A 114,898-nucleotide genomic window follows, 5' to 3' on the forward strand; every position below is an offset into this window, starting at 1 on the left:
GCCGAAGTTGGCTGCAGAGGTTTTGATGGAACATCAACCAAGCGCCTTTTAAGAAGCATGAGAGTAGCTGGATGAAACCTCAAGAAGGCTGTCAAGGCACTGGCAGATGAGACAGAGCAAGGAAGTTTCTGCCTCTGGTTAACAAGGAAGGACAAGGTGTGGGGAAACCAGGGGTCCTAGGGGCAGCAGCAGGGGACGGCAGGGAGATGTCCCGAGAATAATGGGGGACTGATGACCTTACAGCTGTCCCGCTGGCCCCGTTGGAGGTGCAACAAGCAGAAATGCTTAGAAGATACCTGTACCAATGCTTCCAACACAAGGGTTCTTGACTCCCCTTCTTTGCTAACAAGACTACAGTGACTACCATCCTTGAAGCTTTTTGTGATGCCCCTTCAGGTCCCCCTAAACTCCAGATTAAGTATCTTTGTATTGTTATAGGTAGGTCTTTCAATAATCCCATTGAAATATAATCCCATTCCAGCTCAGGGATGACAGGAATAGGTGTTTGATGATAAAAAAAAATGTAATTTTAGGGGATGTTCCTCTTCCTGTGCACACACACCAGCACGTGCACAGTGAATATGAGCATAGTCAGGCTTCCATAAGGGCATGGGAGCACACTGATAAAAAGAGCAGGTTCACATTCATGTAAAAAAAATCACATGTTTCAGGTTACAAGTCGGAACGTGTGTAAATAAGACCCATTTTGCATCTCAGTGGTGTGTTCTGAGCAACTCTGATATAGAACAAACAATTTTCTACCCCAGCAGTCTGGAGTTGAAACTCCATCTGCAGCCCTTAAAAAACTGAATGTGCATGACTCTGAACCAGTGTACGGTTAAAATTTTCTTACATTGGGACAAAGGGATTGCAAACAAGCGCAGGTGAGACGTTAGAGATAGGGGTCGTGAAGGAAACAATGATGCAAGGGAAAGAGTCAATGATGAAAAATAACTCTGTTGTTTTCTCTACTTCTCTCTTCCTGGCACTCCAGCCTGGGATGCTAATTCAGTAATTGATCCTGAGATGCTGAGGTTACTCTGAGTGTGTGAGAATGTGTGTGTGTGTGTGTATCTGGGGGTAAAGCTGTTCTTGTTCTGAATCAGGGATGTGGAAGGGTCACCCCCTGGGAACACAGTGAGAGGAGGAAATTGCAGAGAGAAAGAGAAGAGGAGGAAAACAGATAAGGGAGGAGTTGCTACAGCAGAAGATTTAAATGTGCAAAAATTCTTCAATAGAAGGAAGAAGTGAAAATAGAAAAGTGTTAAGTGAAAAAAGGAAGTGAATTTTATGATGATAAGGTTGGCTTGTTCTGAATTTGGCAGGAAAAAGATCATGAACTGAAAGTTCTTGGTTAAAGTTGGATGGAGTTGTGTTCCAGTGTAGAGAGTGTAGATAGAAGCTTTTTGGCCACGTCAGCAGTAGAGTTGTAAAATAAATATAAATAGGAGTTGGCTTTTTTAAATGGGTCATTTTCTTGGTTGTTCAATGGCGGGGCTCAGGGAGGGGTCAAAAATACTTAGTAGTGCTGTAGCTTAACTCTGTCCCACCCTACTAATACAAATACACAAATTGTCTTTTGCATTTGCTCTATTCTGCAGCAATATGCTTTATGTAAGTGTTTGCTTGAGTTTCTGTTTGCTCTCCTTGCTTAGTTTCAAGCTTGACAGACTTTAATGTAAACCAAATATGGACTACTGTTCAGTTAAACATATCTCTCTGTGTTAGCTTTAGCTCATTTGTTGAAAAAAAGCACAGCAAAATTACAGAAATCGAATCACACAGAAACAAAAGTTTGAGCCTTAGATGCCAAGCTAAAGAGAATAATGTATATCTGGAAAGTAATGATGGAAAACATTAACTAAACTAGAAAAGCACTCAGAGACCACTGACCTCCACCAAGCATATTGTGATTGTCACCAACACTTTAGTCCACTTTTGTGGAATTTCCCCCCTGTTGGACTAATAAAGGTGTATCTTATCCTACTTTAATGTTATACTCCCTTTCAGCAGACTGTCTGCTACAATTTGGTGTTAGTTGCAGGTTTGTACGATAATTTGTTACCTTACAGGGTTAAAAATGATGACGACCCAGTACATATTTCATATTCTGGATCTTAGTGTCCAGAACGTTGCCAGGATCTGGATCGTACTTTTACATCTGTCAGAAATTATGGTGACCTTGTCTTGTATTGTTTTGCAAAGCAATCCGACCATTTATCATGGAGTTATATACTAGTTATATTATGATCCGGATCACCTCCAAAATTTTATCATGAAGATCTTGTTCTTTACTTTTTGAGTTTTTTACTGACAGACAAACTCTCCCAAAAACATAACGTCCTTGGTGGAAGTAATAATGCACTCCATATGAACACTGACTAGGTATTGAGAGGAAACATTTTTCATTTTGTTTTAAAGTTATCCACATGCTGACCCACTAAGCTGTGTGTCTAAAATAGAATATGTCATAAATAACAGAAAAATCAGAGTTATATCCTTTTGAATGCAGGTCTTTTGGTGCATTAAAAACAGATTTAGAAGCTGAATTACTGTTGATTGTTTAAAGAACAGGGGAAAGGAACCAAGTACAGCTTGAAATAAAATAATGGCCCAGTGTCTTTTTCAATTGGACTGTCAAAGGATCCAGCTGATGTAACTAAACTGAGACTGGACCGTGTTGACTAAAAACCTTTTGCAATGCATTAAACTATTTACAAACATACAACGCTTTGGTTCAATGATACAGTTGGCTGCCCTGAGGCCATACAAATTCTTGACATAGAAACTTAAACTCACTCTTTGTATGCTTTATTGATGGTGAAAAGAATCACTAAAGATATCCTGAATTTCTCCTGCGGCCAGAACATTGGGACTTAAATGTGCTGTAAACAAACTACAGGTTTGAAAGTGAGATGTTGACCCATTCTCACCAGATAAAGGTTTTTTATTTTCATTTTTATTACACCTGAAATACACTGGATACGTCTGCAGTGCGACTCTGTTGCGCTGTGTCTTGACAGTGTTTGTCAAATTACACTGGCTGCGTGTTCAGTCCGACAACCTGCATAACTGACAGACAGCTGAAGTCACAGACTTAAGAGTTCCCGCTTCCCACTCCATTGACAAGTCTTCATTCATGTTGTAAAACCTCAAACCTGTTGACTTCACACTTTATATCCACTTATCATCGTAGTCAAGCTAAACAGGAACGGATTTTGACACGGTCTGTTTTATTTTGATAGTCACTGAGTGTTTTTAGGTTGTTTCTAGTCACAACTTCCTGTCCCGTTTAATTTTCCCTACACTAAATTTATGCATCACAGCTCCACGTCCATCAAAAATAGGATGGCTGCGTATTACCTGCAACACGACGGACCAGCCATGCAGACGTACTGCAATAGAATGGATCTAGTGTAAGGTGGCATATTGATTTGAATGAAACTGTCAATGGGGGACATGTTAGGAGTGCAAGCACCGGACTCTCTGCCACAGAGCTGGTACTGCTTTTTTTCTGGATGGCAGCTGCTCAGCATTTATTGGCATTTCTGGATCATGTGTTCTTTTCTTATTTGCATGGTAACCTACATTTATTAATGTCTCAACTATCTTCCGTCAACACTTCAGTGATTTTTAAGCCATGCAATGATTCCCACAACTGAGTATGTCTGTAGTTAATGCTGTAAATACAAAAGCAGATGCCTTGAGACATCAGGAGCTGCTGCAATATGGATGCAATAAAAACGTATGAAGCAGGTTGAGAACATATGTAGAAACAATTTAAATGTCACTTCAACACACCCTCAACCATATACTGCAGATAATTTCAAAGCAGAAATATGAGCTGGGGGTCAGTAACTTATGAGCACGCCTTAAGGCTCTGTAGGGGTCAAAGGTCAGGGTCAGAGTCAGGGTTAGGGTTTAGCAAGCAAGGGTGAAGAGTCACCTGCAGAGTAAGGACATGACACTGACACATACATTGACTTACTCACACACACACATTCCTGAGTATCATTTTGTGTGGTTTGTTATGCAGGCGTGTGTGTGAGTGTGAGTGTGAGTGTGTGTGTGTGTGTGTGTGTGTGTGTGTGTGACAGCAGCTGCATATGATAGAGATTTCATGAGTCAGCTTCAATGATATAAAACCTGTTTGTAGTATTCGCCAACATCTGTATGTGTGTTTGTGTGTGTGCATATGTGTGTGTGTGTATGCCAGAGAGGAACAAAAACAAAAAAAGAAACCTGAATCTTGACTGACAGAAAATATATCTTTAAGGTCAGAGTGTGAAAAGGATCCTTTTGGTTTCATATTCATGTATTCACACTCATGCTGGGGGTCAAGACACTGAAATATCACAAAAGGATCAAATGATTTAGTGCTAAGCCTTGACATGTATGCTAGTGTGTGTGTGTGTGTACTTAGTAACAACTTAATCTTGTTTTTCCTGCAGCTCAAATGAGCTATATAATATGTTTTGTCGGAAAGTATTCTGTCATTATACCAAACATTGCCTTAATGTGTTTGTGCTTTTGAAGTTAATGTCGTTCTTTTTTAATGTTAAAGATTTCACTTTGGACTAAAACTCTGTAAACATTGTGCATTCCCTTGTATGGCTGTCTAATTTGAATTCCTTTGAATGCTAACTTGAGATAAGAGTCAGAAAGTACACACATGGTGGAAAACGTTATAGATGCCAGTGTGTCAGCCTTTGATGGATGCACTCCAGAGTCCAGAATGTGCCTGCTTTCGATCATTTATGCTTCAGTGTTGGCCAAGTCAAAGCCTCACAAAGCTGCAGGACAGAATGAAAAATTTCAGTAAGCAGGAGCAGGTCAGACCATCATTGTGTAAACCCCTCTGACATGGGTAGGAACACCGACAGGAGGAAATGTAGTAGTGGCAGCCAGAGTTGCTTTTTTAACACTAATCTGTCAAAGACTCTTTGGTTTATTTAACCCATGAATTGTAAACTCCAACCAGCTGATTTACCAGATTTCAAATCAATTTTAAGATTTCAAGGAAATGCTCCAATGAGAAGAAAAACTAAAGCCATACCTCTGTCTTAAATACATTTTTTTTTTCCATTTGAGGAATTCACTTGAAATGACGTGATCTAGAGATTATATCTCTCGACTGGCCTAGGAACGCCTTGGTATCCCCCCAGAGAAGCTAGTGAAAGTGCCCGGGGACAGGGGCCATTGGTCTTTGCTGATGGCGCTGCTGCCCCTGTGACCCACACCCCGATAAACGGTGGAAAACGAACCAACCAACCAACCAACCAACCAACCAACCAACCAACCAACCAACCAACCAACAAACCAACAAACCAACGAACGAACCAACGAACGAACCAACGAACGAACCAACAAACGAACCAACGAACGAACAAACCAACAAACAAACCAACAAACAAACCAACGAACCAACCAACGAACCAACGAACCAACAAACGAACCAACAAACAAACAAAATGATCTGTCAGCTCCATGTAGGCCCGTGGTTACCAAACATTTTCTGCAGGGCTCCCTTTTTTAAAGATAAGAATATTTTCAAGCCCCCTCCTGTACAAATCCTCAGCTTCGAAACTCCATTGGACTTGACTTAACATTGTACTTAACATTGTAACTGGTACAAAACGGCAATGCTTTAACGGAAAAACTTGATAAATAACTGACAAATCACCTTTACAGTTGAAATATGTGACACTGCATCATGTACCATGAGTGGGATTTTTCTGAAGTGCTGCTGACACGTTATCGTGTAAACAGTAAACCGTCATTTTCAGCAGAAACGCTGACGTCACACTCCGCTTTGCAGGAGCGCATACAACAGGACAACAGTACTGTTGTTACAATCGTCGCAAACTACCCTGTTGTGCTTGTGCTGCTCATTCAGCTGTCTCCTGACTGTCATTCAACAAAATGTGCATCTGTTCTCCATTTTTGCACTTAGTATTCCCCAATACACCAGATGACCTGCTCAACTCTACTTCAGTGGAGATCTACCAAAAGCGGCTTCTGGACAAGACAGTTGCCAACTATAGCATGCTTACTACAGCGTTTTTAGTCCCACGGCGTTTCTGTGTAAACACAGATTTTTTCAATGCGTTTTAACATTTTCAGATGAAATGTCGTGTAAATAGGGCCCATAGTCCATCTGAAAAAGTTGTGTCAGCAGAGTATGGGGCAGCTGAGCTCAGCTCCTTCTTCTCAACAGAACACCACAGTTTATATAGCACCAAACAATATGTCAATCGCCCAATTCCTTTTTCTCCCATTGGTGTACAACTCTCCGAGATGCATCAACTTTACATGAGGAAAGACTCACTCCTCACCTGGAGGAGGGTAGAAAAGGGAACCAGACAAAAACAAGAGTATTGTATTTTTACAAATCAACCCTTAATTTTCATGAGGGACTGATCAGATCACTGAAATGGGTTATTGTAAATAAACAAAATCACTCCAACTGTATCCAGATGTTTGTCTCTATTTTTACCTCCATGGGTGATTCTTGTCAATGCTTACAATCCCACTTTCTTCAGAAACACTACATAGAACTCTGTACACAACAGAACAGAGCAAAGTTAAGAAAAGTAGTTTGTCATGATCTCAGGCTCCCTGAATCCATTTGTTATTTGTCCAGGAAGAGATTCTCTTCACTAACCCTGCTCAGACCGTCATGCCCAGAACAAAGCATATTTTTCAGATCAGATGTGTGAGAAATCCATCTGTACTCCCTTTTTATTGACCCCTCTCCTGGAGCTTTCCAACAATGAATCACAGTGGTGCCATCATCACAGCAGGGTAGATGAATGTTACTTTGCCATGCCAGTGATTGAAATGCTCCTTGTGGCAGAGTGATGTTGATTCCTAAAATATACCTTCAGAGCCTTCATCTAGATCCCTATGAGTTACCACAAATGGATGAGCTACTTCTCCTGAGTTTCAAAACAATTTAAAAAAAAGTTAAAACAGGAACAGTGACTGGTATACTGTCGCCCCCTTTTTTGGTGGCTACTTTTTTTGGCCAGGCAGTGTATTTGCACTTTTTAAATTGCTTGAAAAGCTGTTTCTATGACCCTAGTTGTTTGTTCACCCCCATGTGTTTAAAAGTAGAGCACAGACTTTCAGACTGAAGCAATAAAGTGAGTTTTCAACCTGCACCAGCTCATCAGCAGAGTTAGAAATAACTTTCTGTCACAGAAATCCCATCCCCAGATCATCAAATATAATCTAGTTTTGGTGTAAAAAGAAAATACTTCCAGGTGGCAGACGCATCATGAAGCAGTCTGACCCTGTTTTGACCTCTTGTTATTGGTTCTGTCTGGGCAGAGTTGATCTCACCCTGTGTGAGTGTGTGTTAGACTGGGATTACTCTCTATTGTAGCTCACTGGGATTGTAGCCAACCTGTTCTTCTGAAAGGGAAAGCAAATGTAATTTGTTTATTAATACTTAAAGTTTAAGTCAGGTAGTAGAGTGACAAAGATGACAAATCACTGGGAGCCATTCAGAGCATGCACCACTCCCTCATCTTTATACAGCAACCATGTCAAAAAACTGAAGTACTTCTTCTGGGAGTGGTTCTGCTTTCCGGACTAATTGTACTTACATCTGTATTTTTATAACACTTGTCAATGCTTTAAAAAGTTAATGGAGCAGCTCATAACCCAGACCAACAAAAGACGAACAGATTAGATTGTAGTAGAAGAAAAGATGACATGCAGTGTGTAATGGAAAGTGTAAAGAAGAAGCGTAATGGAAAATGAAGAACATAAATAATCCTCTGATAAAGGTTGTTCTCAAACATGATGATACGCCACTCAAAGGACATTTATGCAGGCAGGTGTCATATCATCCTGAAGTCCAACACTTTAAATCATTTGCGATGTCAGTTTGACAAAAGTCGAGTGCAGGTGCAGCTTAGGGGTCACTCTTTCAGTCTTTAACTCATTCAGCGTTTTCCAATGACTCAAAGATGTTTTACTGCTTTGCTAAGAGTTGGACAAAACCAACAAGAAGCAGTGATAACAGTCAAATACACCTTAGGTAAACTGCTCTCTGGATCAAAGTTTTACGCAAGTCCTCCAAGTGTTTCTGGCTCATCAACAAAGCTGACAGAGCGTTCAGCCCCACCACAGCAGTGTGAAGTTTGTTCATGCTTACAGATGGAGAGGACAAGATAACATTTCACTTGAATGCTGTGAAGTCGCATGCTGTTCTCAACAGGCCAGAGACACATGAGCATATGTTTTAGTGGTGAGAGGTTTGTTTGTTCAGGGGGGGTTCAGATGGAGAAGGGTCACCAAGGGAATGTCTGTCTGTTGGTGTTGGTGAGCACTTTTTCCAAGTACCTCCTCTTGCCCTCTCTCAGGTCAATGCTGAGATCCTGTCTTATGGAACAACCTATAAACATAATAATCACCTCATAACCGCCCAGCGTGATTTAAAGCTAATGTTAGTATAGCACTGTTGTTAACACACGTTTCCATAACAGCAGGCACCATTCAGATATCACAGTGGGAAGGAACAGATGCTTGCTGTCTGAGTTCTTCTGCCGATTATACACTTCTGTAACAAATTGTAAAAAAAAACAAAACAAAACTAGAAAAGCAATCAGAGAGCGCAGACCTCTGCCAAGCATATTGCGATTGTCACCAACACTTTAGTCCTACTTTAATGTTATACTCCCTTTCAGCAGACTGTCTGCTACAATTTGGTGTTAGTTGCAGGTTTGTACCATAATTTGTTTCCTGACAGTGTTGAAAATGATGATGACCCAGTACATATTTCATATTCTGGATCTTAGTATCCAGAATATTACCAGGATCTGGATCATACTTTTACATCTGTCAGAAATTATGGTGACCTGTTTTGTATTATTTTGCAAAGCAATTCGACCATTTATTGTGGAGTTATATACACATATGATGAGAACAGCCCTATCTCACAATGATAAAGAATCCTTTTAAACGATCCTGGATCCAGACGGTGATCCAGATCACCTCCAAAAGTCAATCTTTTCTTTCTTATCCCATTTTGAACATTTCCTGAAAATTTTATCCAGATCCGTTACTTTTTGAGCTATGTTGTTCACAGACAGACAGAAAAACTCTCCCAAAAACATAACCTTCTTGGCAGAGGTAATAAAGACATTACTTTGTCGGTCTAGCGTACCACCACCACTACACAAATGACAAACACACACATTTACTCACTATGCAGTGTTGCTGTAACATGCATCTGGGTCATTTAGAGAGCACTCAGAATGTCAGCTGTGTTTTACCCTGATTAAAAGAGTGGGAAGACTGGAATGATGACGCAGTTTAGTGCACGATTCCATATATCCTCTAATCACTGATAAGGACCTCTGATGCAGCCGTACTCGGCTGTGTGTGTGTGCGAGGGCTCAAGGTCAGTCACTCTTTTCTGCTCATCCTCTTGGCTCCACATTTTAATCTCAGCATCCTTCTCATCACCTTTACTCTGCTCTCTTTACCTTTAAGTTCAGAAGTAAACATTTAGATATGTATCAGTTAATTGAATCTTTCCTCTAATCTGTTGGTTATTTAAAACAGTGACAGCTCAGAGGGTTCACCCATCGTTGTAAGGGGAAGGTCAAAGACGCTTTTCTATAATATCCTGTCAGGTCAGTAAGATATGAACTGTTTATGAGGACACTGGTATGTAGAAATGGCCTTCCTATTTGATATCATGGAACTATTGGAGCTTTAATCGCTGGAAAAGAAAACGCTGATTCTAAGAAAAGGATGCCAGATCACAGTAGGTACGAAGCTTTACAGCCTTGAGAGACACAACGGAACCAATTTGGTCTCCAAACTCCCCAAATCTCAATCCTGTAATATAGCTGTGAATATATGAAGTACACTTAGTGGACACCAATTCCCAATCCAAGGGGCCCTGAGCATGCAACCTAAAGAGCTTAAAAATCTGCACCACTGGTTTTGAATCCTGGTATTAGCCTTGGTATGATTGCAGTCACAAGCTCTTACTGTTAAAATCATTTTGGTTTCATCAACATGCTTGAAGGCACATTACTACGAAAACTAAACAAAACAAATTATCAGTCAAAACAGGAATGGATGAAACACCTAAATCTGTCTGTCTTCTCTGAGAGGTTAATTACTTTGTTTAGTCTTTTATGCAATTCGGTTTATTGTCATCTGTTTTTGTTGAATTAATCCCTTAACTTCCTCCTCTCACCCTCATTCCATTCTTATATACTTGATGCTAACTGGTCACTGTTGTTTTAGTTTGTTTTCCATTGTGTGAATTTTATCACTGAGTCCCATGTGCCTAATCTGGAATAAACTGGAAAGAGACAGAAGACCGATTGGTATCATTAACCTGTTGTTGCATGTCTGTCATGACTGACACCACGTCATAATAATCATGACTCATGTTGACAGGTAGAAATCAACAACATAGGCTGTGAAATAACTGATGGTGTTTTTTAACTGCTTCTATGAAACTGATGTAATGGAATTTCGTGATGGCTTGAGAAAAACAGTTCAATGCTACTGGTGAATTACAGTTGAGTCTATAACTGATACATTTTAAATCCTACATGCTGTCATTGGTGATGGATTTTTCATGCTGGCTTTTATGTCAAGGAAAGTTTTCACACCTGCAGCATACCATTTCTCATTAACAGATTGTTTGGCTTATTCTGGATTGGTCTTGACGTTACTCTTCTGAATAGAATCAATATGGACAGTTACGGAGGATTTTACATAAGAGATACACATTACTTATGTGCCGTCTACACCCAGGTGAGGAGGGTGGTGCTTGATAAAACTTGCTGAGCAAATAATGCCGGAGGAGCCATCCTATAATTTGACTTAAGTAACTACTAAGGTAAACATGGATCGCATGACACCACTAAACATTTCAATTCATACAGCGACTCTCAGTGAAATTGAAAAATAAGACAAATACAAGTCTCAGTGTCTTCAGAGTTGTCAGCTGCCAGAGGAATAAATGCTTTAAGAGCAGTGCAAAGAAAATAATCTCAGTCAAAGTGCTTCTGAAAAAGCTCCATAGATTAGCGCCAGCCAAAACAAAGCAAAGAACACAAAATGACAGATAAAAAGCCGCAAAAGAAACATTCTGGTTTGATGAAAGCGTAGATGAGATATCTGTTGGATTAGTCACCAGGTGTATTCTGTGTCAAAGGAATCCTCAGTCTCACATTCTCATAAGCAGAGCTGGCAACTGCAAGGCTGGTATGAACCCACTGCCAACATAAATATCACACCATAAGTGCAACGAAAACTCACAGTGAGTGTGACCGTGCTACCAATACAGGAGCTTCTGCAATGTTTGGAAGAGCTTTGTTCAACAAATGATTTACATTCACTGATGACAATCTGAAAAAATGTGCTGCTTTTTGTCATGAAGTCTTGAAAACATTCTTACAGCAGTTTTATTGAAGCATGAAAGGCTTTTTTTCAGACAGTTTTTTCCTTGTTTGTGTGCTTGTTGCAATAAGTAACAATGATGTGTATGTAAAAAAGCAACCCAGCATTGTCGTATTGTGTTGTGTCATTGCTGCGTTAATACTATAAGAGCTGGTTTGCTAACACCGACAGCTGTACTCAAAGTTAAACAACCTGAATTGAGGGAACAGGATGTGACTTTTATTTACTCATCAACCGTCTAATTTAAGTGCCAAGAGTTTCAGAGCATGCACGGGCACATATACACATGCAAACTAACACGCAATACTTTTCAGTTGCACAAGACCACTTAAAATCAGAATCTGCTCCAAGTTAGAGCTGTATTATAGAATAGAATAGAATATAACTTTATTGTCATCGTAACAAGTACAACAAAATTAAAGTCACAGCAGCAATCAAGAAACAAAAGTAAGAAAGTGTATAGAAAGTGAAAAAAGGTCCATAAGAAAATAGATGCTGACAGCTTGTCCATCATTCTCCAGTTCAGCCAGCCTCCACCTCCACAGGGTCCAGGACTGAGCTTCTTCAGCAGTCTGTTCAGTCTCTGTCTCCTGGATCCTGTCTGCTCACAGCAGGTGAAGATCTTTCAATGTGGCGTTGGTGTCTGACGTTAGCTCCGTTAGCCATGTCTGTGAATAGCATGATGCTACTCTGCCCTCTGGTATTCCCTCTGTTGCTGGGTTAGCACAGCTAGCTTGTCCATCTTATTGGAGATAGATCTTACATTCCAATCTTACATTTCCAATAACGATGGATGGAAGGACAGGTCCATGTTGTCAGTTCTTAGCTCACACCAGCACGTCGTCCTCACCTCCTTCTCCTCACCTTGTGGGAAGACATCAGGTCCTGCACCATTTAGCATTGACATGCTACAGGCTGCTAACAGCTGAGTTCACATGTAAACAATTCAGCATTGTTTACATTGGGATCTCCAGACAAACACAGGAGGAGATATCACCGAAGGCACAAAAATTTTGGAGTCCATGACCAATGGACAAAGTAATGATCCACTCCAAATACAAAGATTATGAAAAAGAGATGAAAAAAAAAGAGAGAGCTGCTGCAAAAGGCAGCCATAGCCAACAGAGCGGTGCCTAGCATATATACATTATACATTACACATTTTTACTGTATTTTATTATTTTTACCTACGATTAGATTCACTTATTGTGATAAATTGTCATTTGTCAGCAGTGGTGAGTCCCAAAAAGAAATTTTCTTGATCAAAAAATGAAACAGAACTTCTCCAAGAAAAATATTTGTGCTGCAATACACAATGCAACTGTCTCAGAAACACATTTGTTCCTTTTGGACACAAGGTAAACATCTTAGCCTGTATTAGGGCTTCAAAATTTGTGGCTGAAGATAGTTATTCTGTGTGCAACAGATACAATTTCCCACTTTTCTGAAGTGTGGGGTGGCACAGGCTGACAAAATGTAAAGTTGTGTGGAAGTCAAAAACAAACACAAAACAAATAATTTTTCCAGTTTCTTTGAAGGAAGAAGCTACATACAGTCCATTAACAGTTTTATAATTTTTTTGTTGGCTCTCATGCCATTTTTCAGGCAGGGTTGGACAGTGGATAGAGCAGGAAACAAGAGTGAGGTGTGGTGACATGAGAAAGGGGGCCGCTTGTTGGACTCGATACCAGACTGGCTTCCTGAGGTCCATTGAGCATGTAACCTATCCACTAAGTCAAATGTGCTGGTGAAAAACAACTCAACAGGGAGCGTTCGGGTTGCATCTCTTGTGAACAGATTCCTGGAGTCACATTTAGTATGTGAGGCATGGGAGGAATGACAACTCAATGAAGTGTGTTTTGATTTGTTGGCATCAGGACGCTGACAGGTGGCAATTAATTACATTACATTTAAGTAGTATGTCCTTGTCACTTTGCCAGATCCATAACAAAAACACAAACTTACTAAAGAGAAAAACAATAAAAGGTGTGCCTTATCGGTTCTCTTGAGTTATACTTATATCTATTACAGTGAGTTTGCATTTATTTTAAAATACTGTACTTCAGATCCATTCACATCAGTAGAGTTAATCAAATATTGCTGCTTTATTTCCCCCAGTTTTTACTGCTTAACTCAAAGCAGAATAATAAATCAGCAATAATACAATCTGGGCGTTGGTTTCAACTCTGGAACCCCTCTTATACCCTGAGAGGAAACTTCCTGCTCTCTCTGACCCTCCGGCCGGTGTAAACCAAGTGTTGCTGTGAGAACAAGAGAGGGGGAAGTCAACAATAAAAGCTTGTTCGATTCCCTCTCCCTTTCTCCTTCAGGTCCACGTTTGGGGTAAAGAGTCTCTTTTTCTCTGCGCTATCAAATTACCCTCCCTCTATCTGAAACCTGCTCCAGTTCAGCTCCAGATCCATCAGAGCAGACTCAGCCTTGATCTGAGACATCTTCTACATGTCTTTCCTGTTGAGTGCTCAATACATTTATCCACCTTAATAAAGCATGGGAACTGTTTGAAAATATTTCTGTGCTTGCAGTATTGATACACGGCAAAAACCTGAAATCTTATCAAGTGTTTTTTTCTTATTTTAAGTAAAAATTGTCTTATTTAACTTGTTATCAGCTACATTCAACAGACCAATCCCGAAAAATGTCTTATTTCAAGTTTATTAAAGAAAAAAACAAGGTCTGAATTGCTTGTGACATGTAAAAAAACCTGCCAGTGGAACAAAAGAAATTTGCTTAAAACTAGAATAATGTCTTTATACCAGTAACTTTTCCCGTTGCTCCACTGGCTGTTTTTTTTTACTTGTTACAAGCAATTCAGACCTCATTTTTGTCTTTAATTAACTTGAAACAAGACACTTTTCTGGTCTAATCAGGTGAATGTGGCTCATATCAAGTCTTAAAAAGACATTTTCTACTGAAAATAAGACAAAAACACAAGGTAAGATTTCAGTTTTTTTGCAGTGTATTCTAAAAAAAATCATCCAATCAAAGCTTTCAAAAGAAAAAAAGAGATTTTCTGACACAACACTGGTCTCAGTGTCTTAGCTTTGATGTTAGTTTTTTCAACTCGTTCCTTAAAGTTGAGTTTTCACGTTTTTCAGAGGAAGTCATGCTCAAAAACTGACTGACATATGGGCCAACTGTAGCCATCTCCCAATAATGGAAAGCATTTATGTAAAACTTGATTCCATTAGCTGAACCATTTCTAAAAAAGCCATCAGTCTTGTCACAATCCTTGTACTTGCAGCTTTCAAATTAAACCACTCCAAAATGTACTGACTGCAGTTGAATGAGGATCTTGCTGCTTGAATTTTGTTGTGGGTTTGAGACATCAGCTGAATTGATATACAGTAATGCATCTGAAACACATTAAAGCTGGTAATTAAAGAGACCTCCAAGAACTTGGAACACCCGATGAACTAACAGAGAGCAACCTAGACTTGCCACACAATAGAAAACATTTTGATCTTACCTTTTGTTAAGACTGCAGGAGACCATGCACATCAAGACAGTTATGACTCACTTTAACATGACAATTCTTGGACCACACACTGGACTTTCCTCAGTGACGTCAGTTTTGGCCTATATGACATTAAACTACTAACAAACCTTTTCAAAGAGTTTCAACACAATGGCAGCCCATCACTCTGACACATATCCTCCCATGTGATGCCCCAGACAGCCACACCTTCAACAGACCCCAGATGGCCAGCATCACTCAGCCTGAGGTGACATGTAAGCCAATGGCATGAAAAAAACAGGTGTTATATATACATTTAGTAAATATCTGGTGCTCTGCTGTCACTTAGTAGACTTCACAACAGTAGCTTTTAAGGATATTATTGTACATGCCTTTAAAATTGGATTAAAATGAGTGATAATGAGTTCAAAATACCCATTGGATGATATGTTACTGTTGAGAATAACAGTTTCACAATAAAAACCTTTTAATATAAGTTTCAGTTGTTAAGTTATGGGGTCAAAGGTTGAGGCAGGAACCAGCCGAGCCTGTCAGAAACAAAATACAATAGGTTTTTTTTATTGAGGACTCATAGTAAATCCCTTCTCTGTCTGTCCTTAAGAGCCCGGGCAACTCAACATACTTCGCCCTCATGCATTACACCCTTCCTGTCTACATTTACTGCCACTGTTGATTGCTTGTTGTTTTGTCACACTAAATTCCCACATAAATCCCCACAACCAACACCCTTTTCCTCTCTATTGTTGTTTCCCCTGTTCTCAGAATGCATTTTCAGCCTGTGACTTAATGGGTCCCTGGTATGAAAGCGTGCAGTTTTATGATTGCAGCGATAGTTGATAGTAAACACTGTTGCTACGAGGCTCTAAGACAGTATTTCAGTTAAGGTTGTATTGCCCTCACTGTGCCTGTGGTGAGAGTAAGGCTTAACAGACATTTAAACTATTGAGCTCTAACAGCATCTTCACTCATGATTCAGAGTTTATCATAACTGTGAAACTTCTTATTGTTTTATTCTTTTCAACATAGAGAGGAATTGAAAAACATGAAACGAAATGAAAAATAAAGGCTTTGATACAAACATGAAACATTACTCTGACCTGAAGCTGACAGCATGTTGTTCTGTCTGACAAAAAAAAAATGTAAGAAAGATTCACAGAAGCATATTCAACAATTACCAGGAATGTACTGCTTGTATTTCATCTGATTGAATGACTGACGGTTCGCCATTAATATTTAGTCTGTACTGTTTTTTGTTTGTTTGTTTTAAAGAAAGATAAGAAAAAAACAACATTAGTTTGTGATTCTGTTGTCAGTTAAGTATTACCATTTTCATTATTTTCTCATTTCATCATATTTTCATGGAAAAAAAAATCCCATCTGAAAATGTTTTAATGATGATAGAATTCAAAAGTCAACAATTAATTTGAGTAAATAAGCAAAGTCTCCATCTAATCATGGCTGCAATTATGTGAGGCTTTACTGGTGGAAAGAGTCTCTGAGGTACCTGCTAGCTGGTTAAATTTTATAAAACTAAAATATTAGTATTGAAATGGTAAATATTGGCTAGTTTTAAACTGATTTTATTTGCTGAAAATAACCTGCATGTTAGAAACTGACACAAACAGAAACTGATGTCCTGAACCAAAGAGGACATATTAAAAATTTGTACTTGGTAAGGCTGGGACGATGTGCTTTCCTCGCGATTCGCTTACAATTTCTGGGGTGCCGATTCTATTTAAATTGGGATTATTTGATATTATTTTTTTGCTATTTTTAGTTTGCTTTTAACACCAGACCATGGGGAAAAGTTCAATGATGATGATGATGATGATGTCTGCAGACTGTATCAGGATCCATGTTTTCCTAAAATGCACATCATGCGACTCAAAGAGAAACATTTCACCCTCTGTTGAAGAAAATTGATAACTTTTTTTCCAATCCAGTTTATAAACAAAAAGTAAAATGAAGAATTTGAATTGAATTGGAAAAAAAAAAAAAATTGACAAAGAACCCAGATTTTCATATTGTCAAAAAAAAAAAAATCCTGAAATATTTAAATTCAACTTTTGTCCCACCACTATTACTTGGGTTCTCATCAAACAATCAATGTTTATGACAAAATGTGTAAAAAAAACAATTAAGATTTTACTTTGATATTAATATTTCTGCTTCAAGATTTCAAAGACTTTGAGTTTTGTGAAATCTCATTCCTTCACTGTGTCTACTGAACTCAACCAGTCTTAGGTCATGTTCTCCTCTCAGTCTCGGCTCCATGTTTAACCAGTAATCCCACATAAAACATTACAGCCTCTTTTCTAAAGAGGTGATTATCACCAGTGTGTCACAGTTCAAGTATGTGCCCACAGTAGCCGCATATTTACTTAGCAGAATCTCCGTGGGTAAACTTTGTCTGCTTTGGCACTGGCATGGATAGCATAAATCCAGACTGTGCATTAAAGAGGGAGTATCTGGAGCTGATTTTGTAGCTCTGTTCGATTTGCAATGGATCACAACGGATCCATCTAAGTGCTTACCGGACAGTGTTTTGGTCATAAGGTATATCTACCAAACTTCAGCTGGGTTCTGTTTTTCATTTAAAAGCCTTGACTTTGAAAGTTACACATTAAACAGTCAACATGACACTCACCTGTACAAAAACACGTGTTGCACAGTGAGACCGTTAACAAATTTGGGATCAAGGGAATTGAGCCTGTGGCACTAATTTACTGCTGCATTCAAAGTTCTGGTCAAGGTCAAAGTTTATCGGCTTCCACAATTTTTTTTTAAGTATTTATATATTTTAATGATTTTGTCTTGAATTGTTTGATCTTCCCTAATTTTATGCTTCATTTTTATTGACTACTCCTTTTACTTGTGGCAAACCTCAACCAATAAACGTTTCAATTGCCTCGAAATTCCCCTTCCCCTTTTCATTGAAGGGAAGCCTTTATTTATTCCAGGAGGACCACTTATTCTAGTGTTACCTGTTACCTTCCTACTCCCAGATGGGAACTGCAGACCTATCAGACCGGGCAATCTAACCCGACAACTCTCCAGTGCTCCTGTACACTTTTTTTACTCTCTCACACACACACACACACACGCACACACACACACACAAAGTCCTCTCTTCCCTTTCCCTCTCTTCTATCTGGCAGTGTGATCTTACGCAGCAGCTCTCCCGTCGTCTGGCTGCCACGACAGGTAAACTAAACCTGCGGCCTTGAATTACCCTCCTCCTCCTCCTGCCCTCTCCTCCCTTTCCCTTGTCTTCTCCCTTCTTTACTCCACTTTCCCTCCTTTCCTCATCTTTCTGTTCTCTCTTGTTTCTATACGTCTTGTTACATGGTCTCACGCTTCAGTTAGCGGGGCACGTTGCAGGTCTTGTCCTGTATAACTGGTAGTGTGTTTGTGTGTGTGTGTTTGTGTGTGTGTCTTAAAAACAAGAGGAACTAATTTGCCATCAGAAACTCTTCTTCTCTGACAGAAAGTTTGCCGTTTACCTTACCTTCTTGATCTCTGTTGGTTGTTTGTACCTGAAGCAGCTGTCTCTCTTGAAAATGGCTTGTTGTTCAATCTGACCCTCAAATAAACTTCATTAAAAAAACTCCTGTAAAGTATTTTTTCAGCTGGTGATAAAAAGGACTGGAACTGATACTGCTGCATACATGAAACATGACCCCCAACAACCCATCCAGAAATAAATAATAAAAAAAGGTTGTTTAATTTTTGGGATGTATTTTCCTGAAACCACATTGTAGGTGTCCCAAACAGACCCAAAATGGCCTTTGTTGCTTGAAGTTGAACTTTTGCAAGGAAAATTACCCAATTATCCTTATGATGGTTTTATTAAGGGGTTGACAGACATTGTATGTGTACACATTTTGAGACAATTTTTTTTTTTGATGTGTGGACTTGTTTGACACTAGACTGGATTTTGAATATTGTTCTTACATTACTAACTGTATAATTTCTCATAAGTTATTTACATTGAAAACACTTGAGGGAACTGCAGACACAAAACTATGGGTTTCAAAGTTTTTAAGAAAAAACAAGTGGAAGTGGATACATTTAAGTATTTTGTCTTTATCTTAAACTGTATTCAATTAAGTCAAGTGTGTCACCAAAAGACTGTTTAGAAGCAACTTCATAGTTCTCCATTTAGAGCTCCATCTAGTGACTAGCTGCAGTTTAAACTCAAGTCATTTAAATTTCTTTAATGCATTTTATTTCTTATATTATATATTTCTTATATTATATATATTATACACGAATATTTGTATTTATATATTTATTTATTTTTTAAATTCAATTTAATTTTTTTCTGCAATTTGTGTTCTGTCATTGTACTGGGTTCCCCTTATGCTGATTGAGGTGCACTGTGGACTGTGTCCTATTCTGTTGGTCAGTTAAATGTTTCAGTCACTAAAACAGGTTTACCTGCCAAATCTCTTCTGGTCATGTCTTAGCTTCAGATTAAATACTGCATCAGCTTGTGATGTCAGTTACCATCCTTACCCTTGTTTTTGTTTATCTTTTGATTTTCATTTGTTTAGTTTTTAACAATAACAGGAGATGGAGGCGTGGCATCTATAACCATGTACCTCTGATGGCATCAATAACAACAGTGACATTTTTGTTTTATGGTTATATGTCACAGCACAGGTAAAGAATCATGATATTAATAAAAATGTAAACCAATGAATAAATAATTTTATTCATCAAATTTTGATTCATAATATTACCAATACCACGACGTGTACCAGCATGCACACCTGGAGGCCAGAAATCTCCTGCCTCTCATTCCTTTGACACAGTCACATGTCCCTGTTTGTGTGTGTGTGTGTGAGAGAGAGTGTGTGTATGTGTGTGTGTGTAAATGCATGATTGACAGATTTATTTATGCTTGATAGAAACACATCACAGCCCATATGTTTGAGTATTTGTTTGTGTCTGTTTGTTGTCCCTACAGTAAACAACGGCTGACTGATAAACTGGGCGAGCATGTGTCCACCCTTGCAGGTTAAATGTTGCTTGTGTAAGCTGGCTCATGTGTGTAAGCAGAAGAAAGAGGAAGACAGAGCAGTGAGTGAGTGAGAGTGTGTGTAGGGAAGGTGTAAACATGAGACTGAGCCAACAACTCAGTCTAAGAATCAAAAGCCTAGAGGGCAAAGTCACAAACATCTCTATGGGAAAACGTACACCAAGTGCTTCATTCCTCCTTTGGAGAAAATATTTAGATCTCATTTTTCCTTTTAGAAAGATGTTTTTATGGTGGTTTTATCTTTCATTAGTCAGTCAGGGTTTAGTTGTATTAGAGTTACAGATGCACGTGTTTAGTTAAGTTTTGTGTGTTTCATCAGTGGACAGTGTGTGAGAGTTAAAGTGAGGTAAGAAGCTCAGCAATGACCCATAAAACACAGCTGAAACCAGATCCAGACCGGAGTAAAAGCTGTCCTCTTTCTCCTTGTTTTTTCTGTCCTTGTCTCACCTGTTTACCCTGTACCCTCTTTTATTCCACCACGCTGCCTCATCTATCTTCCTCCTGCACGTCTCTTTTTTTCCCCCCAACTCTATCCTGGTGCAGCTTTGTTCTTTCTTTCCTGAACATATCTCCTCCTCCTCCCATGCTCCTCCTGTCCCATTCAGCTGGAGGCCAAGGATCACTGTCACACACAGAAGAATGCAGTAAGGGGAGAAGAGAGTTGGGGTAATTTGAAAAAAAAAAAAAAAGAGGACAAAGACGTGGATGTTAAGCTAAACCTTCTCAAACCCACGGTGTGTTGAGACAACTCAAACGATTATGAATGAATGGAGGGATGTTGTTCAATTCAATTGAAATAATCTGTCTATTGCCATGAAAAAAAAAAAAAAACAAGCTGCATCTTGAAAGATACTATTTCTAAATGTGTCATACATACTAGTGCAAAGTGCAGAGACAGGTGTTTCATTGAGTGACGGTAAAGTAAAGGACAGGGTTTGTAGTATCCAGACACTGCTTTGCCGCAGAGCATGTGGGCAGACCAGTCCCTCCACATTTAAACAGCTTTCTCCCTCATTAGGCCACAATCATGCATTTAAAGCAAACAGTGGTACACCATGAAGTAAATCAATAAACCTTCAGGAGTATTATCTTGAAAAGACCCTTTAAGACAACTGACCACAAATTCAGCAGTGTGCACTTCACAGCCAGGGCGTCCCACTCCAGGCTTGCCACACTAGACAACTTTAAGCCAGGTTTAAGGCCCAATATGACACTTCCAGTGATGGGGGCGTGACCTCGTTCAGGGCTCGTCTTAACCAACCATTTAAACATGTTTCCTTTGGACTACCGCCAAAAGACTACACGCAGTGACCAATGAGAGGAGCAGAATGGGAAGTGCAATCAACTGGGTGTGAAATGTAAACAAATCTGTACTGTATAGCTAAAGCCATCTGGACAACACTTTATCACTCTTTTCGGTCTATGAAGTGCCACAGCAGTTTGTCCTCTATCAGCAGCCTTAGGCCCTGTTTACACCACAATGTTTCATCCGACAACGATCATCTGGTGTATAGGTGAATGCTAAGTGCAGAAGTGGAGCAACCAAGCAGCAACCTCTGGTCTAAGTATATGAGACAATGCTGAAGTGCTGAAATCTGCTGTTTCTCGAGTGTCCGCTTGAGGCTGGCCCCTGTACCTGTACTGGATGTCACATACACAGCAAGCCAAAAAAAGCCGCTTTCAAAGCAGAAATTAACCTATCTAAAGCCTGGTTCAAAAAACGTCTCCTGTCTGAGTTGTTATTTTTACTATCGGCACCCACTGTACGGGGGGTAAATTTTTTACTAACTCAGCCGTTCAGAGGATATTAAGATCGTGAGCTCCCCCAATAAGAGGCACAGCTGAGGGTCACGTGACCAACAGGCGCCCTATGGCTGCACGCGAAGCCCTTGCCACTGCCAATATGGCCCCTATAGCCGATGTGCTACATTTTCCGTTTCACGCCTGTTTGTGATAAAAAATTTTGTTGATAGCAAAACTTAAAAATCTTGTGCAATCTCTGCTAAATATGAAGAATATTCTGGAATTTTATGCATGTGTATGAAGTGCCATAAATGTACTACTTAGCTGAAGAATACCAGACCAAAGCATGCTCAAGCTCATCATGCTACAAAATCAGAAACAATTTTTTAAAAACTTGCTGGCTAGCAAGCTAGCGCTGTTTTTGGCAACAAACAATATTTTCTGTTAGAGTTTATCACCACAACCACTGTGTTTGATGACCGGACTGTCCTCTTGCTTTTCTTGAGAGAAAATCTTTTGTAGTCTTCTTCCTGCAGTCCAGGTCCACCCACCAGATTCCCTAACACCCAGATGACAAAGATCAGAGACTGTAAAGTTGAAGATTTTAATTGGCTACAGATGCTGATTGACACATAAGATCTACCAGAACATGTTCAGGAGAAACCGTTTCACAATGCAGCAGAAGGAAAACACCTACACAGAGATTAAAATAAGGTTTGGCAGAGCACAGAAGAATAAGGACCGTCCAGTCTGAAGTCAGTAACAGACACAAGACCCATTTACGCCCACGTGTCGTGACAAGAGCTGATCTACCTACAACATGATGATCATAACGGGGTATAATCTTACATTATTTTCTCGTCAGACTCACAGCAGCTTAGTCATTTCTGAGCTTCAAGAATATCTATCAGAGATGAAGCTTCAGGGCCGAATGTTTGATTTTAACATTGCAGCTAACGTGTGATCCCAGAAGACATTACATCTCTGATCCCAGACTAGATGGCTTTAGCAACCTGATGTAACACAGCACTTCCAAAAATAATAAACCTTTGAGATCCACACTGATCTTCATTAGAAGATGAAAGATTAAGTCACAGGCACACAGAGTTCCTCTTAAACCAGTGTTCCCTCAGATGCAGCTTCTGATCACAAGATTTGGTTTGATATTCTTCCAACTTTAAAATTCAGTTCTCCAGAATCGAGTGTCTGTTGACAGATTTTCACTCTAAAATACAGTGCTTAACAATTTGATTAGACCACCTGTAATAAAAAGAAAAAAACCCAGCATCATGGAGCACTTTGATTCTGACTCTTTGTTTTTCAGAGGTTTCCCTACACTTCACCGTTTTGAACAGGAGTGAGAAGTTTCAGGCCATGCCCACACGTAGCCAGGTATCTGGGAAACCTTATACGCTTGGGACCGTCGTCCACACAAAACTGCAGCTTTCCATCACTAAAAAATATGTTTTGGAAAACTCTGTTTTCATGTTGTCTGGTCAAGACCAGGAAACAGAGTTTTTGGTTATCAAATGACATGGCTGAATGACAGGAGTTCTTTCCGATTGGATGGCAAGGGTGTCAAAAACACTACCAATGGGTAATATACAGGTTTAGCAAGCTTCAACTTTTATTCATGTTAGTATTTGTACAAAGATGTTGCTCATCTATGTTTTGTATATATCGGGATGTTGTTCCCCACTTGTTTAAATAAAAGTTATAAAAATACAAAAAGTAAATAAAGAAAAGAAAAAAGAAATGAATAAATCAGGGGAGATCAACTATTACAGAAACACAGAAAGTGTTTTGGTAGTGAACTGTAAACTATTAATTTAGGGTAGTTATGGCAAACAGCTTACACAGATGGCCTAATGAATTTGTTGAGTACAATATGTTTTACCAACTGACTCTGCTTCATTTTCATATGTGCACTCAATTGAAGCTAACAATCAGTTACAAAGGATCCAAGAATTCAACTTGAATATCAAAAAGGTTTGACTGATCTGACTTCCATTCAAAAAAACATTTTGAAGATTAATTTCTTCTTCTCTTGAAAACAGTCTTGACAAAGCATATATCTTTTATTTTCACAATACTCTGCCCTCACCTGGTATGAAATTCAGACCCCTTTGTTGTGAGTAACTCAAATAATCTGTTGATGACGCTTCTGTGTGAGGCTGAGACTCACAGAAAAGAGTGTGTAAATTGGCAGGGGATGTAAACCAAATTTTCAAACCCAGAATGAAGAAGTAGTGTTAATTAGGCAGAGATACCAGCAAAATAGAGTCTGGTTTTCTCTTGCCTTAAATTGAATAAGCCATCCCTGGTAAGGCAGTTATGCAACACCAACTTCTGGCTACACCAGCACTGAATGCCTAAAAAAAAGCTCATAGTCTCATTGTAAGTTGCGCTGCATCACTTACAATGCATCTTTGGAAAATATTTAGCTGGGAGACAAAGTGCTGACTCTTACAGTGTGCCAGGGTGTGAAGCAGCATGTGCTCTGGTCAGATTAAGTCATTCCTCAAAGTGCTGAGAGGAACAGTTTGTTCACATTTTCGGACAAAGCTATTTTGAAAAGACTGCCTCGTGCGGCAGTTCTTTGCTGTGCTGCTTCATTAAACAGGCTTTTATTTTAAAAACATCTGAACTGAACTCCTGGTAGATCCCAAGTTACGAAAGCTATAAAAAGAAGACAAAGCTATTGTTAGATTTTTTTTTGCGCAACCTTTGAAATTGCATGAGTTTTAATTGCTTTTAACCGTGTAAAAAAAATGACACTGTTCTTTTCTGAAATCTTGACATGATGTAGCTCTGAACTCAGACTCCTCCATCTATGCAAGGTGGGGCAGTCATACAATATTGGCTGTTTGGTTTTACATTTTTTCGTTTTAAAAAAACAACTCATTTACAACACTAAGAAGACAAAGAGACTCTTGCAATGTCTTCAGACATCTTTTAAAGTAGAAAGAGACTCTGCGGATCGTATAGAGTTAGGTAATTCATTCCACCATTTGGGCACAACAAAGGAGAAGAGTCTGGCTAGAGATTTGGAGCCATGCTGGGCTGGGGGCACCTGGTGTCTTTCAAGTAAAAATAAGCAGTGCCAAAGTTACTCTCCAGAGTAATCAATGATATTTAAAATACAATAAGTTTGGTAGTAACTCAGTTTCTTTGTAATTGTTGTAACTACTCATAACAAATTACTTTTTCACAGAAACTTGCCCAGCACTGCATTTAACTTTTTCCTTGTTCTTGAGGGATTTTGATTCAGGACTATCAGAACACTGGGAACTGAAAAACTTGTTTTCCTGTACATGAGTTTTGTTAAAGTGAAGTTTTACTGATTTCTCAGTGACTCGATCCTCACCGGGTAATCAAGAAGAAATGCAAGAATATATTTTTTGCATAATGCCAACCTTTGCTGAAGACAACCTACTCCTATACAGGCTTTAATGTGTCGGTTGTTTTTAATGAAGATACGCCACATATCTGCCCATCAAAGATATTTAAACTGTGTTTGTTGACTACACTGATCATACTGTGCTTGGAAGGTTTTGCTTGCTACACTGCGCTGTCCAATATCACCTCTCTCTGGTGTTGCCTGAGCAACTTTTTTTTTTTTTTTTACACATTGAAGATAACCCACATTAACCTGCTTAAGTTACTGGCAGTGTTTTCTGAATGAAGCCCTGCCTGAATTTATCACTTTCCAAAAATGGAGCTGTTATCAAAACAGAGCCACAAACCAGCCCCTGATGACCTTAATAGATCCGATTTGGAAATCCCTCCCTTTCACTGACAATCCATTCTCAGGATTTTTTCCAATCTGATAGTTCAAATCCAATCAAGTTAAATGGGCCCAGAGGAGGTTTGACATCTCTCATGTTTTGCCCAAACAGACTGCACCAGAGACACACAACTTCCTCTTTCCCATGGTGACCTGGAGAGAGAACTGACAAACACAAGGATCACCGTCCAGAGAAGGAGAGAGGGAGGCGGACCCGTAACATATGACACAAGGCAGACTTCAAGGGGCATTTAGCTGAAATATAAATAGAAACTTTTTGTATTTGTTCACATGGCTGTCTGAAACAGTACCATGGTCAAACTGTTGGTCGTCTGTCTTAAATCACAGTGCATTCCTTATCTGTGACTCCTGTAGATCAAACAGCCTGTCCTTGTATGCAAATCAGCCACAGTGGCTGTGGAGCCAAAGGTCTTATGTCAGTGGTTTCTCAACAACCTGTTGTTGAGATGTCATCAGCTGAGGCCCAAAAAATGTCCGCAAGGTCTTCAAACAGTTTCTGACAAGAGCAGGTCTGTAACTTAGAGTGTTGTGTTTGAAAGGTTGGGCTCTCTGCTTAGTGTTAGGGACATGTTCATACCATTTGCCTTTCACCACTGCCTGTTATGTTGAGCCAGAACTATGAAGAGAATCATATTCATTATCATTGACTTTGAAGAGGGGTTTTAATTCTTCCCTGTATTTTAAACATCAATATAAGTAGTTAATAACAATGACTTGATGTTCATACAAAACGTGTGCAAATTTTCAAACTGTTACATACTCATATGTTGTGGAAATCCCTGAATCTGTCTGTAAGCTGCTCTGAACAGACAGTTAAAAAAAGCTCAAGATCTTCAAGGAACTTGCTGAAATGATGATGTCATGACACAAGGTCTGCCCTTTTCCTTACCCTGATAGCTGGTCAATCAGATGAAACACACATTACTAACTTGATAAAAATGAATGCTCGAGCATGTAATGATTTCTGTTAGTTATAAATAAAGGGGAGACTCGTAACTTTCTAACAAAAGACTTGTTGGACTTCTCCAGTGATTATTTTTAATGTGGTGTTCCTCAAGGAGTCATTCTTGGACTTTTTTTGTTCTCAGTGAACAAGCATTTCTCCTATTCTGTTCATCCAGAACAAGCATTTCTCATCACTTTTTTTTTTTTTTGCCAATAACTGCTTCAATTAACACAAGGGTTTATTGTTATTCAGCTCACGTGAAACTTCGAGATAGCAAATATTTAGACTAACTGTTATGACAGACTTTGATTTTCTCACTCAGCCAGCTTAGTTCGCACTTATTTTTTATTTCATGAGGTTAACCTATTCAACTGATGTGCAGAAAATGTTTCATTAATCAGGATTTTTATTCTATTACATCCTAGTTTCATTATTAAGTATTAATAATTTTCTTGGTTAACTTTGGTGAAGTCTATCTAAAAGATAAGAAACCCTACAATTCTCATATTTACCAGCTGTATCTTTAAAAAGGCTCAAAACCATGTGAAAGAAATTTATGAAGTGAGAATATCTATAAATCAGATATTGGCTTTATCTGATATGCATCGTAATTTCACCTCCAACCATTTTGACAAATCTGGTACTTGTAGTCAATAAAGAAGTACTTAGAAAATATTTTTTGCTGATTCATGAACAAAATCAACAAAGAAGTTGGGATGTTGAGTAAAATGTTATGCAAAGAAATTTTTAATGCCTTTTTAATTATTTAAACCCTGTTGTTACTTCAAATTGGGGGCAAGATGAATTTCACGTGTTGAAAATAAAATATTTCATTGTTTCATGCAACAATCATGCTACACTTTTAACTAGATTCCGGAAAAAATAAAATGAAATAATAATAATAATAATAATAATAATAATAATAATAATAATAATAATAATAATAATAATAATTATTATTATTATTATTATTATTATTATTATTATTATTATTATTATTATTATTATTATTATTATCATTATTATTATTATTATTATTATTATTATTATTATTATTATAAAATTAAAAAAAACAAAACAAAAAAAAACAGAAAAAGTCAGGATATGGACTAAAAAAATGATTTAGTAAAAAAAAGAAAAAAGACCTTGGGTAACATTTTAAGATTATTTTGATACACGCTGACTGGGTCTAAAAAGTGTGTTTTAGAAGCGGCTGAGTCTCTCAAAGGGAAATGTAAATAGAGGCTTAATTTTGGTGGCACTACAATAAAAAAATCACTCAAAAAGCTGTTGACTGTGAACACAGTTTACCACTGCATCACGAAATGCAGGTTAAAACTCTTACATGCATAGAGAAAACTATGTTTCAGCGTGATCCAGAAAGTCTTCTTTAAAAGTAACCATCCTTTAAAGAAGACAAAATGTAACATCTTAACAAAGACAGTTGTATACTGTGAGTCTGTTGCAATGAGGTGCCAAAGATCAGTCCTGAGTTGAGATAATGGGATATACAGGGAGCAGCTGCGCAGTCAGGTCATGACCACAGCATCACTACAAGAGGCATGTGAGGTACGAGAGGGATTTTAATTACACAGATCATACATTGCTAAGCTACAGGAACACAGACATGGAAACAGGTTTGAATCCATTGTTATAACTTTTGTGTGTGATGGTTTAACTTCTACAATCAGACTATGTGACATATGATCATCAGTGCTGTGAATGCATCTGCAGGTGTTAATAAATCATGGACACTAGATATTAAAAAAAAAAAAAAGAGATAACTTCCAAACTAACACCACCCAACCTCTCAATCTTAATTTTGCCACCTTCCTCCATACTTTGGTACACCTCATTTTTAATTTCCAAGTCTCCCCTGTCCTACCCTATTTTGTACTGACTCTCCCTCCCTCATCCAGTTTCTCCCTTTCCTTTCCGTGCTCTCCCCACTCTTCGTGCTCTTTGCTCATCTCTCCTCTTTTCCTCCCTTCACCTACTTCCCTTTACCTCCCTTCACTCCATCACTCCCTTCCTGTCTGTCCCCTCAGAGAGCGTGATGAATAATGCAGTGTTCTGCTCTGATAATCACCATTGGTCTTTCCTCTGATTTTGCTCCTTGTGCTTACTTCACAAACCTTTGAATTCCTTCTCTGGCCCTGCTTGTCTACGAACATTTCTTCCCACAAGCAGGATTGAGCTGGAGTCAAAGCATCCATGAAGAAGTCATAAAGCATTTTTAACTGAAGTGTTTCATAGAGATTATTAAGATTATATCTGAGTCTGAAGAGGAGAGACATCATGCCTGGTTGTTGTAAAGGCAGTGGCAGGTTGGTGAGGATCATTGATTTAATATGAGAGTCTTTAAAATCAAGATTAAATGTTAAACAAGGCCCCAACGCAGGTGGGATGGCTCTTAACATTTCTGGAAATATGTAGACTGTTAAATACTTTAATTGTCAGTTGTCTGCTAAAGGAAAAAAAAGATTCTCTTATTGTTCAAAGTCTGAACTGTCAAGGGACTGATTTCATGAAGTTCAAAACACTACAAACTATTTATTCAAAGTAACTTTGACTTTGAGGATGATTTATGGACTTTGGATTAGGAGCAGTTTTTTATTTAGCTCCAATCAAATTTAAATATTTTAGCTCACATATGTTTTTCATCTGCAGCAGTAAGCATCTTCTTTTGGTTTTCAGAGATTGTTTGCCAATATATTAAATCTTACAAGACTATTAATCAACCAGATATTAGATTACTTATAAAGCTCAGTACATTAAATACATAAAGCAGACAAAAGAAGGTTAAAGCTGGCACACTTGGAAACATCTCAGCAACACTACACCAAATGAGGAAAAGGAACTGTTGAGTATGTTGACATGTTGAATACAATTCAATATCAAGAGATCAAAAGGGTATGAAAGTGCAGTGAGTGCTTCAAAATGAGCAACTGTATTCTTAAGACGTGCCAACATTCCTGATGATGATCTGTTACTTTTGAGTCAGTCTCTGATGACACCCCTTTGATTGATGTTTGCTCACTGTTTCTGTTTACAGCTGGCTGAGAGCAGATGAGGCCAGGTTAAAAAAAAATGTCCCTAATGGTCTGCAGAGTTTTTTCAAGTTGGGAAGTGAAAGTTTTGCCTGTAGACCATTCATGGCTGTTCTACATGATGGATGATTTCAGATACACAAGCTTTCTATTTCAACAGGACTGAATGAACAGGACAGGAAGTTGTGCACTGTAACCAAAACATCCAGGGACTTTCAAATTAAAATAAACCTTTGATTTAACAGGCTTTATTTAGTTTGACTGGAACCACACACCAACAGTATGAGAGGAGCCAATCCAAGAATCAACAGGTTTGACGTTTGACAGTGCAGCAGGAATGAGGAGAGGCTCATCAGTGGGATGGGAAGAGTGGGAACTCCTCTGCCGTGCAAATAGAGTAGAAGCAGTAGAGACAGAATGGGTAGATCTGGTGTAATCCTCTCCCGGTGCTAGAGCCTGATTTGTCTCCCCCAGTGAGTGGGAACGGGAGCCGACTTAAGGCTCATGATAACCAAGTACACTGCCCAACCAAAAAAAAATGACACACACTCTAATTTTGATTTTGACTGCTTTTAGCTTTGATTACCGCACACATTTGCTGTGGCATTGCTTCAATAAGCTAAGATCTTGCATTGATGATGGTAGAGTCTGACCACTGAGCAAAGCCTTCTCCAGCACATCCCAAAGATTCTCAATGGGATTAAGGTCTGGACTCTCTGGAGGCCAATCCATGTGTGAAAATGAAGTGCTCCCTGAACCACTCTTTCACCGTTAGAGCCTGATGAATCCTGGCTTTGTCATCTTGGAATATAACCGTGCCATCAGGGAAGAAAAACTCCATTGATGGAATAACCTGGTCATTCAGTATATTCAGGTAGTCAGCTGACCTCATTCTTTGAGCACAGACTGTTGCTGAACCTAGACCTGACCAACTGCAGCAACCACAGATCAAAGCACTGCCCCCACAGGCTTGGAAAGTAGGCACTAGGCATGATGGGTGATCACTTCATCTGCCTCTCTTCTTACCCTGATGGACCATCACTCTGGAACAGGGTCAATCTGGACTCATCAGACCACATGAACTTTTTCCATTGCAAATTGAAGCCTTATTTTCTGGTTAGCCTCACTGATTGCTGACTGACATCGGTCAGACTCTACCATCATTAATGCAAGATCTTGGTGAAAAACTAATGCAACACTGGATGGAAATAAATCTGTGACATTGCAGAAGCTTATCAAAACAATGCCACAGCGAATACGTGCCGCAATCAAAACTAGTAAGGTCCAGGGTGTGTGACCTTTTTTTTTGGTGGTGACTTTATTTTTCAGCGTTGTCTCTAAGCACAAGGTACCAATACAATATCCTGCTCTTCACTGTGTCATATGTCACCTGACAGCACAGATCCCCCTGGGTGTTTATCTTTGAAGTTAGTTCGATGACAGCTTCTGTGAGACCTCATGTCTCACTTGGTGAAGTCGTCTTATGGAAAAGTCTAGTGGTTGCTGATCACAATCACAACCCTCTGCTGCATGTCTTTCTCCACTCTCTTGGCTTTCTTCTCTCATCAGCTGCCCCATCAGCACACTCATAAAAACTGGTTGCATGACTGCTCAACTACTACTTCAACTTAAACTCAAACATAGACCATCTCACACACACATACAGTGGTGTAACATGCATGCATAAAATCTGAAAGAAACAAGTGAATACTGTTCACAACTCGCTGTAGGCTGGTCCCTCAGGACCTGTACTCCATTATCGGCAGCAACCACACGCCTGTATCAACGCACACACACACACACTCTTCCTGTGAGGTCTGTGTGTTTTGAGATGTTCACAAGCATGCAGGGAGGCATCCACTCCATCAAAGCTGCAGGTCACACACTCATTAACATACGCTCACACACACATGTTGTGTTTTTATACGGCCCATGTTCTTCACTTTCCTCTTCCTCTGTTTATTTGTCTGAATGTCTCAGAGGCAGCAGAGCAGAGCTGCAAAGTTTTCTTCTCCTCCTCTTTCCTTTTTTTCCAACCTTCCTTCACCCTTCCCCTAGCAGCATTCCTCCTTAAAACCTTCCTCTTTTTTCTCTTCTTCCTCATCCTTACTCATTCATTTCCCTCTCAGGTGTGTTTGTTTTGTTTGCTGGCACACATCTGCCTCAGTTAATTTAGAGCCTGTGTGTTTGTTTAACTTGGTATTGTGGTTTGAATAACCATGGGATGGCTCTATTCATCTCTTTTTAATATGTGAGGGTCAGTCAACACTGATGTTTAATTTTCCATGGCAAAGAGAGTTGCATGATACGCAGAATGCCGTGACAAAAACACTGTCCTGTCAATTACTCCCTGGATATTATCAACCAGAACACTGTTTGTTGTTGAGGGTTGGGATTGTTCGCCGATCCTTATCACAGAGCAAACATAGATTTACACGCGCAGTGCTGTTGAATGGGCGTGCCAAGATATCACCAAAGAGAACATGGAATTTACTGCGCAAACAAAACTAATCCGGTTCAGCTAATTGAGGATGTAGCTTGTGATCTTGTTGGGATTTAGTCTGTCAGCAAAGACTTGGTTTCCTTTTTTATGGTTATTGAGGGTATCCCAGCATGGCATCGAGTTACAAGCTCCATGGACCAGGGCCACAGTGAAATCTGGAATCCAGTCAAGTTAATACAAGTCATATTTATTTATGCAGGGATTCTAACAAACTTGAGAACAGACAAAACAAAAAATAGGGGCTGGAAAATACCAGAGTGGAAAATAGGGTAAGCTTATAATTCCCACGGGAAGCTAATTTGTATTATGAGAGCTACAGCTCTTACATTAGCTAATATTAGGCTCTGTTTATTTCTGGAATGATCTTTTTTTAGACAAAAGGGCTGCAGTTAACAGAAGCTGTGTTTTTGTGTTTTGAGGGTCTCAGATATGCACTGATGTCTCAGCGTTGTCCCCCATTGATTTGTTAGGAGGTGTGATGATGCAAAAAGATGGCGGTCTCCATATCAGAAGGGCTGACTTAACTTAGCTTTCAGCTAAGCTAGAACAACATGGCAGATGGCAATGATTTCATGACAGGTAACTGACATAAAGACACTACTTCTGGTCTAGTTAGACTCTAACTATGCCTCAGCTGCCATCTTGGATTTCTATATAAAATAGAATAGAAAATACTTTATTTATCCCCGAGGAGAAATTCAGAAGAAGTCACAGCAGCAATCAAGAAAGCAAAGGTAAGAAAGTGTGTTGAAAGTGCGAAAAGGTCCATAAGAAAATAGATGATGACAGCTTGTCCATCATTCTCCAGTTCAGCCAGGCTCCACCTCCACAGAGTCCAGGACTGAGCTTCTTCAGGCGTCTGTTCAGGCTCTGTCTCCTGGATCCTGTCTGCTCACAGCAGGTGAAGCTCTTCCAATGTGGCATTGGTGTCTGGTGTTAACTCTGTTAGCCATGTCTGTGAATAGCATGATGCTACTCTGCCCTTTGGTATTTCCTCTGTTGCTGGGTTAGCACAGCTAGCTTGTCCATCTTATTGGAGATAGATCTTATGTTCCCAATAACAATGGATGGAAGGACAGGTCCACGTCGTCACTTCTTAGCTCACACCTGAGAACCAGCACGTCGTCCTCACCTCCTTCTCCTCACCATGTGGGAAGACATCAGGCCTTACACCAGTTAGCATTGACATGCTACAGGCGACTAACAGCTGAGCTCACATGTAAACAATGCAGCCATGGTTACATGCAGGATCTCCAGACAAACACAGGAGCAAAAGTAGTAAAAATAGCCGATCACTGAGGACAAAACCAGTTTGGTGTCCATGACCAACAAATGAACCATATAAAGTAATGATCCACTCCAAATACAAAAATGACAAAGAAGAGATGAAAATATTACAAGAAATAATAATTTAAAAATATACACTACATGGTGAATACTGTGGCCTCAGCTCTGCCACCTGAGTCATTTAAATGAGCACTTTTGTAAATTACAGTATCCAAGAAGGCGTTCCTGAGATTTTCCTAAAGTTTTCTGAAAGCTAAGTATGTATAAAGAAAAAGGTGGACATTAAAGACTATTTCAAAGAAATACATCAACATGAAAAAAGTAATATTACACCATGATCCCAACATAAAACCAATTGACTTCATGTTAGCTGTTGCTTTTTATGATGTACTTTGAACTAAAACTCCTTTTCCTGCCATCTAAAAACCCCTTTTCTGACCTTTTATCGTGCCTTTTTCTTTACTGTCAGGACGATTTGCAAGATTTTCTTGGTACAAAATGTGCAAAAACTACTTCTTAGCTTGAAAGCTATGCCATTTGAGAGTCAATGGGGGTAACTTTTGACCATCACATGTTAATACTGAGAAGTAATTTTTCTTTAGCCAATCTTAAGAGTTTGTTGGAAATCTTAATGCTTTGGTCCTTTTCTTGTACAAGAAACTATTCAAATCTTTTCTTGTAAACCACTTTACACATCCCTCTTGTTCACTTTCTCCATCTCCATCTCTGTCATGTCACCCTTCACTCCTCCTTTGTGACTTGTCCTCTGCCTCCCCCTTCAAATTTCTCCTCCTCTCCCTCGCTCTTTTCATATTTGATGATTTCACTGCGGTCCTGGATAATTATTACACAGTCGTCATGTCACGTGTTGGGCCAGAGGGACCTGCAGGAGATGTGCGATGCCTTTGTGCTCTTTAAAAATTAAACACATCCTTTACAGTGATGATGCTGAACGAAAGACTGGTATTTAGGGAGGTCTCCTGATGTATGACTAATGCTTAGTCATACAGGGAAGAAACTACACACAGTATGTTCCCCGTTTTGTTACAATACAGAGCTAAGTTTAAAAAAAAATTAAAGATCAGATCTGAATAAACAAAGACATATCTTGCAGGCAGGAAAACTAAGTTTATATATTTAAGCATGTGCCTTCTCAATTTAATATGCTACAGCTTAAGTATTGACTATAACAGCGAAAAGAGAGCATCCACTGTAAGCTTCTCCCTGCTGGCTCCTCATAAAATTTTAGATTAGAACTTAAAATCCTTTTTTTGAGCTACAAAGCTTTTATTGATCTCATACCATCTTATCTAAAGGGCTGTTAATTCACTTTTACTCATCAAACATTAGACCGCACAGCATGCAGGCCTGCTCGTTGTACCCAAGTCTCTAAAAGTATAACGTGAGGTTGAGCCTTCAGTTATCGGTCTCCTCTTTATTAAAATCAACAACCACTCGAGGTCAGTCTTGGTAGTGAGAATGCAACTTTAACCTTATTGGCGCACATCCAACACAGCATGCCAAGCCAACATCCCTAAAGATGAATATTACAAGGATGCAACTGGAGAAAAAACTCCTGACTCACTATCTATCGCTTCAATCTCACCCAGACTGCATTCGCAGACACAGATTTTCAGACTCCAAATGTGCCTGGAGCAGCTTGAATATTTTATTTAGCCTGCTTTTCCAGAGACAGAGGATTACCTCCCAAACTAGTTTGTCACAACCCCCCACCCTAATCCATCAGTGCAGCCGTCATATGGAATGTCCTGCTATTGGACCTGTTATGCTTGCAACACAGCATCAGAGGGGAAGCCTTTAGTACAGAGCATCCACGAAGATGCTCCTTCAGCAGAGCAGATAAAATCATCTTTTCAAAGGAATGCGATGGTTGAATTTCTTTTCTAAAATATGCAAGAAAAAGAAGCAGGACTATGCTAATTGGACAAAATCTAATAACTTTTTGGGGCAAATGGTTTAAAAGGAGACAAAGACCACAACTGGAATCAATATTGAATTATCTTGACAGCCAGTGGACGTTCCATTTCCTGTGGAATAATGGGCATGGATGGGTTTGATGTCAACCACAAGTTTTCATTGGGTCTCCTGTCTAACTCTGGGTCAAAAACTCCATTAAAACTGATTGTTTGAGAACTCACCAGCTTGTGGGGTTTTCTTTTGCCCTGAGTTATGCTTTATAGGCAGGACTTCTGCCAGACTCCTCAAAAATTGGCCTTTATCACAGTAGTAAGGCTGACTAAAATCCAATAAGAGTGCCAAACATCACAGATTGTGGTTGACATCCCAATATGTGGGTGAGCCTTCCAGCCACCTTAGCTGCTACTTTAGCAGAGTTTATAAACGTCAGCCCATCCACGACCCAACAGTCAAATTATCCAGCAGGCCGAGTCAGGTCTGGGCCTGTTAATGCTCACAAGTGAGAAAACATCCATGGCTTTGCCAGATGTTCTGCTGAGACTGACCAGAGATGGAGGGGGACCAGATGTGTGGCCAGCAGCGAGGCCATCTATCTGCCGAGTCTGTTCTTTTTTTCTGTCTTCTCTGGACTCAAAGTGGAAGCATTTGTCTTAAATAACATATGAGCCTAAATTCTGAATCAGGAGTAAAATCCAAAAAACTCTCATAGTGGTCTACAAGAGAATCAGCTGGGTCAACATCCACAAGGTGACCTCAGCCAGGTACAAACCAACATGATTTGAACACAACCCCAGTGGGAGGTGTTATTGCAACCAGACCTCACAGGTCATTTTTCAACACTTCCCAAAATACCCTGCTCTGGTGCTTGGTAATGCAGTGCAGCTGTGGGGGCGATAACATGCCCAAGAACTCCTTCAAAAGAGACTTGTTTGGTCATAAATTAACTGCTCTCAGTGAAAGTGTTGGAAATGTTTTGCCTAAAGGTAAATCAGGTAGCTCCTTGGTTTGTGTATTTCTCTAAGTCTGGTAGATGATAACTTCCTCAGATCTCAGTGAAAAATTGGAGCACCTTAATCTCAGCCAAATGGTAACTGGTGAGACCTTCCAGTTTTTTCAGTAGTAATGGTTTATGTTGGCTAAGATGTGTTTGAATACTGTTGTTTATTTTTCACATCCCCTGACATTGTTTTTGGATGCTGAGCTATCTAAAATTCTGAAATGGTCATAATTTTTTCAATAACATAGTTTTTAAGTTGCTTTGAAATCTTTCTGCACTTACGTACATAGCCATAACAGCACCTGAGGGTCCCACCCTGATCTCAATGTCTATGAAAAATGGATGCCATATTGGTGTGGTGAACTGACTTAGACCTTGACAGCTAAAGTAAGCTATGACAAAATTAAGCTGACGAACAATAACATAAATAAAAAAATTAACAGATCATAAGATGAAATATTTTGACCAAATATTACAAAATACACGGGTCTTTAGCCTCTTTGCTAACAGCTCCAGTGTACATGCCTGTAGTAAGGTGAAATGTGCCTTTGATTAAACAAAACTCATAAACCTGATATCATCTAACCTACTAAATTACAACAAAATTCAGATTGAATTTTAAATGGAGTCCGCTTGCTTGGCTCGGAGTGAGGTCTCCACAAAAACTGCTCCCCTTGGTGGCTGGCTGCAGTATAGGTTAAAAAATCCAGCTCTCCAGTCATTCCAGATGGGCTGTGGTCAAACTTTAAAAAATTGATATACCTCGTAGAAATGTTTCTCACGTCCGATTGTTGAGGTGACTTGAAGATATCATTTGGCTGCCTTGTATTCAAGTCCTCTTTTTTTCTGAAAAGTTTCGTTTTCAGTAGTTATACAAGATTAAAAACGAGGCTTTACGCAACGTTTAATGATAATTGACAGCTGCCGTTCTCGTGTATTTTTTCCAGCGACTATAAAATATGTCAGGAAGTTGAGTCAAGAAGAGAGAAGACTCTCAAAACAAAAAAATATATATATATTATTTCTGTCAACCAGCTCCACTCAGATTCTCCCAGACTCCCTCACAGTCTCTGTTGCGCAGACTCTGGCTGCAATTACTGCCAATGGCTGCGCCTGTGACGGAGGTATTTTGGCTTCAAAACCGTGCAATGATAAATGGCGGAGCCATGCTGTCCACTCGATATACAGTCTATGAGGTGAACAGGTGAGACAGCAGCAACACAGCTATACGCATGCATTATTCACAGCAAAATTCCCATAGCATACACATTAACAACCAGCACATTTGGCAATACATGGATGTCACCACAAAAAAGAAGAAGTACACATCTGTCAATATGAAGTTTAGCTTAGAAAGGAAAGGTGTCACTAATGTCACAAAATGATACACACTTTACCTTTAAACTGGCTCACAGCAAGCTTCATAAAAGCAGATGAGCCATAGGTTGGGATCAGTGTTCAATTTTTTACAGTACAAATGATCAGAGATGGGCACATTAATACCTTTTATCCTTAAAGATGCTATGAGGAGGATCTGTTTTAATTGTTTGAATGCACTCCCTCGCCACCTTGTGGCCCGTAGTCTCCACACAATGTCGTAAATTACTTTTAGTGAGGGGTGTGTTTGTTTTGGAATTAAATGGAGATCGGATCTACCCGAACTGGAGGCTAAGAAGTAGCAATTCAAAATATTCTGTAACCAGCAATATTGGTGCTGATAATCTCATTTTAAAGTGTGGATTTTAAGATGACTTTCAAACTCCTCACAGGAACTTTAACTCAAAATGAATTGTGTGAATTTGCCTGAATCAGGAGTCAGTCCAAAGTCATCAGTGTTCCTAAAAATAACTTATAACAATAAAGCACAACAGGATTTGGTTTCAAACTTTCATAGTTGGGGAAACCTGGCAGCCATCACTACATAAGGACATGAAGCTTTCATTTGTCATGAACACACACATGCATGCAGAGCAGAGACTGAGACAGACAAACACACAAGCTTCTAATTCTGTGTCCTAATTCATGTCAGCAGGCCAGCCCTGCTGACAGACAGGGGCAGCATGCATGCAGGTCTTTGCTGCAACATGCGCCAAGAGCCATCTGTCCTGCAACGGAGAGAGCGCCGTAGATTATGTTGTTAGAGAGAGAGAGAGAGAGAGAGAGAGAGAGAGAGAGAGAGAGAGAGAGAGAGAGAGAGCATTACGCACACCCTGATCCTCTCCACACAGAACCAGTGTGGCGCACAGACCAGCGGCAGCCCTCTGAAAGTGGGAAGTTTTCGCCGAAGGATTCTGTCTAAAATTTAATCACCTTCATGTCGACTCTGTTGGATACTAAACCGCCGATGCTATGGTTACCTTTATTACGGTAGGAACCATCTTTGATTCACTTTGCTTTAACGTTTCATGGAGCATTTTTGTCGCTGGACAACTTTTACAGGTTTTCCTTAAATCAAACGACACATGGACTGAGCCAAGCTGATAAAGATGATTGGCATGACTGATGTGATCTCAACTTCTCGAAAACATCCAAAATGCGCATCATACTGTGAGATACGCGGCTCGGGGTATCTGTGAAATGAAAGGCTTTAAAAAGTTTTGAAACTGGAATTTACATCACATTGAGTCTGCTAAATTGGATTTAGTGGATCCAGATTAACTATTCACTCTTTAAGTAACAGGGGAGTTGCATGATATGTCCAAGGACTCATTTAAGCTTGAGCTTTGTCAGGTAAATCAAGGTAGAATGTGAGACGCCGTGCGCAGCCTGAGGGCAAACAGGAGAGGACAAACTCACTGTTTCTCGTCTCTCTCCTGGTGTGTGTGTGTATGTGTATGTGTGTGTGCACAGGTAGAGAGAAGGGTTGGGTCTTTGCAGAGTTCGCTTACGCACACAAACATAGGAGTCCTGCTGTGTTCTCATGCACTCAGAAGTCTCGCTCAGTTCAAAGGCGTGTTGCAGGGAGCGGAACTGGATAGTGCGCACGAGAACGCTTCAGATGTGGTTCGGCTTGTGTCTTTGGATTACTGACGCGCAAATTGTTTTGCTCAATAAGTGCTGGTGCAAGCTGCTATTTCACGACTGAACCACAACACAGGGCGAAGATGCATTGAATATGTATGCATTTACGCATGGAGTTAGTTTATGCATGCAAAGTGAAGCTCGTGTGCACACAGTGGAAGGAGTGAACCGCCTCTGTGCGTTTAGAGTTCCTCCAGAAATTTTTGCTATGCAAAAGTTTCTAAACTCGATCATTTTTGGAAACTGCTACTCATGCACAAAGACTTAACTATTTTAAGAAAGTGATCTTGAACGTTTATATATAAAGTCAAGCAAAACGGCAAAAAATGATGACTTAATTGCGATTCCTGTAGTTTGGAGTTATGTTTTAATAACGTTTGAATGTGTGCTCTTGTAAATACTTTTTATCTAACTTTCGTTTTGTTTTGTTTTTTTTTTTGTTTGAATTTTTTGTTTCTTTTTGTGTGTGTTTGTTTAATGTAGTTAAACCAAGCTTTTTTGGAGGCTAATTTATCCCATCAGAGATGATTTGGAATATTTGATACCGCACAGTGTATGAGAGCCAAATAGCCCAGTAACCCAAAATACTTATACTATGTCCCTGTTTGTGCGTGCGTGTGCGTGTGTGTGCGTGTGTGTGTGTGTGTGTGTGTGTGTGTGTGTGTGTGTGTGTGTCCAGTCTGGTAACATTACATGAAGAAAATCCTGTGTAATGGTCCTCTATACAGTTGGCTCTTTGACATGACATGTGCTCTGTGGCTTTGGATAATGGCGCACATCAGTGGGCGTCTCAAGCCTCTGCTGGATGCTTTCCTGCTGCTGTGGGAGTCCACTTATGTGTGTGCGTGCATGTGCTGGAAGTGTGTGCACAAGGCTGCCAAAGCAGCTGTTGGAGCTGCAGATTGGACGCAGAGGCTCTTCTCCGTGCGTGCCGGCACTCGGCTGGATGAGGCAACAAGGGCACAAGAAGGGACAGTGATGGGAGAGGGGTGCATCCCACTCTGCAGCTCCCTTTGTTGCACCTAAGTCTAGGAAATGGCCTTCAAGGCATTTGAAGATAAGCTTCCCACTCCTGCTGTAGGCTGTTGGGTGCATGTTTGAGCTCTTTGTGCCGTCCAGCTGCAACACTTAAACAATGTTCATCTTGTGTTTATTGCAGGAGGAAAGAGAAAACTTAAGAGGGTAGGCTTTAGACAACAACATTAGGTTGCTTAACGTAGACAGAGGGCGAAATGGCTGCTAGGTGGTTTCACAGACTGATCGGAGAGTCGATGATGTCCCTTTTGGCCCTGCATTCCAACCTACCTGAGTGTAAACTCTGCTCAACAATCAGCTTCTTTTTTATCTTTCTGTGCCTGTTTTACTTGTTCCCTTAATTTTCAATCATGTCATATCATTCATTTAACTCCTCTGGAATTAACAGGTAGCTTGGATGTCATTTAAATAGTTAAGAGTCAACATAAAGTCCAATTCAATGTTGCAATTCATTCTTATTTCTGTTGCTCTGATGATCTCTGAGACGACAAAAGTTGCTTTGTTGGTTTGTCTTGATAGTATTTGTGGTATTTTGTGTGAAAGTGAAACAAAGCAAAGGATTAACATCCTAGCAAACAGGTTAGCTACCCATACTTGCTAACCATATGATCTTCATCTCCCAGCTCTCTGGAGTTTAACGTTCTGTATTTCCCTTCTTTCTGTTGGTCAAAAGCCAAAATCCTCTGGGTTCATTTTCTTCTTTGGTTATTAGAAACAGAACCACCTTGAAGTTTGTACCGAACAAAAGCTTTTATTCAGCTTTATGTCATAGTCATGTTTGAGATTTATGGCTGGCCAAAGATACTGCCTTTCAACATAATTGGCTTCTGTAAATACGAATCAGTAGCCAATCATTCCAAGCTTTCTGTTTTTAAAGAAGGTAAATGTGCAGAACTTGCAGAAACTCAGAATCTTGGAGGATGTTCACAGCAGCTGCTTTTAAAGTGATCCAGAAAAGTTTTACTCTCTTTGTTGACTAACTGGTACTGTTTTTGTGTCGTGCACCACAGTTACATAAATGCAGTTTGCACGTGTAAAACTGTTAGCTGTCAAATGTTCTTCTCTGTGAACCAGACCTTTGAGGTAGCTTGTCCCTGCTCCGTACCTCGTTGATGTTGTCCATCGATCATTTATAAGAGCATGAGCTGAACATTTAAAGAGGAAAAGGCAGCCTGGATGGATTCTCTGTTACTCATCACAGATGTTTCATTCAGCTGTGTTTACGGCACCTCCAGAGGGACTGCCTGGGAGCTTGAGTGTCCTTGGACCTCTCTGTTCTGGAAATCTTTTCTGTCAACATGTGACGTCGCTCATTTCTTGGGCCCTCCTTTTTCGTGTAATTATGTGTAATTACAGTTTCATTTGTTAGTGGTTTTTAGTTTTTACATGAAAGTGATCCAAAAATAGCAAACACAGTTTGTAAGTCACCTGAAACTTACGACTTGAAGGTTTATTCAGGATGAAAATGTTTGAAAATGGGCAAGGTGCCCAGGAAACAGTTGAAACAAGAACTTGTTGACTAATTTCTTTCAAAAACAAGAAAAACTGCATAACATTAAAAAAGCAGTTGAGTGGATGAGCTTTTCTCAGATGTAAGTGCCATTCCCTGTAGACGCTGTTAGTTTGACAGAGATGTTTCCCCACTTCTTCCTGTGACTTATATTTTAAGAGGGCACTGATCCTTCCACATGTCATCTATTCTGTTTATATCCATGTACAGTATTGTTGCAGTATTGAGGGGTTAAATTTGAGGTAAACTTGCATGTTTTGGTCTCTTCCAAAGATAGATTTCAGAGGTTGGTCAGACTAGTGTGACATCACAAAATTGGTTTGTAGAGTACTCTTTAAGATAACAGGTGTTTGTAAAGGGAGCACCACAAAATCAAACATTTAGCTAATGATTCTTGTATCAAGAAAATATGTGAAAACAAAATATTAAGAAACTTAGAGAAACGACCAGGAGAAGAAAAAAATGCTTTTAGATTTTAAGTTTAAAGGAAACATTTATGGGGGGCTTGGTAATCACTGTTTTCTCCTCTGACATATTTTACACCACAGTACACGCTTGCTTGTTATCGAGTTTTCTTCTGCTGCTCTGTTTTCTTCCTCACTGAAGTGTATTCCACCCCCTATGAACCAAAATTTTGAGAGTATTAGTGCATGCAGATATTTATTATTTGAACAGTATAAAAATCTCATTTTCTTTTCTTTTTTTCTTCAAGTTACCGTCTGTGTCGATGTACAGTTACTACATTGTCCCTGTTTCTTTGGCGTTGGATCCATCCAGTCCCTGCAGTTTTGAATTACAGGATGAATCGTTAAGTAGACAAATAGACAAAGAGGTAGAGCTTCATTTTGATAAATTCCCATAGAACTGGAACTATTTTTGCATCCAGTGCTATGGTGCTCTTGGAATTGACTTTGCTTAGGAGACTAAGGCCCCGTTACATCTGAAAACGCTAAAATGCAATGAAAATACAGTGGAAAAAAAATTCTTTACACAGAAACACCAAGGGTCTAAAAACTGAAGTAGAGTTGGGCTGATCATCTGGTGTATTGGTGAATACTAAGTGCAGAAGTGGAGCAACAGATGCACATTTTGTTGAAAGACAGTCAGCAGATTAAGAAGATTGACAAACCAAAGCACAACATGATAGTTCATGTCTATTATAACAACCATGCTGTTGTCCTGTTGTATGCGTTCACGCATGTTTCAGAAAAATTTCACTCTGGAGGCCATTTTCAAAAGTTTGCGTTTTAGGTCGGCTAAACCTAAAGTTTCTGTGTAAATGCGATGCCGAAACGCAACAAAAATTTTGCGTTTCACCCTAAAACCGTTGTCGTGTAAACGGCCCCTATGGTTCTCCCAGTCTACCGTCGTTATTCAATGTTTAATGGTAGAAAGAGGGGACCAGGAGGTGCCCGTTGGCAAACTTTACACCAACCCCCTTCATGGGTGATTCTGACCCTGCTAACAGCTGGTCACTGGTCAAAGCTTTAATTCATTATCATCTGCATTTGTACAAAGGTGCCTCAGATCTGTTTTCAGTTACCTCTGACATGGTTTTATGACCCTCCAGTCTGTTAAAGAGGGGGCCAGGAGCTGCGTTTAGGGACAGAAGGTGTGGCAGCACAAAAATCTGCAGAAATGGATCGTGGATCAAAAGCACACTTTCACAAGTGTGTGATGTTCCAAAAAATGGGAATAGGTGAGAATATCAACTTGGAATCAGTTGTTTAGAGCTGTAAAGGCAGTGTATTCTCTCCAAAGGTAGCCTGTATGATTCCACAGAGGCACAGAGTGAATGAACCTTTCACTGGCTTTTGAGCTGGTCTGTTGTGGTAATCACAAGTTTTGTGGTAACTGCAGGTTCTTGTTTGTAAGTGGCTGGAGTGGTTTGTCTGTTGCACTCTGAAACCTTGCCGCTAGATGCCACAACATCCACAGACATCATTTGTGGTAAAAAACCCCCCACACATTTCAAATATATCTGAAAACAAAATCAGACCCCAGCGCTCGTTAGTCTTTCCCGCTCGTTCAGAATTCCCCCTTTTTCACTCCATATTACTTCTGCTGAGATGTGTTATTATGTTTACGCAAGTAGTCTTGTTTAGAGACAGCTTATATGTATGAGAAAAAACTTTATCAATCTTACTTCAACTGTGGGGACATTTGTTAGCGCTCAGAGTGGCTGAGAGTTTTTCAGCATTAAGTGTTCGTGAAGACCAAACGTGTAATAATGTTTGTGAGATGCTTGGAAAGAATCTGTCGAATGAGTCACCTGCTGACTATTCAGATAGAATGAAACTCGTGCTTATCTCCTCGATGCTACAAACATTCACTATCATCACTGCACAGTTTTAAGATTGTCTGAATTCCCACTCATAGCCGGGTAATAAATTAAAAACCCTGTTTCGATGAAAGAAAAAGAAGATACTTGCCATGATTGCAGTGACTTTTGACATCATATCCTACTCTCCTCTCATCAGCCATCACATATCACTTGCAGGTTGTTTTTGCTTTTCAAGAAAATGAAGGGTCTTTGTCGTTAAAGTTAAGTGGAGCACAAGTGCTGTCCTTGATGTGTGATGTGATGTTTAACTGCTGAAGTCAAGTGTCTGAAGAGTTTGTAGTGTCTTTTTGTAGCAGCTGGTCAACAGTAGAATCAGAATTTATGGTGATGACGTCCTTAAAGTGTAGTTAAAGAGACATTTTTTATTTTTGTTTTGAGGAATCCTGTGAAAAGACGTGCAAACGCTGCATTCCTAAAGCGCAAGGGGCAAAAAAGAGAAATCCTGTTTTTTCTCCTCTTAATGTAGCTGTTTCTCTTTTGTATAGGATTTTACTTTCACAGCCTCGCCTGCTCAGGCATGGTTTACACATTTGGTTCAGTGTTTATACGCTGCACATTCTTTTGGGTGGTTTCAAAACACATCCGATAGAAATGGGTTAGAGCGTGTCAGAAGTGTGCAGAAACACATATAAATGTCGGGCCCCTCATTTAGATAATTCATTCCTTTAACCTGTAACTTAAACTGTTTACACTGAACCAAGGCCCCACTCACACGAAAGAAGGTAAGTTCCCATCCTGGCCCATATCAATGTCTTTCTCTCACCTATTCCAGACAGAGCAGATACAGATCAGAGCAGCTTCAAGGTGAAGCTCGGCCTTCCCAGCAGCTCAGCCATATGATAGATCAGCCCTCGTCTTTCTGTCCGCTCTGCCCCTCTAATCTGCCTCTCTGTCTCTCTGATGTTCTTTATCTCCCTCACATTAACCATCTGGATCTTTATGTCTCACTTCTCTCTGTCTCTGTACATTTCCCCCTCTCCCAGCATGCTTTTCTTCACACTCTCTGTCAATGTTAAAGCTAGACCCAGTGACCTTCTAATATCACCCCCATCCTGAGATACAGACAGTGATGAGGATTGACTGATATCTTTCACTCTCTTAAGTGTCCGCTTAGTTGTGTTTTACAAACCTTTGTTGAAGGGACTTTTCATGATCTGAATCTCACTGAGATTCTCTGCATAATTGCGTTGATTTCTTTTTGCATTGTACTTCAATCTTGATTCATTGATTTAGTAACTCTCCAACTAATTTCATAGTTACTTCAGTGGAAATTTGAATACTGACCAACTAACCAAATATTACAAAGGTAAAGGGGAAAAAGTCAGCAATCGGTCAAAATTTAGCACTTTTTTATTTAATCTAGCAAAGCAAAGGATCAGAGTCTACAGCTTAACTAGGCCAATATGGCTAACACTAGCAGAGCTAGCACCACCACTCTTTAGTCCTCTTTAAAGGTTAATGTCCACATGCCTGTGCTGGTTACACATTGCTCCGGTGGAGTGATTGCATGCCAGTCTAAGAAGACACAGCCTTGCTCATGATCCATCATCCTTGTTTGTTTACATCCAGGTGGTAAATCCTTCAGCTAGTGACAGGTGGCCATATAACCAGCATTTCCAGCCCACAGTGATAAAAACATTAATAATTTGTGAAACTAAGAGGTAATTCTGGTGCATTTTGTTTGTTTTGGCCCCACCTGTAAAAATTTCTCTGAAGTATTTCTTTGTAGTTATATTTAATGTCAGCTCACTTTCTGCTGTGTTTGTTAAGAAAGTCATATATTTTTGACGTTACAAACAATCAGGTTCTTTGAGCTGGATCTTTGCAGTGTGTGATTAATCGAGATGTGTGGTGTCTGTGTCCACACTGAGTAGAGGAGTGAGACAAGCACAGTGAGTACATGAACAGGGGGGAAGAGGACAAGACCAGAGAGTTCTAGAGAAAAAATAATGCTGGTGAGGTGACAAAATGAGTGACGGCAGGTCTTCCAAATGTGATGGCATGGAAACTGTGGAATATAGCAGCATCTGTCCCTTAAAGAGAATCTTCTCCAAAACAGTGTAGATAATAACAGAGACAAGAAAAAAGATATCTTACATCTTTTATATGTTTGGAAGTGTGTATTTTACACCTTTTTTTGTCAGCAGTCAATTCCTGCATGGCTCATATGGTTTATATAAGACTTTAAAGGTTGGGCCTTGGACAGGTTCTCAAATCTTAAATGGGACCCAGGTCACCCTTGCCCCCTCTGGATTTGCCCCTGCTGGCAAGCCAAAATGAACTGTGACCACCCAGCACATAGAGCACAACACTGCCCTGAAAGAGGCGACTATTATGCAGCCTCAAAACTGCGGAGCCACCAAGACAGCTTGCTTGCAATACCTTTGGTTGTTCCCACACGTCCCAACTTGACCACTTAAGGGTATGTTTCTTTACTTCTTCTACCTGAAAAATCAAAGAAAATGATTGGCTGACCTGGTGCAACAGAAGGTGCTTGCTTACATGACTAGCATTTATGTTTTCCATTTCCTCAAGTGACAGTTTCAACCTTTGTAGTAAATATATTCACTTTAAAAGGACAGTTCAGTTTGCAGTGGGATTTTATGACTTGGTAATAATAATGATAACTCGTTCATCAGCTCAGCCTTTCAGTTCACAAACCACCCAGGGAGAGATAAGCTAGTCTTTTCCCACAGCAACGCAATGACTGGAGCTGACAGGGGCAGTGATGAATGTACCACAGATATATATGATTTTTATGAATGTTGATATTTTTGCAGATCATCATTGTCAGGCTGACACATAAACCGTTAAAAATAAAGGAAGTGATCTGGCTCAACTTGAAGTGAGGTTGCTACAAAAAACTGCTCCCCCTGGCAGCTCTCCAGTTATTCAAGATGAGCTGTGGTCAAACTTTAAAAAATTGATACAACTCGTAGAAATATTTCTCATGTCCGATTGTTGTGGTGGTTTGAAGATATTATTTGTCTGCCTTGTATTCCAAGTTCTCTTTTTTATAAAAAAAGTTTTGTTTTCATCAGTTATAAGATGGTAAAAACAAGGTTTCAAGTTACGTTTATCGATGATTGACAGCTGACGTTTTAGTGTATTTTTGGGGGGGATAGTAAAACACGTCAGGGGGGGGAGCCAAGAAGAGAGAAGACTCTTGAAAGAAAAAAATATATATATTTTTGTCACCCGGCTCCACTCAGATTCAACTAGAATCCCTCATGGTCTTTACTGCACAGACTCTGGCTGCACAACTGCTACCAATGGCTGAGCCTGTGACCGGGTATTTTGGCTTCAAACCCGTAAAATGGTAAATGGCGGAGCCACGCTGTCCACTCACAGTCTATGGGCTGACACAGCAAAGTCTGTGGAGTCTGATGCATTAGTTCAAACAGTATTTACACATTATGAGGACAACCTGTTCTGTCATTCTGCAATAAAAATAAAATAAAATAAAATAAAATAAATTTAAAAAAGTCTAAACAGACAGGAAGTAAAACACCAAAACAAATGTAAAAGATCCCATTGACATTTAGAATAAAATGTGCCATGCTGACACCAGGTCGTACTTCACGTATCTGCCTCAACTAACTAAGCCAGGTCTAGAGTCAACAGGTTGGAGCTTTACGGTGGCCAATGAAGATGAATGGATGAGGAAAAGCTCATGATGGAGGCCGGAAACCGTTGACTCAGTAATCACTAAAGGAAGTCCTCCGTCCCGTGTCTCTAGCTCCTGCTTTGTGTTATGATCAAGAAACAGCCAGGGGGGTGTTGACTAAGTAATCGAGCTGAAAGCCGTACCACAGCAGAGCAGAAATGGACAAGTAATGGATCTGTAAAGGATCCCTTACAGCTGGTTTTATATTTTTTCCTTGGTGGACATTTTAATGACTTTTCAAACTTTAGTCACATTTTCTTTTCTTGAATCTTATTTCTCTTTGTGTTGAATCACTTTAGTACCACTATTTGAATTAGGAGACGTTTTGATTTTTTAACAAAACTGCAAATTCTTTTGCTTCTCATGAATCTGCAAAGCGTCCCACATGTGGGCAGTAAAAATCACCCTGCCACTTGCTGACACATGGCATGAAGATGTTGTTTTGGTCATAACCTTCATTTCTCTTACATAACCTCAGAACAAACACATGCTTATGGCTCAAAAACAGCAGTGAGCGGTACAGTGAATTCAAAGCAGATTATTTGACTTAAAAGATATGGAAAGAGAACCTAAATTAGGAGTAACAACAGTGATGGATTCTTTCTCGTGAGCTGCTCTGACGTAAAAGCTACAAATTCACCGTGTCAGTTTGGTTTAGCTGAAACCTCCTTTTGTATAAGAGCTCAGGCATGTGGGAGTGACCACCTTTATTTCTCCTTACAGAAGAGATGCCTTTAGGTGACACCTATGTGGACTGGTGTGTCAGATTAGAGCCCAACTTTGATATTTGAGCTCACAGATGTTCAGATAGCCTAAAGATAAAACCTGCCGCTCAGAGGTTAAACCAAAAACCATGCACACACCCAATCCCTACTTGTCCCTTCGTTTTGGATAAACACCAACCCTCACAAGACAAATCCTCACTTTAATCTTTACCCTGAAGCTAAGGCCGTCACACCTTTAACATCCTTTGACAATAATGCGTCTTACATTTGTTGAAGTCTGGCAAGTTTGTAGGAAAAGTTTCTCAATTGTTTTTGTAAATTTTTCAGATGAGTTATATGAGGGTGTCTTTGGTTGAGGATGAGAAGTTACTTAAACCAAGAAAGAATATGATGAGAGTTTGAAAATCAAGGCTACTTTGTGAACATAATGAAAAACATTGAAGAGCTTAAAACTTTCCCAATTTGAACTGTTTCGTTAAGTGATGATTATCAGACACAGACATCTGAGTTAGAGGTGTTAGAAGAGATAGGATGAGACTGAAATCAAGCTCTCCACTAGCAGCTGCTAGGCAACATTAAATAAAAGGTTAAGGTTCCAGAAATCCATTTAAAATGAATATCAGTGTTAAAAGTTAACTCAAAAGTTAGTAACATTAGAGATTTCTGTCCCTGTTCACGTTTTCTTCAGTCTCTGCAACTCTTTTTCAGCCTTTCAGCTGTTTCAAAGCTACAGAGGCAGGATGGTGGGGTAATGTCATCCTGTCATCAAGCCAGCAGCTGAGCTAGCAACAGGTAAAACTGCAACTGCATACAGTAAATGGTGCAGAGCTGGCGCTGTGTGTACGTGCCATGCCTGTTTTGCCTCCACAGAGCCATAAAGCTGTCCACGCTCAGAGAGCGACGTTACTGATGCTGTTTGGTTCAGTTAAACTTTATAGATCCAATTGAGCTCATTACAGCAGTGTTGTGTAACCTTAGCTTTAAAAAGACTGGTGCCAGATTTGGTGGATTGTTTTATATGGAATTTCTTATCAAGTGTGAAAAGGGCTTTAAAGTTAAACCGGCAGCAGCAGAAAAAAAACAAAAACAAAAAAAAAACATGGGCAACGTTTTGGCCCAGTGTGTGGAATAATAGAATGGGTTTACATCTGGTCAGCATCACGGCAACGTATCGGTGACTTTTCTTTTGCACTGCGTGACATGCAGGAAACTGTAAGTCAGTATCACTATTAACAACATGCAAGGCCAAATAAAGTCCTGATGGTTTACACTTACCAGCCATTGAATATGGTCCACCTGTTCAACGGGTCATGAATGCAGATCTCATCAATCAATACCGACTGCAGCAACTCCATGCATTTAGGCATGTAAATTTGGTCAAGACAACCTGCTAAAGTTTAGACTGAGTATCAGAATGGAAGAGGAAGGTGGTGTAAGACAGATGCTAATAGCCACGTAAGCTAAGTATTAGCATGGAAGTGTACCCCGCTAATAAATCCAACAATGAAGAAAAACAAGACTAAGAAAAAATGAACAATGGAAAACATCCAGCAATTAGTCTTCTTTGTGATTGCCATGTGGCACTTTGTTGCGAAGAAGTTAGTAGTCGTAGTAGTTTGATAATTTAGTAATTAATGAATGATTTCATAAACCTGTATTTGAACCTGACTTTCCTTTTGTGCTTCTCATGCCAGTGATGATGCCTAAAGCCTGCACAACCTCAAACCTGCTGACTCCTGGCAGGGCTCCACTCAGGGGTTATACTCAGCACAAACAGTTCTTTAGTAACAATTTTACTGGAATTGAATCAGCCACCTTGGGCAATGTTCTGACATCTGATATGTATGCTTGTAGTTTAAGTAAAATATTTGTACTTCTGAAAATCTGTTTCCCTTCCAGAATAACACTATTTAACAACACATTTGGTACGAAAACTCATATTAAGCCATACAACATTTTCTTACTTTATTAGCCCTATTATATTTGTAATGTTAAGCCAATTGTGGGTATTTGGGTTGCAATAGCCCAGGTTTTTTGTTGTTGTTGTTGTTGTTATTTTTGTAACCCTTGCATTCAATCTTTTATCCTAGTGGGATGAACATAACAACACCTCAAACCTGTTCTGATGATGAGGTTTTTCATTATTTTTTGTTTTAATCTAAATAAGTTATGATGATAAGGATTGTTTTGCAGGACAAATATGCTCAATGTCAAGGGGTAGCATTAAATTTTGAGCAAGAAAAATGCAGATTTGACATTGTAGGCATGGCATAGACAGAACACAGCTGAAATGATAACCTCTTGAGAGCTGTGGTTTGAATATCTTCAAAGACCATTGTAGAGATAGGTTTGATGTTTGACACTACAATATTGTTTTATTTGAATGGTGTGCTTTCCAATATGCTGTCCAGTTTCTTAGTGAATAAATTATCTTTTATGTTTTATCCCTTACATCTATAATCAAGATACATAGAAGCTATTCATTGTTTTTATTGCCTGTTGGCCTCTGAGGTCAATGTTTATTACTATAACTTATTTATCAAATCAAACTAAAAGTGATCTGCATCAAAAGGGGCAAAAAGGCGATCCAGCGTGTGATGCTGTTTAAGATCAAGAGATTAACTGTCAGTGGAAGAGTCATTTCAGGCATACGGGTGTATTACTTTTTGACAGCAGTGTGTACCGTGACATCAACAAATAGTTTACAGGATCAAAGCGACTTTTTAAGTTTTGACTGATTTTACTTTAAAGTTCAGGTCCCCAGGTTTGAAAGATTGATGGTGTGATATCAGCTATCTGAACACGAGGTGCTTCGATTTATTTATCTATTCATTTGGTGAAGTATCTTATGGAGAAGCTAATGAATCTGATATTGAGGAAAAATTAAACATATTTCTCTGGGTGTAAACATGTTCATGTATCTGTGACATTTCATACTGTCCCAAAAAAAGCTAAGACACTAAATGTTGAAGAAATCAGGTTTTTGTGGTATGCTGGTCATTGAAAGCCTATTTGTTGATCAAAATAATGCAAAGAGTACTTATTGCCTGTTTAAAAACATATGACTCATTTCAATATGTATAAACTGAAGATTAAACTACTTTATTTGCAACTTGTGAACCATAACATGAGCTTTGTTCACTCTGTGGACAGCAAAGAAGCACTCCAACTTGGGGAGAAGTTAAAAGGTCTCAAGGTGCACAGAGTTACGTAGTACTTTGTTTACCACAGCTGAAGTTGGATTAATGGCACCTTTCAGGCATTGGGCATGGCCAGTATTATAGTATCAGAATTAGTCAGTGGAGCTGATGCAGCCAGCTCTCAAGAATTTTTTTTTTTTTTTTTCTCTGGTCAGATAGCGGCTGAAAACTTGAGTTTTTGGGAATAATGATTCGTAATTAGTAATTGAAAGATGTTGAATGGTTTTAGTTTTGTGTTTATTCAGTGTTTCTTTGCCCTGTGCCCTTTTATCTCAGGAGGTCTTGAAAGCAGCATTATCTTTCACAGAGCAGATTTTCTCTGCATGTTCTGGTGATTAAATTTGAGCCTTTAGCCAAATATCTAAAACATGTGTTTCTAAGTTTTCAAAGCTAGAGATTTTTTCATGTTGAATTGGATTTTTTTTATTTTGGCTTTTGATCTTATCTGTCTATGATTTAATGGAAGAATACAGTAATTCATTTAGGTTAGGAAATGTCAGCAATTTGGGGCTGGGTATTGAATTATCAAGTCCTCTACTGAAAAAACAAATAGCTGAAAAGATAAACTTTGGACACAACACCGATCATTACTTGTCTATGTCGGTATTCAGAAATGCATTCAGGGGAAAAAGGACAAAATAATATATCAGCTCAGTTTTCACTGTGTGTGTGGCTTTCACGATTTTCATTTAACCATGGAAGACAAGGTCTGGAAAAATTATTTAAAGACCTGAGTCAGATGACAAATTTCCCCAAAGAGAATAGATCACATCAAGTCATTAGCCTCATGTTGAGTTGTTTTCCCTGAAACTTGGTATTTCTATGTTTTAATTGTAGATAACTTTGTAGAGATTTGGTCCAGTTCATTCTTATCAAGCTGGGAAATCATGTGCGCAGCATGTGACTCATTGTGCAAAATACTTGTCCATACCTTATCTAATGTCTTTGTTAGTTTTTAGGACTCGTGATCAAATCAACCTACCCGGGGGTCACTGGGAAAAGGGAGCTGCCTGACATTTGTTTACCCTCGATCTTCTCTCTTTGCTGTGATGCAGGGTTACTTTGAGATGAATTGTTGTTGTTTATTTTATTTCCACAACCCCAAACAGAACTAAGATAAAACTTTGTGTTATGCTCATGTGTGAGTTCAAGACATAAACCTTTGTCATGCTTTCAGTTTTACTTGTGACCTAGTTTGTGGTATCAGTAAAATGATAGTCATTGGTTTAGTGTTTTGTTTTGTCACCTTTAAAGCTAGTAGGGCTGGGACGATGTGCAATCCTCACGATTCAATTATATGGCGATTTTTGGGGTGCTGATTCATTTTAAATTGTGAATCTTCGATATTTACAATTTTTGTGATTTTTAATTATTTTTAACACCAGACTGTGTGAAAAAAGTTAAATAATGATGATGATGTCTACAGACTATATCAGGAGCCATTTTTTCCCATAAAATGCACATCACGTGGGTCAGAGAGAAACATTTCACCCTCTGCTGGAGGAAAGCGTTTCTTTCCAATGAAGTTTATAAACAAGGACTGAAATATTTGAATTTGAAAAAAAATAGTTTTTTTTGACAAAGAATCCTGATTTTGATATTGTCAAGCAAAAAAATCCAGATATATTGATTTTTTTTTTCTATTTTTTCTCCCACCCCTAAAAGCTAGCTGCTATAGCTACTACATAGTAGCTAGTAGTAAACCAGCTCTGATTAATGTGTCCTCTGAAGTATTAGAAAGATGTTACCAACTTGTTGAAGTCTGTTGCCGCCTTCTATGCATATGTGTATAAAGCATGTCCTGGTTCCTAGAGATCAGGTATTTGCTGACCTGTCAATGTCCCTCCCACTGCTTCTTTCTTTTGCTTGTTGGCAACCATTAAGGAGCCAGCACACTAACAGAAAAAAAGGACTTCTGCAGTAAGGTGGTTTTTTAGGGCAAATACAAGGACATTTTTGAACCCCTTACAAAAAAGGGGTGAATTATTGTGAAATATGTCAATGCGCTGCTCTACCAATGTTTTTACACAGTGCTTCTAAGAGAAATCAAACCTTTTCCCTGGTTTCATTAACCCAGGGCACTACCATGCTACACACACCACAAACACACCAAGACACACAATGAAGGAAGGTCAAAGCTACAGTTGAGCCTGCAGTCTATTCTTGTATCTGTGATTCTATTAGACTTGACACTGGATTAGCTTCCCTGATCTCTGTGGCTGATTTGGGTTGGTTATTATAAACTGCTCCATCGCACTTCACCTGTGCCAGCACTCCACTGAATGGAGGGATCCCACAAAACTACAACCTCCAAAACAGTCTTTCCGCCCCTCACTAAACTGCTGATCTGGCCTGTTGTTTAGGAAGGAATCAGAAAGAGGCATCTTGATCCATTTCTTTTTTCAAACAAGGACGACTCATGCATGTGTCAACACTTCTGCACTTGTGTATTCGACAGACACAGAGGAACAATCATGTGTCACAGAGGGTTAGGAGTTTGTAAGATCACGATGCCACCCAACACTTCAGCAGCTGGTTTCACTCATTTGAGCATTTCCCAGTGTGAAGTGTTAGAGCTCGAATAAACAGAGACATGTTGCAGTGGCACAGCACCCACTCTGGTGTTTTGTAAACGTGGTTACACACTCCTGCATCATCAATACTCCTCTTATGTGCATTTCATTTAGTCCTAGCTATACTGAGCAGGGTCCAACAAGGATTTTACGTTTGAAAGTGAGGTAACTAGTCATACAGGTGGAGAAAAAAGAAAAGCTTTGGTTTGACCCTAAGAAACAATATAAACTCATTTAATAATGTTTCACAGGATCAGTGCAGAAGCTTGGAAATACTTGGAGTTATGAGTTTAAACTATATTTGAATGTGGTATGACCTGTCAGTATGTTAAACGTCGGCTTTGAGTTCAGCATTTTTGCTGTTGCCACTTTTCTTTTCTTTTCTTCTGTTTTTTTTTGTTTGTTTGTTTTGTTTTCTCAGGATGGGAGAGTGAAACAATGCCATTACCTGAATATGAAAACTGTACATTTTTGCCCAAAGCTACTTTAATATCTGGCTGTTTATTGACAATTTATTATCTGGGCCGTAAATACGATTGGAGAGTTCCACCCAGTGAAGAAACAGGGGCACTGTCTTCTTTGACATTTTGATAGTGCAATAAATTCCATTTTATGATGTTTGGATACAAAATCCTTAACATGAACCAAGACAAACACAACCTAATTTGACACTTTGACACGGCTAGATGTTTACCTATCACTCAAAATGGTGTCACCTTAATTACTTACAAGTTCTTATGCCAGGTTAGCTTATGTAAGAGAGTCATATAAAATATTAACCTCCCCAAAGTGCTGTGAAATAGGAAAAGCACTAAAAAGAACCAAACTGCCAATCTTAAATTTTGCACAAGTCTGTGTAATGGTTTTATTCAACAGTTGGTTAAAATCTGTTTATCTCAAAGTGGGCCTCTACGGAGATTTATGAGCCTCAGGTGGTCTTTTGGACAGCTGCAGTTAGTGGCATGTGATTTAATTTCTCAGACTTCTGATCATATGAACGTTTAGTCCCCTGCCGCTATAATTACATTATTACGGTTTAAGATACTGTCTTATTAGAACAGGAATAGAGTTTTATTTATTGATTTGTTTTAAAGAAAAGGCCATTTAGTTTCTTAAGAAGACATTTGTAAGTCCTCTCAACAGCATTAGTCCCTGTGGAGTTCTTGATCACATCCAGTTTCACTCACATGCTGATTCAGTTTACTTCTTGATCAAATACTTACTCATCTAATTTTCTTCTGTATATGTACCAGTATTTCATCTTGATGTTGTTTACACTTATGCAACCAGGACTTCAGAATCAGAATGCCTCCCCCCTGCCTTTTGCAGCAATGTTTCTTTAAGTGGGATAATATGTGAAAGCACTTGCAGGCAGGCTCTTGATTATGGTACTGGTCGACGGACCTTAAGTCCTAACGTACTGTTTGGCTGCATTAGTTGCATGCACAACTGCAAATAATCAGCCAGTTAACTAGTTACACCATAAAAGCAACACAGGTGCAGATAATGCCATAATTATGGGAAACCTCCTGGAAAACTCCATCCAACAAATACCAGTTGTGCATGCCTACCACTCATCAACGGCGATAAACCTGGCACGGTAACAGTGTGACTAATAGAAGATCACAAAAACATTTTTCAGGGATGAAATGGAGATTTTATAATAATAATATTCATACAGCTAAAATCTGGTCAATTAGATTAAAAAAAAAACCAAAGAGAAAGGGGAAGTTTGGTGATGTTGAGATTTAATGTTTGTGAGTTTCCAAGCGCACAGTAGAAAACCTCAAAACTAAAGTAAGCAACATGAAAGCTTCTTTGCGGAACAAGCACAGCAGCAATGCGACAGTAACTAGATGAGAAACTCTACAAGCAGTTTATGAACTCCAGCATTTCACCACACACATCTAGGAAGAACCCAGACACACAAAAATCAAAGAGGGAATCAAAATTGTAGAACTGACTGCAGTGAGCACCATCAGTTTGAAATCTTAATTGGCTCCCCTGTCTTGTGCCTGTAATGGTGGGGTCTACTCCCATTAAATTGAATTCTCTTTTGGGCCGTTAACCTGGCTCATGCATAGCGCTAATTGATTTTATTTTTCACCGTTACTACAAATGGTCCATTTTCCTCGCTAATGCCTAGACGCATCCAAGCCGTGGCGTTGAACTTAACTCCATTACTCTAGCACTAATTGAAGACTCATCATGGCCACCCAAAGTTAACTTTTCTCCATTTTTACTGATCAGTAGCTATAAGACATTGCAATTCATAGCCGCTAACTGCATTAATTTGGGGGTTTCTTTCCTGAAGTTGTAAGGTGAAATCAATTCCTAGAATGTTTATTTCGTGTGCTGTCACTTAAGTGAATTTGTCATGGGTTAATACATGATTTACATCGAATTCAATCCCACAGAAAGTTAGAGTGGAAAGTTTTCTGTGAGCTGTACTTAGTGATCCTGTTTTACTGTGGATGTTAGATTATGGTCAGACTAAATAATGGACTCTAACCAGTGCTAGAGTTCATAGGCCTGCCAGGATCTCTGGTTGGCTGACCAAGATAAACAAAAATGTCACCATGACTCCATCTAAGCAGATGATCACAATAAGACCCAAGTCTGTGAGCACTTAACCAATCAGACTGGCTCTCACTGGTTATCTTTGCAGTATATTTACAATCGTGCATCGTCTGCTCCAGTAACAGCAATCAAAATGTCATGTTGCAAACAAATGATTGGAAATATTCTGTCTCCGTGGTTCTATGAGTTTTACTTGCTGCAAGGTGTGTGTTCTCATTTGTTTTTTCTGACAGCCAAAGGAATGCGTCCCTGTAGGTATGTGTATGTACATAGGTATGTACATGTCCTTACATACCAGACCTGATGAAAACACAGCACTTTGACCTTAGCATGCTTACTAATCTTCCTTTTTCCGCAATGGCTTCAACAGCAAAGCTAACTTGCACTTTTAACATCCCTCACAAACAAGCAACACAAAGGACGCTTACTTTTGGAACCGCACTGGCATAAATTAGCTTTCTCAAAGGATAACCACGAACGCAGATGACTCACCTGGCAGGAGACAGCAAAACGTTCAAAGGATAATTCACTGTTATGATTGGAATTCTGCCCTTCCCTTCACTTAGCGTAACACCCTGGGGGCAAAGAGAGAGTGGGGTGGGAGGTGGAGGAAGACACACAGGATAGGCAACCTACATGGAAGTCAAAATCACAAAGTGCAGTTGGTGTTTACTCTGCGAGCAAAAACAAATGGTTTGTAAAGCAAATCATTATGCTAGCGTAATGAAATTTGTGCAGATAAGTCTACCTAAAATTTTAACATTTCAAAAGGTGTCTGTGTGCTAATCTAAGCTAGTGCATCAGGTAGATAACTGCTTCCAGCACAAAATGGACAAGTATTTCATTGCCATTCACTTTTCACCATGAAAAACTTGCGGACATGTCAGTTCACAAGTCAGAAGTGCTTGTGTCAGAATTAAGAGAGCGACAAACAGCATGCAGAAAAGGATAAAAGTCATGAGCTGAGCTGGCAACACAGCCATGAAAGCAACAACCTCTGCAAGCACCTTTACCACCATGCTGACTGAAAACCCCTAAACTGCCAAATCAAATTCCTTTTGCGTCTAATCACAAAACAAACTTCTACGCAGCTCCTTGTGCGAGTTTATATTATTTAATCATATTGTAAACAAAAAAAGACAGGAAATGCTTTCTTAGTAGTTTTGTATACTTGTTTCCAATGGAATGAAAGATCAATACCTCCCTGATTTTTCTCTCCCTTTGAACATTGCATTTTCTGCATGTGCAACAGGTGACGTGGGGTGCCTGTTGCTGCTGAGTTTGGTTTTTGTCCCCAGTCATGACTAAATCCTTTTGAAGCCCATCAGAGTTTTAAAATTTAAGATAAATTGTGATTTCATTGCTCTTTTTCTTCTTTGTATTGCTCTGTCAAACACCCCCTTTCCCACACACACACACTTCACGCTGTAACATCTGGATTCAATTGGACAGCATTAAGGCTCAGACATTGCCGAGTGAAAATCCCTGTAGAGGATTTGCCTGTTTGGCATACTGCTCCTTAAGCCCCATCACCAGTCTCGCTACATCATCACAGGGGTCTCCACGGTAACTGTACCACAAATCATCCATCGCCATCTTGCTCAGCTGATGCAGTTCTGGTTTTCTATGCCAGCAGGGTTCCTGCGCTGAGCCACCAGGAGAAAATGTTCTAGTTAAAGGGAGCAGAGGTGTACTTTTAGTTACTGACAGTCTCAAAATGATGGTGATTAAATTTTATACAGAATACTAAAAACTAAGTAATCACTCTCAATCAATCGCCTCATTTTGGTTTGGTGTCAGAAGCCTCCCTGACGTTTGACTAATGTGGACTAAAGTGTTTCAGGGCAACTGGCCAGGCACTGTTGGTTGGTCCAGACTCTCAGTACAGTAGGAGTTTAAAGAGGGGAGATTATGCCCTCCCATATTTTAAGTATGAATATAAAGTAACAATGTTGGGTGTTCATTCTAAATGTGTTCAGATTCCCAAACTGCTACGTATGTTGAAGTTGAAATTAAACAGTCTTTTCTAAAAATAGCACAAGATCTTCACGAGACTGATGAGGTCATCACATTAGGATCTCCTAGCTGGTTGATGACATGTCAGAGGGGCGGGCCTCAAACACTGAGGTGTGCCGAGAATTCTGCCAATAAGCCAGTCAGAGAGAAGGGGGTTGAAAGTCTTAAAGAGACAGCAGTTGAAACAAAGCTTTTCAGACATTGATTGAAATAAGGGTAAGAGGTTTTTTTTTTTTTTTGGAGCTGTACATTATAGAGAGCGGGAGTACCAGAGGAACAGTATAACACTTATCACCTCGTTGTTGTTTAGATATCTGGACTGCTTGTTTAGCCTTCCTTCCTGGTTAATGGCAGCTGGGTGATTTGTGTGGCTTTACTATAGAGCAAGAAAACAAGCCAGAGCACAACACTAACAAAAAATGAAGGTAAAGTGTGTTCTGCATTAAGTGGTGGAATAGGTAAATTAATATCTATATGTATGAGGAGTATTTAATCCCCCAAATATGGACCTTAGTGGAAGTAGGTTCCTTTCCTTGAAATGCTAAGTTCCTACTTGAGAACAGAATAACAAACTCATGTCAGTTCCATTTTCATAGTTTGTGTATGTGTGACTTACAACAAAAAGCACAAAAAAGAAAATAATGTGGTTGTACTGCACAAAACAATTGCATGGATGTATTTTTTTGGCAAAAGGGCAAATGATGATTCTATTATCATGCTTCAAGGGAGCTTCTTGACCTCATAGGCCACTGTCATTTTTCTCATGGAAGGGTTGAAGCAAGGAAGAGTTTCAGTATACAAACCTGAACACTAGACATTTCATGATATTTGTATTTCTACACACTGCCTTCAAAGTGTGTTGTTAAGACTTTGTTATAAACTTGTGCTGCTATGTGGCCATAAGTCATACAGAATAAGATGATAGGTTGGAACAAGACCTGGTATGTTTTCTTGAAGAAGCATGTATTAAATAAAACCTCTGCAGCACTACTTACGACAAGAGTTGGCAGAGCCACCATGAACCACACAGCCAGCTTCAACATAGCTGTGGTTTAATTAAAGCACATTGTCAACCAGTTTCACTAATCAGCTTGCTACAAGTGTCAGTTGTGTAACTGAGTCAGTAGCACAGCTGATTACTCCGAGCCAATTGCATCAACATGCAACAATGGGCTAAAAACAGACCTGTCTGGTTTGTTGTCTGACCCACTGAAAAGAAAAATGTAAAACTAGACTTTCAAGTTTTTAAAAGATCGATTCAAGCAGCATCCAGTATGTTTTTTGTTGCAGAAATCAAGGAGATCGTCACACTGTTAATTTTTGTATTCAAATTTGCAGTCTGCTGCTTTGCTTTTACCCGGGCTAATGCGAGGCTGGGTGGACTGAACTAAGATTCTCAAAGGCCGGGGATTTTGCAGGATCTCTCCACATGCAACAAGGAATCTTTTATTAGTTCGAAGCAGTTGTACATTTTTAGCCTGGTATCCAAACATGGCTCTAATCACCTGGCCTTAAACCAAGGATCGGAAAAAGACCTGTTGTGTTCGATTTCAGCTCTAATCAGTTGCTAGTGATGGATCATTTTGTTGTCCCGACCATCACTGCAGCTGGAGGAAACCTTTGTTTGCCCGCTGCTACTTTCTGTAACAGTAAATGTCAGGTCTGTTTGCTTCAGAGTGAATGATTATATCACATGATACTTATTTGGTTCCAGTATAACAGGATGAGGATAGACCACATGTATCGTCTGCTGTTGTGCTTGGTTATTGATTTTTATTCGGCAATTTAGATTGTTGTCTGAAGGACTAAAATACTAGGTCAAGAGTTTTTCTCTGTCCTTCCCAGCTGTTGTGTTTGACAGCAGTTGGCTCGCCTTATTCAGCATTACTGCCAGTAGATTACAAGGCTGGCGCCCTAGTTACAATCAGTTCAGAGGTTAGACAGTGCAATGCTGGCCAACATCGTTTTCAGCCCAACTTCCTAAATAACTTAATCTGCTTTCACTTTTATTCTACCTTTAGCTTCTTCTTTGTTCCACTTTACCAAACTCTTTCAGTTCTTTGACTTTCCTCCACCTACTGATTGTACTTGCATATTACACTGTGTTATTGTTTCTCCTTTGTTGTGGCAACAGTGAGTCTACATTACTGTGTGCTTGGCAATTATCAGTTTCTCAGTGTTTGTTCCCACTCTTTAAATAAAAAGAAACCTAATGTCCACATGCGTAAGTGCCTTTGATAAGGTATAAATTGGTCTTCATACAAACCAAGCAATCAGGAATAATATCTGAACATCCTGCATTAAAGGAATAGTTCCGGCTTTTTTCTCCCCATTTGTTTATTTTTTTACAAGTGTTGAAGGATGTACTCAGAAATAGTGAAACAACCCACAGGGGATGCCAGTCAGCCCCGCCCCCTTAATTGTCTAATTCACTCAACACACGCAAAGGGTTGAATGCTCCACACTCTGGGCTGCAGAAAATGGATTTGGGCCCAATCAGGATGAGAGCACACAGCACAGCTCTGTACAGCAGAGAGCAATGATTTTGACAGCTTCTCTCTGCAACTGGAGCAAAATGCACAAACAAGCAAAAATTAGCAGGATTTTTTGCCTTGACAGTGAAATAGGCTTTGCGAATCAGACCTGGAGATGGATCAGACAGCTTGGGCAAATGGTGCTGAAATCTTTGTGATATTAGCATCTATGCACCATTCTTGATGAATCCACCCTCAGTATGTTAAACCAAAGATGCTGTGTGACTGTGACATAAAGCTCTGAATAATTCCACATGTATTGGTACACTGGCATTATTGTTTAGATCAACACTTTATAAGCTACTTGGAAAAGTTTCATGGTAACATTTTTTACAGGTTACTCCGGGTCCCTTGTTCAAACTTACTGTTGACAAACACTTCAAACCACCACTAAAAACAAAAAGGGTCATTCCTGCAATGACAATTTCACCTGAGTTTTGAATTTGCCTGATTAAGTTCAATTCAACTAAAAAAATGAAGTCTGAAGAATTAAACATGTCTGAACCCCAATAACTTTTACTGAAGATCCTTAACCATAGCTTGCCTGGGTGGGTCTAAATTCACACAAGGTTTAATTGGCACCAACATCTCTGTATAAACTCCAAAAGCTAGAAGGCACATCAGCAGAAATACCCATTGTTTCTGTCTGGTTATTTATGTGTGTGTTTGTGTAATTACCTAAACCATGTCAGTACCTGACTGGGTGCTTAACAGTTTGCAGATGTGAAGCTTCCCAATTCAGAATTTTTGCTCACAGATGTCAAATACAGGATGAGCTATAAGTTGTTTCATTTGCAGGGGTCACCAAGATTTTCACAAAATTGTAATTCTTTACAGCAGCTTCAACTTAGGTGCATTTGCTATCATGACTCTGGGCTTCTTTTTTGTGTAAAACCAAACATTAAACAGCATGGAGAGGACAAATAGCGTGCTGTGTCTGTTAGTAAACTAATGATGCCGTGCAGGTTTTTAGTGCTGAGACGTGTGTCTGAGGTTGATGAGTTCATGGACTGTAAAACCAAATTAAGTGGAAGGGATTGATACGCTGCTGTAAATTTTCCCTCCCTCTCTACTTTTTCCCTTGTTCGCACATTTTGACATCTTGGCTCTTTTTGCACTGCTTTACTGTCAGACATCAAATGAGCCGTTTCTGTCATTCCTTTAAGTTGATCAAATGGGTGGACTACTCTCTGTCTTGCTCTGACATGCAACTCTGCGACTGCAAGTAAATGGCACTTTCCCTGTTCATTCAGTTCCTGAGGATTGAGCAGAGGCGTGTGATCATAATAATCGAGTCAACTATGGGCATGTTATCACCACCGCACTTGTATAAGGTTACATTACATCAGTAATCTCCTTTAGGCAACGCACAAATGAACAGGACAGGCAGGACTGTAACTGTCTGATGTGGCATTAAAAACCAATGGAAACATAAATCAACAACAGTCTTCTAATAATCAAGATAATTAAAAACTAGTCATTTCAGCTTATTTCAGTTGTAATAATTATTAGCTATGGATAGAAAAGCATTTTTTGACGGACATTTGTCGACAAATGAAAGTTTGCAGTCTGCAGGGCTTCTGTTTCCTCATCACATTTTGGCTCAAATGACTTTAGCGTAGTTCACAGGGCTGTACAACTAGTCCTCTTCCTGGATGTAGACAAGCACAAATGGAAAAAAATGAGTGTTTTATAACACAGCAGAGTTCATCAGATGGAGATAAGGTTGTTTATAGGCTGTGGCTGGTTGAACTGCTTGTTATGCCTGTTCTGAGTTCTGCTCATTTCTGAGTATTTTCTGCGTGTTTTTGTTTCCTTTAGCCTGCTCAGTTTGTCCGACTTTAAATTTCTGTTTTTTAAAAAGAGGAAATTAGGTTTTTAGGACTTTTTAGCACCCTTTTCTATACAATCCACACAAGATTGCCATCTACTATGAAAATCCTCTGTGGAATTTGTGAGTGATATAACTTCAATTGCTACCTACATCTTCCTAATTGATAAACACAACAGAAATTACATAAATAGCCTCTTCAAGGTGAGGATGGTTTTATAAAGTTAAAAACAAAACACAAAACAAAAAAAAAACATAATCTTGATTTTTGGCAGTTATGAAGCAAATAAAGGCCTCAAAAAATCTGATTTGATACAACCTCTTCTCTGAAGCCTGAGCATGAATTGGGTAAACCTAGAAAAAAATGTACCATGAATTTATTTATTTGTCATTGTGAATACGTCATAACAAGTGACATGTTGCATTCCTCCTCTGTAATGTATGTGTATGGAGAACTACGTTATTTTCTTTTTGTTAAGCAGAGAATGTTTTAGAATGTTGTTGTTTGTGTTTTCCATGTTGAAGTCATGTTACCTGAGCGATGATCTGGCTGAAGAAAGATTAATGTCTGGTTTGCCCTGGAGCTATGAGACTGGTGCAGTAGTTGCTGCAGATTTGTGCTGTCTGTGCTCCAAATAATCCGCCTTTGACACAAACACAAACAGCCACTGACATGCAAGCCAACAAAAGAAGACGATAAAAGAGTTCTGGTTCTTATTAAGCTGTTACACACCCAGACAGGAGTGTTTTTCTTTTTTTCTTTTTTTTAAGGCACACTGAGACTTTTGCGCGCCTATTGATCTGATCCCCTAAGAAAGACAGATGCACTTGCTCACAGAGACATGCATAGATCACTCATACATGTGTTTTTACTGTTACAAAAACTCGAGTCTGAGGCCCCTCTTTGGGCTAACATTCCTTGTGACAGACACAGAGTACAAACTCTGGCATGATCTGACTTACATCGCCACAGGCTCTTCTCACATTTGCACTGATGAACAACACATAGGCACATGCAAACACATGCTCCCTCTTTCTCTGCTTGAGCTGTTTGGGTAAAGTTTAAGTGGTTTTACTGAATTAGGGCTGTCAACGGCAATCATGTCAACAGTAGGGCAACGTGGGTCACAATGAATCACCTTGTGAGATTCAGGTATGGAGTTGGTAGTTCGTTCTTTCTTTTTTTTTTCATGGCTTCTATTATCTGACAGAGCTGATAGAAGTCCCTCAGTCCCTCAGCTTGTATTTTCTTTGGAAGGCAGAGCTTTAGATCATAAAAAGGGGCCTAACCTCAAATTACACAGCAGCTCTTATTAGACAATTTAAGTGATTTGACACACACCTATGAGAGGGGTTAATGAGGCTCCTTCTTTTTGTGATGATTTTTGGATACAAAAACAAATCAGCAAAGATTTGACAATCAGAGCTTAACTTGCTCTTGTCCAATAGCTCTTATGCCATTGCATATTCAAAGATAAAAGCAAAAAGATGAATCCAGATGGATTAAGATGATAGAGTATGTGTCTATGAGACGCTGACTAGCATCCAGGCTAACAATCAACATTTAAAATCGAATCATTATGTGAGAAAACACTGAAGAAGCATAATACAAACAGCAACAAGAACACTTTCTTTTATGCTTTTAGTGCAAGCAACCAAACAGACCAATCACAAATTGGGTTGTATTCTGTGTTGTGTTTCTACATGCGGAATGGCTTGTTATTCATAAGTTATTATATGGGTTTACTTGCTAACAGACCAAGGCCCGTATGCACGTTCAGTCACCAAACAAACGGGACCATAAGTCCTAACATTCTGTTATAGAGCAGTTTGGCTGCAGCGTTAGCTGCATGCACAACTGCAAATAATCGGCCAGTTAACTAATTACACCATGAAAGAGTCACAGGTGCAGATTACGTCATACTTAGGGGGAAAACAAACCCCATCAAACAAACGCGAGCTGCACGTCTACCACTCAAACAGTGATAAACCTGGCTGGCAGTGTGTGATAGAGAGGAGATCAAGAAAAACATTTTTTGGCCGGAGAAATTGAGATTTTATAACAAGAATACACAAACAGCTGTTATCAGTGAGTCAACCATATAAACAAAGACGAAGAGAAAGTTTGGCGATCTTGAACAGAGTAAATGTGTGTGGTGTTTCCACAGTAGAAAACCTCCACAATAAAATCAGTCATATGAAAGCTGCTTTGAGGAACAGGCATAAATAACTTTCAAAGCAGTTTATGAACTCAAACATTTCACATTTCACCACACACATCTTGGAAGGACCCAGACATATTAAATCAAAAATATGAAAAGCAAATCAAACTTATAAAACTGACGGCAGCGAGCCTAGCCGCTTTGTCTCCCTTGTCTCATCTGTTCACTGAAAGAATGTGTCTCCTAAATCTAAAGTTGCTGCATGGCTACACATTGCCACCTTTCCAAAGGATTGTCCACTGTCTTCGCATATTTTGTCTCAAACTGTACTGCACATTGTCTGCCTTTAAACAGCTGAACAGGCGCTGTTATCCTGCCATTAGCACCTCTAGTGGTGTGGTATACCTCCATATAAGCAAACGCTCTTTTGGCCAATTAACCTGGCTCATGCATACCACAAATTAACTTTTTTTCACTGTTCAGTACAAACAGTCCATTTTCCTCACTAACAGCTTGTCATGCATTCAGGCCCAGGGCATTCAGACCTGCTGACAAGAGCAGCACGTCTGACAATCATCTCACGCATGGACCATGTGAAGAAAAGAGGGCTTACCTTTTGTATCTTGGAGCCATGCATAGATCACAGCTGTAAAAGGGAGAAAATGATAAGTCAGGGGTTGTATGTCCTTTTTATGTCACATGATGAATGCATTACTTTCACACTTTAAGTGGGATCTTCAAAATAAAAGCCCAATCTGTTTTAAATTTTTTGTTTCTTTTTCCTTTTTTTTCTCGAGAGATACTCCTCTTCTTTGCAGGCCAGTATAATACTAAGCATGTAATGATAAATTCAAAATATACAGTAATTCATGCAGGTTTTCATTAACCCCCCAGCTTTATGTGAGGTATTGTTTAAGAATGACATCTCCTGTTTATCTACCTCTTCTACGTGTGCAGCTTTTTATGTGCCTGGATGTAAATTAGGACCCACATTTACCGTAAACAAAACACAGGAACCACTTTTTACAAGAATGGCAATCTGCCTGTTGTTGCGTCAAGAGTGATGAATGTGTGAAATTTATTTATTTGTATTATATAAAGGACTTTTTTTGTTGTTTATGGCTACAGCTTATTTTAGGTCAAAGTGAAGAGGGGCTCAAAGAGTCAATAAGCAGCCTATGAAAGCATCATACAGCTCACACACTCTCTATGTGAAGCCCACCCAGGAGTCTCACATTATGCTACGCCACAGGCTAAATTAGGTGGTTTGGCACAGTTTGATGCAGATGTGTGAATCAGGCTCTGTACTAAAAGAGCCCAAACAGTCTCCTAACATTTACATTTATAAAAAAGAAAATTCCTTGCCTTTGTGCACCATTTTGCTTGTGATATCATGTTGCAACTGATTCATGAACTACTGGAAGACTTGTTGGTTTTCAGTGAGATCATGATTAGTGGTTAAATGCACCTCAAAGACACTATCTGAGATTCAAACACCACATAACAGTAGACTGCCATGCTGAGTGCATTGTTTCTGCAGCACGTTTGAAAGTAGAAGCAAGGGCTGAATACAAATTGATTTAACTCAGCTTGAGGTGTAATTGAATTTGCCAGTTTACCTGCAGGAGCTTAGGGGCTTTCACACTACTGAGTTGTGCACATATATTACTAATGAATGATTATTCTGAGGTGCTGTTACTTGGATGGACTTATACAAGAGAAAAAAAAAACTCTGTACAAACAGGTGAGCATGTCACCCTTTCATTATCTCGATAAACATGCAGCTGCCCGGTGCTCAAGTGTTTGGGGGATGCTGTCTGTGCCAGCTAAGATGGCTCCATGCGGAGGCTGATTATCCACATCAATCCCTGATTATCTGCACCAATCCTGCAGATTGTACCTGCAACTCCTGCAAGATGAATGAAAGTCACACAGCTTTTCATCTCATAACTGACTTCTGCCGACACTCATTCCCATTTGTTTAACTTTTGCTGAGTGTTTGCTTCAATGTGTAGCAGCAGAAAGTTTTAACCCAGGCTTGTAGAAGATTATCGGCTTCAATGAGCGTGAAGTGCAGGTAAGACGGGGATCTTGGCAGTTGACCCAGCTGTTTCCTAGAAATGATTAGCACAGGGTTTTATGAAATTCAGAGGAACACAATGATGGAGAAGGAACTACAGCTGCCTAGTTCAGGACAGGTTGGAGACTGTTCTTCTAGCTCTGGAAAATGGTTAGTTTGGACATTAAAAAAAAAAAAGAACTATAAAAGTTGGATTCTGCCTAGGAAGTGAGGAGATTGCCAGACTTGTTTACGAGTGACATAATACTATACCAGTACTTTTAAAGTTGACATCTCGAGCAGACAGAGAGAAATAAGTTGAGGGGATGAATATGAGCAGACAGGAGCATTAGGCAAAGAAAGGATGAAGCCTGGACACTGACCTAAGGGATCCTGAGCCTCCTAAGTGAAAGTATTAGAAGGAGACAAGCAGTGGGGCAAACATTACCATCACATTCAACCCAGTAAAATCTAATTTTCCAAGTGATCAGATCCGCTTCTGTTTTGGTTACATGGCTTTGTTTTCACATTGCTCTTTGTAATTATTTCCATTTGACCTAAATAGCATTTGGTCTTGTGACAATAAGTTTGGTGCACTTTTTTCTTCTGTGTGTGTGTGCTGCAGGTCATTACTTAGGTGGCGGAACAACGGCTCCCTGAAGGGAGTCTGAGTATTTGAGGAAGACACTGAGGTATTAAACACATGTGGCCATTAAAAGGTAGTTCCACCAGTTTGTCTTTGATTTTACATCATTGTGTGTCATAAACAAAGTCCGGGGTTGGATGCAGCTTCTTGTCGCTCAGATTTCCTGGAAGTTATCCTCCTACAATCGAGAGCATTTTAATTAGATTTCAGTAATGGTATTACATACAATTTGACAGGCACGAGGCAGGGCAATGTATTGTTGCAAGTGGCAAGTTTCTTTTTGTGTTTATATATATATATATATATATATATATATATATATATATATATATATATATATATATATATATATATATATGTGTGTGTGTGTGTGTGTGTGTGTGTGTGTGTGTGTGTGTGTGTGTGTGTGTGTGTGTGTGTGTGTGTGTGTGTGTGTGTGTGTGTGTGTGTGTGTAAAATGCTGCACTTGTCCAAGAGTAGAGTGTATAATACTTGGATCTATTGTCCGTGATGTCAACCATCTACTTTTGAAACATAACAAGAAAGCCTATTGGCATCTTAAGCTAATGCTAAGTGCTAAACTCAATCGAGTATCCTTTGAGGTAGCGTGTGATCAAGTGTCAGACATTGAGCCTTCTCACTAACAGCTTCGTGGTGCCTGTCTGCCGGTCAGATTAGCTATGCCATTCATTGGGCAAACTCATAACCTTACTATCTTCTAAACTGCTGAGTTGTAAAAAAAAAAAAAATCATCCCAGTACTGTGTGTGCCAACAGACACGTAGGCTAGTCAGACCAAAGTCAAATATTGTGCCAGGCTTTGAATATTTCTTTATCGTGGTGCTAAAACCATCTTTTCTGAATTGGTGTGAACGTGCTGTCCTAGTACTCCTGGAGCCAGCCTCGAGCAGACACTTGACAAACTGCAGCTCTTAGGACTTTATCGTGGCTGCATCCCTCACAGCCAGAAGTTGCTGCACGAGTCCATGGGACCCTACGTCAGTAAAGACGTCCAACTAACTGGTCAATGAAAAGGTTTTAAAGCTGTGATCTTGTTGGCCAGGATTTATCTCTGTGTTATTTAACAAAATGTGCTTAGCATTTTCAGTCTCAAAGGACTTGTGTGGGAGCCTTTTACAAGGTTCTTGTTAGCATAGGTGGACAGGTCAGGTAGTGTCAGTTAAAAAACATCAACAGTTCCTAAATTGTTGAAGCTATTTACAGTGTCTGCCTCAGAAATCATGTCATGTAGACCCATAGAGTATACTCTCAAAACCTGTGCGACAATGCTAGCCTCAGCAAACAGTGGCACCAATATTTTATCACTCACTAAAACTTCCTTTTTGTAGATTTCCATGACATTTTACCTGCTTTATATCAAGTCTCCACCTGTCCTGTAATGGCTGCTTTGTGTGTCAGTGACAGTAAATAAAACACTTAATTCTTAGTCATTCTGTGGCTAATGTGCTAAGCTTCTATGAGTAAAGGTACAACAGTTCCTCAGGATTTCATCTTGGCTTCACACTGAAGGTGAAGGTAGCGCAAATCACTTCATGATTCACTGTTTATTTGCTTATCCCTAAAGTATGAAGTTATCTCAGGTGTTTCTGCAAAAGAGCATGTCCAGACTACACTCACGTGATTAAAGACTGAGCACTTGGAAGAAGTGGTGAGAGAAAAACTTCAAACAGGCAGAAATATGACTAAACCTTGTTGGTGCCTTGACTGTGAAAGTCAGGAAAGAGGTAGAGGCAGCAAGAGAGAGACGGACAGAGACAAATAAATGGCAGGTGATGGCAGTGACTCCAAGTGTGTTTCTCCAGGTGAAGGATTACCAAGCGTCTGAGTGAGTGTAAAGTGGATTGAGGTGATACAGCCTTATCTGGATTGTTATGTTGAGGACCAAGCTGAGTCTTAAGGCTAATCTTTAAATTCAGTGGTCAGTGCATGTTCAAAGCCTCATCTTTGGTCATAAGCTCAGGGTAGTGATGAGACGTCAACCGCTGAAACAAAATTCAATATCTGGTATTAAATCTACGCCAATATTGCACTACAGCAATTAAATGCTCCTTAAAAAAGCAGCTGTTTGGAATTCAAGCATGTCAAGACGTAGCGTTCTTACCCTGTGTGACGCCTGCTGGCCATCATTTTAGTCGCTTCCTTTTTGGCATGGGATTCTGTTTTTATTTCATGTTTTGATTTTTCAGTCATTACCTACTCAGCAGACAATACAGATTTCTAGTGCAAGGCTGTATTCATTATATATTGCAGGATTGGGGTTAGGATTGAATAAGATAAATTACTATTTGTAATATATGTATGTATGAGTGCTTGGCCTCAACATACCCTGCCAAAGGAAGCTTACCGTCACTTGATATTGCTGTTGTTGCTTAGTAGGTGTGGTTGAATGTCTGGAAACAACGTACAAATATACAAAAAAAAACCACTACTCAAGAACTTTCCTTGGAGCTGTTGGCAATAACAGTGTGCCAGGATAAAAAGAGAGAATCCTTTGACAGTAAATGTTCAGAACAGATATTTTAGTCTTCAGTGGTTCAGCATGACTTTTCCTTTGGCAGGGAACTTTGGGAGCCATGATGCCTGGCTAAATTACCAGAATTTCTGTGATAAACAACATTAAATGACTGGAAACATAGAGCCGAACTTTTTTTGTGTTAGAATAATGGGAGTCACATTGGGTGTGCCTATTTTAAGGCAACAGTTCCATCCGGATGTCACATGAAAAATATATTTTTCCTGGGCAATTATCCATTCAAGTGTGAAACATGATCCTTGGAGGCACACCGTGACTTCCTGGAGAAACATGTTTCAAGTTGTCTCAAATCCTTTTTTCCTCTTTTTGGAGAAAGGCCAGTTGATAAAAATAAAAAGTATCAACAAAAACAAAAATGATTGTGATGTCAACCGAAACCCTTAATCACACAGTTTGGTGTCACCAAAAAAAAAAACTCAGTGGATTCCTCGCATTCATGTCCAGGTCATCAGACAGTTTCCAGGGGCATCAGATATTTCTTCTTGCCCAAACCTGCTCCTTCCGTTTTCTACAGCGTGTACGCTGACTGTTTAAGCCACAGGGCGTTCAACACATTCTGAATCAATCAATCAATCAATCTTTATTCATATCGCACCAAATCATAACAAATATTATCTCAAGACACTTTCCAAAAACATTAAAAGATACAGATCATTCTTAACTCATCTTACCTCACCACGAGTACAACACTTTGCAGAATTTAGCAACTTTACATTGGTTAAGACAAATTGCTCATTAACAGGCAGAAACCTTGGGCAGAACCAGACTCATGTCAGGCAGACATCCACCTCGACTGTGTCAGGGTAAGAGACTCAGACGCTGTCAAAGTCGAATTTTGCAGTCAAAGAATCAGCAGGTCCTAAGTGAGTTGAGAGACGCAAATGAAACATTTAAAGTCTTGAATATTTTCATTTTTATTCTTGCAGCCAAACTTTGATATCACTGTTTGATACTTTAAGGAAACTTGAAATTTGGGAGGAACTAATTTATAGGTCAGGTTATGACCCTGACCATTGCAGCTGATGGTTACATGGAGTGAAGGTTAGGGCAAGTTTGAAAAGAAATAACACTCAAAAGGTTTTTAACCTGCTCACAGGAAATCTTATACCCCATTTGAAAGGCTGTGTATGAAAAGTGAAGCCAAAACTCCACCACCCTTAAAAAGCAGAGACATGTTAAAATCAAGTAAATGGGAATTTAAATGAACATATTTGCATTTAACCCCTTACTGCCTGAATTAGCAATTGTAAAAATAGATTGTTGAATTAAGTAGAGATTGTAAAGTTGAGTATAGTACACAAAATAGTTAAAACTAAGTTATGTTATATGTATAGACATGAGAAGTTCATCCCCTGACCAATATATCGTGGCATAGTGGATCTGATACGATCTTTGGTTTGTGTAGAATATGGATCAATAGGTAATAATAAGATACATAGGTCATTTCAGCTACTTCAAGACCTGACAGGGTACGTCACAAATTTACAACAACAGGCATCAAGGGGTTAAGAGCACGGTGGGGGTGCTCAAATTTTGGAGAATGTCTGAAGGGATGTTTTTGTGCTTGTATTTATATCAAGCCCAGGATTTTATTCCTTTTTTGGCAGAAGCACCTTTTGCACTTTTTTTTTTTATTTCAAATCCACAACACCTTTAGCAGTGGCATTAGTTGCAGGAAGTTGCATGGCGTCACTTCCATGGTGAACAGATTTCCCTTGCTGTTTTGCAGGTGGTGAAATATTGCTGTGAAAAGCATGTTTTAATGATCAAATCTGGTGTTCAACTTTATGATTGATGGGACCCATGTGTCGCTTTTTCATCCAGGTAAATGCTCTTCGTTCATATCAAATACAGATTACGCTTTGGACAAAGCCACTATACGTCAGTCTTGTTCTTCTGTCAATATTCAGTCTTACACATTTTGCAACTTTGAATAACTTTACTAACCTGGATCCTCAGCTAACATTTGATAAAGAGCTGACCCTAAACTAAAGTCCATGTCCTAAGATAACATATAGTTGAGGTGAGTATGTATCAGTGACCTCAGCATGTTTCTCACTCTCCTGTCCTTGTGTGATAACTTTTCCCACATTATTTAATGTTATATTAGTTTTCTTTCTGTAGAGAGTCTCTGCTTCCACTGTCTTTGTACTTTTGAATGAGACTAATAACAGTATCGCATTGGTGTTCCAGTATGCAGTTCAGCAGCTCAGCAGCTAGAACACCACTTTGTGTCATTTACGTTAGCCCTTTTTGAGTTCTTTTTCATGTCCCACACTCCTATCTCTGGACAGAAGTGAAGTAACAACACTGTAGATCTGACATTAAGGTGGACTTTTATCATGGCACAGAATTTCACTGTTAAAAGGCCGTAGTTGGTGAAGTGTAGCAGAGGGGTGTGGGGTAAGGTAAAAGGGGCTAAAGACACAATACTTAGGTTCACACAGTGTCATTAACCTCCCTACAGGGAAAACTATTGTTAACCTGCTGGGCTCCATTTGTCTCTCTCATTTTTCAGCATCATAAACTACAGCGAGAGCCTTTAAGGCAGTGATTGTTACAGCAGGAGGGAAAATTAATTTTCTTTGCTCCGACGCAAATTTTTACAGACCAGGCGCTTGGTGAACAAAGAGGTCCTTATTCTATATTTCGACCTGATTATCACAGCAAGAGAAGAACACAGTTGAATGGAAACTCTTTTGTAGTATGAGTGTCAGTGAGTAGTTTATGGCAGACTGACTCCTGCCCAGTCCTGTTTTATGAAATATTAAAGGGATCAACATAACCCCTGTCACTGCATGCTTTTGTCTTAGTTTTTGGATGAACTGACAAACGTCTGGCGGAATTAAAGAGCATAGTTGGATAGAGACAGAGGCTTGACTGACATGAATTACAAGCAGGAGGACAAAAGGATGCAGCAAGAATTTGGGAATAATCACAAATCACATCTGATTCTTCAACTATGAGTGACTTTTATTCATTCTTAGCGACCCCTGTCGTCGAAAACCTTTTTTCTGTAATAAAAAGCTAAATCTGACTCAAGCAAGCATTTATTTTGGAGGGGAGTAAGAGGATGCTGCTTTTTTAGGTACAGTTTTATTTTTTGTTTTCTTTTCCACAGCTGCTTGCAGGATGCATAGTAGTGAGGTAACGTATCTATGGCTATACGGGAGTAATAACTGTCATACGCTGGCTCAGTTACTGTTTTTCATCTCTTTGCTGGTACTGGAAGTGAATGAGAAGATCAACTAAGATTTTTGAGTAACAGACATGACTGTACTGACTGTAGCACGAGTAAACTTGACAAACGCTGGTCTCTGTTTAGAATCAAGAAGTTCTAATCTGAGACTGTAGCAGTTTGTTAGGTGTTGAGAGTAGCCATAGACCAAAAAAGAGAAAGGTAGAAAAAAGGAAAGGGTTTTTTTTGTGAGGATTGACCAGACATGATGTTTGAAAATGCTAATATGTTAAATCTTTATTTTCTGAATGTTGAAGTAGAGTTTGTTTTGGAGCACAGCTGTGATCTGTCAGCAGATTTGAAATGATTCCTACAGTTCTTTATGTGCGTCTTAAAACGCAGCTGAAACAAAACAGCAGTCTTATATAATAGCCTTGTAGTAACAAATTTATAAGGTGTAAGATGTGACAACTGAATTTTTTCAATGCAGAAAATATTTAATATAAAAACTGAGAAACAAATTATGTTATTCCTACCACAACTTCTTGAAAATTAGCAATGATTTTCCAGAAAAAAGTCAGGATGATTTCACAAGAGCACCTTCTTTGTAGGTATAAAAAAAGATACAATACAACTTTAGCTGCATGTAGTGTTTTAACCACAGGTTATTTTTTATTTTTTAGCAGTTTTAAAGGAAACTATTAATCAAGTTGGTGAGATAGACCTCTTTGAAACTCATGTATCACATACGATATGTTTAGGGTCATGGGGTTAACTTTAATGATATTTTATTTAAGTTGCATTTTGGGGTTAAGTATATTATAAAATAATTAAATTGATATAATAATAATTATTATTATTATTATTATTATTATTATTAAATTGATATAATAAATATAATAAAAATTATTATTATTATTAAATTATTATTATTATTATTATTATTATTATTATTATTATTATTATTATTATTAATAATAATAATAATAATAATAATAATAATAAAATTTATCATTATTATCATTATTATTATTATTATTATTATTATTATTATTATTATTATTATTATTATTATTATTATTACTATTATATTTGAAGAGGATAAGTCATGAGGGAAGCGTGGCAAAGGGGCTGTAGTTTGGAAACCTGACCTTGGGCTATGGCCTCTTTATACGGGTGTGCAAACACTCGACCAAACCGGCACTGCTCAGACTTTATTTTGTAAATGTGTGGTATGCAGTCTAGAGTCTACTGCAGAAGACAGTGAGTATTGTTGTTAAGGAAATACATTCAATTGTTTTTTAATCTTTGACTGTTACTGCGGTTTGCTGCCCATTGGCCTGATTGTGCTGTCTTGCTCTCACAGCAATATCTCCGTCATGAGTCCTTGAAAGTTTTACAAGAAATATGTGAGAGTGTGTGTATTTGTTTTGCAGCACTGCGATGAAAATCTTTCCTGTATGTTTGTGTGAGTATGTGTTTCTGTTCTGAGCCACTGATGATAAGGTGACACTGCTGTAGAACAGATGTCTGCCAGTTTCTCCCTCCCTCTGTCCGTCAGCCTTCATCCAGCCGTAGCATCACTGATGGGAAAGAGTCACCTGTTTTTGTACACTGCCGTCTGTTTGTCTATTATCCATCACCTTCCCTTCTCCTCCCGTCTTTGAAAGACATCCTGAGAACATGTGTGAGTGCGTATGATTGCAACATAAATGACAACTTGCCCTAAACAGAGTACACATTGCTACCTGATTATTTGTGTGGATACTATAATCAGCGTTCCTGTTGAAGGAGAAATGTTTGTTCTTTGGAATGAATGTACGCAATCTATGACAAAGTCAAAGACTGAGACTGCTTGTATCAGAGTACCCGGTTTGTTTTTTAGTGATTCAGATTCACTGAGTTAAACCCAGACAAAAATTGCTCAGCTGTTTTGAAAAATAAAGGAATTACTTGCAGAAAAGGAAAAAACACTGTAAATTAAAGTGTGCATGAAGTGCGGCTTAAAATATCACTTGGTCATTATCAGTGAAGGATTGATCTAACTGCAATATTTCATGGTAATCCTCTGACAGAAATCTGTCGCTCTGATTTACTCTTGTGGCTTGTGTGAGCAGCTTGGAGGGACATGACTCAAAGCAATACGCATGTGTAACTCTAAATCCGACACCTCAGATGTCTGTTGAAGTATGATGTCAGGAAAGCACAATCACTTTCACTCATATTTTTAAGGGGCGAACCTAATGGGTAGAAGAAGTGTACTGTTGGTCTCTGAAACCCCCTTTCGCGACTCACTCTTTGAGTTTAACGATCAAGCATATCAATTGGAAACTTGTGCTTACATCTGACCTTGTGTTTTTGAAGCTTATCAGTTTCTTAAAGTGGCTGTGGGGAGATTCTAAGTGATCCTGAAAAAGTCTCCCTTCTAGATGTTTGCCTGACCATAATCCACACTTTCAAACGAGATTATCAGTACCAGTATTGCTGATTACATATTATCTTAAATTGCTACATCTTAGCTTCCAGTTCAGGCCGACCAGGACCAGACTGATTTGCTAGGTCTAGGTCTCTATGACAACACCACGCCAACTGACAAAGTTTAGTAGTGAGAAGAGATAGCACACAGAGATCTGTGTTTTTCTCTGCTGAAAATGATTTCTGTGTAGTGATGGTGGACACGGGAGCCTAACTGTCAGACAGAAAAAGGACAGAAGAGCAGAAGAAAGATAAACTAGAGAGTGATACAGCCTGAGCTAAAGGCTAATTAGCCTTTAGCTCGGGCTGTATCACTCTGTAAAACAGGGGCTAAACTGTTTGTGATGATGTCCATTCCAACTCACAGTCAGCAGTTATTATGCAGTGGTCTGTTCAAACTTGAGTCTATCAATAAAATGAAGAGTGAGGTTACGTTAGCTCTGCTTGGTAGATGACTGGCAGGACAAAGCTAACCAGGATTTACTAACGTTACACATTACAGACATGTCTTAGAGCACCGTGCTGCAAGTGTACAACTACTAAACTACTTACAAACTGACATTGATTACTCGTTGTCACATTAGCCTACAGATATGTCAGAACTGGGCTGTTGATGTCGCTAACATATAGCCCGCTGCTACAACGTTTGCTTGATGTCACATTTAAAACCACAGCACTACATAGATGTACTGATAAATACCTTACCTTGGGGCGTTGTATCCAGCAAAAAGTTGTCTTGAACAAAGAACGTTTCTCCATTTAATTCCAAAACAAACACTTGCCTCGCTAAAAGTAATTAATGACAGTTCGCAGAGACTCCAGGCCAGAAGGTGGCGAGGAGTGCAATTAAAACAGATCCTCCTCATAGCATCTTTAAGCTGATTCAAAACATGAGCCCGAGTTCTGAAGATGTCTGCTGAGTGTGAAAATGTGGGAATAAAGCTGATAATTTTGTCGTGCATTTAAATGTGTATTGTTGTTATAAGTCATCATTAGTGGTTGAATTTATTTTTATTGCCCTCTAGTGGCTGAGATGTCAGTTGTACAAGGTTTAAAGATGCAACATCTGTCTATGAGATGCAACTGTAAATAATAAGCGCTGCTTTCCACAAAGTGATCCATCAATGAAGCAGTGCTAAGTTGCCATTTGTTAACTGTAGCTTCACTTCGATGCCATTGTACTTCGTGAATGAGGCCTTATCAGCGATCTTTCCTTAAGGAATTAAGGAATTAAAAATGATAGAAGAATGTCAGTTTTCTGAGAACCACTTATGGCTATGACACTCCCCTGAGGCCTACACTAACACCACTTCCTGGATCGTGCTGATCTGGAATGAGCATGTGGCTCCGTAACATCTGCTTTAAGCATACACACACATTTCACAAACATTTGACCTAATGCTTCTCCTACAGATCACTACAGGGTTTTCAAACCCCACAGAGTGAAACATGAGCAACAATGCGCTGAAAAGACTTTTTCTCATCAGGCTTCAGTGAATTTATGGATGTTAAAGCTCCAAACATAGAGGACAAGCTTGTCCAAAGTCAACATCCAGTATGGAATCAACAGATGCTTTACGTGAAGCCTGGTTTGTCAACATTTTTCATACAGCAAGGCATTACACCCCAGAGTGATCCAAACTGGCAACTTCAAGAGAACTTACACCCCACATTTACTCTTAAATGAATTAACCCTCCTTTCACAGTTTAAAGGGCCATGTTTTCATCTCATTGGGAATAAGTGGAGCACTAAAAAAGACTTCTAATGGCTTAATGACAAAGTGTGTGTGTAATGGGAGCTTGGTTTTACTCCGAGCACACATTTTAAGCCTGCAAAAAACAGTTGTGTTCGTATTTCTCCAAACACAATTAGGGGTGTTTTATTGCCCGCTGGTATGTTGTACATGTATCTGCAAGTTGGTTCCATTAACGGTGTGTTCTTACCAGGCACACACACGCATATACACCACAACTGCTGCTGCTGTTATTGACATTGTGGTTGTCAAGTTCAAGCTTGGGGTTCCCACAAAGCCCTAGAGACTACCACTCTCCCCTCCTCTGCTGAAACTGAACAAATGCCCCTCAGAGAAGTTAGGAGGATGTGAGGAATATTTTATCCAATTTATTCAGATTCATGGGCATTTGTTTGAGAAGGATGTAATAATAGTAAGATGATAAAATCTTAAGGTCACATAATGTGATTTGAGACATATAATGTCTCTTTTTTTTCTCTAACTCCTGGCTCAGGTGCAATACTTGAAGTGGTTTTGCACCAGTGGTCTCACCCTTACTTCATTTGTCAGCCTTGCACCTTTCCCTCATTATCTCATCCCCTCTATGCAAAGCTGCACTCTTAAGTTTGAGAAACTCTGCTATAATGGAAGTATTTTCAAAGTTAAGACAACCTGTTGCAATTCGACTCAAGTGGTTACTAAAAAATGTCAGCTGGAAGGACACAAGCTAGGAATTGGTCCACCCACCCAGTTGATGTATTCCCGCAAGACCTGTTGCTGCCTTGAGGTCAATAAAGCATGATATTAATCTAGTAAATAATGATGCCACAAATAGTAGAATCGATGATAGAGAAGGGTTTGCTCTCGATTAAATTATCCAAAAGTCAGTCGAGCATCACAAACTATTAGGTTTGTGTATTAAAAAAACGTTGTCTTTGTGACCGTTGTCTTTGTGACCGTTGTCTTTGTAGTTTTTATGTCTTTTGTCAGGAAAAACTGGGTGCTGGGACACAAACACAATAAATGTTGGATGTTTTGGTATGTGACTTGTCAACAACGAGCGTTTTGATTGATTGGATGTGTATTCATCACGAGCAAAACTGAAAATTGACCTTGGTTTGAAAAAATAAAAGGCACAATTTTCCTCAGTGAAAGAAATTTGCCGGTGTGAAAGTTTGCATTGAAAAACAGTAGATTGAAAAAAATAATAATAATAAATGTGGGGGCTGCATGGTGGCATAACAGGTAGTGCTATAGCCTCACTGGTTCAATTCCCAGCTTGGCCGGTGGGCCTTCTCCCCGTGCATGTGTGGGTTCTCTCCAGGTACTCCGGCTTCCTCCCACAGTCCAAAAACATGCTCATCAGGTTAACTGAACACTCTAAATTGTCAGCAGGTGTGATTGTGTGTGTGATTGGTTGTCTATGTGTCAGCCCTGTGAATGACTGGCGACCAGTCCAGGGTGTACCCGGCCTCTCGCCCAATGACAGCTGGGTTAGGCTCCAGCCACATGCGTCCCTGAACAGAATAAGCGGTTTGGGAAATGAATGAATGAATGAATAATGTCAGAAATATTTGCATGAAAAATACGCATATGGTGTGCCAAGGGCTTAAGGTAAGGGGTTATGGGATTTTGACCATTAAGAACTGAGAGTGTGACCCTGGAGGTGATTAGTAAGACAGCCATGTAAGAATCAAGACTAAAAATGAACTCTTCTTTCAGCTAGAAAGAAAAAATGGGGAAGCATTACTAAAAAGTGTTTCTCTGTCTTTACAGATCTTACAGGTGAATCTAGTGATGTCCATCCTGCTGTATGTGATGGTCCTCGTGTACCTCTATGGTATTCAGGCAACCACCATGGACAGCAGTCGCCAGGGACAACAGCAGCAGCCAAGTCCTGACCCCTTAAACTCCCTCATCATCCAGCTGCTTCAGGCCGATCTGACCAAAGGAAGGAACAGAGGGAACCAGAGCCAGCAGGGGAAGAGCCGGCACATCGAGACCCAGGAAACACTGCCTCCTCTCCTCAGCGACAGCTTTCCTCCAGAGGAGCAGGATGATCAGTGGGGGACAGGGGGACGCAGCGGTGGGAGCAGTGAAGGCTGGGTGGACCAGCAGGTGATGTTACTGAACTCGGACCTTCTCAGGCAGCATAAACGGTACAACTCACCTCGAGTGCTGCTAAGTGACCGGCCGCCACTGCAGCCACCGCCGCTATACCTCGCAGACGATTTTGTGGACAGTGGAGGAGCAGGAAACAAAACACGAAAGAAGCGCTACGCTGAGCACAGGAGCTACCGTGGGGAATATTCTGTGTGTGATAGTGAGAGCCAGTGGGTGACGGATAAAACCCAAGCAGTGGATACCAGGGGGGACTCTGTTACTGTTTTGGCCAAAATTAAAACCAGTGCCACGCAGGACATCAAACAGTACTTTTATGAGACACGGTGTCGGACCCCTCGGCCTTTTAAAGGTGGCTGCAGGGGAATCGACGACAAGAACTGGAACTCACAGTGCAAGACAACACAGACATATGTTCGAGCACTCACACAGATCCGAAATTCAGTGGGATGGAGATGGATACGCATCGACACTTCCTGTGTCTGCGCGTTATCAAGGAAACGTCACAGGACGTAAATGTAACCATAAAGACACCTGGCTGTGGACTACCTGCTGTGGATTTTACTTCCAGTTTTGGATGTATTCCCTGTTCACAGAGCTCCTGCCACAGGATTACTGCTCACGGTGGTTCAGAGCAGCATTCTGCTAAAAAGTGATACTTCTACTGAAAAACTATGGGTCCATTTCAAAGATATTTCACCTTTGTGTGCTGCAAATCAACAGAACACTGCAACACAGCTGGTAACAGATGAACTTGATTTAGTGGGATCAGGGAGGAAGTGAGTGTATGAGGGGCGGACTGTACATATAAATTATTTAAATTATATGAAATGCATGTAGTTTATACATGTTTATCTATCTATATATGACGTATGAATATATTTGTGTTATTTATTGAGAGAAGTCTTCTTCTAAAGGAAAAAATGTTTAAAAAAAAGGAATGAAAAAGCTATGGACTTGTTTTGAGACTATAACACAGAACTGGGCTGCAAAGGTGCTTCACGGTAAGACTTTACATGTGCCTTGACCAGAGCAGAGACATAGGACTTGGTAACTCACGCACAGCAGTTGCCGCAAATGTTTGAAATGTTTAATATTACCAATCCAGAAAGTGACAAATCTGAGAGGACTTTTCTGTCCCACTGACCAATAGAAATTAGCATTACCTCTCAATGAGACAGGCATCTGAAACACAAACTTGTGATGTATGACCAAACGTAAACATTTGCACTGTGCTTTCATGCTGTTATGTTTTAACACACCAAAAAGTCCATTTATTTCTCTGGGAGACACTTTTTTATAATAAAAAAGAAAATGCAAATAATTCTTGTAGTATCTGCTAGCACTGACTGACAGAGACTCAAGAAATCCAACTGTTTGGTTTCCTTGAACCAAGTTTTACTCTAAACTGTTATCATGAGCTGTTATCGTTTCTTCCTGTGAATAAAAAACTTATATTTCTTAAAGACAGTCATATTTCATTCACAACTGAGTTGTGGTGTCCATATAAGGTAGATGTTTTGCTGATGGGAACTTTGCATTAGCATTTACACTACGAGTGTTTCTGACATAACTTCACTAGAAATTATCGTATTACGCCCAAAACACATCAGACAAGTCTTTGGTACGGCTCGGCCCTGTCGCGGTACCTGATCTAATAGATTTCTTTTCAAGTCAATATCTCAGTCACACTGGCTTTACTCTGTTGCGTCTCGGCTCCAGCGAGTCGGAGCCTCTCACCTCAGTTATGCAAGGCTCCTATTGATGCTGGAGCTGAACATGCAGCAGATTTGAGCTGTCAATGACGCCTGAAATACACCAGATATACGTCTGCAGTGTGACTCCATTGCGCTGTGTCTTGACTGCATTTGTCAACTTGTACCGGCTGCGTGTTCAGTCTGACAAGCCTCATGACTGACAGACAGCTGGAGTCACGAGACTGAGAAGTTCTTGCGCTTCCCACTTCATTGATAAGTCTTTTTTTTATTCATGTTGGGACAAAAAAACTAAAACCTGTTGACTTCCTGGTCTGGCTTTACTCATTATGTCTGTTTATTGTGGTAGTCGAGCTAAATGTGAGCTGATTTTGACACAGTCTGTTTTATTTTTAAAAGTCACTTGGTGTTTTTAGGCTGTGTCTGGTCAAGACCTCCTGTCCCACTTGATCTTTTCTATGCTCAGTTAAGCATCACAGCTCCACGTCCATCAAAAATAGAATGGCTGCGTATAACTTGTAGCATGACGGACCAGCCAAGCAGACATAATGCAACAACAGATCGGATCAGTTTGCCATTACGGAACAGGGCCGCCGGTGTACTTTAGCCATGAGAGTGCACACAGTCAACGCCCAACATGACCGAGCCGGACCAGAAATGCATCAGTCTTGGCAATACAAGAAACCAAACAAGTAAATGTTTGGACTTTTGGACTTTGTTATTTCCAGTGTGAATATCTCATTACGCCTAAAATGTGCCTTATTTCATCATTTTGGCTTTTCCTGTTTTGTGGCAAAGTCCATTTCTAACTTACCAGGTCACTGAGGCTAGTATGAAGATTTCTTTTATCTAGAAAATACAAAAGTAGTCCTGCTAAGTTCTTAATCCTTGCAGAGGGAGCTACTGTCTGTTCCTGCTCCCTCATAAAATCCTTTTGGATCGACTTACAGGGTTCTTCAGCTGTTTGTACTGAACTAAATGGCTTTGTTACCTCTGCTTTTTCCATGTACACTGGAGTGTTAAAAGTTTTATAAAACCAAAGATAGCACTCCCTTAACTGAAGTTCTTACCAAGAAAAGTGAAGCTGTGTGGTTTCCTTATATAATCAGCAGTTGATCTAATGGTAAAGTTCAGGTAAGGTCTGAGTCTGCAGTTGAATCCACATTCCCCTCAGTAATTTAACAAGGGGTGCACTGATCACAATACCGAATTTTATATTCTTATAACTGACAGCATATACCTTCAATGGTCCAATCTTATTTTATTGAAAATCATCGAAAAATACCTGTGAAAAAAAAGCTTTATGTTTTACTTTAAAAAAAAAACAATAAAGTGTCTTGAGTTTTAGGTCTCCGAGCAAAAAGCAACAACTACTGGCTGTCGGACCTTCCTGGAGGTGTATAAGATCAGTTTTGTATATAAGGATGAGCAGAGCACCGATCCCCCAAAATTAAGGAAAGTGGCACTGACTGATCCGCCGACTGATCGATCGGCGTATGTCTAAATTTTACCACTGATTAAGATTCAACGATCTTGCTACTGAAAATCCACCAAAACCAATGCATAATCCTACAAATTATACATTAAAAGGAAAATGTTAAATAGAAAAGATACACCTTAGCAAATGTGCTTGACCAAGAATACTAAGTGAAGGCTTGTTTCTCCCTTTTGAAAATGTCCACAGCCCAAATATCCATGTTCGTAACGTGGTACAAAAAGAAAAAGAGGTTTTGGTCTACTTTTCCCTGTTGTACAACTCTAAGCAGGTTTTGATATTTTTTTTTTCCTTTTGAGGATTTAATTATAGGTGACGGACCCCACTTTTATCAGTTTTAAGAAATTTAATAATGTACTAGGGCTGCACGATTATTGCAATCGCAATCGCAATCGCAATGTCAGCACATGCAATTCAGATTTTTTCTCCATGATAACCAAGCAAGTCTGTAGACTCATCATGACACAACTTTTTTTATTAAATCGCAAGCACAATCGCAATCGCAATATTGTCCACCTAATCGCAAATCGCACCTTTCCCCCAAATCGTGCAGCACTATAATGTACATTATTAAAAATACCATGAGTGTGGATCTGAGTCTTACTTTCTGGCACTGATGAACCAGAGTGAAACATCCATGGTTGGTGTTTGATCACAGCCTGATCAATAGTAATTTATTCAGCTATCTGATTAGATAATTCACACCTCAGTTATCCTGCCAGTTTGAGCACACAGCATGGTATCACATGGCACCAAATCTCTATGAAATGGGTCAGTGGTCAAAAGACACAGAGTTTAACATAAACAGTTGGAAGTGATGGGTTTCTCTCGCACGCATGTGCATGTGTGCTTATAATACTGAAGATTAAGTGAAGTCTTGACGTTTAAACCCCTTGTATCTTTATAACTTCTCACATTGCAGAGTATTGTTCTAGATAGTTTGCAAAGGAACAGTTGTCTGCATCTGAAGAGACTTTAACAATGGACCCTGTTGTGCAAAACAATAATTGAGGATGAACTCAGGCAAATTCCAGTGATGCCTATCACCATGGCATTTTTCTTATCTGATATTAGTTCCTTTGTTTACTGATTTTTAAATGTGGGGAGGCAAGTTTGGAGCCTGAATGTTCTTCATTGTCAAGCAGAAAGCCTCAAACAGGGAAAGAAAGACACAACCTTATAAAAGATGTTTCAGAACATCAGGTTTCTGTCAGTGAGGGGCATTTTGTGTCTGGAAACAAACCTGATGTCATACTAACAACCTGCAGGGAAAAGCAAGAGATGATCAGCACACAGATGCAAAGTGACGCATAAAACCAAGTGGAGACAAGTAGAATCAAATCTCCAATAGACAGTGAGTTGGAAACAGAAGACAGGCAGTGTGATTGACAAAGATATGAATCAGTTATTATCAAATTCTTGGGAGGTCACAGAGAGCATAGAGATATGAATGTGTTAAGAGCAAAGGTATGCAAGTGCTTCAAGTTCAAGACTAATAAATAACAGATGATTGGTAGCAAGACAACAACACTTGTCCTGGGTTACTGTGAGGCGTGAGTCATCCTGAGTATCAGAGGAAAAAAAAGACAATCGAGCTTTAGGAAATGAGTCACTTTGGAGCTTAAACTGAACTGATTTTCAGTAGTAAAATGACTCAAAATAAATGTTTTTTACTAAGTGAATGACAATGGACACACTATACATCTGATGGATGGGAGGAGTGTCTTTATAAGTGCCTCATGGTGTTGAAAGACTAATCTGTTGGAGTCCCTTAGACCAGCACTCTGGAAGGGGTTATTTACTTTACAATGAGCCACAGTTTTTTTTCATAAATACATTTTTATGACTTAAAAAAGAAAAGCCAGCACTCTAAGCTCTTCTTGTGTCACAATATATTAGTTCACATGATGGTTGTATGCCTTGTGAACTCAACTCAAGCTTTGTTTTCAGAAAGTGTTTTCTTATCTTTTTAAACACACAGAGAATGACGGTGTCAGCCTTTGCACACCAACGGCAACAGGAATAAACGGCACAAAATTGCGAATTCAGAGGAGTCATGTTCAATCTGTGCAGCTATTCTCCTCCAAACGATGTCTTTGTAATCACTGTCTTTGTAGTTTTTATGTTTTTTGGCATACAGAACCGGGCGCTGGGACACGAACACAATCACTGTTAAATGTTTTGGGATGTGACTTGTCAATGGGCGTTTTGACTGGTCAGATGTGTAGTCGCAAGCAAAACTTAAGAAACATCAACCTTGGTCTGAAAAAATAAAAGCCGCAACTTTGCTCAATGAAAGAACTTTGCTGGTGTGAAAGCTTGCATTAGAAAACAGTAGGTTCGAAAAAAATATATATATATTCGCTTGAAAAATGCGCGTTGTAATGACTTTTGCCAAGTTAGAGCACCTTGTAACAAGTCCAGGGTAAGTCCTGAGGTCATCCACTGCTAATTACCTCTCACTGCCTCACACTAAATGTGACAACATCAATTAGAGCCCCCTACTCTACCTTCTATCAACAGTCAGTGCCACTGAAAAGATATTTCTTTCTCTCTATCCCTCCCTCTCAGAGAGATGGGATCAGGCACACACCCTGTTGAACCCTCTTCCTGCACAGGGTTGTTTGATTTGTTCATGAGGTGATGGAAGCAACATGCCAAAGCGGTAAAATGTGCTGTCTCTAATGACCAAGGGGTTTTGCAGAGGGGTAAAGCTGACTTAAGGAGATGTACATATACGCAGAGCTGGGATTTGAGGCAGTAATCTCCCATTCTAAGAGGGGCTTACTACTTGTCAGGCTGCAGAGGAGAGCAGATCAGGAGCACCTTCAATATGCTGACTTAAAGTGTGCTAATATTTTAAGTGCTATTGAATGTATGGGGGGAAATTTCAGTAAATTAAAGAAATCCTGGTCCTGGACAGCCTGGAGCTCCCTGTTTAAGAGACTATTTATGCAGATTGTTAAGGTAGAATAATTCAGTTACACTATTTTAAAAACTGTCTATCCCCATGCTCCTGTGCTCTCTCTGGAGGTTAACCACATAGAAAATGTATTTAAGTTTAAGTGATAAGGGCAGAAAATATGAAGTCAATTTCAAATTGCTAAGAGCCCTCCTGGAATAAAAATCCAATGGAGAAAAAATAATTTTCACCCGTTCACATCAAATTTTTCAAGTCTTTTTTTAAAACTGGGGTCCTTCCAATGCAGAGTATCAAACAGTAGAAGAAGTGAAACATAAAAGATGGTGATAGTATTAATAGCCAAGAAGATTACAAAAGATAGACGTCAGGAATGAGAGTTCATCTTTTCCAGAGACAGCCACTCTTAAAGCTTTCAGTGGAAACTTAAAACACTTCAGATAAGCATTCATGCAAGTGTTTCACCACCAAAAAGGTCAATACACATTCCTATATTCAAAGCACTTCTCCTAACTCCTGCTGTGAACTATATCTCTGGTTATCTACTAAATACTGTGCTTTTGAAATCAGTATCTCCCATCTATTACAGGTATGCCAATGGGCAGCAAGGGCTACTCGGCCTCGGTGTGAGGATTTTAACTTATATCCCTGTTGCATGCTTGACAAGTAAGAAAAGGATTATAACAGGAAATAGGTATCATTCAGCTTTGGACAACAGTGACTTGACAGGCGTAGGCGTAAAGAGGACTTGTTGAACTTAAAGGGGTTTGTCTTTTCAATCCTGTGCTGATACTTGTGGGAGGATTTACACTGAACCGTTTCCTTGACAGGGCTGTTCGTGCTGAGCGGTGCGTGAGAGTCTTGTCTTTAACTAAAGGCATTGTGAGCTATTCGGGGGTTTCCATACAGTCGCAGAGCCTACTGAAAGCCTGAAGGTCACAGGTCAGGGGTGTTTACAGATGGAAGGACCAAATCATGGATAAGAGGAGTAGACAGGGTTGGGCATATGTCAGTCAAGCTCATTGCTGTTAAAGAAGAGCTTTAAACTGTTACTGTGATCAATCTGTAGAAGCTTCACATAATTTAAAATTCAAAAACGCTTTTTCTTATTTCAGACTCGTGCCTTTGAACCCACATTTTGGCATCGATTCAGCACACTGTATTTTGGCGACTATCCCTTTATCCCCACTACTACTTGCCCACTGATTGACCAGGCACATTATTCAAAGTTAATATCACTCAAACTTTCAGAAACAGTAACACTTTGGTAGTCATCAACATTAAAGCTACTCACGACTAAAAGTTTATTTGATGTGTATTTCAAATTTTAACAAATCTATTTGGATCACATAATAATCACAATGTTTGAATGAACAATACCACAAACTTTTTTTTTTTTATCAATTTAAAACAAATAAAGCCGTGTATGCAACCACCCTCCAACAACACATGCTGCATAAATTTCTGATATGACCAACCCATGGCCAAAAGACCATTTTTAGGGACCTTCCACAGTCTACAAGTGACTTTTTGAAACAGAATGCACTATGGGTAATGCATCTTTGATGCTATTATGAACTAAAAATAAGAAACTCTCAAATGAAGAGGGGAGAAAGGGGTATAGGGAGCTTAAAATAAGTCCAAGTATACTAATAAATTTGTGTACGCCAAAGGGTTAAATTAAAAAATGATGCTGTTGCCTCCTTGAGCGTTGTAATAGAAAAGCTGCACAAGGTTAGCTTTCTAACAGATACACTTTTTTGCTTACCATAATCTTCTACTTCTTAGATAAACTTGCTGTGAAATATCTTGAACATGGGCTTGCCTTTTTACCAATAGGGGTTTCACAAGAAAAAAAAGAGGGGCCATCCTTGATGTTCACACACTTGTAACATCTTAGTTCTCAAGCTCTCAGACACTGAAGGATTTTCATTGCGTGTTGCAGCCCCCGTCAGACATATATTTCACTCAGCTCACATGCCAAAAGCTGACTTTCCGAGGATTAACCGGTGCTTTGGAGGCCCAGGTCGTATCCAGAGCAAGTGCTTCATTCAACAGCGGACATTCCACAAAACGGCTTTGAGGGATCCACTAATGCCATGTATTAAGCTCCAAGTATTCCAAGACATGAGTCCTAATATGGTCCTCAGTTGGGCAAAATTACAGTATTACCAAAAATAGATGTGTTCTTCAAAAACAACTTAATCTATGCATGCTGAGCCATCTTAAGTTGTTTATTAAAGTTCTGACTGGTCGATTAAACTGCAAAGCAAAAACAAGTTTATCAAATTAGCGTGAAGATCATTTCAAGGCTGCAGACAATGATGCAGTTCATTCAAAGCCTGTTTCACGTAGACAAGACCTGAATCACTGAATTAAGTTTACAAAAACAGCTGCAGAAAAAAATATAGCGGATACATGCCTGACACTGATGTTCTTTCTACCGCATTTGGGAAAGAGCATTTGACCTATTCAGACTAAATTAGGCAGTGATCAATATCCGTTTCTGTCCTAGAATCTGAAACCAGAATCTATTACTTGTTTGCATTTACAGGGTCAAATAACTTGAACCTCGTCTCTGATGCTGGAACATGTCGAGTGTTTAGCTAGTTTGGCATGTTGACAATGTAATACAGCGTCAAGGCATGCAGAGGTCTTTGACCTGGAAAGGAGGAAGAAAAACAGACGTTGCCAAATAAATAATCTAAATGTAATAGTATTGTTCAATGTGTTAAGGAATTTTGGAGCTACAACTTCTTCAGTGTTTATACTGGCAGCGGTTTAAAGAAGCCCCTATGGAGGCATTTAACTGTCCGGTACACAGGCCTCCTATTGTCACCCTTATGTTGGAAACACACACACACACACACAAACACACAGCAGGGGACAAAAAAAGAGGAAACAGAGGAAATGAGAAGGTGTTTTCTGTTGAGGTGATTGACAGGTAAATCTGTCTAAGTTGTGGGGCCTTCTCAGTTCACTGGCCGTCAGAGTGAACATCTGGAATAAAGCACAGCTTTGGCCACCCACTGATTTTATGTGTAAGTATGTGTGTGAGTGAAGGGGGGCACGGCCCTCCATCAGGCTTAAGACATAAAGTCATTAAGGACAGCGGTTTTGTCTTTAATGGTTTCCCACTGGACAAAAGGGGAACACACACATGTAAACAGAAGGAACCTTCAAGTCATTTCCTTTTATGTAACAATTAAACTGCCAAGTCTAATTTAAAAGTACAGAACGGTTGACAGCTTCCCAGAAGTGGACACAGAAGTAACTGCAATTTTTCCCACTCTCATCTATTGCTAATTTTCGACAGACAGTTTCCTTTTTGCAAAATTTCCCTACACCCTACAGCTCAACAGTTACCGTGGCAAAGTTTTGTTCTACAAAAGGGACTAACCAGTCACGCTATCGATTCTGACTCCAGCGTGGTTAATTGATGTCTACAGCTTCATCCTGCAGAACATGTTGCAGAGGCCCCTAAAGCTGGTCAATGTGCCAAAAGTTAAAAAAGAAATCAAAAGAGTCTTTCTTAGTTCCCCTTTTTATTCTCTCATACCCCTCTTAGCGATTGAGATTGTCCTTAAAATGAATCGAATATGACAGACTCCTATTTTGGTCGAGGATGTTTGTCTCTGTTGTTAGGAGGCGGACTGATGGTTCAGTCTGCTGGATGATGATTCAAACCAGAGGTCATGTTTCAATGTTCTTCATAGAGATCAAGATGGATTTAGTTTTAACTGCAGGGCCTCAGAACAGAAAATGAATTCAAAACATCAACTAACCCATTTCTGTTTGGCTGTCAACATTTCCAAAAGCTCTAAGTTCCCTCATACAGCAACCTGCTTCTAAAACAAGTGCAAGCCTCAGCAAAAGTTATGTCTTGTTAATTTTAATTTATTAAATTTACATGGACAATGCATATTAATTGACATTTTAGTGAATATGCCAGAGTTAGCCAAAAGGCTAGTTTTCATCTATAGTCGTAGATGATGTTAAAGTGGGCAACCTAAAAAGCACAAGATAAAATAAAAAAAAGAAGAAAATTAATGCAGAGTCAGTTATTGGAAAACAAATCACACCCTAATGTCAAACATTACTAGGATCTGAGAGAAAAGGAAAAAATAATACATAAGCGTTAATAACAATAGATATGAAACACATGCATGACAAAAAGAAAATTGCATTAAGTAAGTTTTTAAATCATGCAAAGCATATAAAGAAACAACAGAAAAATAGGAAGTACAAAGTCATGCAAGTTGTTGACAGCTGGCAATGGTTCTTAAGTGAAACTTCTTCATCCAAGAAAAAACAAAACTGATTTCAACCAAAATAAGCACAAAGGCTTTAATAAGAATGTAACTTTGAGCCATTTAGAGTAGATTGTTTACTCAGACTGGGAACAAAGTTATTTTCAATGAAAACTAATTTATCAATTATACTTGCAGTACAAAATTTCCGAGTTCAACACCAAAGAGAGGACTGATCACCAATGGAGAATGAAAACCAGCTCATTCACCATGAAAGACTTCTGTACTGGCTGCTATTTTGGGTGCCTTTGGGAACTCAAAGTCCTTCTGATTTTATATTGCCAATAAAATTCAAAGGGCCAACTCCTTCATAGTCTCAGATTGCTTTATAATTTACATTGCATGGTGTAATTTGTTTTCAAAGGGTCTCTCGTTCGTTTTGAGGCAGCCTGTCAAAGACAACTACTCGAGGTGTTGTTGCATTTGTCAGGTCCTCCATGACCCATAATAAATAAGGTTTTAAGATAAGATGAAAATGTGAGCTCTTAGCTACAACAGAAAGACAGGGGTCTTCCTCCCAGCACTTTTGTTCCCATAACTCTTGACATCCTGTAATTTTAGTCCCTGTTGGAGTAGAGTGGTAACCCAGAAACCTTAAATAATACCTTGCCTGTTTCCTCTACAGTTCGAGTGGCCCAGTTTTATGGTCTTAAAACTTAATGTTTATCCCTCTAGCTAGCAGTAACAGCAACTATTGTCTAGAGCTGAAACAATTCCTCGAATAATTTGAGGTACTCGATTATAAAAAATGCTCGAGGAATTTCCTCCGCCTCGAGGAATCGTTAAATTTTAAAAAAAGATCAAACAGTGCTATTTCAAATACAGCTGACGCTAGAGAGTTTTCCAACCCCTCAAGTTACCTCTTTTTCAAACTAGCGACTGACAACAAGTCTAGCTTCTTTTCTGGAGTTTGGAGACTGATATGAAAGTATATATTGATTTGCATCTGCTGCTTGTCAACGACGTCTTGCTCGCAGCAGTTTCTCATCGTGGTCACACTGGCTATCTGATCTGTTTTCATGCACTCTTCAAAGTCCATTTTGTTTGGTCAGTGTGACTCACTTCTCTTTGGCACCTTTGGAGAGGTGGGCTTCAGCGTGGTACACTTCATACACGCTCACAAATGCGGACACTCCATATGATCAATGACATATGATCGCTGCGACCGCTTCTCTCTTTTACACTTGCTTGAAACAAATTCCATTTGAAAAATAACTGCTGTTTAAGTACACAAAAATGTGTTTTAGCCGATTACCCGACTACTCGATGGAATTTTCAGTAGAATACTCGAATAATTGTTCCAACAGTAGCTTTACCCACATAGTTACGTCAATGAATTTATTTAAACTTGTATGGTGCCATGATATAGTCCATCAAAAAGACTACATTTTACTGAAATGTACCCAAAGCAGCTGGGTATCAAAAGGACTGGTTTAAAAGTGGATGATTGACACAGGATGGGATTGAAGCCTCCTGCTCCATAACAACAAGTCGGCTTGGACCACTTCATGAACCAAGCATCTATAGAGTCACTTCAGGTCACAGCCTGCTGATCTCAAATCGGATGGATTTGATGTCACACTGGCATGGTGCAGCAGCTGTGGTGACCTCGCTCTTGGGTCATTTTAGTCTATCTCCGTGCATACAGAGGATTTACTGAGCAGTTTGTGGAATCTATAATACAGCTGTCAAAGTTTGTTTCCAGCTGTAGGCAGCACTATGTATGAGCTGTACGAGGAGGGGCTTGTGATATGGGGATCCTAGATTGTGAAGGATTAGAATGTGATGACTGTCTGCCAAAGAGACTGGCTGTAGTGCACAGTCTATCCCTTGTAATGCTGTCTGTATGTCTGCATGCCCATGCACAGCCACATCCAAAGTTTTTTTTTTCTCTGCTGAATTACACCATTTGCTAACCTGATTCATGTCGGCACTACAGACACACCAATGAACCAATCAGAGCGAGCTGTAGGCAGTATTTTGTTTTTTTATCTTCCTCCTCTTTTGACCCCTACATAAGAGAGAGAAAACATGGCTGCAAACGAAAGTGAAAGTGACCAGCTGGTCCCCCCAAAAACTGTAACTTTGTAATATGAAACTGGTTTGGGTTCTACCAAAGCGACACAACACAAGTAAGTTTGCAACAAGATCCAAGATCCATGCAGCCAAAACAAACAACTTTGATAAAAGTATTTAATAAGGGCACTCGGTATGACAAAACAAGTAAGCGCTGCAAAGATGTGACTGAAGCAGTAATGTTTTACCTTGCAAAGGATATGGTCCCTATATCGGTAAAAATCTGTGAGTTGAAACAAAAACAACTGCTTTATTTTTCCTTTCACAGTGACCAAAAATATTTTGCATTGATTTTTTGTGGGTCTTCTGGATTGCATTACACTGTAAGAGTCTAAAGCAGTAACTAAAATTTACATTTTCATTTTATGTTTTTTAGTATGTTGATTTTTTGTTTTTCCTTCTGAAAGTTAAATATTTTGCACAACTTTAAATGAAAGTTGGCTTAAGTAAAGTTTTCATGGCTGAAGTGCATTATAACAGGAAGTGACATTTGTATTTGATAGAAGTGTTGATTTTCTTGATGTTTGGTTCTGTTTATTGTACTTTTAAAATTTCTTGGATTTTAAAAACATGAGCATGCTACTTCAAAAAACAAGCTGAAGTCACTAAACTGATATGCTGCCTTGATAAGCTAGCTGTTATGTAGCAAGTGTGCACCTTACTTTAATGTTGTGTTCAAGTTGATTTTCCTTTTGAGTTAAGCAAAACAAAAAGACTGACTAAAAACTAAGAACTTGACATGATTTGTGACAATGTTTGTTTGATTTTAATTAACCCTGGCACAAGTTTGCTAAATTGTTAGTAATTTAGAACTTTGTTTTTAAATAGGTCATTTATACTGTTAAATAACACGCAAAATAGTCTGAACAATCTGAATAAATTAAAAAGAAACACCTGATAAAATTGTGATCATGATTTTCCAAAATTAAAATTGAGATACTTTCTGTTCATGTAGCCCACCCGAACTTATGATAAACAGTTTGATGCAAGCATGGGTGTCTAATTAGTTCCAGGCGTTGTATGAGAGTCTGGGATTGTTTTGGAAAACCGAACCAGAATTTTTTTTGCTCAATTGTGTGCAATATCACTTTTATCATTCAAGAAATAAAAATAATAATTCATTTGGTTTTGTTCTTCCTGTAAGAAAAAAATGTTACAGTAAGGTTAAGAAAATAATAAGTGGGTCAAATATAGCATTTATAAAATTTAAGTAAAAACTATAATATGAAAGTCTTTTTTTTATTTTTACTGTGCTTTACTGATTCTGTAATTTCAATAGTGAGGCTCAAACACCTATTCAAAGCACTGGCTCCTACTTTTCTGTGATGGTCACCTAAAAAGCAGTCATTAATCCATTTTCCTGTTTTTGTAGCAGCAACATTAGCACTGTTGAGGACAGTGAGGATAGTGCATTTCTGTCTGAAGAAAACAAAGTGAACAGCTCTGTGATTAAAAAATAATTTCAGTGTAACACAAGAGAAAAAGAGGGTATGATGCTGGTGAGTAAATGAAAGATTGTTACAGGGGTTAAATGTACTGTAACATTTTAAATATTAGTGATTAGATGATGCTTGAAACACGTCTGATCATTGTTATTATGCAGCAACTCTTTCTCTGGGGAAACAGAGGCAGAGCTGTTTCCTGTAAGGCTGATGTATGATGTCAGGGTGCCTCGGATGTTGAGGGACCACAGGTCAGAGATCACATTGGAGCTGGATGTACAGAAGTTGATAGATGTGTGAGAGAGAATCTCACTGCATGTTTAAAGAACAAACAGAGATTTGACCTCACATTAATTTTACTTTACGAAAGTGGTTCAGGTTTTGGCCCAGTAACTAAGACATACACCCCATGTACAAACTCTGTAGTTCTCCTGTAGAGGGAGCACTCTTAATTAGCAATAAATACAGTTAGACTGTTTGCATAGAGGAGACTGAATTTGAGTGACTTAGATTATGCGTTGCTTTGCAAATGAGTTTATTGACTCAACTGATGGAAAGAGACAAGCACAGGTATCAGAGAGGATCTGAAACTTCAGTTTTATAAACCCACTGGATGTTTCCATCTTGCTCAAGCACAGGCAGAGTATTTATATCTTCATAGACACATGTGACCAAAATAACCTAGAACAGGTATAACTACTGATGCCTTTTGGGTGCTCATTCCCACAGAGTCTTCTCACTGTCTCAAAGATTCAGATTGACAGAGAACGCTGGCAGTCATCCAGGGTTCAGAGAGCCATGGTTACATGTGTAACTGCCAGAGGCAATTCTTCCCATTGGATGACTTATACCAATGGTGTATCGAGGAAACCTGGGTACTTACTTTACAAAGATGGAGCACAGGAACCGAAAGAAGGACCATGCCCAGTGGATGGGGGGGGTCGCCACTTTCACTCTGTAGTAACTTGTGGATGTATTTGGCATTGCCAATGAGGCTGGGGCACATATATCCCCCAAAGACACCCCTTTAAGAATTGTCCATAAAGTGGAGACTTTCCAAGAAGAATGACACTATACCTCAGACAGTATGGTCCTGCCTGCCACAGAATATGACATGGAAATTGCTTCAATGTCCAACGGGACAGGTGCTGTTTGGAGAAAGCACATCTTTTCTTGGCACCATCACGACAAAGAAAGAGATGTTCTAGCTGAAATATACCCAGTAGCATCCACGCTGAAGACACATACTGGGTGGACTTGTCCCATCATCTCCCAGTCTAGGTTTCAACTTTACCAGCTGGATGAGTTAGCTGAGATGTTAACTTGCCAGTATCTTCAGAAGGAATGTTGTGAAAGGCCAGAGAGCAACACTTTAACCATCATAGTTCCACCTCAGTTGCTAACTGACAGTCATAACTGATAAGTAAGGAGACAAAAGTCTGTCATATCAAAGCAGACAAATTCTCCAAAGCTGGAGACAATTATTTGACAATTTATTCACACTGGCACTGCATTCATATTTCAAAAAGGCACAAGGGTGAGTATATCATACCACTTGATGGACTAAAAGTGAAGATGTTTTTTCGCAAATATTTTAAACTTGTATCAAGTTCCGAAGAGTGTTCAACACTTAAGATCCAAAGCCTAGTTCAATCTGATTTGCAACACTGCAGCAGCTTCCCTTCCTGTTTTCCATCAATGTCCACGCTGTGATGGAGCATTTCTACTGCAAACACTTTTTACATCTACTGTATCCATCACTCCTGCTGCTGCTGATCTGGTAGTCAGACTTTTTTAATCACACACACATTGCTGAAAGTGCTTCTTACTGGAGAAACGAGGGCATGATGAACTCTATTGATCCCAGAGGGGAAAGCGTGTAAATAAAGCAGAAGCTGCTTGTAAACAGTGCCAGTAAGATTGTTGCAAGTCTCAGAGAACTTTATGCCATTTTCTAAAGGCAAATAAAACAAGAATGTATTTCATTCAGCTGAAAGTATGCAAATTTTTATAATTTCTGCATTCTTTCAGGCATCTTAATGTAGTTAATCTTTTAGGAATTAACATTACATTCTAAATACACTGAGTTTGTATTTGGTTCTGCAGCTCTATAGCAAAGTGATGCAGACTCCGACATGACTTTTTTATAAATAGAGAGTTACGTCCCTTGACCTGAGGCCTCATACTGATCTTAATTAAACTCTTTAGCCCTATCCATTACACTTCTCTGGCTTCTTGACTCTTTATTAGTGGGACAGTGGGACTTCTATCACTGTACTGTGGAAATAGCAAGGATGTAAGCAGCATACTGTCACTGTATGAGATCCTTTATAGCTCTGATCCAAAACTTTCTGTTGGGAGTCAAAGTTAGAGGAGCCGACCGGACACATCTTTTGTTATGAGACATTAAATCAAAGAAGTGGACATTGATCGGTACATTACCGATTGAGGCGTTTGAGACGTTCCGAGAACCAAATCAGCGCTGACGTAGCGGTGAGTAAATTTCTTCTTTTTCATTTCTCAGATTTTATTAACTTGACCTAAATAACTCTGATGTGTGTGTGTTTGGATGTTGTAAGCAGAACCCGTGTTCTGGATTAAGATGGCCCATGAGAAAAGGTTTCAGGGGATTCCTATGTCAAAGGTACGTTATGAGCCGATCGAATTGAGGGTGCAACGTGACCGTTGAAAGTCCCTTCATGTATTCATTCCTTATCGGTTGGTATCAACCCGCCGGACATGTCTCTTCCAAATATCACTGAGCGGAACCAAACCGTTTTTCATAGAACAACAGTCAACATCTTGAAAACAAAAACTTTTTCTCCTTTTGGACTCATTTCACATCGACATTTTGTTATTGGGGTGGAGGTCTGGTGACTGCATGTGGAGGCATATGATTCGCATGATTTTTAAACTCATCAAACCCTCTAATGACCTCCTCGTGCCCTGCAGATTGGGTAATTGTCGTCTTCACCCATGGCAGGGCCATTAGATTTTTCCATTCTTTCAGATTTGTTCTGCCCAAATGTATGCATTTATTTGACAGCTGATTTATGACAGACCTCTTTTGACTTTTTATGAATTTAGGTCACTTGTAAAGACCCAAAAGTATGGAGCTTCCAAAATTGGATGAACCATTTTAATAAACACTGCACTAAAAACAAAAACAGGATTACAGCAGCATCTAACATCCAGGTCAAAAAATATGACGCCCACTGTTGCGAAACTTTCAATAACTGTATGAGTAAACATCATTTCAGTAGATTCCCAGATGGCCACTTGAGGCCTGTTGGTGGTAAAGTCGTTGATGTACCATTTTCTTTTCTTTTTTTTCTCCTAAAAGTTGAGTTTTTATGCTGCATTTCAACCTCCTTTCCTTACAAGCCTCCAAGAGGCAATGGCAGAAAAGTGGCCCCTTGGCTTGTTGTAGGATCCAGTAGATTTATCAGCCATGTCAGACTCTTTCCATCACTACAGGCTGATTTAACTGTACTCCTGGGTATGTTCGATGGACTCTTAATCTTGTTGCATTAACCCCCTGACTTTTGCGTCTCCATTATCTTCATACTCAGTTACTCTGACTGTTAATCTTCACAATAATGGTTTAGATAGAGACTGTGGAGCGTCCACGTCTGTGAAGCTCCCTGCCCAGTCACCTCAGGACCCCATTGACTGTGGATGCTTTTAAGAAACACTTAAAAACATTCCTCTTTAAAGAAGGCTTTTAACTTACAAAAGTGCATTAAAAAACTTTTTTTTTAAACTTTTGATGAAGCACTTTGAGATTTTTTAAAAATGAAAAGTGTGTCATAAATAGAATTTATTAAAAGTACCAAGTCAATCACTTCACCTATATGTTGCGCTCTAGGTTTTTAAACTTTGAATTAATTTCTGTTTACCAGAGAATCTTGCTGTGATTCTAATTGTTTTGGAAACAGACAGAAAACAGGACAAAATTTTAATTCCACCATAAATGGGAAATAATAATGAAAAAAAATCATACTTTTTTTTTTTTTCTTAGGAATCACCTGGTCAATTAAAAAAAAAAAAAAAAAAAAGTTATCAGATTTTAAATGTAGACATTCAGCAGCATCTGCTATCTGTTTCCAGAACTTTAAAATACTTCCACTCAGCCAACATGTTTAAAATTGGTGATGCACTTAAGTATTGTATGCTTATAATTAAGCAATACCTCATTTGTTGCAAAAATCAGCAAAAGTTTTGTATCGGTCAATACCAACAGTCACCTTTGACAGCTATTGCCTGCTGATGAAATTTTACCAAAACCAGGTATTGCTTAATTCATCCCAGTAAAAACAACTCATAAAGTTGCTGTCCTACACTCAGAGCAAGGTGGTGGTACACAAGCCATGTTTTAACACAACCATTCTTTTAAGCCACGTTAAAATTCATTGTCGCAATTGGAGTAAATAAAAGTCAGTGGGAGATTCTGACTCAAAAAATAGCACAAGACAGTCCTACAACAGAGCACAGGGACGACTAAAACTGCTGATGATTGACAAGACAAAAACATATGATAGCACAGGATATGAACCACAAAATAAACATAAACAGACCAAACAAAAGGCATCCCTGCATCCCAAGATTCCACATTACTTAAAAATGAAAAAAAAAAAATAAAAAAATTCAGTAGGTAATGTGGTGCTCTTACAATAAAGAAACAAACATGGGAGAGGTTTGTATATAGATTAAAAACAAGTGCTTTAGGTCAGGATGTAAACATGTTTTGCTTGATTAATGGCTGTTTTTCTGGTTTTAGTCGATGAGAGGTTTGTGTAAAGAGGAGGACTATGCGTTTCTGGGAATCTCAGAAAGGACAGAGGGGGCTGGAGTTTCGGAAGAAAACCAGAGGGAGGATAAGGAAGAGAGGGTGAGATAAAGAGAAGGACGGATCTTAATACACTACTTTGATTCTGCTCTGGTAAAAAAGATACAAGGAACTAAGTGTTTTTCTGTGTGTGCGTGTCTGTGTCTGTGTCCGTGTGTGTGTTTTAGATCACCTGGCGGCAGCAGAGGGAGCAGAAGGAAAAAGAGAGACTCAGAGAAATAGAAGAGAGCAGAAAGGTAAACGCACACACCGTCACATGATGCACAGTGCATGTCTGTATTTGTTGAAATACACAGCTTCAGAACGCACAGCCGCTGGCACAGCACACACAGTTTCATAAAATGACACCAGATCAACCCAAAGCGCTCTCCTCTATTTTTCCTTGGTACTTGCTCTTGCCAACGCATTCATGCATGTAGATCATCTAAACACACACACACAGCGGTTGCACCCAGTGGTTACAGAGTAGGTGGAGCAGCTGATTGGTTGGTATGATGGATCCTACCTCTTTGTGATGATAGATCTCTCCAGTATATTAGAAACAAAGCCCTGAGAGAAAAACAACTTTAAATTTTGGTTTCCATCACTAGTTTTTTTTTCTTTTTTGTTCTAAAATACAACTTTCCGAACTGAACTGACTTTTTTTGGCAAGTATCAGAATTTTTTATTTTGGTTTAGTGAAGAATCCTCTTTGATTTTGGTTTCATTTTACATTTTAACACTGTGCTTAACATCTAATTAAAGCAGGGTTTTATAATCAACTAATGGAAACTGTGCACACAGCTATCAGGCAGACCGGCAGTTGTGTGACACTGGATCAATGAGTTAATTTGTCGTCGAGGTTCCCTTCACTGCTTACGGCGAAATCAGATTCACTTCCATGGAAAACGACAAATCACAGAGCCTGGCTTTGGACGTCCATCAAGAGCCAGACCTAACAGGCAGTGAGAACACACACACACACACATGATAGAGCTAACTTTACAGCCCTGGAAAACATGTGGCTTTCAAAACATAGCCTGTTCACACGGCATTTATTAAATTAAGTTTTAAAATCAAAGACAAAACAGTCGCCAAAATAGTTGCAAATCCTCATTGACATGAAATGCAGAGACACACATAAGCACACACGCATACAGAAAACAGCTGTGGGTGCTTTGGGCAGCCGCCCTGTTTCTGACAAGTGTGTGTGAGGTCAGCAGGGGACGTGGGCTGCTGCTGTCCACTGCACAAGCGAGCACACACACACGGCAGGAAATAGATGACAGCATTTACCCTGATGAAGAGGACAGACACTCTCACCTCAGCATGGAATGTTCTGATTCACAACTCACTTACCCTCAGTGACACAAGTACTACACACACACGACCTCCTGATGTGCACTCACATACCCCCACAGACACACACTGTAAAATAAGGCAAAAGCAGCCAAAAATGTTAACATTAACACTAAGAGACACACACGAGAACACACACATGCATGGCTTTACGGAGAACAATTAACATGGGTGAAGTCGCACTCACCCCTGGAACGCGAAGGCTGAGCCAAAAGAATTCCAGAAACACGCAGTAATCTTTCTGAGTGAACCCTCAAACGTGCTTGACCACATGCTTTTCCTGAATCACTTAAAGCTCGACCAAATTACTGACAACGAAAAATTCCAAATAAAATCCAAAATGCATTCTTATGCCACTTCCAATCAAATTTTCCTGAAGAAAGGCTTTCTGGAGAAGTGTTTATGGCCCCAAAGAGATTTAAACTAATTCTGGGACATTTTGTTACGTAACATCAAATGCAGAAGTGATGTCTTAAAAAAAATGCAGGAAATGCATTTTTGTTTAACTGCTTTGATTGGAGACTTATATAAGCTTCTGGCATCAACTTGTAGCTTTTCCTCCAAATGCAATGAGACATGAGGTAGTCAGTAAGGCCGTGCTGTTGATTAAATTCATTAGATTTACTATAATAGATCTGAGGATGTGAAGAGACAGATTTTATTCTTTCAGCTCAGTCAGACTTCTCTGTGTAGCAGGATACACGAGTCTACATTGTGTCACAGATCCACGATCAAATATCCAGTGTCACAGTGGCAGGGATCCAAGCTGGCAGCAATTTGTCAGAGATGAAGTTTTAAAGAAAAGTGAAACAAAGGACAGTTTAAAATGTACAAACTTTTTGACTTAAAAATAAGATTAAAGAGGAACACCACTGGTAAAAAAAATCATATAAACTAATTTAATAAGACACACACACACAAAAACAATCAACCTTTTAAAATGTTAAACTTTCAGAAACTAGCAATGTCAGAGCCTCTACAACCTAGTAGGCACTGCAACAAAAAAAATAAATAAATTAAAAAAAAAAAAAAACAGAAATCTTATCAAGAGTTTTTGTCTCATTTTAAGCCAAAGTTGTCTTGTTATACGTAATGAGCCACTTTTAACTGACCATTTGAGAGGAATGTCTTGTTTGAAGTTATTTAAAGACAAAAATTAGGTCTAAATTCTGTGTATCAAGTAAAAAAAATTGCCTATGGACCAAGAAAAATGTGCTTGAAAATTAGCTTAAACCTAGAATAATGTCTTAATACAAGTAACTTTTCATTTATTCCATTGACAGATTTTTTTTAAACTTGTTACAAGCAGACCTCATTTTAGTCATTAAATAACTCGAAATGAGACATTTTTCTGGGTAGGTCAGGTGATGGTGGCTCATATTGAGTCTAAAAAGAGATTTTCCACTGAAAATAAAACACTCAATAAGATTTTAGTTGTTTGCTGTGGGGCAGCACTGAGGAAACAACAAAAAGATGAAAGTTTCTGGAAAGATTGTTTCTTTTTTCTGCCCATTACACAAATTCTTATATTTTTTCAGAACAATCATTTTATGACAGAGTTGCTCTGCAAGAACTGCTATCATATCAAAACACTCGAGTTTTAGTTGCAAAAAGCCATACATTTTGTGAATTTCTTTCTGTCAGCAAGATACAAAATTAGTTTTGATAGTTTAGTATTTGGCTTCATCTAGTTCCACTTTGCTCAAGTATCATAAAGAGTTATTTGGCTCATCACATTTTTTCTCCCTGCTGTGCTAAAATGATTAGAAAAAAAGATTGGAAACTTCCCTAAAAGTCTGTGAATGGTTTAGGAATGCCCACAGTGAGCCTGAGTAAATGTTATCTATGGCTCCTTCGGGACCTTTTCACACCTTTGTAGACAGATTATTTCTGACCTGCAGACCCTCTGACTGCTCCGCACACGCACTGAAGACCAAGGCCTACACCACTGGCCAGATGGCTAATTGCCTACATGATGTTGTTACTGAATCAAAGGCGGAAAGAAGCATTAGAGCAATCTGTCAGTTTGACAGTGATCACCAATTAAAGTTAATTTGTGCTTCGCCCCCTTCACACACCACAAAACAGACAAATGTGTGTAGAACATGAAAAACATAAACATTCTATCATTTTGGACCTAAAGACAGAATGTCCTGATTGTTTAACTCTGTGTGTGTTCGTGCGTGTGTGTTTGGGAGGTGGCAATGTGTGAAGGAAGTCGATGTTAGCAAGGGAGCATTTAATTTAACGTCAGTTTACAGAGGAAGACTTACTGACACATCTGGAGTGAAGGTGAAAACAGTTAAAGCATTACCTCCGCAAAACACATACACACACAGCATGAAAGAAATGTTAATTGATGACAGGTGCTGTCCACAGAGGGCGACTGGCCTGGCCCCTTCACACGTGTAACATCTTTCACACACACACCTTAAAGAGTTCACACACAAACACACAGTAGGGAACCAGATCCAAGAGAATAATACTGAGTCCAACTGTGAGGCCAAGGATCCACATCCAGCGGGCCTCGCACTTTTCATGACTCATGCACACTTCTACACATGCATGAACACACCTACTCAGAGGTTCAGCTCTGACAGAATGTATGCTTTGTTATATCACTGCTCCAGGGGAACCTCCCAATGATCCTACAGAGCTTTAAGTTATTACAGAGGATTTGGTGTGAGGGATTGTGGGTGTTTTCTTTGAAAACAGACTTTTTTAATCTACACATAGCTGCTTTTCAGCTGAAAGATTTCAGTGGTGTACTTAAAATGGGGCGAGGATTGCCCCCCTGGTGCCCTCATGTCAGATAATAACCCAGATGAAGACCCCCTTTGGATTCCCTGTCATACATAAAACACGACAAAATCACTTTTCTGGTGCCCCACCAGTGAAAACGCAAAGAAAACTGCACCTCTAGTGCAGTGGATAAAATATAAAAAAGTGCCCTCTGGATGTCCTCTAAGTGGATAAAATGTAAAATAGCGCTCTCTAGATGCCCGTCTTGTGAATACCATTTCAAAAAGTACCCTTCAGCATGTGGACTTCGGCGCCTGGGATGGAACATGCCTACTTTTTACTGAGACACAACCAACTTTACCACTTAGCCAGACATGTAGGGGGGATTTTGACGACTGAGGTTTTCCCCATGTTTCTAAATCGATGCTTTTTATCCCACAAAAGCGTAGAAACATTTAAATTGCTCAGAGCAGAATGGCAGTGAAGAAGGCGGAGATAATGGGTAATCATTCTGTCATGTCAATCACAACAGTAGAACATTTTGTGCATGCGTGTTGCACATTTTAATTTGTGCACCAAGTGGTGAATTACAAACTGCAGAGCCTGATTTATTATTCCACCACAGTAGAATAATTCCTGTAAACATGTCATTTAAACCACTTGTTTCTTTGTACCCACAAAAACCCCAAATTTTTAGCTTTGAATTGTGTTCGTAGGGCAAAATGAAATTCTCCCCTTTATTGAATTAAAGGTTTTGAAAAAATGAAAAAAATCTGATTTTTCTCTGATGCTTTAACATTAATACAGTGCAAATGACTGCAAAGTACTTTGTGGTTTTCAGCTCGAGCTGCTCATGAATTTACTACAGATATGACGTAGCTTGTAAATATTTCAGACCTTATTCTTAAAAGCCACCCAGCCAATTGAACTGTCACCAGCCTCTGTGTCGTCATGCTACAAATAGAAAAATCAGACAAGTCATACTGAATAACAGGGACTTGAAAATCTTCCCACACAAAGTCCAACCTCATGATGAACGGGGCTCAATCCTGCCCAGCAGCCCCAAAAGATTTATTAACATATCATGATCCAGTCATAGTGTTGGGAGATTTTAAATATGCAAATTGATATATTGAGAACATCTGACGTAACTATCATGTCCAGATTCTACGTTTGAATTCAGAGTTCTGTAAACATTTTCCTTATGAGTATAAGATATTCATCCACTTTTCAAAACAAATTAGATCATGAAGCTAAAGTTGCCCTTTTTGGTCCATGTTACTAATTTTCAGGAGAAGGAGCAGCAGTGGAGGACTCATGTGGCAAACCTGACCTCCAGTCAGGAGAAGACTCTGCAAGACAGACTGGCCAGACTGAGGAGATTCAGGGTGAGACTCAGTCACACACTCACAAATACAGACATCATAATCTGAAATACAGCTGCAGTTCAGCTGTAAGCATCCCTCTGTGTCTGTCTGACATGTGTGACTGTTGGTCTGAGACTACACACCACAATCTGTCAGGCTTCAGCTTTCATGAGGCTTCAATGTTTCGGTAAAAAATCTGCCAGTGGGGTAAGAGAAATGTGCTTGTCAAGATTAGAATAACGTCTTAATACAAGCACATTTCTCTTACCCCACTGGCAGAGTTTTTTTTACTTGTTACAGGCAGTTTAAACCTCAGTTTTGTCTCTAAATAACTTGAAATATGACATTTTCTGGACTAGTCAGGGGAATGTGGACTCAGTGCTTCCTGTGACATTTCTTATTTTCTGACAAACTCATGTCTGAATGACAAGTGTTAATTCTGGTCTTAAAATGAGAGGAATTTAAAAATGGATGATCAAATTCACTCTGTTGTTGAATCATGCGTTAACCATCTAAGCGTGACAAGGTTTTCATTTTTGAAAATCGAGAGATTGACACCTGCTTTTGCCTTCACCTGTTTGGACTACAACAATGCACTTAACGTCCGTGTTGGTTAGGCCGCCCTGTCACAACTACAGTTTGTCCAAAATGCTGCTATTCGCCTGCTCCTTTCTGTGTTTTCTTTTTTTAAATTTTTCCGTGGATCAGTACCACAGCATGTCTCTCACCTCCTCTAAGTCCTCCCTATCCATCCTCCCTAAAGAAGTCTGAGATCTGCTGAGCGGTCCTTAAGACCTGTCTGAAATTAGCCGTCACCCCGCTCTCTGCCCTTGACATTAAGCAGAGTTTTTAATTTTTCTCAACCCTTCATTGCTCCCCGCAGGAGTTCCAGAGGAAGGTGCTCGCTGAGGAGTCAGGGATGGAGGCGGGTGCTGCCGTCCTAACAGCCAACCAACTTCTCACCAGGATGTAGAGCATGACCGAAGAAAAGGACTCGTCAAAAACATGCTGAAAGCTGTGTTAAAAAATAAAGGTTTTATCACCTGAGATATACTGTTACTGAAAAAAGCTGAATAAGCTGATTTTTTTGAGCCAGCAGTTCAAGCAACAAGGGCTTAACTGGACTCAGCAGTGTTTTCTGAACGTCTTTGATGGTGGTGGTGAGAATTTAAAATGTCACAGATGTGGAGCTATAAGGAGCCAAATGATGACAGAGACTGATTTCAGATTTGGGAAAAGAACAAAGAGGCTCCAGCTTTAAGCATTTAAGAAATAAGATACAATTATTCAGACCCCAAATAACCCAATCGTTCCCACAAGTCCTTCACAGCACTGAGCTGATACATTTGTATTATTATAGTAGTATATAGTTTATGTGGTGGCCGGCTGTCATCAGTCGGCACCTCTGGATTCCAAAACAAACATCCTGAAGAGCCAAGACTGTAGCTATCCAATTACGCTGTATTACTGTCTAATTCAAACAATTAAAGCAAAAAAAAAACAGCTGTCAGATTAAACAATTCACTGAGAGCTGCTGAGCCAGTGTGACCAGTATACTCATCTATGGTGCAGAGGTATGATGAGAGTAACTACTTAACCTAGAAGATGGTGCTGTAATCAAACCTCATTAGGCAGAATAGAATAGAATAGAATAGACTTTATCCTCAAGGAGAAATTCAAGAGAAGTCGCAGCAGTGATCAAGAAAAACAAAAGTAAGAAAGTGTATAGAAAGTGCAAAAGGTCCATAACAAGAAAGATGCTGACAACTTGTCCAGTCTCCATCATTGTCCAGTCAGCCAGCCTCCACCTCCACAGGATCCAGGACTGAGCTTCTTCAGCAGTCTGTTCAGTCTCTGTCTCCAGTGTCCAGTCTGCTCACAGCAGGTGAACGTGGCGTTCATGTCCATTTTGGTTCGGTCAGCCATGTCTGGGAATAGCATGAAGCTACTCTGCAATCTAGTATTCTGTTTCTGGGTTAGCATGGTTAGCTAATCTGTCTTATTGGAGATAGATCTTACAGTCCCAATAAGGATGGATGGAAGGACAGGTTGATGTTGTCACTTCTTAGCTCACACCTGAGAACCAGCACGCTGTCCTCACCTCTTCCTCCTCACCTTGTGGGAATCATCAGGCCTTGCACCAGTTAGCACAGACATGCTACAGGCTGCTACCAGCTGATTCCACATGTAAACAATGCAGCTATTGTTACATGTAGGATTTCCAGACAAACACAGGAGAGAAAAAATAGTAAAAATATCACTGAAGACAAAACCAGTTTGGTGTCCAGGACCAACAAATGAACCATACAAAGAAATTATCCACTCCAAATGCAGAGATAACAAAAAGAGATGAAAAAAATCACAAGAAATTGACAAGGAAGAGAGAGCTGCTATAACAGGCAGCCACAACAGGGCGGCACCTAGCTGCTGCCACTGTCACCAGCTGTATGAGACCTGATGTTACTGAAGCATGCTTCTATTCAATGTCCTAGCAAGCAGCTGTACAGCTGTGAAAAGCATGCTGGGATATAGTGAGGATTAGGCTGGTGGTGCTTCCATTTTACACATTTGAGGAAAACTATGGTATATGACTAAGCAGTCAGACTTTTTGGGTGATAAAAACACAGATTGAACAGCATTTGTGAAGACCACGAACTGACTTCTTAAAGTCTTGATGCAAAACCAGTGCTTGAAAGGGTCACATGGGGCAGGAAAGATAAATCTCCACCACATAACTTCCAGTAAAGTCACAGTTCTATAGTTTTTACTTTCTAGATTTATGTATGGGCAAGAAAAAAGAATACAGAGAGATTTTGGGGTTTATAATATGTAACATGAGAGCGATATGCTAACTGTTTCACCAGCGAAATAAAGAGGTAGAGTTGACAGCCTATAGCATAGCTTCACTTCCTCAGCTAAGAGGTTGAGCAGCAGGTCTTATATTTACCCAAGGATAGTTTTTACAACCCAACTTCAAAGAAAACCCAACTTTTACCTTTAACAGAGACTGGTAACATGGTTTGTTTTTCTGCCTGAAAGTGAATAAAATGTCCTCATTTTGACTGTAACCAATTAAACTGTGGTGTAGACAGGAATAATTAAGTTTCAATTTCACCTTGTAGGAGCTGTAATAAAAACAATAGTTGCATGTTGACAGAGTTTAATTCCGCTGCATAAATTTAATCTTATTATGAGATTATGATCTGTTCTCAATTTCCTGAGCCTGAAAAGGTGAAATTAATTGTGAGGGTTTAATATCTTCATTATCATTTTATGGTTTCACAGTTTGGTGGCTATAGAAGGTCATATAATTGAGCCTATGATTACTCTTTCTTTGTTGTGAAATCACAGCTCTGTGTTTTTTTATGCTTTCTAATGAGAGAAAGATGACGCCTGCTGGACTTTTTGACCATAAAACATTATTTGAAAAACATTTTTCAGAAATTAATATGATTCATCGGCTGAGTTGTGGTAAACATGTTCAGATTCACTCTAATCTAATATTTGTGCTCTGATAATGTGCCAACATGTTAGGAAATGTGTTCGTGTCTACTTTTTATTTTATTTTTTTTAACTATGATGATTTGTTTATTACCTCCACCAAGGAGGTTATGTTTTTGGGCGAGTTTGTTTGTTTGTCTGTGATCAACATAACTCAAAAAGTAACAAACGGGTCTTCATGAAACTTTCAAGAAATGTTCAAAATGGGATAAGGAAGAAGTGATTAAATTTTGGAGGTGATCCGGATCATCGTCTGGATCCAGGATTTGGGCAGTTTTCACCATATGTGCATACAACTCCATAATGGTCAGATTGCTTTGCAAAACAATACAAGAAAAAATCACAATAAATTCTGACAGATGTAAAAGTACGATCCAGATCCTGGCAATATTCTGGATACTAAGATCTGGAGTATGAAATATGTACTGGATCATCATAATTTTCAACACTGTGAGGTAACAAATTATCGTACAAACCTGCAACTAACACCAAATTGTAGCAGACAGTCTACTGAAAGGGAGTATAACAGAGTAGGACTAAAGTGTTGGTGACAATCACAATATGCTTGGCGGAAGTCAGAGTTTTTTTAGTTCATGTTTGAATCCGTGTAGCTGTGTGTATTCCTAACAGCATTCCACTGAAGTTTCGATACCTCCTGTGAGTTTGGTTCACAGTGGCCTTTTATGGCAAACGTTAGGGCAGAGGAAGGTGGCAGAAAATAGATAGTGACATAAATAAATCTAATGCATGAACCTTCAAGGTCAACATTGTGGAAACGGAAGAGTCCAGCAAGCTTGAAAGGGGCTGTAGTTAACTTTTTACTTTCTCTGGTGGTAAATCTATTCAAAGCAGTTGCTGTTTGTAAGACAACTCCTGTTGCCTGGGTAGAATTGTTTGAGTTAACATTTTAGAGATACAAAAATGGCTTTCAATGCCTTCCATTAAGAAATTCTGAAGAAACACATGCATGCAAAAATAGATCAACCCCCTTCTTCCATTTCTGGATCAATGTATCAACACAGTTGAGAACAGGGTGTAACCTGGCTGGGGTTGCTACTTTGCATTATTCCTTGTTATCCCTGTGTGGATATTCGCCTGCAGACGTACAATCATGAGCATGTTGAAATATGTTTTTGGGATTATACAGAGTGTAAACTGCATGCACGCTGGCTGTGTGTCTGTGTGTGCCCATTTACAAAGCGTGGCCAAAGGCATTTGTCAGAGTGACACATGAAAGAATTCACGTCAGAAATCCAAGGAAGTCTTTCATCTGTGTTTTAAATGGAGAACAAGACAAAAGCTCCTGACAGAAAGAGAATGGGAGAAAGACAGGAAGAGGGAGGTGGAAAAAGACTGACAGGGAAGGTAGCAGGAGAGGTGAGGAGGAACAGGAGTTTCCAGTGTGTCTGATGGAGACAAAAACAGGGTGGTATATGAGAATGTGACTTACAGTGTAAGGTATAGCATGGCCTGAGGTCACAGACGTATGGAACATGAAGCGCCTCCCCTCCTGAGTGCACTCCTCCCTTCCTCCTGATGATATTGTTCCTCTCTGCCTCCTCTGTATTTACATTCAGGAGGTCTTGATTCTGTGTGGCAATGAAGATCTATGTTAAAATAAAAAACACACATAAAATTATCATCAAAGACCAGTTACTTTAATCCATATAAAAATCATTTGCACAAAAAAAATCCCTTGCTGCATTTAATTTTTAAAATACTAAAATCTGTAAATATTTGAATTTTGTTTTTTAGGAACTAAAATAATGAAATTCATACTTTGTTGTAACTTAACCATGTAAAACACTGATCACCTACCTTTCTAAATAAACTTGAAGGGACTACTTTTTAACTGCTTATATCATGTTTCAAACACAAGGCCCGTGGGCCAAGAACAGGCCGTCGCACCATCTTATGTGGCCCACGAGAGCTCAAAAGGTCTGATTGTGTTATACTACCAATTAGCTATGTTTCCCATTACAACTTCTGATTATGTTACCCAAGAAGTGATGGCATCAGCGTCTAGATCATATCAGTTGAATTTGGTAGTTAAAAATGATCCCAAAATGTCCAGGAAGAGAAATGTTGATGTAGATGAAAGGCTATTTCATAAAAAGTGGGAAGGCTGATATATGTTTGTGCTCCAAGGAGAAAAAACAGTGTGTCTTTTGTGTTGTGCGACCGTGAGGGTTGCCAAAAGTACAATGTACAATGTACGTCGGCATTTTGACACCAAATATGTCAAAGTGAGCCTCCAAGAAAAACAACAAATAGAGCAAGATTTAAAACCCAAACTGCAATCGCAACAGGATGTGTTCAAGAAAGCTACAACCAAAAACAAGGCAGCAGTGAAAGCTAGCTTCAATGTGGTTAAAGAAAACGTTGCGCTGCAAATTATTTTCAGAGGGTGTATTTTTGAGGGAGTAGTTGCATTTATTTTACATTAAATTTAACACATTTTATTCTGACTTAAAGTTACATCTGGTCCATTGAGGACAACAGTTATGCTCGCTTCTATACCTTATCTAAATGTTTTTGATTGCCATCTTTCCATTGGGGACCTACTAACGCTGTCAGGATTCTGATTTGCATAATTAATTGGATGTAGTATCTCTGACATCACCCATTTGTTTGATGCAGATATTTGAAGCAACTTGTTGGCAGAAGCCAGTATGGAAACTCTGACTCAAAAGGCGGGCCTTGAGACTCCTCGCTAATAGCTACAGTAAGAACCTGCCTCGCCATTTGGTGAGCTGTGTCGCTGAGTGGGTAAACTTGTGACTTAAATACCTACATTCGAGCTATTAAAAAAAAAACCCCAAAAACGCTGTACATCATGCCAACACATACTGAACTGAACTGAGCATCATGATTTCAGACTCATTAACAGAAGACGGTTACTGAGCACTTTTACAGCAGCTGACGTTGCTTTTCCTGACATGTCTCAAGCTGCTGATTAATTTCAGCTGTCAAAGAGCCTCCCTTGAGAACATTTGAGGGATCCTTTGGGACAGATGGACTCAAAACAAATGTGCTTTTAGAGGTTTAGCTAATCTATATTTGAAAAAGTTAATTCCTTATCTTTGGATTTTTCATATGGCTTCACCTTTATCCTCTTTTGTTTTGGAGGAAAAAAATCTATGTCAGTCCCATGGCCTGAACAAAGCAGATTTTACCAGTGTGTTTCAGTAAAACTAAACCCAAATAAAATCTAAATATTAGACAAAACAAGTCAATCTATCGTTCATGCAGAGATGATTCTAGGTGAAATATTTTTCTTTTTCATCAAGTGGGTCAGTTAGCTTTCACTAATCAGTTCAAGCTCCCAAACAGTTACGGTTCATCACACAGGTGTTTTCACTTTGCCTGATTAGACCACCCATTGGTGCGACAGCCTTAAGGGTCTAAACTTAACAGCATTTAAGAAAACAAATCATGATAGGAAACAGAAAAGATGAGGAAGAGGTTTATGGTTTACTGTCACAGTAAAACCAACAACTATCACCTGTGGTCAGACTTAATACTGTCCTCAGACACACTGCAACAACAGATATGGTCAACATTTCAAAACGTTTAAGGTTTTTGAACCACCAAAATAACCATACAGTATGTGGTTGAAGCAGGGAAGTCTTTATTCCCTGGTCCTGTGTGACGTATTATATGCTGGTTTTACTCACGTGCGTTTGGTTGCAGATTCGTGTGCTGGCGATGAAAATGGATCCACAGTTTCAAATTGTCAACAAAAGTGCCACCTGCCCGAAGAAAAGCAGCCTGAAATCCAAAAACCGATCCATATCACAGATGAGAAGTTGTCCGTACTCCTGGTTGTGCGCTGACGGTGGTGACCTGAGCTGAGAGCTAATCACTCTGTGATTGTAAACACCTGTGGTGATTCGTGGGCCTTTGACGAGCATAGCGCATGGTGCTGGCTTTGTTTTGACCACAGAGCGTCGTAACTCCAAAACCACGGGAAGTCTCAGCATTCAGACACATCATAATACTGATTTCTTCGTGAAGTTTGACACACTGAATCCAGAACTGCTATGAAAGAGGAAATAATGCTACCGCTAACAGTTGCTACTGTTGGGTCTAGCTACAGCAATGTGTTTCTACAGCTGGGTGGCGCTACAGTTAACTATATTTAAACAACAAAAAAAAAACTTAACAAATTGATTTATTATTATTATTATTATTATTATTATTATTATTATTATTATTATTATTATTATTATTATTATTATTATTATTATTATTAAGACGAAAATAATAAGACATCTTTAAAATGATTAGCTGTAACTTCGTTGACTGGTTCAATGACCTTTGTTACCATTGTGTATTTATGTTTCTTCCTCTTTTTTTCCCCCCTCTTCTTAAGAATTGGCCTATTTATGACTCTTCTGAATGAGAGGAATAAACTGAATCAAATGATAGATTCGAGACAAATCCGAACAGGACAGGAATTAGCCAGAGGCATAAAAAACCACACATTTAGACATGTAAATACTAGAAATGTGCCACAACAATCCCAGAATTCAATTAACAGTTCACAGGAAACTGCAAAGAGCAAAGGTCTGGGAAAAGTACAAATGACAGCAGCTTAAAAAGAGAAAAATGAACTGCTGCAACATTGTACTTTAGACAAGGAGTCTCTGTGGTTAAAATTATACTTTGAGAAATGGAAAATTCAGCTACCTATGTATTTACTCAGTATTTGAAAGCAAACATCACTAAGACGTACTGATTTGCACATTGTCACCGTATTTGGCCACTTTAGTTAAATTCTTTTGATTTTTAATAATTCATGGTTAAATTGTTGGATAAATTGAGATTAATCTTAAAATTGGGCAATAGCAACATGGCTGGCACTTTCTTTAACAGGCTTTGCATGCAGGACTGACTGGGGGTTAGATGGTAAATCTGAGGCTTCACTGGGAATTATCACAACTTCAAAAAAAAAAAAAAGTGTGTAAGCATGACCATGCACATTAACTGTGATCTCACATCAGCAGGGTATGAATTAAATATTGTCTAAGGTGATTTCAGGCTGATATCACTTGTGAGATGACATTGCTTTCAGTGACTCAGCTTGAGACATTTCAACAATCACTTCTCCATGGGATGCAGTTCACCGTCTTCTTTTTTTATTTTCCTGGTGACTAATTCTTCTCTATCTTAAGGCCTGAAAAAGTTAGTGATATCATGTCAACAATGCCCAGAATAAGTACCAAACTGGAAAAAAGAAGACACAAGTGTGAGTCATCAAGATGTCTGAATCCAGAATCCATTAATTTATGTGACTGTGACAAAGGAGGTGATAAGACCATTAAAACAACCATAATCCAACTTAATAACAAAACAATAAATAAAGCAGAAGTTGACTTTTACTTCAGTTTCAAAAATATTATATCTTTTACTATTAAGGGTGACGTGTAAAAATCCATCTCCAAAAAACATTTGTTTGACACAAACTCCTCCCAATGCTAGCAGTGAGAGACACAACCAAAGTGCACTTGCATGGTTTTTAATGTGAATCTGTTTCTATTGCAGGAAAGTAATAACAGTTTTTGGTCATGTATGGCAGTGCGTATATTTTTGACAGACTTGATAACAAATGTTTCTTGTTCTTGAATTTTTACTAATTACAAAAATAGGGCTTTAATGATATTTTGTGAGGAGATGAAGGTAGATTTGTCTTCTTATTCCCTTGGGTCATTTTTATCATCATATGTATCAACAATGAGCTATTAGATGAGCTATTAGATTATCAACCACTGAGATTTGTTGCAGTTTAGTTTATTTTTATGGACTTAGGCTGTCAGAGAATGTTGATAGCATTTCTGCTGAGAGTAATACATTTTATGATGTACTGTTTTTGTTTTGACTTCTCTCCAGCCATCGTTTCTCTTTTCCCAGTCTCTTTCTTGACAGATGCTAGAAAATCCTGCAGGGCTTTCTTCTTAAACAGGTTATTCACATTGTGTACTGATTTTTCTTATACATACACGTTTCTCTATTCCCGATTTAGCGTAAAAGCCATTTTTATGTGTCTTAAATAGCCTTTAAGGGAAAAGAACCTGGATTCTTATCACAGTGTGCAGGGAGCTTAAATGTTTGTTAGACTAAATCCAAGCCTCTCATACAAGTACGGTTTATTAAATGAAAGTATAGACGACAGTTGTCATTATATAATCCTCTTTGAAGAAGCAACGGATCAAACAGATCAAATTGATGAATATTGAAAGTCTGCTGCACATCCGGATATGACTAAACAGTGGGTCATTACATCATCACCCGAGCACAGCAGCTTTTTCTTCTGGAGCTGATAACTGAACTGTTCCTAACAAGCACCCAGCAAAAGGCGGCTTTTGTGGCTCCACTTTACAGCCACAACACATTTGAACAAAAGCTGTGGTAGGACCAGTGAGATTGGCAAGGCAGTTAAATGTCAGGAATGTGAACCCCATAATGTTACATTCAGGATGCTGATTGGCATAAATGTTTCCACCACCTCCCACAACTCAACAGCTGTGGCTGATCAGGATCTCACCGGCCTGTAGGCAGCTCGTGAGAAGAAACAGTTGTTGAGGTATTTTTCAGTTTGGTGAAGGACTCTGAGAGATCTTAATGGAATTTAACAGCATCCTCGGCTTGTATGCATGTCTAGTAATTAGCGATGAAAACGGACGGTTTGTACAGTTGGTAAACAAAACAATATATATATTTCTGGTATGCATGGTCCAAGGTAACACCCCAACAGAGCATTAAAATTAATGGTGGTAGACTCCACCATCACAGGCATTAACGGCAGGATTACTGTGTTATCGTTTAAGACGAAATATTCAGAGAGAATGGATATTAGGGAAATGAAAGGGTCCTTTGGAAAACTATGATGATGCCAAAATATACTGTTATATTATACATAACATGCA

At 39.3% G+C, this 114,898-nt stretch overlaps 2 protein-coding genes and 1 long non-coding RNA gene across 4 annotated transcripts; 2 read left to right on the top strand and 1 right to left on the bottom strand.

Moving 5' to 3' along the window:
- The first annotated feature begins 38,490 nt into the window (after positions 1-38,490).
- On the top strand, positions 38,491-81,002 carry ntf3 (neurotrophin 3). Its single transcript, XM_074697712.1, has 2 exons — positions 38,491-38,618; positions 79,870-81,002. Exons 1-2 carry the CDS (start codon positions 38,601-38,603, stop codon positions 80,728-80,730), a joined length of 879 nt encoding a protein of 292 aa, XP_074553813.1. The 5' UTR covers positions 38,491-38,600; the 3' UTR covers positions 80,731-81,002.
- Positions 60,481-111,984, bottom strand: LOC141810306 (uncharacterized). 2 transcript variants are annotated; one of them, XR_012600078.1, is made up of 5 exons: positions 111,647-111,984; positions 109,420-109,576; positions 66,063-66,095; positions 63,822-63,931; positions 60,481-61,487 (listed from the first exon to the last, which is right to left on the bottom strand). It is a non-coding gene; the product is annotated as an uncharacterized LOC141810306 (long non-coding RNA). The 2 variants fall into 2 exon arrangements; XR_012600077.1 differs by lacking the exon at positions 60,481-61,487 and adding an exon at positions 61,683-63,107 and having other exon boundaries at positions 111,647-111,982.
- Positions 98,860-105,459, top strand: LOC141810503 (uncharacterized). The gene is made up of 5 exons (XM_074698118.1): positions 98,860-98,868; positions 98,953-99,063; positions 99,189-99,257; positions 104,394-104,489; positions 105,352-105,459. Exons 1-5 carry the CDS (start codon positions 98,860-98,862, stop codon positions 105,439-105,441), a joined length of 375 nt encoding a protein of 124 aa, XP_074554219.1. The 3' UTR covers positions 105,442-105,459.
- Positions 111,985-114,898: the final 2,914 nt, after the last annotated feature.

Source organism: Halichoeres trimaculatus, unplaced genomic scaffold, assembly GCF_033239565.1.
Source record: "Halichoeres trimaculatus isolate MK-OKI-2021-1 unplaced genomic scaffold, fHalTri1.1 fHalTri1_scaffold_21, whole genome shotgun sequence".
NCBI classification, from domain to species: Eukaryota; Metazoa; Chordata; class Actinopteri; order Labriformes; family Labridae; genus Halichoeres; species Halichoeres trimaculatus.

Excerpts from the sequence above, each read along its gene's own strand:
- LOC141810503 (XM_074698118.1), top strand. Across the intron at positions 99,064-99,188 it reads GGGAGGATAAGGAAGAGAGG|ATCACCTGGCGGCAGCAGAG; the intron begins GTGAGATAAAGA and ends TGTGTGTTTTAG. Across the intron at positions 99,258-104,393 it reads AAATAGAAGAGAGCAGAAAG|GAGAAGGAGCAGCAGTGGAG; the intron begins GTAAACGCACAC and ends ACTAATTTTCAG.